Source organism: Quercus lobata, chromosome 2 (genome assembly GCF_001633185.2).
Source record: "Quercus lobata isolate SW786 chromosome 2, ValleyOak3.0 Primary Assembly, whole genome shotgun sequence".
Taxonomy (NCBI): Eukaryota; Viridiplantae; Streptophyta; class Magnoliopsida; order Fagales; family Fagaceae; genus Quercus; species Quercus lobata.
The window spans coordinates 97,857,955-98,002,133 of NC_044905.1; the positions used below are offsets into that span (position 1 = coordinate 97,857,955).

The window sequence follows — 144,179 nt, forward strand, 5'->3', positions numbered from 1 at the left end:
AAATGTTCTTCCTCACCTTAATGTTGTATTTCAAGCTGATTTGGGTTTTTTTTTAATTGAAATCATAGCTTCATTCTTAAATTATTTAAAAAAAAAAAAAAAAAACTACAATAGATTTTAATTTTGTTTGTTATTTGTTTATTTTCTTTCTCTAAGTGGTGTTAGAGGGTTCTTAGGGATAAACAAAATTTATTGCATAAAATTTATAAATTGATGTGCCATCATCAATTACAAAAAAGTAAGTCAAACATTTATTATTCGTAATGTTATTTGAAGAAATACTAATCATATTCATCATTAATTATATTGTTACTTTATAAGTTTTTTAAAATAAAATTTATAGTGACCTTGACATTTTTTTTTTTTCAGAAGCTTATAAGAGTGTATACAGCATATATGATTCAAGGTCTAGCACAATAGTGAAAGACAGTGAGTTGCACCCATACTCCTAAGTAGGTTATTTATTTATAATATTTATATTTATATATATATTTTTTTTACATAATAAAATTGAATGACATATAAATAAATCAAAGATTAGAGCATCCACAACAGTGGAGCTAAAAATTTAGCTTTTTAACTCTACCAAAAGTTACTTTATCTATTTTACCCACACACATGTTACAGCAGTGGATTTATTTTAGTTTTCAGTACAATAAAATAATATAACCATTACAATAAAATAATATATTCCACTATCCAAAAAACATCCACAGCATCAACCACAACCACCTTTATCATCAACCACAGCCACAACCACCACCACCGCCACCGCCACCGCCATTCATCAACTAGAGAAACCCAGCCACCATTCATCAACCATCAACAAACCACATTCATCAACCATCAACAAAATCAAAACCCATTCATCAAAATAAAAATAAAACCCATCATCAACCATCAAATTAGCCAAAAGCCACCATGAAACCAGAGAAACCCAGCCACCATTCATCAACCATCAACGAACTCCATTCATCAACAATCAACAAAATCAAAACCCATTCATCAAAATAAAAATAGAACCCATCAACATAAAACCCAGTCATGGCGACAATGTTGTTTTGTCAATCATGGCGACAAAATCAAAACCCAGCACTAGTGATCATGGGTCTTGGTGTTTGAGATGGAGAAAAATTGAGAGAAAGAGTAGAGGAAAAATGAGATAGCAGAGAGATAGGGGCGGAGAATGAAGAGATCAATTAGCATTGTCGGTGCTGGGCAAGGGCTTGGGTTGGCGTTGGGCAGAGGCTTGGGTTGGCATTGTCGGCGCTGGGCAGAGGCTTGGATCGGCGTTGTCGGCACTGGGCTGGGGTTTGGGTCGGTGGCGAGTGGAGGAATTGAAGCTTGCAACAAGAAGAAATGAAGAGTGTGAGGACCGACTGAGGGGAGAGAGGAGCAACGGGTAGAATGGGGAAGGAGGAGAAAGAAAAAAATAAATAAAATATTCTAATCATGGTGTGAACACAAAATAAAATAATATATATTTTTACCTTTGAGCTACAGTGCACATCTCTCTTTAGATGTGCACTGTAGTTGAGAAGCAAAAAAAATTGGCTATAGCTCCACTGCTGTAACTCTTCTTTTGTGATCAATGGTGCTAAAAAATAGCAATATAGCTATTTAGCATCACTACTGTGAGTACTCTTAAAAGTTGCATCAATTCATTTTGATAGTTGTTAATTTACTGCACTTCTTGATATCTCTCTCATTCTACCTTCACCTTGGGAGCTGGGACTATAGTCAACGGTCCATATGAATGCAATACTTAAAATTTCAACTTCCCAAAAAAAAAAAAAAAAAACATGTGATTATTTTCCCTAAGTAGGTTTTTTTTTTTTTTTTTTGAAGTTGATTTCCGCATCACCATATAAACTCTAGCTTTAACATTTGACAGGGTTTACTGTAAATTAAAATAGTAACTTCGTGCTTATAGATAGTTCTAATTATGCTATATATGGTATCTTAAATAGACCTACCAAATTCTGTTTGGTTTAGAGCTTATAGAAGCTAATAATTGATGTGGCTACCTCTGCGTACCTTTGGTATGATGGCCACTTTCACAGATATAAGTGCTTGTGGATTATAGGGGGGCAAGAGTCGGAGTTTAAGTTTCTAAGAAGGAATTTTACATATATATATATATATATAAATTAAACTAGAGTAGAATTTGTATCTTGTATATAAAAAAAAAAAAAAAAAATTGATGACTACCCGCAACAATATTGTCTTGAATTCTTGATTTATATTGCAAATAAAGAGAAGAAAAAATATTATTTATCAAGGATGATGCAAGCAATTTTATGGGCTTAAGGTATCAAGGATGAATCCATTCACTTTTGTAGCGGAGATTGAAAATCCAACTTTAAGATAGGGGTAGTGAAATGGGCTAAGAGTGAAGCATGTAATGTTTTTTTTTGGGTGTCATAAATTATTATTTTTGACATGACTCAACGTGTCAACATGATCTTGGATAAAAATTAGGATGTGCCATAATTAAGGAACATATTCATATTTTGGGAATGTAATGAGGACGTTGGCTTTGAGGGTTGATGTAAAAGTACACCATTAGGACAATTATATATCAAAAGAGTAGTACATTGATTTGCACTTTAAACATGACCTTGTGTGAAAATACTTAGTAAAGTTTTGATTGAGTGATACATAGCCCGATCAATCTTGTGATGCATATCATATTAACAAGAATACTTAGTATATATACTTATTAAAGTTTTGATTGAGTGATATGTACTATGTCGCTCCATTCAATCAAGTGATACGTATCATATTAATAAACCGTAAAATTTCTTACTTCACTTGAATCATTTATCTATAAAAGATGATTCTCAAAAAAATAAAAAAAATAAAAAATAAAAACTATAAAAGATTAAAAGGTCATTTATTGACCTGCCAAGCAATGGGAGTCATGTGTCATATAGTGTGAACTAAGAAGCTAATCATTATCCTTTTCAATTTCTTCGTTTATGAACCCTTTTCAATTTCTTCGTTTATGAAAAGTAAAATTGTTATAGATAAAATTTAACTAATACCTCATAATTTTTTTTTTAATGTACTACATCTAGTTAAATAACATCATTCCCCCCCCCCCCCCTCTCATATTACTATTAGTTCATTTCAAAGTGTATTTAAAAATTATTTTCCTAAAAATAGATATTATTTTAATAAAACCTTCTTTATTTTCCAAAAAACAAAACCCCTTCTTTATCTTGCATTTGAAGAACTTAAGATAGGGACATTGTATTTTTTTTTTAAGAAGATATGACAATTGTAGTTTTTGTGTTTAGGAGTTAGAGTTCTTGATAGTTGATATTGATTACAAATTTACAATTTTCATCTATGATAGAAAAGGGTTTCCTATAGCTTTAATTATTGTTATATTTTTTTTGGATGTTGACTTATATATGATTAGATATGTAAAGTGATTCACAATTCCACATAAAAAAGAAGAAGTAAAGTGATATTTATTACTTAAATGATTTAAATTTAAATTAAGTTTATCACTATCGCCTATCAAAAAAAAGTTTATCTCTATCATAATTTTTAAATTGATTAGTCTTCCCTAAAACTTTTACATTATTTAATAAAAAAATATGAAAAAAAATATATATATATATATATATATGTGGGTGTGTGTGTGTGTTGAAAAAAATAGTGTGAAATGCAAAAAGATCCTTTGTGGTTTGGGTTAGTTGCAAACTGAACTCCTGTACTATTGATTTTGTATGATCTTTGAAGTTTAGGAGAATGAGCATGTGTTAAACATATATTGTCTTAAAAATAACATTTTATTTATTTATATATATACCATTAAAATGGTCATGTACACACTATATATTAATTTGGATCATTTATAAAGCTTAACGGTTAATAATACAAAATTAATTGTACAAGTGTCCATTTAGAACTAACTCAAACTCTTGGGCCTTCTCCAAAAAAAAAAAAATTCTTGGGTCTTTTCGCATTTTGGCCCAAAAGAGGAAAAAGATGGCAACAAAAAGGAAGGAAAACAATTATGGCGGGAACTCAATTTTTCTTATCTAAATAAAATAAAATCCCCAATATAATATAATTCATCATAACCCAAAATTTCAAATCCCTCTCTCTCTCGCAGTCACTGACACACACAGAATCATCGGAGCAATGTATGGAAGCGAATTCGACGGCAGCGCTGCCTTCTCCGGCGGCGGATTCATGCCCTCTCAGGCCACCCAGGCTCCCGATCCTTCCTTCTCTACCTCCAAGGTACTTTCCTTCGTTTTCTCTTCCAATTTTAAGCACCTGTTTGGTTCCCGAGAAAATGGACCTAATTACTATAATACTATTAACATAAGTTAAACGGAAGCAAATCGTTGTAAATCCCCTTTGCTTTAATTCGACATCTGTTTGTATTTCTAATTATAGCGTAACTGATATTTAGGGTTACGCTTTCTTTGTTGTTTATGATTGATTCTATCAGGATTAGTTTCTGTGATAATTGCGATTTTCTTTCATTTTTCACTGCAATCAAACGCTGCATATTCTTATTTTGAAGGAATCACTATTTTGAATTCTTACTATTTACTTTTCATATGTGTTTGTGTGTTCCGAGAAACGAAAACCTCACCTGAACTAAACAAATGGTTGTATTAGTCTTAATTTAGTTGATGTTTTCTTTTAATGGTGCCAAACAGGATTTTAGGGTTTTGTGTTAAAATTAATGACTGATTGATTAATCCACAATTTCGTAATTGTTTAAACTTTTGTGACAATTGGTAATTGATGATGGTATCAAAGTAACTGTTGAGTCCGTTTAGAAATCCCACGTGTTGGACCCACCATTTCCTAACAACATAATTTTTTGAGACAATCAGTAATTTATTGTTTTGATTTCTTGCTTTTGCAGAATCGTGATTCCCAGTCGTTGCTTCCGCTGACTGTGAAGCAAATTAATGAAGCTCTTCTGACAAGTGATGATAAATCTAATTTTAGTATTGATGGTGTTGAAGTCAACAATGTGTGTTTCTTGAAACTTTCACTTTGCATTATGTGTCTATCCGTTTTGTTTTTACCTTCCATGTCGGGCATTTTGTGAGTTTGAATTATGTTTAGGTTACACTTGTGGGAAGGGTATGCAACAGAACTGGGAGAGTGACTGATGTTACTTTCTTACTTGATGATGGGACTGGAAGGATTGAGTGTAACAAATGGTGAATCATTTAAATTTTTTTTTTATTATAAAATTTCTAATTAATTTTATTTTGATTGGATTGGTTTATTTTAATTTCTTAATTCTGTGCCAATCATGATTTTTTTGTTGTCTTTTTTCTATGCACAGGGTTCAAGAATTTGTAGATTCAAATGAAGTTGAAGGAATCTTGTATGTTTCAATTTTTTATTTTTGGTCAATTTATATTTTAGTTTGAAAGACCTGTGAAACATTAATTTGACCAAAGTAGTCCGTAGAGAAATTCTCTCATGTTGTCTGTGTAAGTCAATAAATTGATCACTGTTTCTCCTTGCCAATATGATAAATGGTTTGTTGGTGGGACTTTTTGGTAAAAGAAATGAAAATTAGAGAAGTAATAATAGCTCAGAGTTTAAAGGGCGATGTAGGATTCCAAGTTTCTTTTTGTTTCCTTAAATCTCTCTTCAAAGAAGAGGAGCATGAGGAGTTTCAAATTTAGATTACTCGGGAATAATTTTTCAGTTTTATATCAATAGGTGCATTAGATTGCACTCTTCCCTTCTAAAAAAGATTTGTAATATATTATATTGATTATCTTTTTACTTTAGGGAGGGAATGTACGTTCGCATCCATGGACACTTGAAAGGCTTCTTGGGAAAGCGGAGTTTAAATGTTTTCTCTATAAGGTGAGGATTTAATATTACTCTCCACCCCCCCCCCTCTTAATTTTAGCTATTATATTTACATGTTCAAATTGTATTTTTGTCCATTTTTAAATAAAGTATATTATACCCTGTGTATATCTGGCTCTTAGGTGTGTTTTATATATTATTCATCCCTGTAATACAGGCCAAAATATTGTTCATAACTTGCTTAAAAAAAGAAAAGAAAAGAAAGATTTGATTTTTGAATTCTATTGTAGGGAAAATAGGAAATTGCTTGGGCTTGGCAAATTGGAATCAGAGAACATTGCCAAGAATTTTAGCCTTATTAAGATTTGTGGCTTAGTGTTGATATTGGCTATAATATATGTCCCATTGATGTTTAAGACCATATGGTGGAGATTTAAGAAAATTACTTTACACACTGGAACTAGATATAACTTCATTTTTCTTGTAAGTAAATTTTATTAGTAAAGTAGATTACTTCATGCTCATGATGGTGAACACTCCATAACCTAAAAGAATTACATAAACTATGCACAAAATAAGTGATTTTGCAAAATCTATAAGAGTGCCTCACACGAGATCAATCAAAACAGAGTTCTAATCAGAAATGTTTCCAACTGAATCTTTGATCTGTTGGAATCTTCAAAAGTGCAGTTATTCATCTCCTTCCATGATATCCACATCAAACACAATGGAGCCACATTACAAATCTCTGAGGAGCGCCTTGAAAACCAATTCCTCCACCTGAAAAAGAGGTCTGCTACCCTCCTATGCAAGACCCAATGAGTCCCAAAAGTTCTAAAACCCAGGCTCTATAAATCATAAGCTACATCACAATAAATCAACAAAATCTACTGTTTTGGGGTAAAATATCTTTGTTTCAGTTAGTTATTGCCAACTTTTTTGTCTAACATAGAGCTTTCAAAATATCTTGTTAATTTTGTATTCTGGCAATGAGAATTTTTTATTTGAAAGAGGTTTCTTGGGGGGGGGGGGGGGGTTTAATAAAAAGAGCAATGTTACTTATTGGACATGGCTGCTGTGTGGTTTAAGATCTCTTCGTTGGTCTGTGGGAGGTTGTGACTAAGAGCCTATCTCTCTCTAGAGGTTAGTTGTGGAGATGTCCACTTGGAACTTAAAGTTAAATCATCAGTAATGGCATGTAATTTTCTTGTACCACCTCTATTCCATTTTGTCGGTACCAATAAAAAAAATATGATTAAATACCAAATAACCTTTCTAGATTTCAGAGTAGTATCAACAAGCAAAATGATGAAGTCAAACTCAGAAAGTTATAAGTTTTATAGCGTTAGAAGGATGTTCCATTAAAAAGTTGGAATCCCTCTAGAGAACCAATAAACTGGGATGGAGTCATAATGCTACAGTACATGAAGTCTGTCATGCCTTGTTGACATCTGAGCAATAACAGCAAGAGTAGAAGTATGATACATGTAGCTTCATCTCTGTACAAAATATCTGTGCTCAGATATTTTGCTGTCACTGAGATTGATTTCTTATACTTCTGGGTGCTCACATTTTGGGTATGTTGCCATTCTCAGTTTGGATGATGATGACATAGACACTTCAGCATCATAAACTAGCTTTAGAAATTCTTCATGACATCATATATTCATCTACAAAGTTCTGGATGCTTTTGTGGTCTTCTAGTTTGAATTTATGGTGTTGAGGAAGGGTAGGTTCCACACCATGGGGGTGAGGAAGTGCCTATCCTGGATTTAATTTTATTTATGTCATTGTCAAGTTTTATGTGAATCATGTCGAAGTGCAAGCTACTTGACAAAAGTGGAAGCCCCTTATTTGTTGTCTTGTTGACCTATTCCCTGTTGTCATGTAATTGATCTCACAAAAACATGTCATTGGTATAAATTTGATTCTGTGAAGGTTCTTTATTGCTTTCTTAACATTGAACTTGGGTGTTGTTTTCAGGCCCATCACTGACTTTAATGAGATTGCAAGCCACTTCATTGATTGTATATATGTCCATCTCTATAATTCCAGGTTACGGGTATTAGTCTACTATTATAAATGTCATCTAAGCTTTACTTGACATATTAATTACATCTATTTATCTATTTATATAATCTGGCTTTTCTGGTGTTACTTGTATTTATGCTTACAGAAACTACAAGGTGTTGGTGTTACTACACAGCCACAGATGCCTAATCCATCTAGTACACCTATGATGGGGCACCAAGCTACCTCAGTAAATCAGGTGAAAGATCTAACTGGTGAATTCATTTTTGCTGAATTCTCGATTGATATGTTCACTATTCGCTTACATTTTTCTTTTCAGCTCTCTAGTCAATACGGTAATGTTGGTGGACAGAAGAATATTGAACAAATGGTCTTAGACTTTTTGCAGCTTCCTGCTTCCAAGTAAGTACTTCTATTCTTGAAAGGATGTGTATCTTTTTTCTTTTTCTCCCCCCCTTAGATCTCCTCAAGTGCTCATGTGTTTTTTTTTGGGGGGGGGGTGGGGGTCAGTGATGGGGAGCTTTTGGCTAGGTAGCTGCATGTGTTTAACTCGAATGTTTTTGGGCTTGGGTGTTGGCTTGCAATTCCAATATCTAACAAAGTAAAACAAAGTAGCTAAGAGTCTTGTATTTCAGTGGTATTACCTGGTTAGGTAGCTGCATGTGTTTAACTCAAATGTTTTTGGGCTTGGGTGTTGGCTTGCAATTCCAATATCTAACAAAGTAAAACAAAGTAGCTAAGAGTCTTGTATTTCAGTGGTATTACCTGGTTATAAAATTGGGCTAAAATGAAACTGGACTATTGACTGAACCTAATATTCAGTTAATTGTTATACCCAATCATTTTTACCCCCCTTTTCTTGGTTAGGATTATATGTGGGATTCATCTAAATCAATTAATTCTCTTTTCTTAGCAATGATAATAATAATAATACTCTTTATTTCTAAAAAGAGCAAAAAAAAAAAAAAAAGTACTGGGAACTTTTCCAAAAATATGATAAATTTTGAAGCTAGTATCTAAAATTTTTAGATATTGTTATAAATGTTTTGATGCTTGTTATTTGTTTTTTAAATTTAAAAATGACAAATTTTTTTTTTTGATAAGTTAAAATTAACATATTTATTCCTATTTGTGTTAATAAATTTGCTGGCATATGTCTGTCATATGTATCTTTAGTTTTAAAAAATTACTGTATCATACAGCATGTTATCAGACCCTGACACTGTATCATAGATAAAGGCATCTCTACCTCCCTTAAAATAACTCCTGCCCTTCCAGTCCCTCACCCTGGTTTTGCATTTCTGCAGTTTTTTGCATCATTGCGAATGCAAATGTGCATATATATATATATATATATGAGCCAATATTTTCTGAAGCAGAACCTAAAAAAAAAAAATTTCTGAAGGAGAGTCCCTTGGTACTATTCAGGCTAAATTAGTACCTCTGGCTTTCGTGGTTTGATATTACATTTTAGCATGTGGCAATTCTGCCACGGCTTGCATTAAATGACCAAACTCATTGCTTAGCTTATATTTTCTCATTATAAGGAAGCTAATTGATGACATGATATGGTTCCACATGGTTGATTCAGTGGAAAATGTTTGTCATGAGCAATTTTATTATGCCATTTGTTGGATAGACCGTCCATTTTGATGCATGCATATTTATTACATACATGTGTGTCAAGAGCCTTGCAACTCAGTGGCATTACATAGTCTTATTTATGAGGAGAACTCGGGTTCAAAATTCCCCCTCCCCCACTTTTTCAACAATTGTATTATCAAAAAATATATAATTACATACATGGGGTTCAAGGGATACCCCAGTGGCTCCAACAGCTCTTCTGGTGCTTGGCACTTGGGCTCAAACCCCACCAGCCTCCCTCCTATTTACCTATCAAAGAAAAAAATAAAATAAAAAATACATACATGCATGTGTGTATGTGTTCATATATTGTTAAGTAGATGAGCTATTTTGATTCAGCATTTTATTCTTTAACATGGCGGGATAGGGAGTGGATTAATGTGAAGTGTTAAATTTATTGGTTCCTTTTATTTCTGTTTGGTCTTTGGATTTCTAATGGCGAGCCCATTTTCTTACAAATTTTTGTATCATGTCTTCCCTATGTATTTTCCTTGCCATTACATGATCCTCTATATTTTCATTTCCATGCTTCATTCTCTGCTTATCCCTTTCAGTACAGTATGCTAGTTCTGACACTTCCATTCTTCTTATGTCTCAGTGCTGATGAAAAGGGGGTACACCGTGATTTTATTGCCCAACAATTAAGAGTTTCAGTGGATAAGCTCATGTCTCTCTCTCTCTCTCTCACACACACACACACACACACACACACACACACAGGCTTTCAAACAGAAATAATCTTTAACTCTAAATTTCCTGGTTTTGACAGGTTAGCTATTCAAAATCTTGTAGAGGAGGGCATGATTTACTCTACAACTGATGACTTTCATTTTAAGTCAACTATCAATGGTTGACATCTCCTGTTTGCAAGTTTATGTGAGTCTGCCGGAGAGTCTTAGATTCAGTTAGGTCTTGCTGTGATTACTCTCTCATTTTGCATTTGTCATGGTGTGAAGCCCTGCCCGCATACAGGAGATATATCTATATGAGACCAGATTTAATAGTCAAGTGACATTTATTTTAGTACTAAACTTTTTTTTTTATGAAAGTAACGCATCTTAAGTAGATTACAACTTGATATTGCTAGTGGTATTTTGTGCAAATGGACGGTTGAGATGGCGGACCTTTCTTTGATTCTGTAGCAGCTCAGTACCCATTGTAATTGGTTGTGGAGAATAATCACTGCCCTAGTGGGAGCTGAGCTCCGATGCTGTTAATATTATAATCATGTGGATTTCTTTGGGTAAGAATGACATGTAGAACTGATCTTCCAATGGTGCGAGACTTCTGAGATCATTATCAAGATTTCAAAATCAGATTCTAGATTAACAACTTGCAATTATCTAAAACCAAGTAGAACGCCGGACTCCAAAAGTAGCAAGGCTTCACATTTGGAGCTGCCAATCACTTAACCACTAGTTTGACCAACCTTGCATGATGGTATTTAGTATTCATCACACTCGCAGCCATAAATTAGAGCTTGCATGAAAAATGTGCCTTCTAGTCAAGGTTAGGCAAATTGAGAATGGCGCTGAGTGCCCAAGCAATGGTTTCATTTCACGTCGACACAGGAAAACACTGGGAGCCAACTCGTGTTGTGCGCGCTTAGTTAGCATGCACAAAACATGGAAGACGTTGTTACATTGCAATTTGTTTCAACTTGCTTTAAGTTCATTTGTCTTGTGATATTTTTTCTGATAATATATATAAGGAAGCGGTGTTTAAGCTTTTGGTTAGATTATTTTACTCTGATACTTTATAGATTATCTTGTGGTATGTGAAATTGGAGATTTCCGGATTTATGACTTGCAAATATGTTGAGCTTGAGCCCACCAGCCCGATGTTATCAAATGTATGGTGACGTTAAAAAGAAAAGAAAAGAAGATTTGGCTTAGTTTCAGTGTATTTGACTTGTTAAAATGATGATACGTGACCAAAAATAAATGTGTCAGTGTGTCACTATTCTAACAGGACTGAATACTATACCTAAGCTTTAACTAAAGAGAGGGGTAAAAGAATAGGAAACATGCACGTGTAGAATACGGTGGTTGTAGCAAGTTGCGAGGTCAAAGAGTTCAGTGATCAGTCCCACTGCCCATTCCGTCCAGTGGCTCGTGACATGAGCAAGCCGTATATTGAGATGGCACATGCTCTGTCACGTGTCCACATTCAGTGTTTAACAGCTTATCTACCGCAACTTCTAGTTTTATTTTTAATAACCCACTTATTATTAAATATGAAGATGAGCAAATCTTGAATCCAAATACTCGTACCGAAAAGTGCGGACGACCAGTCGTAGATCACATCCACGTGTGTTAGTATATAATATTGTTGTGAGTATATAACACTTTACTTGAAGTAACTTAAAATTAAAGCCAAAATAATTAATTCTTTTGTAAAGTGACTGTAGAATCACTTAACACTAATTACCAACTTGTGCAATTGTTCAGTAGAAAATATTTATATATGATATTTATTTATTAATCATGACTACTCAAAAATTTCTTTTGCTCCTCTAAAAGAAACAGCTTTAATTCACAAAATTTTTATGAGATAAACTTGGACATAAGTTTGAAGATTCGGCTAAAATATGAAATATAAATCCAGTCAAGATTAGAAAATTTTGACTTTAATTGATTTTTGTTTTGTCTTGCCAACTGAAATATAAATTTAGTTAAAATTGCAAAAATTTTCCTTGATTGATTGAGGGTTTGTATAGATATCGCTTATTGTTAAAAACTGAAAACTGAAAATACTGTAACAAAATAATTTTAAAATATATGAATAGTGTCATGGGACTCAGTTTTAAAGTTTTTTTTGCTGAAAAAAGTATTTGCGGGTCCTGTGAACAGTGCACACGGGACCCACTAAAAAATGCACGAGACAGCATAAACGCAAATGTTGAGAAAAAAACTTTGTATCCAAACTAACACTGAATATATTAGCAATAATTTCCTGTAAGACTTTCTTACATGGCACCTTCTTGTTATAGATTTAAAATAAAAGTGAAAAAAATAGAATGACATTTGTGTGGACAAGGATCCCTAATCTCATTTTAGTAGATTGCTAAGATGATTTCTTAGAATGCACCTCGGACCTCGAGGACGAGCACTAGATAACCACGAGACGAGCACTCGTTGACCTTGGGATTAAGTAGTAACCATAGGAGGCTCATAAAGTTAAAATATCATAAAGGGAAGAAAGTAGACTTGGCACGGGTTACGAGAAAGGTGAAAGGAGAAGGGTGTTGAAGCTATCCCATCCGCATTAAATGTAAGACAAGTACTCCTTTAGGCTCATTAATGAGGAAATAACCATGAACAGTGGTGGCACAGCTCAAATTGTAAGGAAAATTATTATGTACTTTCAGAGTACCATAAATGCGTACTCCCTCCTCTCACATGAATGGTGGGTTTCACTAATTAAATTCATGGTAGGACTCACCATTCATTTAAGAGGAGAGAGTACGCATTTATGGTACTCCGGGAGTACCTAATAATTTTCCAAATTGCAAGGCAGAAGCTTATTAGCATGTTCTAGATGAGACAGAAGTCCTGGGAATGCAATCTCAGCCCTCTAAGTGTAGGATTAAGATAATCTATGTGTAAATATAAAAGGAAAATGAAGATCATTATGAGAGAGATGCAAGGAGAGAGAGAGAGTGGAGGACTTTTTTAAAGAAGAAAAAAAATACTTGTGAAAAATAAAAAGCAAGACTCATATATAAAAGATCTTTCTTGGGCTGGACCAAGGATCCCTTTTTCTTCATAATTATGTGATCCTAGTCATTTCTTTGGTATTTCTTCTCATTGTGATTAACTTTAGCTCATTAAGTAGTCAATATCCTATCCATTTTCTAACAAATTTATTGTAGTAAACTCATTGGGCCACTATCTAGTCATTCTTGGGCCGTAGGTTTGTTTGTGCCCTTACAACATTTTTTAGGACATAGAAAATAAAACATTTCACACGTTAAGTTTAACTAATGTGCAAAAGCAGCTCAAAAAGTTCTATTTCAAAGGGTTTTTTTTTTGGGTTGTAAATGTTGTTTTAGATACATGGTGCCTTTATTTTTCTTCTTTCCTAAATAAAAGCAAATAATTAGGGCGATCGGTTATATATGGTGATCCGTGATTGTAAGGACACGATTCGCGACGGACCGTAACAGTATCGGGTTCGCGCCACGTAAAAAGGCCCAAACAATATCATTTGTAGAGCGTGGGTTTAAAAGGCTAGACCTTGATCGCCAGGCGGTGGGTTTTTCTTGGTATTCGTGCGTGTCTAGGTTATCTTCACCCATGGAGTCTTTCTCCTGGAGGTGGGCTGGGAGGCTCTGGTTTTTGGCCATTTTTCCCAGCCCCCTCTTTAGGTTACTGATTTTTCCTTTTATACTCGCCTGTGTTCACTGTCCTTCGTCCACGTATAGGGTCAACATTTCCAAGGCTGATATTTGTCCCATCAGTCCATACCCAAAGTCGTTGGGGGTGGTTGTCAAAGTCAAAGAACGCGGCTATGTCAGGTTAAGAGTATTGAATGGCAGTAAGGGCAGCTTTCCCTGGATATTTTAGATCTTTCTTCCAAGTTTCAGTCCTATACTGTTTTTACCCCTCTTTCTGGGGGGGCTTTGGGTCTGCCGAGGACTGAACTGCCCTCGGCGGTATCCATAGGCCATCTTGTCGAGCTTGGGCCATAGCCCTCCTTGGCTTGGGCCTTTGGATTCTTCCCGGGTAGATGGGCCTGGCCAATAAATCATTTGGGCCCCACAATAGCCCCTCAAAACCCGACTGTCCAACCTCTTGGTTGGAAAGGGGGTTTTGGTAATGTCGAGCTTTTATGATGGCTCCTTTAATTCGGTCCTTCATTAATGCTGACAGTTTTCCGTCTGTCCAAGAAACATACTGATCTACGAAGCGTTTTTTGATTTTACTCCTGACGCATTCTCGTCGTTTGATTATTCAAAACACGCTTTTAACGACTTCCCTTTACGAGACTCATTTACATTCGACGGTTCGTCTGACGAGGCGGAGAAATGGAACGGACACATCTTTGTTTTTCAGATTCTTTTGGAAACCTGAACGAATTTAATACCTTCCGTTTTGCTCTTCCTATAAGAAGACAAGTAGGAGGCTATCACTTTCGTGCAGAGACCCTTTTATTTTTCTGAGATTTGAAACCCTTTACCTCCCTTAGCGTTTACTTAACCCAGTAGTTATACACTAAATCACAGTACATTCACCATAACAAATGATGAAGAAACCATACTCCTCATCAAAGTGTCATGTTCTAATAAAGCTCGAAATGGCTCGGTCAGGGCAAGGATGGCGGAGGCTTAAGATTCGTCTTACCTTCCTTTCAGCCAAAATCCGAAGCAGGGACTCGTTACGTCAAACTTTCGGCGTGACTGAGTCGAGAACACCCATCATCAGTACCAACCGCGCTCTTATGAGCATACCTAATATGGCTCCAGTGTGTTGGGAGTCAGGATTGAGGCAGGAACTAAGTGCCCATGCTTCTTCCTCTCTTCGTTCACTGGCGCCTCCTTTTGCCTCCCTTTCTTAGTCTTCCCAGTACCAGTTCCATCCTGGTGCTTTTCTTTCTCCCTCTTTTGCTCATTTTTCTTTCTTTTCATCTTTTCTCTCTTCTTCTCCTCCTTCTTTACTCATGTCCTCCATCTTCTTCATTCATCTCCTCCATCTTCTTCTTCCTTCTCCTTCAAATTCTTCTTCCTTCTCCTTCATCTTTTTCCAAAGAAGGTTCTTCTTTCAATATGAGCAATACTGAGGCAGAAATTGGAGAGACTTTGAAGACGAGTTTAAAAGACACCTGACTGTTTACTTATCTGTACTGCGAATGTTAGGGTTGCTTCGGCAGCTCACCTTTTGTATAGGCTTGTTTGAGCCCCTCTTTGTACGTTGTAATAATATTTTATATTAATAAAAATTGTTGTTATTTTACTTCGCATGCTCTGTCTCTATGTTTTTACAAATTTGCAAATGCTGCTCAGCACAATAATATAGCATTTGAATCGATGACAACTAAGGCCAAAATACTTGCTAATAAAAAGAAGTCACCACAACTTTAACAGAATTGCTTGAACTAGCAATGCGTACCTATGAATAACGGTAATTGCCCGAAAAAACGCCGAGATTAGAACTGGATGCTCTATGCGGTGTAGGAAGTAATCGTTCGAAGACATATCACCCGCAAAAATGAACAGCCCCCTTAGGCTACCGAATAGTGGAGTGCCCCACTATCATCCTAACACTTTTATTAGCCTTAACATTTTACAGTATCTGAGCCGGGGACTTTTCCCATCCGAGCAGTTATAAGACTTGTAATAATAATTTTTTTTACTTGGTTTCCCCATAGGCTTGAGTCCGAGGACCATGCAAGGCCTTGATTCTGTCCAAAACTTGTAATTTTTCTTTTTTGTACTTGGTTTCCCCATAGGCTTGGGTCCGAGGACCATGCAAGGCCTTGGTTCTGTCCAAAACTTGTAATTTTTCTTTTTTTGTACTTGGTTTCCCCATAGGCTTGGGTTCGAGGACCATGCAAGGCCTTGGTTCTGTCTAAAACTTATAATTTTCCTCATCCAGGTAGTTGGTTTTCCCATAGGCTTGAGTCCGAGGACTATGCAATGCCTTGGTTCTGTCCCTGGGCCCCCATGCAGAACGGGCCTGGGCTGCAAGTTTACTGGGCCCACAAATTAAGAGGTATTTCCGTAGTCTTTGGTCACGCGGTACTTTTTGGCGTCCCAGTGTTCGAGGTGCGCCTTCACGAGACTCCTTTAATCTCACGGTTGCAGATGGCGTGGGAAATCGAGCCGAAGATATTTTGTCTGTAGCGTTCCTTGGGACGCTGCGTGAATTAAATGCCACCACCTTATCTTTTTAAATAAATAGGAGAGAAAGTTGCCTTACCTGCGTGCAAATCCTTCAGTTTCCTCCCTTAGTATATCATGTTTGAGGCGAGGGTTGGGGAAAAGGAACTCTATCCGCCACGGAGGCGCCGTGTCCTCCTGAGACTCAAAGTAGTGAGGTACGGGCAAATGAGGCGTAAATTCAAGGGAACATTCCGTTTCGACGGAGGGGAAAGGGTGTTTCTCCCCCTTTTAGTCAAAATTCGAAGCAGGTTCTGTACATGCCAGAATTTTGGTGTGTCAGAAGAAAGATTCTCCGCCATCAGCGCCTCTGCCTTGTTGCAGGCAAATTTTTGGTGAAGGCTCCTCAATTTCCAGCTCCCTGCACCTTTCCTTTAGCGGTGTGAGGCTCAAGTTGGGTTCTTTTGCTGCCTGAGTTATGGGCGTGCAAAAGCATTGAGGAGGAATAAGGTCTCGAAGCAGTAGCCAACCTCTCCTCTGTGCTACCTCCTCGGTTTTATCTTCACTCTCTTGTATTTTTCTTTACTTACGTAGTTAGTTTTAATGTAAGCTTGTTTCAGTTTTTCATTGTACACTGTACTGTTCCTTTGTCTTAATAAAAGATGTGTTTATTTCTTTATACATACTTTTCTTCTCTGCAACAACTACTTTGTGCATGAATATTAAATGTAAGCTTGCCCTTAATGATATTCCGGGCAAAAAAATGCCTTAACGCAGATTCCTACTGGTTTAAACTCACAAATATTATCAAGTATAACAAGGGTAATCCTTAATAAATTAAACTCTTGGAATTAACCGGGATAACCGCTGAGTGCTGCACGATGCATGCTAGACCAATGTCCGAGAACGATAAACTCGAAATAATTCGTCCGAGAGGGTGGCCGAGTAGCGAGGGACTTTGATTGTGCTTTTGGGTAATACATTGCACCGTATCGCATCAACCCCTTTGGTACTGGGGATCCGAAGATAGACCGGGGAATCCGTGCAATTAAGGGATTAACCCAACTGTTAACGAGGAGTTCTCTTTGGATGGATTTTGAGGTTTATGTGCCATAGTTTTTTTTTTAAACGGTTGGTTTCCCCATAGGCTTGAGTCCGAGGACTATGCAATGCCTTGGTTCTGTCCAAAACCTAGTTTTCCTCATCCAGGTAGTTGGTTTTCCCACAGGCTTGAGTCCGAGGACTATGCAATGCCTTGGTTTTGTCCAAAACCTAGTTTTCCTCATCCAGGTAGTTGGTTTTCCCACAGGCTTGAGTCCGAGGACTATGCAATGCCTTGGTTCTGTCCAAAACCTAGTTTTCCTCATCCAGGTAGTTGGTTTTCCCACAGGCTTGAGTCCGAGGACTATGCAATGCCTCGGTTCTGTCTAAAACCTAGTTTTCTCTTTGTGTGGGATCTTGGCTTTAGGGGAGTTAGCTCCTCAGCCAAGTCCCTAGAATTTATCCATACGATTAACGCTACCAAGTGCCTAGTTTGCTTTTTACGGGGGACCTTGGCTTTAAGGGAGTTAACTCTTCAGCCAAGCCCCTAGTCAAGAAACGTAGCCCCTAGCAGAACTTTATACTAGAATTCTATAACCAACGGTTATAAATAACAAAGAAACTCTATCGACCCACCTCCTATACCAACACACAAGCCTTCCCCACAGACGGCGCCAATTGTAAGGACACGATTCGCGACGGACCGTGACAGTATCGGGTTCGCGCCACGTAAAAAGGCCCAAACAATATCATTTGTAGAGCGTGGGTTTAAAAGGCTAAACCTTGATCGCCAGGCGGTGGGTTTTTCGTGGTATTCGTGCGTGTCTAGGTTATCTTCACCCATGGAGTCTTTCTCCTGGAGGTGGGCTGGGAGGCTCTGGTTTTTGGCCATTTTTCCCAGCCCCCTCTCTAGGTTACTGATTTTTCCTTTTATACTCGCTTGTGTTCACTGTCCTTCGTCCACATATAGGGTCAACATTTCCAAGGCTGATATTTGTCCCATCAGCCCATACCCAAAGTCGTTGGGGTTGGTTGTCAAAGCCAAAGAACGCGGCTATGTCAGGTTAAGAGTATTGAATGGCAGTAAGGGCAGCTTTCCCTGGATATTTTAGATCTTTCTTCCAAGTTTCAGTCCTATACCGTTTTTACCCCTCTTTCTGGGGGGACTTTGGGTCTGCCGAGGACTGAACTGCCCTCGGCGGTATCCATAGGCCATCTTGTCGAGCTTGGGCCATAGCCCTCCTTGGCTTAGGCCTTTGGATTCTCCCCGGGTAGATGGGCCTGGCCCATAAATCATTTGGGCCCCACAGTGATCATATTAACTTCTTATTCATTAGAAATCTAATATTTGAGAGACTAGAGTATTAAATACTAAAGAGTTTGCAGTTTGCAAGCGCTCTCTCAAATGATTGTAGTGGAAGTGAGAAACAATAATTTTGGAGTTGAACTAGCTCATATCAAATAAATTATATTTTGAAGTGAAGACTTTATTTTTAAAAAAAATTTAAAAATCAATGACTATGTTTAGAAATCAGATTTGCAGCAAAAAATTTTAAACTTTACCTAACACACAAGAAAAAAAAAATCCTCCAATATTATAATTAGAATAAGTTGAAGAAGTTTCAAAATTATTTAATCAGCAGCAACTTTTTTGTTTTTTGGGGATATACCAAATTTGCTACAGTGGAATTCCAATTAGTAGCAGCTGGAGCCTGGATCACTGGATCACCATAAACATATATTAATTTATTTATATAAACATAAATTCAAAAGACAACAGCATTCTTCCGATATTATTGACTCGTCTTGTAGCCCAAAAAAATCAATCCATCGCACGAATGAGAATCATATCAACATTTTGGACCCACATGTCCACACTAAAAGACACATGTCCCAAATCATATATAAGTAAAGTTCAGACAATTAATAGACCTTTCCCATACACAGAATGTAAAATATAATATTTAAAAAAAAAAAAATTTTGTTTGAACAATAAGAATAAAAATTCGCATCTATCTGCCAAAAAAAAAAAGTAATTAAAATTAAAAAAAAGAAGGTCATGTGAGAGGTGATCATGAAGTAATAATAAAATATTTTAGAACGTGAGGAATGATTCGTTTCACTGACCACAAAAACCCACTCCATTACTTTGAACATAGTTTGACCGTGGAAAATTTTTGGCCTTGAATTACGAAAGCCAGCCAATTTATCACTTTATTTTAAGTGTTTTTAAGCTTACATTATTACCTTTTACTGTAAAGAAAAGAATCAAAATCAAATGCAAACACACTCCCGCCGAACTCTCTGCCAATCTGCTTTCACTTCCTTTTTTTTTTTTGGTTTATTTTTTCCTTAACACTTTCACTTCACTTCCAACTTTTGTATTCTTATGTGTTTTTTGCTTTTTGATTGCTTAGTCTAAAAGCATTTTTAACTTCTTATCCGGGTTTTGAGGTCCTGCCTGCTGTCCACTACTTGATTAATACCTAATCTACTACTAAATCCCTCATCATATTATTACTATATATTTTCATGTGCCCTTTGCTTGTCCTACAGTTTTGGTCCTGTCTGGTTATTGGTCCTGTTTCTAGTCCACCATATATTAGACACCAGCTATTAATACTTGCAACTAGGGATTAGTGGTGGTCGTAAGATACGTGTATCATTCTTCTCATAGTTTGTGATAAATATCATATTTTTGTGATTACATTTTTAACTTTTTCTGAGACCATGGCTCCAGCTTTGACCCCTTTAATTTATGATTGCTAGATGTTTCTCAGCAAGAGGAATAGATGGTCCGAATGGATGATCCGTCTACATCAAATTTACCGTGAAGCTAATGCAGTTGCAAATTGACTAGAGAATGGAGATGTATTCCTATTGTCCATCTTTTGTTCTATGTAGATATACCTAGGATCTTTTGTATACAGGTGTTCCTAGAGGAGTGCCCTATGACTAATTCCTTCTTCCTGAAACTAGACAAGCTGCATGTGTCACATGTCCATACTTGATGTATTTGCACTATATATTTAAATAAATTCTCCCCTTTCTACCAAAAAAGAAAAATCATACAATTGTGGAACTCATTTGTTATAAAAGAGATAATACATGTCTTGGATGTGTATAAAGTAATTATAATCTGAGGGGAGGTGCTAATTGAGTCTTTCATTTTAGCTGACTCTAATCCATTTTTTGATCCTTGGGTTTGCGTTAAGTTTGATCTCATTTAACGATTGAGAAATTATTCAGCACACATCCAAAGTTGACGTAACCTAAGAATAAAAAAATAAAAAAATAAAAAAATATATATATAACCATTGAAAAATTTAATTATAGTGGTTGAGTAATATCACCTGGTGGGTGCATGCATGGGGTTGTGTCGGATTCGAATCTAGGGGTGCATTTGTTTTGGCTTCAAAGCATTTCAGGAAATCATCTTACACCTCACCGTGTGTTTGGTTGCACATGGAAAATAGAATTTCCCGGAAAAGCATTTCATTTGACCGTAAAATAAAGGCTTTGACCCGGAAATTGTTTTATGTTTCTATTTTCACTTCAAATCATTTCCGGACTCAGATGCGCAAAGAGAGAGAGAGAGAGAGAGAGAGAGAGAGAGAGAGTAGAGAGCCTTTGACTTCGCGCAACCAAACATGCCGGCGAGATTGCGCCCCAACCCAAGACACGTTGGCGAAATCGCGTCGTCGACTTTGCACCACCGAGATCGTCTCGCCGAGATCGTGCCACATGAAGCCTGCCACCGCTTGACCGGTCTCGTCCTCCTCTGGGTCAGATTATCTCCTCCTTTGGGTCGATCTCGTCGTCTGCCATTCGTCGATCTATCTCCTCCTCTAGGTTGATCTCGTCGCCGATCTGCTTTCTCTTTTTGATCTCTGATTTTTTTGTTGTTGTTGTTGTTGTGGTGGTGTGGGTGGTGGCGGCGTTTTTGTGGTTTCTGTGTTGTGTGGTGGTGGGTTTTGTGTAGATAGTGGTGGATTTTCTGTGGGTGCTGGTGTGTGGGTGGTGGGGGATTTTTTATGGGTGCTGATGTGTGGGTGGTGATGGATTTTGTGATATAAAATTTGTTTGGAAGCTGAGAAAATGTGAAAAAATTGTAGGAAAATAACATTTTCAGAATGTTACCAAATACAGAAAATTGTTTTATGATATAATTTTAAAATGCAACCAAACACTAGAAAATATTTTCCTTTCCCGAAAATATTTTCACCAGAAAATATTTTACACCTAGAAAATATTTTACACTGAAACAAACGCAGCCTAGGTTCAACTTTCAAGTGACAATTAGTGATGGAATAGTCTCAGGTCATTATCACCGTTATTTTGTTTTTGAGTTGTTCCATCTTATGTTCTGCTCCTTTTTAATTAGAAGATATAAATTTTTAGTTATCTATAATTATTTTGACAAACTTGAGGTGATCATATATATATATATATATATATACATACAAGATTTTTTTTAATAAAAAAAATGGTGGAAAATAATAAGAGCTTAGTTTATAAGGAAAATGATCAACCTTTGAGATATCACAGAATTTAGAGTTGAGGGTTGTGCCAATCAAAAAAAGGGGTGGAGGAAGGGGTTTTTAATTAATTTCCCTTTATATACCGACAAAGAATATAAAGTAGGTGTTATTTCACCTAATGAACCTTAAGATTTAAAAACAAAAAAGTTATAGTGTTATATTATGACTCATTTAAAGGTCTAATATGTCATTTAGTCACATTTTAATTATTCTTTTGTGCCATATGTACATCACTCAGATATGATGCATATTTATAAAACATATTCCTCCACAAATAGATTTGCATTTAAAAAAAAAAAGAAAAGGAAAAGAAAATCCCTCTTCCAAAGTGTCCAACAACCAAACAGCAAGGTCGACAATTTGACTTTATGCATGACTAGAAGAAAAAAAAAAAAAGGAAGCCTTCTGGGATTTCTTGGTTAGGAACTTGAGACCTATTATATATGTTTGTCATCCGTAAACCCACCACCCTCCCCCCCCCCCAAAAAAAGTGTTATTCCTTATATTTATATATATATATATATATATATATATATAGGAGATTAAATTCTATAAGGATATTGTGTAAAACTCATGTTTTACCAATCCAATCCTAACATGCCACATCATCTTATCACATATTTAAGAATAAACATAATCACACTCAATCAATTCTAATACCCATATATAAATCCAATCAAATTGATAATCTATCAAGATGTTATTAGGTGTGGTAGAGTGTATTGAATTTTAAGTAAAATATTAATGTGTCAATCATTTATTAGATGGGTAAAACATGAGTTTTACACCACGTCCTTATAGAATTTAATCTCTCTCTCTCTATATATATATGTGTGTGTGTGATGTGTTCAAGTTACACATTTTTTAAACCATTGGATTTAAGTAGATCCAACGGTCAAAAAAAGACCCTCATTAATGCTAATATTTTGATTAGGATTTCATTAATTATCCATCATTTATTATATTTTATATCTATCTCTAAACCCAAAAAAAGTGTTATATTTGACTCTCTCTCTACGTTTCTCTCACTGTATATCATAGCAAACCTTGAAGCCTGTCAATCCACAGATTCTTCATACCTTGTGAAATTTCAGATAGAAATGTAGAGCTCTTGTCACTCACAGGATCTTTTGTATACAGGTATTCCTAGAGGAGTGCCCTATGACTAATTCCTAAAACTAGACAAGTTGCAAGTGTCACATGTCCATACTTGATGAATTTGCACTATATATTTAAATAAATTCTCCCCTTTCTACCAAAAAAGAAAAATCATATAGTTGCGGAACTCATTTGTTATAAAAGAGATAATACATATCTTGGATGTGTATAAAGTAATTATAATATGAGGGGAGGTGCTAATTGAGTCTTTCATTTTAGCTGACTCTAACCCATTTTTTGATCCTTGGGTTTGCGTTAAGTTTGATCTCATTTAACGATTGAGAAATTATTCAGCACACATCCAAAGTTGACGTAACCTAAGAATAAATAAATATATATATATATATATATATATATTTATATATAACCATTGGAAAATTTAATTGTAGTGGTTGAGTAATATCACTTGGTGGGTGCATGCATGGGGTTGTGTCGGATTCGAATCTAGGGGTGCGTTTGTTTTGGTTTCAAACCATTTTAGGAAATCATTTTACACCTCACCGTATGTTTGGTTGTGCATGGAAAATAGAATTTTTCGGAAAAACATTTCATTTGATCGTAAAATAAAGGCTTTGACCCGGAAATTGTTTTACGTTTTTTATTTTCATTTCAAACCATTTTCGAACTCAGACGCGCAAAGAGAGAGAGAGAGAGAGAGAGAGAGAGAGAGAGAGAGAGAGAGAGAGAGAGTAGAGAGCCTTTGACTTTGGGCAACCAAACACGTCGGCGAGATCGCGTCGTCGACTTCGTGCCGCTGAGATCATCCCGCCGAGATCGCGCCACATGAAGCCTGCCATCGCTTGACCGGTCTCTTCCTCCTCTGGGTCAGATCATCTCCTCCTCTGGGTTGATCTCGTCGTCCACCACTCGCCGATCTATCTCCTCCTCTAGGTCGGTCTCATCGCCGATTTGCTTTCTCTCTTTGATCTCTAATTTTTTGTTGTTGTTGTGGTGTTGTGGGTGGTAGTGTTTTGGTGGTTTCTGTGTTGTGTGGTGGTGGGTTTTGTGTGGATAGTTGTGGATTTTCTGTGGGTGGTGGTGTGTGGGTGGTGGTGGGTTTTGTGTGGATAGTGGTGGATTTTCTGTGGGTGCTAGTGTGTGGGTGGTGGTGGATTTTCTGTGGGTGCTGATGTGTGGGTGGTGGTGGATTTTTTGATATAAAATTTGTTTGGAAGCTGAGAAAATGTGTAAAATTTGTAGGAAAATAGCATTTTTAGAATGTTACCAAACACTGAAAATTGTTTTCTAATATAATTTTTAAAATGCAACCAAACACTAGAAAATATTTTCCTTTCCCGAAAATATTTTCACCTGAAAATATTTTACGCTTGGAAAATATTTTACACTGAAACAAATGCAGCCTAGGTTCAACTTTCAAGTGACAATTAGTGATGGAATAGTCTCAGGTCATTCTCACCGTTATTTTGTTTTTGAGTTGTTCCATCTTATGTTTTTCTCCTTTTTAATTAGAATATATAAATTTTTAGTTATCTATAATTATTTTGACAAACTTGAGGTGATCATATATATATATACATACAAGATTTTTTTTAATAAAAAAAATGGTGGAAAATAATAAGAGCTTAGTTTATAAGGACAATGATCAACCTTTGAGATATCATAGAATTTAGAGTTGAGGGTTGTGCCAATCAAAAAAAGGGGTGGAGGAAGGGGTTTTTAATTAATTTCCCTTTATATACCGACAAAGAATATAAAGTAGGTGTTATTTCACCTAATGAACCTTAAGATTTAAAAACAAAAAGTTATAGTGTTATATTATGACTCATTTAAAGGTCTAATATGTCATTTAGTCACATTTTAATTATTCTTTTGTGCCATATGTACATCACTCAGATATGATGCATATTTATAAAAAATATTCCTCCACAAATAGATTTGCATTTAAAAAAAAAAAAAAAGGAAAAGAAAATCCCTCTCCCAAAGTGTCCAACAACCAAACAGCAGGGTCGACAATTTGGCTTTATGCATGACTAGAAGAAGAAAAAAAAGGAAGCCTTCGGGGATTTCTTGGTTAGGAACTTGAGACCTATTATGTTTGTCATCCATAAACAACACCCCCCCCACCCCCCCACCCCCCCAAAAGTGTTATTCCTTTTTTATATATATATATATATAGGAGATTAAATTCTATAAGGACATTGTGTAAAACTCATGCTTTACCAATCCAATCCTAACATGACACATCATATTATCACATATTTAAGAATAAACATAATCACACTCAATCAATTCCAATACCCATATATAAATCCAACCAAATTGGTAAACTATCGAGATGTTATTAGATGTGGTAGGATGTATTAAATTTTAAGTAAAATGCTGATGTGACAATCACTTATTGGATGGGTAAAACATGGGTTTTACACCACGTCCTTATAGAATTTAATCTCTCTCTCTCTCTCTCTCTATATGTGTGTGTGTGTGTGTGTGTGTGTGTGTGATGTGTTCAAGTTACACATTTTTTAAACCATTGGATTTAAGTAGATTCAACGGTAAAAAAAAGACCCTCATTAATGCTAATATTTTGATTAGGATTTCATTAATTATCCATCATTTATTATATTTTATATCTATCTCTAAACCCAAAAAAGTGTTATGTTTGACTCTCTCTCTATGTTTCTCTCACTGTATATCATAGCAAACCTTGAAGCCTGTCAATCCACAGATTCTTCAATACCCTGTGAAATTTCAGATAAAGATGTAGAGCTCTTGTCACTCACAGGACCACTGACATAGCTTGTAGTCACTCCAAAATCAGCACCAAAACTTCCAAAACTCAACTTGGTTCTTTTAGACTCTCCATTGATGCTAAAGTTGGTTGTTGCTGCCTGTATTCCTTGAATTGTTAAGTCAGTCCATATGTTGTACAGGGTAGATGATTTTTATTCTTATATGGGGCATGTGTACTTTTAAATAAGAGTTTGTTGATTTGTAAGCTAAGTTATGGTTGTAATAATTATTGGATGTTTTCTGAACATTGTACATGTGTTTTGCTACTTGAAAACTATAGATTTTGTCATTTTTTGTCTCTATTGCCTAGTTGATTATCTTTTGAATGAATTATTGCCATTGTAGGCATGTGTTTCTGTCAATCTTCTTGCTGGAGGAGTTACATCTTCCACAACGTCAGCTTGTTATTCTTCCAAACCATATCCATGTCCTTGAGTCTGAAAGAACCAAGTTGAGTTTTGGAAGTTTTGGTGTTGATTTTAGAGTGACTACAAGCTATGTCAGTGGTCCTATGAGTGACAAGAGCTCTACATATTTATCTGAGATTTCACAAGGTATTGAAGAATCTGTGGATTAACAAGCTTCAAGTTTTGCTATGATAGACAGTGAGAGAAACGTAAAGAGAGAGTCAAAAGTAACACTTTTTTTGGGTTTAAAGATAGGTATAAAATATAATAAATGAGAGATAATTAATGAGATCCTAATCAAAATATTAGCATTTACGAGAGTCTTTTTTTTACCGTTGAACCTGCTTAAATCCAATGGCTTAAAAAATGTGTAACTTGAACCCATCTCTCTCTCTCTCTCTCTCTCTCTCTCTATATATATATAGGCATGTAAAAATGATATTTATTGTATTTAAATTATTTTAAATTAGTTCACTTTTTATATGTTTTATAATTCTTAATTAACACCATCAATATTTTGTCATTGGGCAATCACTCATTCATTTAACAAAAAACTTGGATTTGAGACATTTGAAGAACATTAATTATGATAAAAGAAATTTAAAAGTAGATTATTATTCTTAATAATTAATTTTTTAAGCTATCTATATAATTACTTTATAAAGATTATGCTAGTATTTAAGTTTCAGGGTACAAGTTAATCATGGAGAATTCATCACCTATTAATAAATATTTAAAGAAAAAACGTGCTCAAGAAGTAAAAGTTACTAGAGTCAATCATATAAAAAATGTGTTGGAACTTTATATTCAAATCTCTAGAAATTCTCAAAGATTTGAATCTAAGAAGTAGATATAGCTTTCTCATAATGTGATCTTAGATTGAGACCATATATTTTTAGCCATTAAGCTTGTCTAAACAAAGCTTCGACATAAGATGAAAAATAAATTATTGTGTGATTGTTTGATTGTCTATACAGAAAGGGAGATTGCAAATAAATTGAGTGTAAAGTCAATTACAAATTATTTTAGTGGTATAAAAGAATGTTAAACACAAACTTTTTTAAGTTAGAGCTAATTAAAAAAATGTTTTAAGTCATGAAAAAATTATTTTGATATTAATTTTATTATATATAAAACAATAACATATGTGGAATCATGTTATATATGTATATATAGTCAATAACATTTAAAAAAAAAAAAATTAGCTTAGAGTTTTTGGCCATATCAAAGTTTTGGTAAAATGTGATTTGATTAAACTAGACCTTAATTTGGTATAGAATTAGGGTACGGGTTTTGGAACGATATGAGACACCTAAGCCTACCTAATTGAATGGATTAGATTCCATCCACGATATCATGCTATTTTCAATCATCGGCTCCCGTATTGTGGGTCCACAATACATACAATAATAATAATATGAACAATACCTTAAACAACTATAGATGGGAAGTAAAACCTCAAGTTAGATGCCATAGAATTAGGGTTCATAATGTGGTTGTGTCATGTGTGTGACTATATGATTATGTACGTATATTATGATGTGATTTAAATATTGAAATAACCTAACATAAATATAATTTTTGGATTTACAATATTTAATTTGGACCATTAAATGGATAGAGATGATTCTTTTCCAATAATTAAAAACGTCCAAAGTTTCCAATAATGTAGGGCAATAGTTGGACTATCCTCTCTTTCCTTCTTCAAGTACTCCATTGCTCTCCCATGTGCAAATCCGCAATTATCTTTACATTTAGAATAACAAAGAAAAAAACAAAGATTCATACTACTATAATAGTCTCTCTTTTTGGTCATTGAGCTAGATATTAGTCTAGCATGAGTTTAAAAGCATAAATATTATTCTGCATGGATATATGGCCCATGAAGTAGTGTAAAAATATAAGTACTTTAAAAGCAAAATCTTGAAGAGCAACCATGCCCAGCTAACTCCCTCTGGCATACTCTAGGTACCACATAAATAATACTCTTTTACTATCAGAGATTGCATGCAACATGGCATCTTCAGGTTCAGGGTCCATCTGACACGTGTGGTAGACATTTTTAAATAAAATATTAATGTTGATGCACACGTGTCATGTGCATGACATGCAGGCATGTGGATTGCCATTAGCAAATCTATCCGCTCGCAGAATGCGGAACCCTCCCTCCATGCCTCCTAATTCACTCGCGTTGGTGCTTTGGATGCTATGACTGTCACCACCCCTACTCCTCACTTCTCCACTCGCTTCTTCCTTTCACCTTTACCACGCTCTGTTTTTCACATTGAAGGGAAAATGAAGAGGCCTTTTTCTTTTGCTACGTTGCCAATTTTCTATTCCTCAACTTATAAAATGGGCAAAGCCATGGTTAAAAATGAAGACTTGTCACCGTTTTAATAGGTGCAATGTTTTAGAGTACTGGATCCAAATCAAAGTTTAAAGAAAAATAGATCATTTCTCTTTGATTCTCACCATCTAGACAAAAAAGAAAAGAATGTGAAATTAGAGAGATAAGGATCTTCTAAAGTACAAAGAAATAGAAGTCTAAAAGACAATATCACGAGTCAAAGAATTAGCTTAATCTAGTTCGAATATCTTTAATAATTAAGGTAATCGACGACAGAAGAAGAAAAGGAGAAACATGATTAATAATGTTTAAAGTATATACATCATGTACCAAAATAAAGCTGATAAGTCTCTCTTCAATGTATTTTTACAACAAAACAAAAGTATATTATACTTTGTATAACATTAAAATGATGCTTAAAATCTTCATCGGGATGGATCAATGATCCTTAAATTTTTAGCTTTTGAAAAAGAAAAGAAAAAAAAAACCCCTACTTTATTGAAACAAATCCATTCAAGGTTTAAAACATGTTTTCACTTTTTGTTCATCATGGTTAATTTGAACTAGAATTTCCATGGGATTCAGCAGGTGAAACACACGCACTTGTTGTGAAGTTGGAGTACTTGTTAATTATATATATTATTGGTTTGAATAGAATAGTACAATACCCCGTATGGACTGTGGGATCATCGTGGGTATTGCAGGCAAAGGTTACATACACACAAGAGCTCACCGAAATTTAGTCCTACAAATACAAACTCTACTAGAACAAAACGAGGCGAGAGAGGCGCGAGTTGTCTTTTAGTCAAAATGAGGAGGAGCTGTAGCTTTATTTTATTGGGACATAACAAAATTGACACGCGGCAATCTGTAGGGACCAATTGAAATGAATTTTTTTTTTTAACACAAAAATGAAAAACCCTTCACTCTTAAGGGTCACCGTGTCCCCTTTCTTGCCCTCTTGCTTCCCCACAATCATACACATATTCTTCAATATGACGCGTATACACATTAAAATGAAACCCACAACTCTCTCTCTCTCTGTGGAAATATATTTTTTTAATAAAAAATTGGGTCTTTAATGTGGGCTTATCGATTTTATAACATGTGACATTGATGAGTAATATCATGTGTACCACACAACTCTCTCTCTCTCTCTCTGTGGAAATATATTTTTTTAATAAAAAATTGGATCTTTAATGTGGGCTTATCGATTTTATAACATGTGACATTGATGAGTAATATCATGTGTACCACACAAATTTTATTAGTAGTGTCGCTCGAATAGTTCTTCTTTAAATACTTAAATACTGAGACAATGACACTTACTATTATCCCGTATTGTGCAAATTATTATTTCTTTTGGTCAATAGGGGAAGAGTAAGAGAAAGATAGAAGAAAGAGCTAGAGAATCAGAGATAGAAAAAGAGAGAGAGAGAGAGAGAGAGAGGACACCGTTTTGTCATCCCATGAAAAGCTTCCACTTGCTTAGCTACATCACAATTCCTCTCTAAGTTAAAATAGTATTAAAATTACTTACATTTGTCCACTATTATATGAACCTCTATATTTTCCTTCAGTGTAATAACCTCGTTTCTTGTGCAACCCCTTAGAGAGACTCTCTCTCTTTCTCTTTCTTGTTTTTCCTTCCTCTATATCTGTGTCATCCTCACCCTCCTCCCTTCTTCATTATATCCCCATTTTACCTTCCTTCACTCTACCACTCTAGAAGAAGTTTTTAAAACAAAAAAAACTCAAATTTCCTTTTTTGCTCTATTTCCAAAGAAACAGAAAAATCAGCAAACCCCAACTCCAAGTAGAGTCCCTCCTCTCTCTCTTTCACGCTCATCGACGACGACGACGACAACAACATGGATTCTTCTCCTCATCAGAACTGGCTCGGCTTCTCTCTTTCCAACCACTCCAACTTGCCCTCTCACTCCTCTCCCCTCTCTCTCTTTCACTCCTTTACCTCTTCCTCCGCAGGTACACATCACACTTCTTTCTGTACATGCATATTCTTGCTCAAACATAGATAGATAATAGGTTTAGTTAGCTCAACTGTAAATCAAGTTCTGTTTATACTAAAAATTAGTAATTAGTAGTTAGTTTAACTAGAAATATCTCTCGTTACCTGATAAAGTCTCTTATCGTGATGGGACGTAAGTTCAAATCTTTACCTAAAAGCCAATTAGTGCATTATCCTAAGCGATAAGATCAAATAATATCATCACATAAAATTTATTTTTGGGTTTACTTTTACAGGCAGTGTAGTTGATGCAGCTGCTTCAGAAAAAGATGCAACCGACTTATCAATATTCACCGGTGGCCCCAAGCTGGAGGACTTCTTGGGCGGCGGCTCCACCGCCACTGCACCGCTAGCTCAGTTTTCTAACGAGACTTCTGTGACGACTGTCAATCATGTCTCATCAACTCATCCTCCTACAGAGACTGAACATGATAACATGTATGATTCTGAGCTCAAAACCATAGCCGCTAGTTTCCTCCGCGGTTTCTCCACCGAACAACAGCAGCAACAACAACAAACCCAAACCCAAACCCAAAACCTCCATGTTGCTACTACCGAGCCACCGCCTAAGAAAACTGTTGACACCTTCGGCCAACGCACTTCCATCTACCGTGGCGTGACCCGGTAAATAAAAATCATCTATCTCACTCTCAATGTTCCACTTTGTATAGTCCTATATAGTTTGTTTTTGGTTTTTTGAAACACCCACATAAAATTACAATTTTTTTTTAATTTGTTGAAATATGTGTATGTGAAAATATCAGACATAGGTGGACAGGCAGATATGAAGCACATCTTTGGGACAACAGTTGCAGAAGAGAAGGGCAAAGTAGGAAAGGAAGACAAGGTAAAAATTTGCTTTTTTATTTTTTCTATTTTAAGGTTTTTAGGGTTTCGGGATTGTTTATGTATATGTTTAAGTTTCTAACGTGCGCCTAGGGTGCGTACCATTGAGTCCTGGGTCCACGAGATCTGGGTCTGAGACTGTGGACTCGGAGAGAATTGTCCTGATCACTGAATGTGAACCGGAATTAATGGGAGTAAAAGAATGTATATAACTGTGTGCGTGTGTGAATGTGAAATGTGAATCCCAAGAATTTATTTTACATGCTAATAATAATAACAATGAAGGGTTCAGATTTGATTGTGGTATAGTATAAGTACACGCATTGATGAAGATTCTGATGTGGCTTTTATTGTTTTTGTTTGTTTGTTTTGATTGGCAATGGCATGGATGCTCTCTCGTATTATCATCATCATCATTATTTGCTGATCAGTTTATTTGGGTGAGTTTTCTATGTCTCTCTTCTCTCTTGTCCCTTCCATGAGTAAATAATTGTTGTACTACTCTTACTTCCTAGTACAGAATCAATGGTCATCATTTTATTTTTTTACTTTCCATTACTATGTGACATTATGTTGTTCTCTATTCTTCTTTCATGATAAAAAATGTGTCACCTAGTCCGATCGAAGTGACATTAGATTTCGTTTTTTACTGTAACAAAGATTCGCTTTTGCATGAATGTGTAAATCCAATTTATAGATTCCCCTATGGATTCTCATTTTGACATGATTTCGTTTTTATTTTAATGTATTTTTTAGGTGGTTATGATAAAGAAGAGAAAGCAGCAAGAGCTTATGATCTGGCTGCTCTTAAATACTGGGGGCCGACCACCACTACAAACTTTCCGGTAATTCTCTACTAAATTTGTAGAAGAAGAAAATTTTTATTGTTATTATTATTTTTTTCTATATTGAAGGTTGGATCTGACCCTACGAATTGTTTATTTTTGGGTTTCTAAAGGTTTGTAACTATGAGAAAGAACTGGAAGAGATGAAAAACATGACTAGGCAGGAGTTTGTTGCTTCACTTCGAAGGTAGTAATAATCATTAATTGGATATTTGATTTGCTTTTAGCCACAGTTTTCCATTTTTGTTGTTGTTCCTCCATCTTTTGGAAAATCCTTTAATGTATGAATGTAGTGGATTTAAAAAAGGTGTGGCTGATACATTTTTTTTTCTCCTTTGTTAATTATATATGTTTAGGAAAAGTAGTGGGTTTTCGAGAGGAGCATCTATCTACAGAGGCGTTACGAGGTATACATCTTCATTTGCATATATTTAGTACATGAGATAATCATTATTTTAAGTGATATAAAATATACTTGGTCTGTACTAATAATATTATAAATAATGTGCACTATTTATTCAGGCACCACCAACATGGTAGATGGCAAGCAAGAATTGGAAGAGTTGCTGGCAACAAAGATCTCTACCTTGGCACCTTCAGTGAGCTTCCTTTCCTGATTCTTCTCACAACAATTTACTAGAATACATTGTTAGATAAAAATGCGGGGTCTTGTTTGTAACACCTTTGTCGATTGGCCTTTTAATTTATTTATTTATGTACAACTTTTTAGAGCGTAGCTTTTTTATAAATAACTATATTTTAAGTAACTTTCAGCAATAAGTAGGCGCACTTTAGAAAAAAAGCTACATCAAATTATCCAAACACACTGCACATTGTTTACTTGAATGATTAAGTTCGAATAATTTTTTTTCAAACAGGCACCCAAGAAGAAGCTGCTGAGGCCTATGACATTGCTGCCATCAAGTTCAGAGGCCTAAATGCTGTAACCAACTTTGACATGAGCCGCTATGACGTAAAGAGCATTGCCAACAGCAACCTTCCCATCGGAGGAATGTCTAGCAAATCAAAGAATTCATCTGATTCTGCAGCTTCTGATAGCAAGAGCATTGACGGGGGAAGCCGATCAGACGAGCGTGATCTTTCCTCAGCATCCTCCATTACCTTTGCATCACAGCCATCGAGCTCTTCCTTAAGCTTTGCAATACCCATCAAACAAGACCCATCAGATTACTGGTCCATCCTTGGATACCAAAACAGTGCTACTTCTTTTGGCAATGCCAAGAACCCTAGCGTTGAACCACACTTAATTCCATCTACCACAAATGTGTCTGCCTATCATAACACCACAACTTTACCCTTTAACATGGACTATTGTGCAAGTTCTAACTCTGCCTGTGAAAGCAACAATGGGTATTTCAATGCAGGCTATAATGTTCATCAACAGAATAATGGTACGTCACATATCCCATTTGCCACACCCATTGCCTTAAGTGGTAACAATAGTTATAATGAGGGTTCCTCTGGTTATGGAGGCAGCTGGATTGGCCCAGCTCTACACACATTCCAAACTCATGCAAAGCCCAATCTTTTTCAGACACCAATTTTTGGAATGGAATGAGCTCACACACTAGGGGAATGAGAATCTGTGCAAAATTATGAAAAAGTGAGGTGGGTATTGTTGTTGTTGTTGTTGTTGGTGTTAACAAAAGCACAAGGGGGGGGTCAACTTTAGTTGAATAGATGATGAGTTGGGACTGACATATCATAATTCACAGGTGCAGCAGAGCTGACATGTGTACTAACTGAAGTTCTTTGTTAAGGTCTTGGGTTCTCCTTTTTTTGGCTTTTTTTCCATTTTTCTTTTGCTTTTCTCTTTTTCTTTTACTGACATGATTTACGTGGGTATAATGGGAGAGAATCCTTCTGTAATGCTTCCATCTTGTTAGTATTTTTCTTTTTCTTTTTGCTGAACATCTTGTTAGTACTTATTAAACTATCAATGTGAAAAATTTCCATACACACATTTTGTCTAAAGCTTCTCTCCCTTGCATCTAATATAATCATAATGGCACTCTAGCCAAGACCACCACAAGAGTCCTGTAGTTCAATTGATATCTTCATGAATGAAAACGTTAAGATTCAAATCATTAATTTATCAAAAGAAGAATAGTAACCCTCTTATTTAATAATGGGATTCTTAATACAGCTAACTAAAGCTATCTCCAATTAATTAAAGGTCCTTAATGATAGTGTGACGTTGCATATGAACAAAGTTTAAATAATTCCATGGTGTTGATCATATAATGACAATGGCAGTGGGAGTAGCACGAGATAAATGCATGTAAGTTAAAAGAGTGGGATACACATATATGAGATGTGTTTTTAGAACAATAAAGAATATTTTGACGTGACCACATTAATGTTTTGCTTTAATTAAAAATTTGTCACGTTTGTGCCACTTTAAAAAGGTTCTGAATTTTTTTTTTTTTTTTTTTTTTTGTCTCAAAAAAAAAAAAAAATTGTGAGATTTTGAATCCCCAGCAGCATTGCTCTTTACGAAATGATTGCGTTTTGACTAGAAATCCAACTCGCATTCTAAATTGTGGTCATAGAATTGTTCATGTTAATGACGATATGTTGATATGATGCTCTCATACAATCATAGACTACTGTTCATGTTAATGGCGAAGAGTTGATATGATGTTCTAATCAATCTTCAAAGAGAGAGATGTTAGTACATTCTAGTGCATTTTTCATAGACAGGGCCTGTTCTCTTTTTAATTGGCTGAGAATGTTCAAGTCTATCTTGATAGGAATGAATCATCCTAATTGCATTCGCATTTATCAATGTTCTACGTAAAAAAAAGTTTCTTATATATCATCTATATTAAAAAGAATATCTTATGTATCATCTATATGTAATATATCTATTACATTATAAAGCATTCAACAACATATAGAACCTATATAATGTGAGAGAGATATTATATGTAATTGATACATGAGATCTGCAATATTAATCCATATTTTCATCTGTTTTGATACTTAATTTTCTATTAACTGTGGAAGAGTTTATTTTTATCAGTTTATTCAACTTAAAAACTAAGTTAGATCAAAGTAAACTCCTAAAAAATTGTACTTGAATAAGTATAACGAGCTTAAAAAATTGTTGCAACAAACAAGCACTAAAATTTGTTCCATAATATCAAACTCAGCAATATTTCCTTCAAAATGTCTCACATAATTTTGCATGGGCAAATCATAGTTGGGACCAAAGAATTTATGTCAGGCATCCTAGGCAAAGAAAAGAAAATCAGAATGGAACCTTTTAAGTCCCAAAAACACACTAGCAAGTACAAAGGAATGGGACTTTAAATAAAGATTTAAAAAAACTCACTGTATTTAGCTTTACCAAACAAAAATGAAGTAGTCTTAAATTCTCAATTGTCCCACACAGAAAGGCATTTTTATTACTAGACACTTAATTAAGAGGGCCACAACAAGTCACAACCTTGACCCAAAAAAAAAGTGAGGTTAAGCATACAAAAAAGTTGAGATAACAGACAGACTTTAACTAGAGTAGATAGATAACAATAATAATAATAATAATAATTTAGAATAGGGCAGAAACAAAAAACCCATATTGCTGTGTTCTTGTTTGTGAACTTTTTTTCATTAAGAGGGAGTCCCTTTCCCTTTCAGACCTGAAAGAGTTTCAATTCAAAAAAAAAAAAACCCTGTCCTTTCTTGTCTCTTACTAATACTATTAGATCATGGCTGTCCTTTGTACCTTTCGGCGCTTGATATCTTCACCCCACCACTGCTGCCCTCTTCTTTGACCGCTGTTTTGACCGTTTTTATCTAAATAGCAAACCTAAACTACAGGGCTATACCACCCCTATGTCATCAGGACCAAGCTTCCTTATTTAATTAGCCCCACTCTCACAGCCTTTGATCCTAGCTAGTAGTATTTTTAGGGATTCGTGTTCTAAATGAAAATGGAATATTTCAATGCTCTAAAGTCTAGAGACAACTTCTATCAATTTAGAAGAAACCTAATTCTCGTGGAAAATGCTAGATTACAATTTTTGTTATTACATTTTGCTCATATAGTTATAGTTGTAGGTAGGTTTCATGTGAGTTCACAACTCAACTACTTACTATGACTTGTCACGTGTATAAATTGTGATAAAAGTTAAAATAAAAGTGGTTGTCCTAGCATTATTCAATTTTGATCTAATTGATTTTGTGTGATGGAAAAAAAAAAAATTTCTGGATTGTGTGAAAATAATTGTCCCCCCACTGTTGTAGGATGTGGCTTGGAGATAGAAATTTTCGTATCTCTTTATAAGATACTTGATAGAAATTTAGTGATTCGAATAATGGTATTTTAATGAATATATTGTCAAAACTCCGATTTTCGTGTGTAATACTGATAAACATAATTATCTCTCACTCACTATTCATTATTTCAATAAACTGTGGCAAATAGTATAATACAAGAACCGTATAAAGGGAGATTTTATGGTTGGGCTAATTTCTTGCTATTTTTAATTTAATCAGCTAACTCAGATTACGTGGTCCGCTTTTTCAACTATCATGTTCGGATCTATCCAAAACAAAAATCCAAAAACTATCATGTTATTTTAAGCGAATACACATTTGCTCATGTGAGTAGAGTATTGATCACGTACTTTTGTGCAAAGTAAAGAGCACTCTTTTTTATAGGGTGGATTTGGGCGTTTAGTCAAATGGGCTTTATATATTTTTATCATTTCGATTATTATTTACCAAGGAAAAGGAGAGAAAGAGGAAGGGAATATAATCATATATGTATAATAATGTGTTAGTGTTACGTATAGTTCAAGAGGGGAATATTGTAAAGGTTTTTTTAATCGATGGTAATTTATTTAAGTTTTCTTGATGTGGAAGAAACGTTTGTTCATTGTAAATAAAACATTTGCTATATTTTTTGTCCATAAAGTAATATTAGTGTATAACCCACGTGTATATACGCTACAATTAAAAACAATCATAATTACACACATACATATATAAGTTCAAATTATGGCCAGTGTAAGATTACATAGTTTCTAAGCTATAGATATATACAAGAGTTTTACTCATTTTTTGGTTTTTTGTCTTTTTTATATACACATGAGTTTATCTCTCTCTCTCTCTCTCTTTTCTTCTTCTCCTGTTTATTGGTTTTTTGATGGTTTATTTATATTAGACATTTCATCTTTTGCACAACATTAACTCACTTTAAACAAAAATTTAAAAAACATAGATAAAACACATGGTGCAAATTAGACACAATTGGAATCTAATTAAATTTTCTCTCAGTTTTGACTTTAATTATATATGTGTGTATTAAAAACTGACGTATAGATAGCAATGCAAAGGCTCTATGGTGTAGTTTTGGTGTGGTGTGAGTTAGAATACAAAACTTTTTTCTTATTAAAGAGTCAAAGACTAATCCTTTGGATGTATGAGGGATTTAGGTTAATTTGTTAATGTGATAATAACTTTGGGTGTATTGGGGTTTTAGATTAATTTAAATTTGTTAGATTTATGAGAGTTTGTAAGTATGATTGTAGTCATTATTATTGATAGTAAATTGTTTTGTTATTGTTGAACATAAAAATAGGTGTAAAATTTATCAAACCACGTTAAATTCCTTGTTTTGTGTTGGTTAACTGTTTTTTTTTTTTGGCATGTGTGTGTGTGCGCTTTTTTGTTTTTGGTATAAGAGCTTCCATTATCATAACAATATGGGTCGGTGACTTGTACTGCTTTGGAAGTATATGTTCATATATATAGCTTGTCTAAGGGCCCTTATATACAAATTATGTAATCGTTAGACCTAGCAATGGATTGGGTTTAGGTTTGAGACTTTGAGTTTGACCCTACCAAGTAGGTTCAAAGTTATCTGAATTTAAGCAAGGCGTTACTTTTAGACCCGTATGTAATGGGTTGGCATGGGTTCAGATCAACCCACAACCAGAAGTTCTCTCTCTTGATATATGATTGACTAATATCATTAAAAATAATAAGACATCACATAACTCAATTAGTATGTAGCCTATCATAATACTTGGGAAACAAAAATAGCCTATCATCAGATTAATTCAATTTTGGAAAATTTAAATCAAACAACTTAAACAAAATAAGAGAAATTTTTAAATATTCACAAAAAAATTCCAATTAATAGATGGTCAACCATAATATATATATATATATATATATCAATGCAACTAAAACGACAAGATATATGGTTCTAAATGTACATGAGAGAGAGAGAGAGAGAGAGAGCTTTTGCATAGTAGAAATTCATACATGTCTACATACAACCAAGAAAGCAGCATCATCAACAAATTAAAAAAAACAATACAAAATGTCGGACTGATTTCATTGGAGAAATTGGTCAAAAGCAACAATATAAAATGAGGTGGAAGACTAGTGTACTCAAGAGTTTAGGACAATAGCTTTTTATCTAGAATAATAATGGTTATAAGTTACCCCTTTTATTCAAGATGAAGGATAATCTTATCAAAAGAAAAAGATCATCTTCATTTACTTTATAAATCAGATAATCTTCAGTGGGAAGGATTAAAATTAATCAAACTCGCTACAGAGAAAACATGTGGAAGAAGATATCAATGCTCATGCTTTTGGTGGAATGTGTTATATTGTATGATGAGCATCACAACACTAAACTTCCCTTAAAAATATATATGTTTCAGTGCATTATTGGACCTGCGGTTGTGCTCCGGGAGTAGTAAATCCAGTTCCATGTGATGCACAATTGATGTAGTTTGAGATTGGTGGATTATAAAAATGATATCAGTAATAGATTTATATTAAAATGATTTTATTTTAATCATAACTTATCATTTTAACAAATTATAAAAAGATTATGAAAAATGGAGTGATTTTAAGAGCATTTGCATTAGTTCCGGCAAATTTTTTTTTGTCTATTTTAGAATAAGAACTTACTTTTTCTATTTTACTTACTCACTTTTTAAGAAACCATACATCAGATTATCTGTTTTACATTTCATTTTATTAAAATATCAAACATTTTTAAAATTTTTAAAATTGTTTTTCTTTTTTCATGCATAACAACCATCATCTACTATCTTTCTCTATCCTTGGGACACATAAAGAAAGAATAAAAAATTAAATGCAAAATAAATAATAACAGTGTAAATTTACACAATTACTATAGCAATAATGTATTTTTATACAATTTTGCATGAATTGATGTGGGTGAATTTTGCACTTAATTAACTAAAATGGAGCTAAAATTGTTCTTTACCTAGTTGTTCCAAGGGATATTCATGTCTAGTCAAAGCTTGTTGGTTCAAGTAAAGGGAGGGTGAAGAATAAATATAGATCAATTATAAGCTACTACTAGGATTCTTCCCTATCTTGTTCTTTCTCTTTTGCGCTTTTCAGGCTTAGGTTGCATGCCAAAGTTGTTTCCTTTTTAAGGCCTCAGTTAATATGATAAAGAAAAGGTAAATAAAAAGCTGAAAGAAGAAACAATGAATGTATTATGTATAAAGAAAAATGTTTTAAAAATTACAAATTTTACAACAAAAAGTTGATAAATTGATGTGACAATAAATATAATGGTGACATATGAATAAGATAAAATATGGTTATTTTAATTCTTTCCTATAATATATTTGATATATCAATTTGTAAGACCTATGTTGTAAAATTTATAATACTTTAAACATCACCTTAGTTTGTATGAACCATAAAAAAGAAACATAATTTGAGTTTTTTTTTTTTAATCTAATTATTATAGTATAATATGATCAATAAGTCATGGAACGCACACTTAATTTTATACCTAATTAATGTGTCAAGTTGTTATTGGTGCGTAATAAAAATAGTATCAGTAATGAACCTATATGAGAGTGATGTTCAAAAGGGAGTGAAATTGAATATAATATATCCATAGCATTGTTATAATATGATACTTAACTGTAAGGTTTATAATTACTTCCAAAAAAAAGGAGATAAAACATCTATGTATAAACTAATAAAAAGAGGACAACTTTACTGTTATCATCCACTTAGATATATGATATATCCACTTCATAATTTTATTAACTTTTTAAATTTGGATTTGGTTTATGGACTATCATAGGCACTCGCATCTCGTGGATCTTACATACCAACAAGTCTTTGGAGTTCATAGGAGTCATGTATTCGTTACTAAAATTTGTGGAAAGATGTTGTGGTTTTTGTCAAAACTAAGTTCTCACTTCTCATTTCTATACGTGTATTGAATTCCTTCTCTTTTCTTCAGCAAGCGACGTATAGTTTACTAGGTTGGAATTTGAGCATTATGGACCTGGAGTGAGTGGTTCTAGGTTTATTAAAACTAAGGGGAACAAAACCAAAATCCTTTGTAATTCAGACCTAATTAAAAAAATTCCTTCAAAATAATGTCATCAGGTCATGTGATATCCGGAAAAGGCTACGTTTTAGAATGAATTTAGTACTACTTTAATATACTCCTACTAAAAGTGAAGATTCTTTCAGTATTACTCAAATGTGTAATATACTATAAAAGTATAAATCGATTTGCTCGTACTTCACTTATTATAGTGCCAGAAATTTGAGTGAATAGTGGAGGTCCTAGAGGGACATATGTACGTTGAAATCATAGTTCTTTAAGTAGTGAGATTAGAATGAAACTGACCCATATTTGTTTTACTAATAATAATACATTTTTTCATGCAATCACCCGTAAATCAAGTGCATAATATAGACAATGTAAGAGAGAGAGCTATATAAGCATTTGAAATATTTGATCTCCTTAAGCAATTATTCTATACATGCAAGTTGATCCCACTAAAAAATTATTATTAATAATGATAACTTGTCATTAAACTAATGGAAGAGTACCAAACACTGATAATTTATTGTACTATATAATTAATGTCTGTATGTAATAGTAAAATTGTTCTTCAAAACAAGGTCACCAAGCAAGCACATGGCAAATCCTGAAAAGGCTACGTTTAAAATGAAACTGTAGGTATAGTCAAATGTAATACTGCAAAAGACCAACCCTTTTTCCTTTTCTTTATTCCCTTTAAACCTTATAGGGGACCCTTTCTTTATCTTTTGAGTTTAGTCTCAATCCATGTTTCCCTTTGTTTTGCCTACAAACAAGTAATGTCGGCCACATTTTCTCTTAGCTTTTCTTTCTTTCTTTGTTTTATTTTTGGGTTCTTGATGTGTGTTGTTGGCTTTGACTGAAGGGCCTATAAAAATCAGTATCTTAGCGACCAAAGCACTGTTTGTTTTTCTTATTTAATGATGGACGGATTTGGCTTTTGCCTAGTTGAATGAGAACAAGAAATCGTGGATCATAAGGACACATTAATACTTATCTTCTACTTATTGGCTTTTTTTGCTATTTATGCCCTGAGTTGTAATTATTATAATCATTGGTACACATAGTTGCAATTACAATAATCATGCAGTAATGAGGCCACACGTGCTGGCTGACCATGGATGCTCAGCGAAGCATGCGGTTGAATGTTGGATTTGGAATCCTTTGGAGCTTCCTTTGATTTGATATGACTGGTGTGGTGTGAACTACAATTAGCTTCATTCAAAGTAAAAGCATATTGAAGCTAACCTAATGTGAACAAAGACAAAAAAACAAAAAACAAAGAAGTGTATCGAGTGGAAAAGAGTAGCTTTACAACTTGGGCCTTGGCAAGTATAGCAGGCCAGCCCATCAATAGAGTATTGGGGCTTTTTAGATGACATCTTCCACACAAGATACATTAACCATTTTTTATTAGTTCAACCATCGTCAAAAATAGTGTTCTCTCTGGCTAATTGACTACTTAATCCATGTGGGATATGATCAACAACCCACAGCTCATTTGATCCCATACTCAATAAGTTATATCAAATGTTACAAATCCATGAGTAGAACTCACCCTTAAAAACCAGCTTGTAAGAAAATGGTACCCAAGAGTTTATAAACACATGGTTAAACTTATACTTAATCCATATAGGACATTAGAATCATAACAATATCATATCTAGAAGGAAAAATATTAAAGGTTGTGTTATTAATTATCATTCATGTCACCTTATGTCTTCTTTTTGCTTTTCCAAGTTATTCTCTTTTTGTTTTTTACTTCCAAGTTATTCTTTCACGTTATTGAATAGGAAAGTTATTCTTTTAAGGTAAATTACTTTTAAATCCTATATCCTAGGGATTGTTTCAAATTAAACCCCATAGTTCTAAAAGTTTCAAACTAAAGCTAAATGCTAAAGACTATAATAAATTATTCCTTATAGTTTCACTAGTTTTAAATCAAACCTTAGATTTTTAAAACCACAACAATTTAAACACTGGACTTTTCGGGTTTGATTTGGAATTTTTTCTTTGCTTCCATTGGAGCTTTGAATTGATATGATTTTAAAAGCTTTGGGTTTCGTTGAAGCCTAACGAAACTACATGGATTAATTTGAAACTTTCGAAGTTAAACGGTGCAACAGAGTTTAAAATATATAATATTTTTTTTTTAAATGGAAGGAAAAAAAAAAATCTTTCTCAAATGGAAGATCTCTTCTCAAGACTCTTGCAACACTTGGTACTACAAATACCTAAGAAAACTGCAAAAAAAGCAAAACCCAGATAATTTAAGCCGACCAGTTTTGGGCCCAAAAACAAAATAAACCATTTCATATGTAGTTTCTTCCCTGTTCCAAGCCCATAGCTTAGGGTCAATGATTCCAAAATTGAGAAAATAGGTTGGGCCCGTTAATGAATTGAGGGCATGTGTTTAGCGAAGGCATTTATAATGTGAATGGGCTTTGCACTTTTAAGTGATTTTTTTTCCCTGACCAAACATCTTTATTTCACAAAAGAAAGCCACGTAGGGTACATCACAGAACTTTTGGCTAAGATCAAGTGTAGTATATGTTCTTATCAATTTAAGTGATAAATGATACCCGAAAATTTTGATGATTTATAAACTATTAGATCTCGTTGACTCATTGATTGATATCACATTAAACAATTAATTAATGTTGAAAATTTGGAATGATTGAGCACATCATTTGGTAAGAAATGGTCAGCTAATCATAGTGTGAGAGAATAATAGTTCACCAAATTGATTAGAAAAGGGTATGGAATTCGGTGCCCGAGGATTTATGCCTAACTCGGCATGACTTTTTTTTGGGTTTGAAACTTTGAATTTGGTTCAACTTTGAACAAAGAATATAAATCCATCTTTAGAGTGCAAGAAGGGTTAGGAAAACAGACTAAGTTCTTATTAGAAGTTTGATTCCAATTTCATGAGAAACGTGTTTTACTCTTTCTGGGCATTGAAGCACGCTTCATTCCTTTGGACTATAGTGCATTTGTCCCGGTCAATGTGAATGTGTTACCCACGCGTCTGATAATTAGAATCTAATTATCAATACTAGTTTTCCATAGATAAATTTGAATCACCTTCTAGAAATTGTTTTTCTTTCTTCCAAGCCATAATTAGCCTACATAATTTGAAACGCAAAATCCGCATTATTTGACAAGTTCTTATGGGCTTGGGAACAACTTTTAAAAAAAAAAAAAATGTTTATTAGAAATTGATATAACTTTTGTTTTCGTACTAAAGTAGTGACACATGTCAGACATTGAACTGTGCCACTTTACCTCAAAATCAATTAATGATAAGAAAGACACACTCAAATCTTTAATAGCTTTTAACATCACACCTGTTGGGCATGTTTTTAAATTGGTTGTAGAGAGTTGAATTATGATCCCCCACAACATGATATAAATGATATTAAAACATATCATAACAACTTTTTAAGGAGATGAGAAATGGATGAAATAGTAGAGAATGAAATAAATAGAAGGGAATACTCAGTCAATTAATTTTTCTCTTAAGAAACGAGGCTAACCCTCATACTTTTAAATGAAATTGAGGTAAACCAACGAGTTAATCCATATTTTGAGAATAGACAAATAAAAGGTGAAGTATTTAATAGTAAAATTATATATTTATCTTTCATTTCCATTCTTTTTTTTTTTTTTTTACACACTATAGAAAATAGAGATTGAGCCTCCTATCTCATCCTAGATCAATCATCGAGTACATTATTTGGAGTGGGAAAAGGATAAGAGAAAATGTGACAAGTATCTATAGAAAGCAAAAGTTAGATTTGTGAATTCCAAAGAATTGAAAGGAAAAGGCAGATGAGGCATGAGGTTGACTCGATTATGAAATAATGAAATTGACAGATTAAGTAACCAAAACCCTATCCAAGGCTCCAAAATTCGTGATATCGCAGTTGGAAGTTGGAAATTAAAAGAACACTTTCTACTTTCTAATTAGTGCCATGGTGTTGTTGACAACTTGACAATGAACTTGTCTAGCACTTGGGCTTGGTTAGGTTAGGTTAGGTCATCGCCAATGGTTTTCATGGAAGGATATATATAGCCTACTATTATCACTAACGTAGGCCCTTTGTAGTGGACTCTCTGAATAATTGTAACCATTGAATCAAGAAATTAGATATATATATATATATATATTGGGTAATAAAGTATGCTTATATATATGAGTTTGAACAGTCTCTCAAGGACATACCAAGAGAGTCATAATGCAAAATCTTGCTGCTGTAGAGTTCCTTTCTTCGTGAATTTATCTGCACATTGATTAGCTTCCCGGAAACAATGGCTAATCTTCACCCTAAGTTTTGCCCTAGTAGATTATTGTAGTCCGAAATAAGAACAGAGTGAGCAATATTGGTGAGAGACTGGATATAGGGCATTAGAGACTTGGCTTTTGGGTGCATTTTATAAAGGGGTCTTGCAATCACTATCCCATGCCATTTAATATAGGTTCAGCACGATAAGATAGCATTTTAGTGTTATACAGAAAGTAGGAATGCATCATTCCCACAAACTAAACTGATATATGTTGTTTGCTTGCTTATTTTCATTTGTTCAGTTTGTTTTAATAGAAAAATCTATAATCCATAAGAGAAAATTTTTTATTCTACAATGAATATAAAATCAAAGTATTTGACTTTTAGATGACATTTTCTAATATTGTGCCATATAAGTTTTTATAACTTAACAATTTTACACATCGTTATATTTTTTTAATTGATTTTAAATTATAGCCTATATTTATTAAAATCTCAACTATTCACATTTTCTTTAAATAGTATAACAAATGGTTTAATATACATATACAATCAATAATAATTATTCCCAATGTAATCAATAATAATTAGGATAAATTGCAAATTACATTCCTAAAATTTGGAGGTGTTTGGATTTTATCCCCTGAAATTTGCAGGTGTTTAGACTTTACACTCTAATATTTCAGAATTTGGAATATACCCTCTAAATTTTAAGGGTGTTTGAATTTGAAACTTTAGGGTGTAAAATCCAATTACTCTTAAACTTTACGAGATAAAATCTAAATTCTGAAACAGTAAGGGCACGTTTGGTAGACTGTAATAGGCGCTGTAATGTAATAGTTATTCCTATGGTTTAGTTATTTTTTAGTTTGGTTATGTTTTTATTACAAGGAATAATCATTCCTTATGAATAGCTATTCTTTAAAATGAAGAATAATTATTCCTCTTTAAAAGGTTGTATTAGCTATTCCTTAGTAAGTGCAATAATTTCAAAACTTAATATATTTCCAAGGAAACAAACTTTCCATATACATCTAATAATTATAAAAATAAAAAATCATAAAAAATAACACATATCTCTCTTAAATTTAAAAATAACAATTTTTAAGGAAATATAATTGTATGAGTAAAAAATTTCCTAAAATAAATGTTAAGTTTGATTCTAATGTTATAACTTACAACCAAACTAATGAATATGTTTAGTTATTACATTACAACACATTTTATTCCTAATAATAAAGATTACAATTCCTATCATAATCTCCATTCAATGTACCAAACGTACCCTAAGGTGTAAAATCCAAACACTACAATTTTCAGGAGGTAAATTCCAAATTCTAAAACTTTAGGATGTAAAGTTTAAACACTCTCAAATTTTAAGTATGTAATTTATAATTTACCCTAATGATTATTATTTCCAGTGTAATGTACATTTTGGCAAATATCAGTCATTAATTACAAATAGTTAATGTAATAATTTTGGCCAGTGTCTTCTCGTTTGACGAAGTACAGTTTACAAATCTCTCTCTCTCTCTTTCTCTGTGTGTACTGTGTATGTCTGTATGTCTTTTCCTTTTATTTTTTGATGGGGTGTGTTTGTCTTTAGGGTCAAATGACAAGTAATTTCTTGTAAAAAAAAGACAGGTAATTTGTGTACTCAGTAATCAACGTAAAGAAAGCAAAAAAAAAAAAAAAAAAAAAAAAACAGTTGCCTTCATATTAGGATGACATGAAGTCAAAAGAGAGAATCTTCCAACAAATTCGACAGAGCATGGTGGCCAACCTATACTCCGAATTCATAGCCAATGACTTCGTTATATAGCGAATCATAATTATCGCCATTGGTAAAAAAGAAAGAATATTTCAATTGAGAGATCCAACTAACCAAATTATAAGCCTCATATACTTTTATAAACAAAAAAAATCAATATTCCATGAATAATGCTTATTCACATAAATTGTAAAATCTACCATAGATGTACTATTATGTGGGAAGGGGAAGGATTGCACCCAAAGTACTGAATCAGTAATTGTTGTAAAACCGATTAGGTTATATATATATATATATATATATATATATATATATTAATAGCCAAAGGTTAGAGAAAATCCAATTTAATTTTAATTGGATTCTCAATTTTGCACCACATGTTTAATTTAATTTTTAATTTTGTGCCAAGTGAATTATTGAGTATAAAAATCAAAGAGTCTAAATTCAATTAGATGAGTCCAATTTCCCGTCACGTGTCCATCTAAGTTTTTAATTTTTGTGGAAACCATTATATATTTTAGAAATATATGATTTAAAAAAAGTGTAAACTAATAGCCTAATACCATGTATAATTCAAACCTCTTTTTAAAAAATGTATAATTTGAATCATATGATTGTGTTTTTTTAAAATTGTACCCATGCAAATACACGGGGCTACACACTAGTTTATATAACTTCTGAATATTATTTACTAGAAAAGTCAAATATATATGATCCTTCATTCATGTCACATAATACTCGTCAACAAAGAATCTTCTAATCAATTAACAATAGTGCTCAACTAATTGATGTTTTAATCTAATAATAAAAAGTAATCATTATTCATCATAGTCCATAATAATCCTAATATATTTATCAAGTAAAAAAAGAAGGTGAGGTGTCTTGACTCTTGTGGTCTTACTATTTGCCATAATTTGAATTTGATTTGCCATTCTACTAAGAAATTACGCTTTAATTCGAAGAAAGTACACCCGCTCCACCAATCATTTGTTCTATCACATTCCCCTTTTCTTCGGCTACTTTTTAGTTATGAATTGAACATTAGCTTGTTCAAACTCAAATACATAAAAATCAACCACAATTGAAATTTCCACGGCCATCTGTCTTTGAACATGCCCAATGTCATTTTTTTTTTTTTTTTGTACGTTTGCCTACTTTTGGTCTCTGTTGGTTCTTTGAGGTTACTAAGTACTAATTACAACATAAATTTTCTTCTCAAACTAATTAAAAGCGAGCAAAAGTACTAACTACTAAGACCCCAAAACACTACACACTATGCACTACGCAGATCACTTCCAAATAGAGTTATATCATATATTTATCTTAAGTAGAGAGAAGGATTCAAAATCTGGATATCTTTGTTTAAAAAATCATAGAGTACCAATTAATCTGACGACAAATGGACCCTAAACTCTTTGCTTATTATTATTATTTCCACAAAATTGCTCATTTGCTTTTAAAAATCTCAGGTACCTGACTCTCAACCCAAAAAAAAAAAAAAAACCTTAGGTACCTTTACTGCTTTCACCCGTAAAGATAAAAAGTACAACTTTGATAATTTACTTCAATTATTATTATTGTTTTTTTTGCATATGGAAAAGAATGATTTTAATCAGCACCTTCCTAAAGAAGCTTACAAAACTTCAAAGCTCACACATTTATAAACTTTATATTCTTTTGGAAAAAGCTGCCGTGTCTTGCACTCATAAAATTGTTTGCTTGCTACGAGCTATAGCTCTCTCATGGTGCACTTTTTACCAAAAATCAAATTTCATCCATTCGTTGTGCTTCTTTACACACTCTAGCAGATAAATATATGATTTTATTAAATTTTTTTTTTTTATGAGCTTATATAGTATTATCTCAATTTACCCATTTAAAATGAGAAGCTTCCTGAAGCGGCCACTACGTGATTGCCATTCATCACTTTCTTTCCTCATTGTGGATTTGTCATTTGTGGCATATCCCAATAATGAGATCTGCATGCTTCTTTTTCTTTTTTTTCACCTTTTAATTTTAGAAATATCCTCATCCTCTTTGTGTCACAGAAATTATAAAATATTCTAAATTTGACATGCGTAAAATCTTAAACCTCTTCTTTGGTAAAATATGAATACAAAGTGTTAGGCTCAAATGTTGGAAAACTATATCCAAAAGTAACTTAAGAGTGGGTTTTTGCGTTGCTATTCACGTTTGCGTTTCCTTGGGTGGGTCCCGTGCACTGTTCACAAGATCCACAAGTATCTCTTTCAGCAAATATAACTTCTAACCTAGGTCCCACATCACTATTTACATATTTAAAAATTATTTTGCTATAATGTTTTCAGTTTTCAACAATAAGCGATATCCAAACAGACTCTAAGTTTGAAAGTTTAGAGTTGTGAATTGTAATTAAATATCAAGTAGAAGACTTCAAAAAACTATTCAAGAATGGATCAAGAACTGTATTGAATCTACAAGACCCAACTGCAAATCGATAATTGATCAAGATTCACTTAATCTGAATATCAACTTTGATACCACTCTACGATCGATCAAGACACTCTAGAACAATAAATTCTAATTACCTAGCTTGACCAAAGGCCTTGGGATTTATGCGCTACTTACTCATAAAGTATATAAGGCATACTTAGTTCATTGTGAACATATATAAGAGAGGTGAGTATTTGCTGCCTTGATGTGTGCTCTAGGTTTTGTGCCAAGCAAGAACTTTAACACCAACGATTGAAGATCCAAGATTGGTGTTGTTGTGGAAGCTAATGCATACCATTAACTTCTTCATGTGGTGAAAACCTTCAAGTCGGTACTTGAAGTTATGGATAGGAGATAGGGTATTCATGTTGAAAAGATCAACGTTGAAAGAGTTCAACCAGGTTAAAGCTTTGTGTGCATAACTTCAAGTATCGACTTGAAGGTTTTCATAACATACCATCACGCTTTGTAGCCGACATCCATGGTTAAGCTTATAAACACCATTAACCATGTGTTTATAAACTCTTGAGCACTCTCCTTTTACAAGCCAGTTTTCAAGGATGAGTTCTATCCATGAGTTTGCAACATTTGGTATCAGAGTCAACCACCATCCTAAGTAATTGAGTGTAACTCGAGTATGAGATCAAATGAGTTGCGGCTTTATGTTTGGATCCCGAAGGAGGTGACCTAGAGAATAGATTAAAATAACTGATAGGTGAGTGAATACACCAAAAGAGAAAGGGCTAACATTGGATCATGTCGCTAGAGTGAGTTGTTGTGGACGTCAGTTGCGGAGCATGGCGGTATGTTATGATTCTAGTGTTCCATATAGATTAAGTATAAGTTTAACCATGTGTTTATATGCTCTTGGGCACCATTCTCTTACAAGCTGGTTTTCAAGGGTGAGTTCTACCCATGAGTTTATAACAAATTCTAGTGATAAAATTATTTTTTTCGTTTTGACTCTCTTTATATACATAGATATAAAATAATTTTGAAGATAAGAGGGTAGGTAGTGGTTAGGGACACTACCAATTGGTAATTTTAATGGTAATTAATTTGAGGAAAATATTGTTGGAACAATGTCTTTTGGTACTCTCGCTTGACTAAAGAGAGATTAGAGAAAATAGGTCATGCATTCCCAGCTGAAAGTTAGTTGGACAGGCTGAACATCCATATAAAACCCCTCTCTCTCTCAGCTTTTGCAAATTACCAACTATTAAACATGGCTTTTTGGACAAACTTGCCCTAGCATTTGAAAGGTCTGGAGGAATCCAAGCATGTAATGATCTTAACGTCATGATTGACAACAAGGAGGACCACAAAGATGATAATATTTTTATCTTTCGGTTGGGCAACCACTAGTAAACCTTTTTTTTTTTTCTTTTTTTGTTGGGTTATTTGATAGGAACCACTAGTAAACTTAAATAATATAATTGTATACGATCATAGATGTGTCCACATCCATAAATATTGCCATGCCTCACTATTGTCCTCTCTACACATGTTGAAGTGGGTTCTTACTTCTCAATTATATATCTACTTCTGCAGCCAATTTATTTGCTTTTACCTGCTTTTATTGCACGGTTGCTGCAAAAGACCAATAATATAGCTCAAGAAGTAAGTAATTTTGCATAATTCGTCTGAAACGTAAAACTTTCACAACTGGAGACCCTATAGCTAGCGTGATGAATTTAACTTTGAAGGTGGTTGTGAGGAAGAGCTTTGTAAGTTGTAACCTACCTCGATCTCCTAGCTAAGTTCCAAGTTTGCATCTTTGAAATGTACTGAAACTGCAGGTTGAAGTATTTTGGCAATGGCATGCTCTCACAGAAAAAGTTCTCTCCATTTGAAATGAATACATTTCAATGATTTTATGGTTCTTATTATGTACAAAATTGAATTTTAAATATAAAATCAGAACTGTAAAATAAACTATTCATTTTAATTTAAAACTCAAATGGTCAAAAGTTTAACTGGCACCTTCTACCTCTTAATAATTTTAACAAAAGATGTTTAGGTTCAAGTTTTCTCTTTTCTAACTATTGAATTATAAAAAATAATAATAATGATTTCAAACTCAAATATAACATAAAAAATTAAGTGAGAGTGAGATAATTAGGTCCCGTTTGATACATGAGTTCAAACTCATATTTTCAGTTTTTAAACAACATTATACATATTTTCACGTACTTTTTCACCCACACATATTTCAAAAAAAACTGAAAATTATTATTTATACACACAAGCAAATGGAACCTTATACTGCCATATTTATGTGTCAAGTTGACTTACCTATTTACTACAAACATGTTAAAGCCTATGAAGCCACAGTAACTATTTATTATTATTATTATTTTTTTGACATGCTGAAGCCAGCTATATCTGATGGATTAGGTTTGAGTGGGGGCTCCAAAACCCAAGCATTTAATGATAATTAGTCCAATTAAATGAAGATCTTAAAAATATTTTATTACTAATAAATAAATAAAGAAATTGCCAGTTGCTTTCCTTATCCTATACTACAACTTAATTACCGTTGACCTTTACTGCCTCACATGCATTGCTGAGTACAGATTCGAGTTGAACCATTTTGGACCAACCTGGACATTATTTGCTGTTAACATATTTTCATTTCAACTTTTTTTTTTCTTTCTAAAATCTTTGGTTTATTTATTTATTTTTTATTTTCTTAAAATTTTGGGGAGGTGGATATATTGGAACTTGGAAGTATGTGCCGCCCGCATCGAATATGATCATAGCAATTATTGAGTTCCACTTTAAGAACTAGGCAGTACCCGATTCAAGCTTTCGACAAAAAATTTTATTTACTATAAATGAACTGTGATGCACCGTTACAAAAAATAAATGTTCTTTATCATATAACATAGGAATGTATCATAACCAAACATCAACATCGCGAAACAACAATAAATGAACAAAATATTTAACAAAAAACTTATTAAAAAAAATCTAATAATTTAGATTTGTAACTCGTTTAACTCATTCTATAAAAATAATCTATAATTTTATTTTTATTAAAAAAGGTACCAAGAGAGATATTATGGGTGTAAGTTTTTCTTGGCAGCGTTGTCAGCTTTGCTCTCCTCAAGTTTGCAGACGCAACAACTCAGCTCTCCTTTGTGGCTTGGCTCTTAATTGTATCATGTATCATTTGTTGTGCTCTCTCTCTCTCTCATCAATTCAAACTGTTTCTCACATTATTACTCATATCTCATTATTCTCAATTCTCGCTTTATCTTTCATTAGTTCAAGTCCTCCTAGCTATCAAATCATCCAAAAAAAGAAAAAGAAGAAAAAGACCTAAACATTAATTCCTCTTGGGCATGATGGTAGATGGGAAAATCGTAACCTTCAATATCAGTATCTTATACATGAAAAGACATCAAATAGGTTTAAAATCCATGCACGCGGACCACAACTATGCCAAACTGTCCGATAATATATACACCATAGAAGCTAGCAGAGATCAAATTATGCATATATTGTTAGTAAGGCAGGTAGCAAAAGACTGAAAACAGTATTGTGTCACTCATTCGTATCACCCACAAGAGAACAACATGCTTGATGCTTCTGCTTCTTCTCCTATCCATTCATTCATCATGTGACAAATTTCGCACAAATTTTTATTTTGTCGGCGCCAAATTATAGTACTACCTCCTTATCTCTAGCTCTAGCTGATCACTTTTTGGCCTGCTAGGCATGCATATGTCACTTTCTCTCTATCATATATATATTTTGGTTCAACAAGAAACCATTCACACTAATTTTTCTAACACTCCAATTAACCTTCTCCACGTAGGTTTTTTGAATCAAATTAAACTTTTCAGTGAGGCCGTATATGTCATCTTAGATAAGCTATGTGACTACGAAAGCTTTTAGAGTTTTTTATTTTTTTAAATTCTTTTACATTTTCTATATATATACTTTTGTTTATGTAGAATGATTACTGAATAGCTTCTTAAAAAGTTTAATGATCACAGGCCATATCTCTTTTTTTTAATTCTTCGGGTCATATAGTAAGTAATTTGATTTGGATGACTGAATTTTTTTGGCCATATTTAAGCAGATTAAGTGATTAACATCCTTGCAAGACGTGACAGGGAGACCTTAATTAATTAATTAGTTTTTAAGTGATTTTTCAAGAAGATTTATTATATTATTAGAAATTTTATAGTATTACATGCACGAAACGTAGTTTGATACTGAGTCTAAGTCTTTGATTAAATAATGATAAAATATTAATAATAATGTCATAAAATCGGTGCTAACTAGTGTGGGAAAGGAAGCAAAGTGACCTTTTCAATGCCGACTAATGTGGTTGAACTATGACCCACTTGGTCTTAATTTATGGTTTAGAAAATATATACGTACAATAGTTGTAAAGATTGAAAGTTCTTTTTATCTTTTTTAGAGACATTTGGATCAGCAACATCATGCAGCTTCAAAGTTGGATACAGATTTTGATAAAGTTGGCAAACTTCAAGAAAATTTGACCTTCTTTTCAGCAAGTCTCATCCATTTAAAACTATTTGGCATGTAAAGTAACCCCACCGATCCAATAGAGAAAATCTAATCCGAATGGTATAGGTTGGAGTAAGGTGGGGGTGGAGGTTTTTCACTATTGCTAATGAGATGGTTTTGACATTAATAGTAGGGAAAAGGAAAAGGAGGGACGAAGAGAGTACTTAGAAACAAAGAAATTAGTGTTTTAAAAAACTGAAATAATATATATAATTATATATACACACTCAAGATGAGTCCAAATGGGGTATACTTTGTCATATTTTTGAGATTAAAAAAACCACATACACACTTGAGATGAGATGAAATGGGACACACTTAAGGTGAGGCGAAATAGGGCACACTCTGTCCCATTTTTGAGATTAGAAAAACCACATACACACTCAAGATGAGGTGAAATGGGACGTATACTTGAAGTGCGGCGAGATATGACACATTTTGTCCCATTTTCGAAATTAGAAAAACCACACACACACACACTCAAGATGAGGTGAAGTGAAACACATACTCGAGGTAAATTGAAATATGAAACATTTTATCCCCTTTTCTAGATTAGAAAAACCCCACACATACTCAAGATAAGGTAAAATGGAACATACTCACTTGAGGTGAGACGAAATATAACACACTTTGTCCCCCTTTACAAGACTAGAGAAGAATTGCATGCATTTGAGATGAGATGAAATTGGACACACACCCTCAAGGTAAGGTGAAATGAAGCACACTTTGTCTCCGGTTCGAAACCCAAAAAAACCCATACAGGATAGAATAACTCAAAATGGGTCTCCATTACCATCCCCCATTAATTGACTAGTAGGATGGTGATGTTAAATCCGAAGGTAGAAATCATGGATGAGTAGATTGAAAATCGTGATCCTAGAGGAGAATTTTGCAAAATAGAATCACTTAATTCTATCTTAATATTGTTTGGGAACTATTTAATTCTTCGAATTGGTCAGCCCTAATTTTATAGGAGTGGCTAATTAACCACTAATATGTTGTTAATATTGTGGGCGGGGAATCAGTACTGAAACATAGAAAAAGTCATAGCATTAGCGTCGTTATTCGCAAAAGTGGAAGGTAAACGTGTTAAGCATGTATTTGCCAGAAGAAAACGACGAGTCAATCTTTTCCATAGGCATAGATATATAGCAGTTGAAACGCCCTCAAAAAAAAATATAAATATAGGAAACAGTAGAACTAGTACTACGTTGGAATTAAACTGTAGTATGTAATTGCATGTAGTCTGTCTATTTAGCTGGAAAAAATTTACTGCGCGAAAATCCCGTGTCATGCACATTGCACATTCATCTATTCATTGTCTTCATATAAGCTAATTGCGCACATGAGAGAACTATGGCACCGAAAACCTTGTCAACTACATATAGGTTTGTAAAAACAAAATATAGGTTTTTATTTTAAATTTTTTTTTGAGTAAATCTACTCTAATAACAATTTTCATAATTTTTACTACAATTTATCTACGTGACGAGTTATAAGTGGTGAAATAAAATAGTGGGTCCATAATTCCACCATTCACAAGTCGTCACGTGGTAAAGTTGTGAAACTAGTTGTGCTACTAGATTTATTTATTTATATCTTTTTTTGCCTTTTCCGATCTTGTCACAATTTCATTTTTTAGATCTGGAAATTGTGATAAGATCCATGACTTCAATAGTTATTTCTTGATTTTTTTTAACAAGATATTCGGGATAATTATTGAATAAAACAAAATGCAATTGTTTATAATTATTTTTTTATTAAAAAAAGTAAACAAAGGAAGTTTTTATTTTATCTTATACTTTGCTCAACCAATTTTTCTCCGTTTTCTTTTTCAGAATGTTTTTTTTTTTCCCTGACTTTTTCAGAATGTTGAATTAACGAATTATGATGGTTTGCATTAATGATATACCTATAATTAATCAAGATTGCCAATAGAGTCGGGATATTATCTAGAGTTTTCAGTTTTAGGAACACTATGTTGAACTTATCTTAACAATTCTAGAAGATCTTAATTTGAATTAATTAACTATAAATTAAGTTTGGTCAATTAGCGAGAAAAGAAGAAATTTAAACTTGCACATATTTAGGTTACTCTAAAGAAGGAAACCATTTCAATTGGCAATCAATAATAACCTTAAATCTTATCCAAAAAAAAAAAAAAAAAAACCTTTGGTGAACACTTTTTTTTAAGATAGAATAAAATTCCAACCGTAAACTTTCTAACTAATTGATTTTTTGGTGTGAGAGATGTCTGAACTCGAGATCTTTTATTCGTCAATAATAGACTTTATCGATTGAGTTAACTGAAATCCATTATAAGAGACCACTTGATTACGGAGACCCACCGCTAACTAACTCTGGCCGACAACTTCTTGAATACCCTTCTATCTTTCCTTTTTTTGTAGGTGTTTGTGACTTAAAACCAGCCCGTTCAATAATTCTGTATCAACACTATCATATCGATTAAAATAAGATCTTTTTGGAAATGGAAAGAAGAAAAAGCAAGAAAAAAATATTATTATATTTCAGTAACAAGGCAAGCAAACCACCAACCGCAGCAAGCAAAGCAATAAATAATTATAATGTACAGTAAGATAACACACTTCTAAGGCAATGGTTGGCATGGGGAGCACTATCATTGTACAAATAAGAAGTGAACAGAGACCTTCAAAAAAATCATGCATATTAACGATACCTTTTTGCCCTTTGACAGTTATTTGTGGGCGCTACGTGTGGATTGACCATTTTACCCCCTCCCTTCTACTTTTTGTTCTCATTGGTGCAACCAACAAAATAACCCTGAATAATTTGCAAGTGCTACATGTGAATAGACATTCATATCCCTTTGCTCCCATTGGTGCAAAGAAAAATAAAATAAAAAATATATATTCCCTTTGAATTATGAAAAGTTTTCCCATCTAACAACGTAAAGTGCCCATCTAATAATATAAAAATAGGAAAAGAACTTTGCTTTTTGCTTGGCCCATTTTATTAGCATTATCTTCTTCAAACTTCTATAGAAATATATGATAGGGAGAGGAATGTAATAGGAGTTATTCTTTCAATTATTATGGATTTTATTCACCACCCCACCTTATTATTAACATTATTAAGGTAAGGGGTTACTATTTTTTCATGTGATGACATTAACAGTTGACATGATAATATGAAAGCTTCTATAAAGTTATTACAAGACATTTTTAACATTCATTATGGATCTAACGTTAAAAGTTAAACAAGTATGGAATCGTAAAAGTGTGATAAGAAACGTGCATTACACTCATAAAATAGAATAGAACCAAGAAACAATTGGATGTTAAAAAGAGAATACTTCTTAAAAAAAGTACATGTACACATTGGAGGACCAATTAACCCATTCACGATTTACAAATTCTCACTAACTTCTTCATGAAAAATGAAGTCCATGAGGGTTGCTTAGTCATTTGACATGTGGGACCCTCACTTCATAATGAATATAGGTGAAATTATATTTTAAAAAAAAGGCTAATGGTAAAAACCGATCTTAACTATAGGATACTTCTTCTCAAAAGACAAAGAAAAAAAAAACTAATATTTTGTATCATAAACTATCAAAACTTGGAATCATCAGTCATCACCCGAAGTATACCAAAATTTTGTAAATTACATGTATACCCAATTGACTGCTAAAAGATTATTAATTACTTGCAAAACATGTGACCATAAAAAAATTTAATACATTATTTAATTGCAAGAGCAAAATGAAAATTTTGATTTTGATGGTCAAATGACTTGCATGTGATTATTAATTTTGATAATCATATTATAGGATGCAATTTTCAAGTATGTTTTTTTTTTTTTTAAATATAAGAAAGTAATATCCCAATCATTATTTTACACTTATAATCCATAAAACATATTGAAAACCTCATGAACGAGATAGTTAACAAATTTAACTTAAAAAGTATAACTACGGGACGAATGAGTGCAAAAGTATAACTACCCTGTAAGTTAAGGTGGTTTAAAAGAGAAAAAAAGAAAAAGAAAAAGACATGCAGGCACTTTGGGTTTGTGTAGTTAATAGTTATAGATTAGATTTCATATATAGATAGGGGTAGTAAGTTGTTGCAGTACCATATTTATGTTGTTGGCAACTCTCTCTCTCTCTCTCTCTTTTCTCTCTCTAAAATTCTCTATTTTTATTTTTATTTTAATTTTATCTCGTAAATTAAGAAGAAGTTGTCCTCCTCGAATCTCTGCCTTTCACTACTGCTTCGGGTCCTGAAAAAACAAAACAAAAGCTTTAACCAAAGCCCACGAAGAGGAAGAGGACCCAGAAGAGAGAGAGTTGTTTTATGTTGTTGTAATAAGAAGTCATGGATTCGATTGTTGTGGCAGAATTCCAGGCGTCCTTTCTTGGTATTTGTTATTCCATTCCCTTTCAATCTCTTTCTTACTTTTTCTGGGTCAAATTTCAATATTTTTACCATTTTTGGTTCTTCCATGGATTTCCATCTCTCTTTTTCAGGTTCACAAAAGTTGGGTTTTTGGTGGTAATGTGTTTGGCTGATTGGTTTTTTCATTCTCAACACCTATGGCCATGGATTCTTCTTTTGAGGGTACCCATCTTTTCTCTTATATTTCTCTGTTTTATATTTGTATTTTTTTTGGTTTTGTTTCAATAATTTCTGGGTTCTGATTCTTAAAAAGTTTGGAATTTTGGAAGTTTTAAACATCTGAATTTCTGGGTTATTTTTAAATTTTTTTTTAATGGTTATGAAGGTGGTAAAATTTTTATATTTTGCAGGATTTGAAACCTGCGTGGTTGTCAGATTTCAGGAACATTGTTGTTTTCTGTGATTTTTGATGTTCTGGTTTGATTAGTGTTTCTGGGTTTTCAATAAATTTGGTCATGGTTCTATTTGTGTGTGAATTTGATGTATGTATGTATATCACTTTTCTCTATGATGTTATCTAGCATTTTGATATTTCTTTGGAAACTGTTTTGTTGGTGGATGAATTTTTGATATTTTCTACTAATATAATGCCAGTGGTGTCTTTTCTCTGCGTGTTATTTGGTCTCTGCAATATGTGGGAGGCATGTATTTATATCAAAGAGTCTAGCTTTTATATTATATGGTTGTTATAATACTAGCATGCTATCACATCGAATAATTCATGTGGCAGCGCTTAGGTAAGTCTAGAGCCAGATGCATTCCAAAGTCAAATGAAATTTTTCTTAATCACATCACTGGTGTGGTGCCGCTTTGATGGGCTCAAACCCAATTATACGGCAGTGACCCTTGAAATTCCTAGTCCATGTGGTGGTGTAGTTGGGTTGTCTCTTTTAATTGTTAACGTGAGTCAACCATTTGTTTGTTTATTATTGTGATACAACCTGAGCTTGATTTTTTAAAATATAATTTAGTTAAGAGTTTTCTGGAGAACAAAAAGGATAATTTACACTTACTTCTCAAATCAGACCTGTAATAATCTGGTAATAAATTTTAGTAGACTTCAATTCAGGTGCATGTGAGATAGTTGATTATGTATTTTTGTACACCTGTTTGGTTTCCTCTTGTGACATGTGAAGTTGTTGGGTCAAATAGAAAAGGCGTGGTGGGAAGGCCGTTACTTCCAGATCAGTAACAGGTGTAATGCTTCCCCCCCCCCTTCCCCCCTCTCCCCGATTTAGATGTGTGTATGTTTTTAATTATGGACTTGTTTAAATTATTGTCTTTCTTGATTTGTTTGACTCTTCTGTTCAAGTTTCTATGTACTGATATTTGTTTTACTATTACTTGATGTAAGGAGTTACGCTTGATCCAACAAAATGCAGCAAGTTGAGTATGGAGGAAAAGAGAGAACTAGTCTATGAAATATCAAAGTGGTCACACGGTGCCTCTGAAATGCTGCAGTCATGGAGCCGACAGGAGATTTTACAAGTCTTGTGTGCAGAGATGGGAAAAGAAAGGAAATATACTGGCCTGACGAAGTTAAAAATTATAGAGAACCTTCTGAAAATCGTATCTGAAAAGAAATCTGGAGGGCATGAGACTGTAATTGACCTTGAACAACCGTCTTCCCCTCTTGGCCAAAGAACTACCAAAAGGCAGAGGAAAACTGACTACCCATCTCGACTAACTTCTCCAGCAAACAATCTTTCAAACAATAATGGTGGCAGTGATTCAGCTAATACAAGATACTGTGAGAACTCAGCTTGCAGAGCTACCTTAGGCCGAGGAGATACATTCTGCAAGAGATGTTCCTGTTGCATCTGTTATAAGTATGATGACAACAAGGATCCGAGCCTATGGTTGATTTGCAGTTCGGAGCCTCCATTTCAAGGTAATTCATGTGGCATGTCCTGCCATCTGGAGTGTGCTCTAAAACACGAAAGATCTGGCATTGCAAAAGATGGACGACGTGCTGGACTTGATGGGAGCTTTAATTGTGTATCATGTGGGAAAGTGAATGATTTGCTTGGGTAAATAATTCCACTTGCTGTTTCTATTTTTATATTCATGTTTTTGAATTTAATAAAGTTGTGCTTTGGTTTAAAAAAATTCCATTTTCATTTGTTAAAGTTTTCCTATACATCTTTAACAATATTGACCATGGATATAACACTATTTTTAAAAGCATTTGTTATTTCACACGTGATATATTTAAAATTAAAAATTTTATTTTGAGTAAATGGTTGTTGTCTGAGCTGTTGTGATCTTATGAGCATTAGGGGGCTGTAAATGTACAAGTACATTTTATTTTTATGAAATCAATTTGTTATGATCTCTCTTGTTTAAGGTAGAAGCATTGTTTTTTGTTATAATTTGCACTTGGAGTATGAGTTGTACATAACATTGTGGTTTAGTCCTCTTTTGCTCTTTTTATTCTCCATTGCAAAAGAATGATCTTTTAGTAACCTTTTTGGCTATGACATTGACTTTGATCTGTTATTAATTAGAGGATTTCATGTGCTCTGTCCAAATTATTTTGAATTATGTAATGGATTCTAGGTTTAAATATCATTTAGTTAAGTAGGATGATACCAAGAGCCTTGTAACTCAGTGACATTGTTAAGTTTGGAACTTTTAATCGGGTGTTGAGGGATAAATGGTGAGGTTTTCAGATGAGAGATACGGTCTTTGGAGAGTGAATTATGGGGAGAGATTACTAAGTAGTGTTACTTTTTGAGTGGGACTGTGGAAAGTTATTAGAGATGGTTGTGGGTAGTCTCAGGATGCTGAGCGAAAGAGACTCTTCTGGAGGGATTTTGTGTAGCAAGGTGCCTCTGCAGAATCTCTTTCCGGATCTATTTTCCATTTCTCTGAATAAGAGAACTACTGTGGCAGATTTTATGGATGATCAGGGGGAAGTTGCATTGGAGTCAAAGATTTAGAAGGTTAGTTAATGTTATAAATCGGAGTTATTAAATACTTAGTTCCAAATACTTTATGCAAATCAAGGTGTAGAGTGGGTGATGGTAAATTGTGTTGGATTTCTTGTAGGTTAAGTCCTACCATGATTGGTTTTTCTAAGCCATTATATTGGATTTACATCTCCTTTTGCTTGCTTGTCTTCCTTTATGGACTTATTTGATTATATATATATATATATATATATTTATATATATATTTATTTATTTATTTATCCTTTCTCTTGGAAGAGTATTTGGTGTGCAAAGTCACCTAAAAGGGTGTTCTTTTTATGGACAACAACAAGGGGTAAGATTCTTACCATTGATAATCTTGTTAAGAAAGGTTTGCCCCTAGTTAATTGGTGTTGCTTGTGTCGTTGAGATGGGGAATCTATGGATTACCTTTTGCTCCATTGTAAGTTTGCTCATGCTTTGTGGGGTGAAGTTTTTTTGATGTTTGGGATCTAGTGTGTGATGCCAAAGAGGATTGCTTCTCTTCTTTTTGCACGGAGGAATTGGTTGGGGAAACATCTTTCAAATATTTGGAATATGGTACCTGCTTGTCTAATGTGGTTAGTTTGGCAGGAACACTACACCTGTACTTTTGAAGATACTGAGAGACCATTAGATCTTCTGAAGTCTGCTAGTTGGGACTTTGTTTGAGTGGTCTCGTATTTGGGGTTTTAAGCAATGTTTTTCCATTTCTGATTTTATCTGCTAGTTTTTCTTCTTGATTCTTTTGTGTTTTTCTCAAGTACAGAGTGTTCATCATCCTGAACACAATGTACTTTTTTTTTTTCCCAATAAAACTTTTATTACCTATCCAATATAGAGTTGGTTCTTTTATTTTTCATGTCCTCTCTTGTGATCTTCCTATGTCCTTGGGTGACACCCCATTTTGGGCATCTCGTTTGTGAACTTCTTTTCCCTATGTTTGGATAGAAGGAGGTAGAGGGAGAGGAGAGAGAGGTGTCTGAAATATACTCCATCGAGTGCCATATGCGGAGCTACAATTATAAAAGAACAATTGCTAGAATTTCAATGCAATTCTAGGAATGCATGTAGAGTTAAAAATTAATTTAATTATTTTTAATATATAGTTTTTATTAGGAGGATCTTGATTGTTAATTTTCAAGGTGATGAGTTCCTTCATGCTTGCTATAGGTCATTGGGTTTTTCTGATGACCAGTTTGTGATCATGGTTTGATATGTGTGATGCTTTGGAATCTTCTTATGCTTTAATAATTTTAAACAAATAAATATTAATACAATGTATCCACATGGCTCAAATTTGGTTTTGAAGGGATTTATGGTTCTCTTCTCAAGGTGGTGGATGAGCCTCAATGCTGAGTTCTCCTCAAGGCCCTCTCCTAATCCACTAAGCATTTTTGTTGTTGTTGTGTATTGTCCTTTCTTGGCTGAGATTTGGTCCTACTTCATCTGAAGTTTCAAAATTTTAAATGATGGGAAGCCACATTGTTTAGGTTCTCTCTTTGCATATAATATTCCATTTGAAAAGATAGGAATAGAAGTAGTTTGAGGCTTTTGGAAGTAGAGAGTGATATGGGCACTTTTAATTTTCAATCTAGTGGCTCTGGCATTCATGCATAGATAGGTCATTTTAGACTTTGATGAACTATGGCCTTTTGTTCTTTTGTAGGCATGAGTACTTTTTATGCATATGTGATCTTGTTTTGCTTACCCTTTTTTTATTTTAATTTTTTTATAAGTAATAAGAAATATATTAACATGAAGAAAAGAAGCGTTGCCTGAGTATACAAGAAGTATACATCAGGGACAAAATAAAATCAGTTTTGTTTACCCTGATTCAACAAATCAACATGTACCTACTCCTTTTTCCCTTAAAATTTAACTTAGTTTGGAAGGCAGGACCTTCTTACTTGTTCTGTCTCTCCTTTGGGTTGGAGCCTAGGAGGATCAAGGCTAATTTCTCCAAAAGAATTATGGTTGGAGATTTTAGATGGAAATGTTTGATATCATTAGCTAAATGTGAATGGTGCATCCTTAACATAGAATAGGAATTTCTTTGAATGGTCAATCAGACCAGCTCTAGACCATGGGTTTCTTTTTGGAGGAATAAATACGTGCATGTAAAAGTGGAAGTACTAAGGAAATGGATAATTGCACGGTTGACAAGTCATCTTGGACTTCTTGAATGCCTGCTTAAATAATTAAGAGATCAGAAATGTCTGAGGAGTGGGAACCTGATTTTTGGCATCTCCTTACTTTTGATTTTATTCGCTGAGTCAGGATGCACTAGATATACTTACAAGGGATAGTGATATCTATCTTTTGGGTTGGAGATTGAGGTTCATTTCTCCAATAGGATTATGAATTGTGACATGAGATTTTAGGTGATGATGTTTGATGTCATTATCTGACTATGAATGGTGCATCCCTAACATAAAATATGAATCTTCTTGAATTGTTAATAAAACCAGCTCTACTGTATGGATTACTTTTTTGAGGTAAAAATAAATATTAACAAGTGCATGTAAAAGCAGAAGTAGTACTAAGGAAATGGATAATTGCATGGTAGACAAATCATATGCCTACTTAGATAATAAGAGACTAGAAATGTCCGAGGAGTGGGGAACCTTATTTAGTGGGTCCTCTTCCCTTGGATTTTAAATTTCTGAGTCAGGACATACTTGATGAATTGTTGCTCATTTATCTTTCAATAAATGAGGTTGAATTTATTTGAATATCTCCTTGCTTTTCACAAGTGTTGTAGAATATTTCTGAGTATCTACAGGTTATGGCCGACAATCTTGTATGCAACTTTCTGTTCTTAAGTGACTTTTTACCTATGGAATATCTTCAGGCAGAATGTTAAGCCATTGAACTGTCCATTATGTGTACATCAGACTAATTGATTTCAGTATTTTGTTGAGCTCTTTGGCTGGGTTTATATGCTCAAGGTCACGACACACAGATGTAGTCATCTCATTTTTCTTCTTAACAACATCTTATATCTTGCATGTGATTGAGTGGCATTTGCATGCTAGTTTTTGTAGGTTCTAGACAGAAAATTATATTGATAAATACATTGTGACTCCAAATTGGGTGGTGGTCTTCACTTTAATGTAATTTTTCTCTTAGGAAGTAATGCTTCTGTAAAATACCCTCGTAAGGATGAAATTCAGATGGTTATATACTTAATAGAGTAAATTTGGAAACAACATTGTTCAGTGTATGCTTAATGTGGCATTCTATGTTGATTGCACAAAGCACAATTTATTTAGCTCTCTATTTAATAATAAAAATAATGTGTAATAACAATTCAATTGAGCATTATATAGTGATGAGTAGTTAAGGCAATTACACACACACACACACACACGCACACACACACACACACTCCCATCACAATCACCACATTCTTTGTTGAATTACCAATGGTGTGATGTTGACAATTGGAAGATAATCTTTTTTTGGTTTTATATTTTGGGACTTTCTTACCCTCTTGGGAAGTATGAATGTGCTTCCATCCCTTATCTACATTATGCCAATTTGTAATATCTGTTATTTGAGTTCATGCAGAACATGAATTGAGCCATTCAATGTTTTCTGAACTGTATTTACTTTCTAATGTCATACTCCCTCCATCCCAAATTCTTGGCCTTGTATTCCATTTTAGGATGTCCTGAAATTTTGTGCTGTTTCTAAAATTCAAAACTATTAATTTACCAAGCTTCCTATTATGCCCCTACCTAACAAAAGCACTTTAAACAATAAATTTTTTGAGAACTTTGTTTAGGGGTAATTTTGGAAACTTCTATCTTTTTAATTAAGAGACAAAACAATAAATAATGTTCCTTTTAAAAGTTGGGTTTTTAAAATGCAGTGCTCACCATGTGTCTAGATTAAACAAATGACGGCATGCACATTATTTGAAACTACACTATTGTAATACTGATTGCCTTAACTGATACTTTTGTTCATAATTATAGGACTTAAATTATGATCTGATTAGGATTGACTGTGTAAATATATTTAGATGCTGGAGAAAACAACTGATGACAGCAAAGGATACCAGACGAGTAGACATACTTTGCTATCGTGTGTCCTTAAGCCAAAAGCTTTTAAAGGGGACCGAAAAGTATCGAAACCTCTATGAATTCGTGCATGAAGCTATTGAGAAGCTTGAAGCTGAAGTGGGTCCTTTAACTGGTTTACCTGTAAAAATGGGTAGGGGTATAGTCAACAGGCTTTCTACAGGACCAGAGGTTCAGAAACTGTGTGCTTTGGCTGTGGAGTCACTGGACTCAATGCTTTCCAAGACTTTGCATCCATTGCCCATTCCTGTGATTAAAGGTAATCTTTTGCTATGTGAGCTGTATCACCAAAATTGATGCAAATTGGTTTTTATGATTTAGTAACGTGGTTGTGATCCTGTGTAACAAGCAGATAATTACATACTCCCAGTAACATTGGAGTTTTATCTAGTTTCTTTAATTATTTAAAAATATAAGTTAAGGTTATTTTTCTTTGTTAATACTGATTTTGACTTAACTGCAGGAAATATTATGTTTCATGATATTGTTTTGGTGCCTTGAATTGTTGAGAATTGAGTAAAGTAGTAACATTCTTCTGTTTTATGCCCTTCAAAATTTACAGATTCAATTTTGATTGCTCCGAATATTGTCAGATTTGTAGATGTCCATGCAACATCTCTCACTGTGATTTTGGGGTCAGAAGATCCTTCACCAGAAGATATTGTTGGTTATTACTTATGGCATCGTAAGGCTCATGATGTGGATTATCCAGGAGAACCTACTTGTAAACTACTTGCTCCAAAAACAAGGTTTGTTGTCACAGGACTAAGTCCAGCTACGGAGTATAGTTTCAAAGTTGTTTCACATAATGGTTCAAGTGAGTTGGGTATGTGTGAAGTTCATTTCTCAACAGGCAGTGCTGATGATGATGTCCTAAACAGCTTTGTAAAAGAAAGAAGTCAAAGCCCGGCTACCAACTGTAGTAGCCTTTCCAATCCTTCCTCTGTGGAAGATGAAACTAATAACATTACTCCATACAGCGACCAGGCTGATAATCGAGCAGACAATTATCTTGCTTATCACAAGGAATCCGATAAATTTATTTCTGCAAAATTATGTGATGATGCTATGAACTGCACTGGTACGGGTAAAGAAGGAAACCCAGCAGATGTGGTATCATTGTTGGATGAGGAATGTGTCATGGGAACAGTTGGCTCTGCTCCCAAGTCTGACGTCTTGAAGCATGAGAACAAGAACTCTCAGGATGGCCAAATTATTGAGGACATTAGCAATGATGATGTGTCAACTTCCCCTGCTCGGACAGGGATGGAATGTGTGCCGTATGTCAGCAATTCAGAAGCTAGCTTGCCCATAACTCCATGCAAGTTGGAAGTACTTAAGGATGGATCAGGAAGGAATGTGAGATCCAAATCTTGCAGCATGGATCTGGATAATGTGAATGTGAGATCGAAATCCTGCAGTAAGGATCTGGAAAATGGGATTGGGAAAGGAGAGGATCCCCAAGATGGCAGCACATCAAAACAGAGAACTACAGAAAGGCAGGATGAGGAATGTGCAGCAAATGGTACTTCAGATAGGGATTTTGAGTATTATGTGAAAATAATCAGATATTTAGAATGTGAGGGACATATAGAGAAGAATTTCAGGCAGAAATTCCTTACATGGTATAGCTTGAGGGCAAATTCACAAGAACTAAGGATTGTGAAGGTTTTTGTGGATACTTTTTTAGAAGATCCTGCATCTCTTGCAGAGCAGCTTGTAGACACCTTTTCAGAAAGCATTTCAAGCAAGAGATCAACTGTAGTGCCTGCTGGATTTTGCATGAAGCTTTGGCATTGACCATCTTGTAATGGGTCCTGCCTGCTATTAAGACGCAACACCTTTTGAATACAAGCCCTCTCAGGGTTTGTGTAGCAGTAATTCTTTATACCCTCTAACATTCATAATTTAGACCTTCATTATTTATATTTATCATCTCACCATCATGCCATTCTTATGATGATGTAAGAATCTTAGAGCTCATTTCATTTTTCGATACAGATTCTGTCTCATACATTGATATATTCCATTTAGTTATTTAATTTCCTAATTGCTTTTGAATGTGGTGTTCTTTGTACTTATTGATTGAATAACTTGAACAACAATGAGGAGTGCCAGAATGAATAAAGTCTGGATTGGATTGGCAAGGAGAGGATTTAATTTCTTTTTGATGACTTGGCATAGTCAAACCGCAGAATCAGACCCTGATAATAGTGGAACACAAGTATTCCAGCAATCTGGTTTTCTTCAGTTGGATGTGTTGAGTAAACTAAAAACTATGACAGTTGAAAATCTCGACAGTCTGATGGCTGCTTGCATAAAATCTTAACGTGGGAAATCCTATTAAGAGAAGAATAATCGTGGACTGATATATGTGTGAAAATTGATAAATTGGTCTATTGTCTTTTACTCCCACTGTTTTATGGTAACAAAGATACTGCTAGTGTTCCATTTTTGGGGCTCAATGAGCAATGCCAGAAAGGGACCCACAAAAGTAAAGACATAACAACTTGGTGTGCTATTGGCCTATGAACTTGGGGTTTGGCTAATCATGGCAACTGACAAGGATAAAATGGACCTGAACTCTTTGCAAATATGAAAAGAAATGGAGTAGAATTCTGTATTTTTTTGGTTAGATTTAATCACAATATCTCTTGAATTAATCAAAATGGTTATTGGTTATTTGCGTGTATAAGCAAAGTTTATGGCATTTCTCTAGTAATTTGAGCACCATGAGTGAATTGGTAATCTCCTGGGCCGATCTGGACTGTTTAATCTGTCCTAGGAAAATTGTGGCATGGGAGTACGTAATGACTTCAAGAAAAATTTTGAAACAGAGGATATGGCTACAAGTTTTGTTTGGATCTTGATTATTGATGGAATTTTCCATAAGTTGTGGGTTGACAATACTTCTCAGTGTCTCAAACTCTTTCAATATATATATATATACACATACACTACATTTTGTATGTAGTAAGAGAACATGAGTGAAACAAGGATTTACCTAGTTCGGTTGACATACACCCATGATGAAAAGTCTTTAGTAACTATATTTTTACTATTCTCAACTGTATTTTACAGTGAAACATGATTTGGGTATATATATAAATTTAAGTTGACTTAAGAGAATCCTTCGATTGGACTAAAATCAAGGACAATTATTTGATTTTAGTCAATTAAAAATATCAATATGTGCTAAATGCGATATGGATGATACACTAACGTTCCCTTCAAACTCAAGATACAAGCTTGATGATGTCTTGAAGACGGCAATGAGTGACCAAATTAGATGTAGAATCGGCCAAGCACAATGGAATCTTGCAAAATGCTAGCAATGGCAACGAACAACAACGATAGACGAATAACTGCAGAATAGTGACAAAAGAGTGGCTACTTTGGTAGGAGGATAGCTACACTAGTGGCCAGAACAATATTGGCAAAGAATAAGGGCGTAATGAAACATTTGAGTGAGTTAACAAATTTCGCTTGGATTGAGCCCAAGAAGAATGAGTTACGGGCTAAGTTGTGTGACTTAAAGACCACCGAATAGGAAAAAAATATATCTGAAAATGGCTTGACAATGGCAATCGAGAGATATAAAAAGGCAATCTACATCTGAGTTGAGCATTAGTTGGTACTTGGTAGTGGGCTGCTTGAAATTGAGTGAAGTCGGCTCTAATACAATGTTAAATAAAATGAAGAAGAAGAAAAATGTAGAGAGTGAAAGTAAGAGATCATTTGGTTTGACTTAATGGCTTTTTTTTAAAGAGAGTTTTAACTTATGGCGTCACTAATAAGTTTTTAGTGTAGGCGGGAATTGAACGCTAGATCTTTTATTCAACCATTAGATACTTTACCAGTTGAGCTAAATGGAACCTACTTGATGGCTTTATGTTCACAATGGAAAGAATGTTGTGGCTACGCTTTTACCATTATTAATTACTATTTTACAGTTAATCTTAAGTAGGGTATGTAAAGGAACTAAATTTGACTTAGAAGAATCTCTTGATTAGACTAAAATCATGGACAAATAATATTTCTTAATTTTAGTCAATCGAGAGTAGTAACAGGTGCTAAATGTGACATGCATAGTTCTAACAGAATAAATTCCCCTTTGTAAAATATCATTGTTTTAATTAATAGAATATGACTTTTTATTTGGCGATTTAAGGCTTGAAATGCAAGACGATAAAGCTATGCTTATTTCTTTGTAAAACATAAGCACCCACATCAATTGTTGTAGAGATGAGCCTGCTGCTAGCTTTTGAGCTTTTATTATTGTTTTTCGCCTACAAAAACTACGTTTATGGGCCGTCTCTAAGAGTGGGCCTGCCAAAGAGTTTGTTATTTTATGTGCTTCAATGAGGTTTGCTTGCTGATTATCATCACTACGTCTGTATCTGTATAGTGTATGTTGAATTACTCCACTTGGCTTTTGAATATTAAAGAAGACACGCATGTTCAAGTTGGTCTGTGAAAGGCACGCATGTCCACATCTCACCCATATTAAAATTTCAAGCACCACAAAAAGCCAAATTAGTAGAAAAATGATTCTTCTCTACTATTTAATTGAAAGGGTAATGCTTACGACAACAACAACTTGGTGTACAGAATTATATGGTATCATGCATTGGAGAAATATATCTCATGTATAAAATATATGTATAATTATTCTTATAATTTGTGAATTTTACGCAATTATGAGACTTATATATTATTAGAGGAAGAACGCATATATTCAATACATGAGATTAGAGTTGTCTAACCTGGTTCGGTACTCGAAAAAAAAAAAAAAAAAAAAAAAAAAAAAAAAAAAAAAAAAAAAAAAAAAAAAAAAAAGAGTTATTTGATTGGGCCCAATCCTAGATTCCGTGGATCCACTTAACACGCGGTCGATAATAGATCTCTTCCTACAAAACCCGACTAGATTGTTGATCTTTGCCGTTCTTCATGTGTGTCACCCATAAATTGAAAATTTAATCAAATCTCAACCAAATTTGGCAAGATCCATCAAAACGATACCAAAAATAATAACTCTATTTAGCCCAAGTGTTTCGACTAAATTGACCAGTAGACCCATTAAGACATGGTGGGTCAAAGATCCGAAGACTCATGGGTGGTGCAATTCCAAATTTGAGTTGATCGAGTCAAGTGACGGTTTTATGCTAAACCTAATCTGTATTGGCTCATGGACACTCTTACATGAGATAATTGTTGCATGATTTGGGGTTTTAAGTAATAGGGGTGTCCACAGGTCGAGCCGAGTCGAGTTTGTGCCCGACTCGGACTCAACCTGAAGCTGTTTAGTGGGTGAAAACGGAACCCGCAACCGACCCGGAATGTTAGTCTGATCGGCCTGTTCGGGTCATGTTGGGCTTCAAGTTGTACCAATCGGTTTTGGGTTTCATCGTCGGTGCCGTCGTTTTGGTCGGATCCGTTGAGATTTGGCCAGATCACGATGAGATCTCACCGGATCTCAACATGATCTTGCCAGATCTCATCCAAGCTGATGGGTTTCAAGTAAATTTTTGTTGGAGAACTCAAAGTATCGCCGATTTTTGTATATTTTCATCGGAGAACTCCAAATATCGCTGGAAGTTTTTGGCTCTATGCTCGAGTCGGGTTGCTTGGGTTTTGGGAGAGGAAACCTGCCAACCGACCCAAAGACAACGGGTTTTGTGGGCGGCGACCTGCCACCGACCGTCAAAGTGGTCGGTTCGGCGATTTTCGGTTCGGGCGGGTTGCTTGGTTCGGTTGGGTTCCGGGTTGGGTTGGACAGTCCTACTAAGTAACATACGATTCATGTGCCATACGTAGATAAGTAGTAATGGATAGTTCCTTGGATATCAGTAGATTGATAAGTCTCGAGCGCTGATGATCTTTGGGCTATATCCTGTAAACAAGAACACTGAATCAGAGGAGACCGGTGGGGACCGGCCAAAAGTCCTTCGATGGCAAAGTTAGTGAACTTGGAATTCTCTGTAAGAAGGGAGTGAGTTCTTGAAAAAAATGTCTGAATGACTTACCTTCTCATCAAAGAATCCTTATATAGTATGTGTGGAACGATTATCTGTTTAATAATCGTTCCTAATATCGAGGAGTCCGGAGAATTGGGGGTAACTTCCATAACCGCTATGGAAGTTACCTCAGTTGGACGACTCGTTCCATAGTGGTTAATGGAGAATTTGGCACTTAGTAGTTTAATCCAGTGAACTCGTCCATCTTTCATTAAGGACAGACAAGACTATCTAGGACGACTCGTCCTTGTCCAAATGATTAAGGATGGATAAGATTCCCGTGGGATCTCGTCCGTCCAAAGACGGACGAGGTTAGCAAGGATGCTTGGGATAATCACTTCACTCGTCTGGTTCGCCCTAACTAGTCTTTCATTGGACGAGCCATATGGACGAGTTCAAAAATTGATGTTTTTTGTGACAACATCAGTAATTAATTGCCTTAATACATAAAAAAGGTGTAGTTGGTGATACACTACAGGTTAAAGCACCAAAATAAAACACTACACAACATCGTTCCCAAACCCCCCCCCCCCCCCAAAAAAACAAAACCACCTTACATACGATTCATAAACAGCCAGGCCGACTCTTTGTCCTTTACTTCATCACAACCAATTATACACCCTTCAAACACAAACACTTGTAATACTAATACCACACTCTGTGCCACCTGTTCTGCTTTCTTTTTATTCAATCTTCTTTGTTAGTACAACCACCAGATCCACCACCGTCTGAAGATGTCTGCTGGGATCTTTACATCTCCGGTTGCTGCTGTATCAGGCTTTGTTGGCCTGAAATCAAACTCCACAAAGCTGCCTGCAGTGAGAGAATCTATTGGATGGAGCCAGAAAACTATCTCCAATGGTTCTAAAACTTACTGTATGAAGGTAATATTGTTGATATAAAACTAAAAACTCACTGATCATTGATTATTATTATTACTAGTTCTTCTCCTTCTAACTTGTTCTGTTTAATTGATAATTTTTAACAGACATGGAATCCCATTAACAATAAAAAGTTTGAGACACTCTCCTACCTCCCTCCCCTCTCTGAGGATTCAATTGCAAAGGAGGTTGACTACATGATGAAAATGGGATGGATTCCTTGCCTTGAGTTTGATGAGGTTAGATGAGATTAATTAACATTTATAGTTAATAATGTTTCCATTATTCCATGTTTCAACAAATGGAATCTTTATTCATCATCTTGTTTGTATTAAATTAAAAAAAAGGGCATGTAAATCATTTGTTTATGTACACCAGTCATATTCCAAATCAATGAGCCAAAATAACCGGCACACATGAATCTATGCTCATCTTTTCAGAGAATTCATTACTCCCAAGTGATATTAAGACACTACAAATTTTATTGTTTAATCTTTACAAACTAATGTGTCGATGATCACATAACAAAAGAGTAATTCAAACACTTATTTATTATGTTGTTGATGAGTTAAAGTTACGCGGATCACATTCATTATCATGTCAGTTTGTATAATTTGATGCTTTTGTTTTATTTCTATGGAAGGTGGGGAGTGTTCGTAGAGAGCATAGCCGAATGCCAGGATACTATGATGGGAGGTATTGGACACTTTGGAAGCTACCCATGTTTGGGTGCAGTGATGCCTCTCAAGTCCTCAATGAAATCCATGAGTGCAGAAAGACTTACCCAAATGCTTATATTCGCTGCTTGGCTTTTGACAACAAGAAACAAGCTCAGTGCATGGCCTTTGTCATTCAGAAACCCACCACCAGTGCTTAAGGTGCTTGCTTTGGGTTTTTTTTAACCTTTCTCTTCAAAGATTTTCAAACCCAATGTTTGTTTTTTAATCCCTTTATGCGGAGCCAATAAGAAATTTGGGTGTTTGTGAAGAGGATTCCTCTATTTCTAATATGGTAGGTATCTTCTAATATGTACTAGCAAAGCATCTTTGGAGAAGATACTCGTGAGCTTTTTTTATTCACTCTTTTTGTTGAAAAATAATATCTTTTATATGATCTGTGATATGTACTTGCTTATTTATAATAATCTACTTCTATATATTATAATGTGGGACATTACTAGCCCATGGTTTTCAGGCTTCTTTTTGGTGGGGGCTAGTGGTTTTAAATTCCATCAGATTTGACTTGGCACTGGCCACTGGCACTGGCACAATATTGCTACAGGGTTTATTGCTTATTTTCCGTCGGCAATGCGAGACAAAAAGTGAGTTTAACAAATGAACTACATATAAGTTTGAGGTTGGCTCCAAATCCAAAATAATTTGGATCGGAAATATCTTATTTTATTATTTATTTTATTTTTATTTTTATTATACTTTTTGATATTATTTATGAATTTTATTATATTATTTTAATTAACTTTTTCTTTTATCTACAGTATTTTTAATTAAAAGTTTTCTATTTCAACCTTTCAATTTCAACAAAATAAACGAATTTTAAACAAATCTTTATTTAGAGTATGCCAACTTTATTAAAGCATTCACATCCCAAAATGTCATCCTATTTTACTTTACAATCCAAAAAAACTACTTTATATAATACAATTTTACAATACTCCAGCATTTAATTTTTATTTTACAATATAACATATTAAAATAATATTTTTATACAATAAAATAATATATCCCAAAGTAGGAGAGAGAGTTGGAATTGTTTAATAAAAAGTAGAAGAGTGAGAGAATTAAATAATAATATATTTCTTTACCATTCAGTTACGAAATTTTTTTGCAATACTTGGCTTTGGCTTTGGCTTTGGCTTTGACTTTGGCTTTTGCAAGTTTTAAGAGCATCCACGTTCGGATCTCATATCTCATCTTATTTTATCATCCCAAAAAGTTACTTTATCAATTATACCATACCATTTTACAATACACCCTACATCTCAACTTTTATTTTTCTATTCTACTCATTAAAATAATATTTCTACACAATAAAATAAAATATCTTACAATTACCATCATTTACAATAAAACACATTATTTATTCTCTCTCTCTTTATTTCTGTTCAACAATCACAATCACCACCATCGTCGCACTACACACACCTGACACCACCACTGCCACCATCACTAGCAACTCATAATCTACCGTCTACACCAAAAAAAAAAAAAAAAAAAACCCACGCGCCACCCACTGACCCAAAACCCACTCCGACGGAGCCACAGACACCCACCCCACCGTCGGCCCACCAGCCACAACTACTTCCACCACCTCCACCGTCGGCCCACCAGCCACAACCACAAACCCCAGTAGCAAAAAAAAAAAAAAAACACAATCCAACGCCAACACAGCACCACCAACACAGCACAGCCAAATCCAAATCAAAATCAAAATCCAAAATCAAAATCCAAATCCAAAATCCAAAATCAAACTCATCTGTTCTCACCAAACCCAAACCCAAACCCATCTGTTCTCACCGGCAGCGATGGCGAGAGAGAGAGGGTTGCCCTTCGTCGTCTCTATTCATCCCAAACTCGTCATCATCATCATCATCATCATCTTCGACCTAAACGCCAAACACCACCCAAACGCCACCCAAATTCGACCCAAACGCCGAAAACCCACGACCTCCACGCCTCCACCACAGCTTTTCTGATCGAACCTCCACGCCGTTGCCTCCATTCCGTTGAAGAAGAGAAAGTAGAAGGAAGAGAGAGAAAAAATGAGAGAGGAGAGAGAAATTGCTGGGTTAAAATAAAAGAGGAGAGAGAAATGAGAGTATTAAAAAATTATTATTTTTTTATACCATTCCGCTATAGTACCATCTCAAATGTAAGATGGTACTGTAGCTAAATCTCAAAATTTTTTTGGCATATGCAATATGGCCTTCCCATTGTTGAGCAGTTTTGGGGCTTAAATGCCAAATGTTCTTAACATTTGGCATATACAAGCCCCACTGCTGATGCTCTAATGGAGTGGGAATTTTGGACTTAAATGCTAAAAAATGCTTACATTTAACATAAGGTATTTGGGTGTGAATGCTCTTATCTTCTAAAGTCACTTCAGAAAATAAGCTGGCCAAATGCAATATCGACACAAAATGAGGATGCATAGATACACGAAAGCCTTGATCAAGTGTAAACATTATTCATATTGTGAATACATTTTTTTTACCAATGAACTTCGAGTTTCTTGACGAAATATTACCCCCAAATACATTTTTACAGCTATTTTCTGTTCTTTTGTGAGTTAATAGCATATAGATTAATTGTTTTTAGTGGACTTTTAATGTTAAGTAGTTTTTTTTTTTTGAGGGGATAGTAGTTGTTTTTTTAGTAATATACTTTTTATTATTATAAAATACTACAATTTATATGAATTAAATGTGTGTGCAACTTCACCTACCATCCTATCCCATTAAGTATAAAAAGAGATATGTTTTACTGTATGATATTGAATTAAGACTAAAAAAAATCATATAATTCCACCTCAGTAACCAATTATTTTTGACTAAATTGGCCACCTCAAAACAAAAATGTTTTAGATAATTACAAAAAAAAAAAAAAAAAATTGTGCTGTGCCCAAAATCAAAAGGAACCCCAAAGCTCTTGTTTCATACATACATATTAAAGTATTTTTGTTAACATTTAGGCAACAAAAAAATACACTATTCACCCCTAGACTTAAGTCCACGAGTGATTTAAAAAAAAAAAAAGTTAAACTCCTGAAGAGACGGTAGATCTGAAAGTTTAAAACGATTGCTTTTAATTCTTTGGATAATATGATCAAACTAAAAATTGACACATCATCACTTTATTAAATATATTAAGACATAAAAAATTGACACAGCATCACTTGTGTACTAAATCTTAAGCATTAACAATGTATTTTTCTCTCTCAAAAAAAAAAAAAAAAGGTGTATTTTTGCCTTAATGATTCTGTTAATTGTGACATAAAGCCACTAGAGTAGTGATATGTGTGAGGTTTAGAAGCCCATGACAAGCTAAGCGAGCTATTCTCAAGGCGCCTCGCCTCACCAGCAAGACCAACTGACCAACTACAAAAACCCAAAATATCATGCCCACCAAGTTAGTATGGCACCCATTTCGATACCCATATCCAACATCTACCTATCTCCATCGACAAACCACTCCACAACCTTAGTACCATGAAACCAAATGTTATTTTCACCATATTTTCCCCTTAAAACTAACACATAGGCTCTCTCTGTTTGTAGCAATCATTCACCCCAATTTCGTAACATTGCCTTGTTGATATCCAAATTCCTAAAACTGAGAGCCCCTGAATTGTTGGTTAACGCAACAAATCACATGCCCTCAGTGACAAGTATTTACCTTCCCCCAGCTTATGTTTCCACCAGAAACGACTAGACATACAATCAAGTTTATCACATAACTGATTCGGGAGCTTGAATGTGGAGGTTACATAGGTTGCGATATCTTGGACCAACGACTTAATCATAGCACATCTACCTGCCCAAGAAAATCATTTACTCCAACATCCACACAATTTTTTTCTCCACTCATCTTTCAAGTACCTAAAATCCTCAACTTTCCTATTGGATAAAATCATGGGTGAGCCTAGGTACCTTGAATGTTTACTTATTTCTCTCGTATCAAGCAAACTCCTAAGCTGCGTTGTCCTGGATCAATGAACATTACAGGGAAGAAAAAAAATCAATATATATATAAAAATAGAAACCTCATGTGAGGATACATGAGGTCCTGTCATATGGCGCTCTAAGTTTCCATTTAGTTTTTTAAACCTTTTTCATTAAGTTTTTAAACTATTACCCAATAACTTATAGTAACTTAGTTTTATTATTAGTTATTGATATGGTTTGAGGTTGACAATTAGACCAAATAAATATAATTCTCTAAAAACAAATGACTACCTTCTCAAAATAGACAAAAAGCCCAAGCCCAGCCATTATGATATATGACCCAAGTCTGAACTCTCCACCCACGTGTAGTTCAAAACCTATAAGGTCTGACCCACCCCCACAGTTGTGTACATCAAAGGTTAAACCTTTGTGTTTGCTGTTTATCCTCAAAAAAGTTTAAAACTTTGTGCAGTTAAATTTTGTATTATTAAATGGATTATAAATATTTAAGATAGTAATTAGTATTTAGAGTGTAGATTGTGGAGTGGTTTATCTTTATTTATTTATTTTTTCTTTTTATATGGTACGTTACTTTCAAGAAATAAAGTGTTGGATAAATTATTTTTTTTCAAATTTTTTTTCTAATGTAAATTTTATATTATTAAGTGAATTATAAATATTTAAAACAGTAATTAGTATTTAGAGGGTGAACTATGGAGTGATTTATTTTTATCCTTTTTTTTTTTCTTTTTGTATGGTACTTTAATTTCAAGAAATCAAGTACTGGGTAAAGTTTTTTTTCACTTTTTTTTTTTTTGTAAATTTTTATATTATTAAGTGGATTATAAATATTTAAAATAGTGTATGGTACTTTAATTTCAAGAAATCAAGTACTGGGTAAAGTTTTTTTTCACTTTTTTTTTTTTGTAAATTTTTATATTATTAAGTGGATTATAAATATTTAAAATAGTAATTAGTATTTAAACTGTGGACTATGGAGTGATTTGTCTTTTATCTTTTTTTTTTTTGTATGGTACTTTACTTTCAAAACTATGGAGTGATTTATCTATATTTTTTTTCTTTCTTTTTCTTTTTGTATGGTACTTTACTTTGAAAAAAATTAAGTATTGGGTAAATTTTTTTTTTAACTTTTTTTTTTTCTTTTGTAAATTTTATATTATTAAGTGGATTATAAATATTTAAGATAGTAATTAGTATTTAGAATGTGGACCGTGGAATGATTTATATTTATCTTTTCCTTTTCCTTTTTTCTTTTTGTATGGTATTTTTTTTTTTCAAGAAATCAAGTAATGGGTATTTTTTTCACTTTTTTTTTTTGTAAATTTTATATTATTAAGTGGATTATAAATATCTAAGATAGTAATTAATATTTAGAGTGTGAATTGTGGAGTAATTTTTCTTAATTTTTTTTTCTTTTTTATATGGTACTTTACTTTCAAGAAATTAAGTACTGGGAATTTTTTTTTTCTTTTGTAAATTTTATATTATTAAGTGGATTATAAATATTTAAGATAGTTATTAGTATTTAGAGTGTGGACTGTGGAATGATTTATCTTTATTTTTTTCTTTTTTCTTTTTGTATGGTACTTTACTTTTAAGAAATCAAGTATTGAGTAAATTTTTTTTTTCACTTTTTTTTTTTTTTTTTTGTAAATTTTATATTATTAAGTGGATTATAAATATTTAAGATAGTAATTAGTTTTTAGGGTGACCGTGGAGTGATTTATCTTTATCTTTTTTTTTTTGTATGGTACTTTATTTTCGAGAACTCAAGTATTGGGTATTTTTTTTTTCACTTTTTTTTTTTCTTTTGAAAATTTTATATTATTAAGTGGATTATGTATGTTTTAGATATTAATTAGTTTTTAGAGTGTGAACTGTGGAGTGATTTATCTTTCTTTTCTTTTTTCTTTTTTTCTTTTTCTTTTTGTATGGTACTTTACTTTAAGGAAATAAAGTATTGGGTAAAATTTTTTTTTTCACTTTTTTTTTAATTTTATATTATTAAGTGGATTAGAAATATTTAAGATAGTAATTAGTATTTGGAGTGTGGACCGTGGAGTGATTTATCTTTTTTTTTTTTTTTTCTTTTTGTATGGTACTTTATTTTCAAGAAATCAAGTACAGGGTAAATTATATTTTTTCACTTTTTTTTTCTTTTGTAAATTTTATATTATTAAGTGGATTATAAATATTTAAAATAGTAATTAGTATTTAGAGTGGACCGTGGAGTGATTTATCTTTATCTTTTTTTCTTTTTCTTTTTATATTGTACTTTACTTTTAAGAAATAAAGTACTGGGTATTTTTTTTCTTTTGTAAATTTTATATTATTAAGTGGATAATAAATATTTAAGATAGTTATTAGTAGTATTTAGAGTTTGGAATGTGGAGTGATTTATTTTTATCTTTTTCTTTTGTATGGTACTTTACTTTCAAGAAATCAAGTACTAGGTAAATTTTTTTTTTTCACTTTTTTTTTTCTTTTGTAAATTTTATATTATTAAGTAGATTATAAATATTTAAAATAATAATTAGTATTTAAAGTGTGGACTGTGGAGTGATTTATCTTTATCTTGTTTTATTTTTTTTTCTTTTTGTATGATACTTTACTTTCAAGTAATGGGTAATTTTTTTTTTCTTTTGTATATTTTATATTATTAAATGAATTATAAATATTTAAGATAATTATTATTTAGAGTGTGGATCTGTGGAGTGATTTATCTTTATCTTTTTTCTTCTTGATTTATATATATATGGTAGTTTACTTTCAAGAATTCAAGTACTAAGTAAATCCTATCAAAAAAAGGTACAGGGTAATATATATATTTTTTTCACAATAAAGGGGTATTAGCATCAAGTCATAACAATATGTTGCTGTCAAGAAGCTAGAAAATATGTGAGGGAAGTTGAGAGGGAATTTAAAACCGAAGTGATTGTGATTGGCCAAAAACTGGCCAATCTAAAAAATAACAAAAAATGGTAAGAAATAACAAAAACTGGCTTTGAAAAAAAAATTAAGGTGTGGAAAAAAAAAAAAAAAAAAAAAAAAAAAACCTATTTAGTGTCTGAACAAAAGCAGCAACACCAATACCGCAAAGACAAGAACATCATTTTCTATATCCTCCTCGAGTGTTCTGAGCAGAGACTGAAAAGAGAGGCTTGGCCATGAAGGATAGGCCCGTGGAGCACAAAGAATAATGCTTTGGCTGAGGACCTCACTAGAAAAGGTGAGGGTTAGGGAAGGGAACAAGAAAGGAGAGAAGAAGAAAAAATGAAAGAGAGAAAAGAGGAAGTTGAGGGAGAAGGGTAAGTACCGGTGCATTTCTAAAGTGACAATGTGATCTATTTATAGAAGAGAAAAAGCAAGTAAAATAAATGAAAATTTTGGGTTGAACCTCACAAATGTTTTTTATAAGTTATTGCTGTAGGGTCGCAATTTGGGCCCAAGCCCAAAATGTATGGAGTTTTGGTCCAATAAGCTCAATACAATGAATTTGTAAAGAATGGATCGAAGAACTAGGTCCTAATGAATTGGATAATGGCTAGTATTGGACTAAATGACAATCAAGTACAAATAAGAAATATCGATGTCAGTAGACTTTCAGTCCGAGGAGGCCACAATTATTGAATATTGATCACAGTTGAATATTTTTCCGATCCCCCCTCCATGAAAGGGTCCTTCTCCTTATATATCTCTCTTTGAATAATCTTTACCCTTCACTTGTTGATCATCCGAAACTCTATTTGAGTGCTTGTTCTATCAGACACCCTCTCTAACTCTCTGTGAGTTGCGGTAGCCAAAGTAACACTGTTCAAAGGTCTTCTCTACATAAATGCGGCCAGAAAAGTAGCTGCAGTGCATTTAATGTGGTGGTGAAGCCTTCTCTTAGATATTTTCAGGCTTCTTTCCTTCTCATGTGTCCGCGAAGTACATCTACGTCATTGAAGTTTTCCGGAAGGTCACTTTAATTGTTGGATTATGTATTTTGACCCCTATTCATTAAGTCCGAGGAGGATGTACTCCTCGGACGATCCTTCATTTGCCCTGTGCTAATGGGACCTGGTTTGGGAATATCTCATAATTATTTACTTATCCTCGGACCCATTTGTATTTTCAGATAAAACCCAATGCCCAATATATGATCTTGAACCCTTGCCCCTACAATTGTTGTGACCAAATTTTTTTTGGTTTTTATGGCCAACCACTAGCATTTTTCTAAATAAGTTAAATGATTAACATACATTAAGCATGAGTAATGCTATAAACACAAAATTTTTACACAATGTTGATGTGACAAATTTTTATTGATTCTCATTTGAGCTCATTACTTATATTATTATTATTATTATTTTTTACTTTCTAATAATCACTCACAATATCAACTATTTGTAAAAAAATAAATAAAATTGTAGTTCTAGCGTTTTCAATTAAACATTGATGCCAACTGCCTCAACAAATTTATCGAATTCATCAAAGCCTTGAGAAGTGAGGATGAATCTTAAGCCTTTTAAACATTTGCTCATAGGGACGAAACTACCTAGGGGTTGAGGGGGGTCATGCCCCCCCCCCCCCCCCCGCCTTTGAAAAAAAATTCCCTAGTATATTTATTAGCATAAAATATTTCTTTTGGTTCTAAAATTAATATATTTGGCCCCCCTCTCCTAAACAATTTACAAGTTGACCCATGAAACCAAAAATGAAAAAAATTATCAAATCATCCCTTGTTTGGTTGTTCCAAGAATATCAAGAAAAACATTTAGCTAAACATTTGGACAATTTACAAATTTGGACAACAAGGAAAATCTACAAAACAATTCACATATTTAGATAATAAAAAAAATCTTTGGACACAAAATAATTGGGATTATTCAACTGACATGACTATCATTTTTCTTGTTAACCCTTCTCATTAGCATTTCTTCAAACATATGAAACCATAAAGATACAAAAATTGGAATTATTGTCCGTAACAAAATTAATGGCGATGAAGGCAATCCATAGTAAAAGAGAGAAAAGAAAAAGCACTTAATATTTCAATATAAAACAAATATTGATGGTAGTGGGAGGCCAGTATGATGGAGGTGGCGGTTAATAGTCCTTAATTAATTAATTAATTAATTTTTGCTTTTGTTTTTAATACTAATGCAGTGGCTCAAGCAATTAATGAGGTAACAGTAAAAATAAGTTAATGTGAACTTTTGAGTGACAATAAAAAAAAAAAAAAAAACAACTTAATGAAAAGAGGTAAAAAAAAAAAATGGTAAATGCAAAATTAGAGTGCCATATAGCAAGACCTCATGCACTCTAGGTAAAGAAAGTTGCTTTGTCCTGGATCAATGAACATTACAGGAAAAAAAATAACCCCCATTTATTATGAAAAGATAAAGAGAGATCTCTAAAGCTAAAACATTCTGTTACTTAACAAAAAATCCAACTCAATTTGATTATAGGCAGGACATGTCTAGCTTAATTCCAATTCGGCCATACATTTATTTATTTTTTGCGCCTACAACTATGTAATAGCTGAATATCTCTAATAAATAAATAAACTAAACTATGTAATAGCTCTTGATAAATAATAATCCTTTTCAGCAATCCATCAGTTAGAGACATAAGCCAGCACATGGGGGAAATCAATTTGGCTCGCAAGGGTCCAATTCTTGTAGTAAAATCTTTTGCAATAAACATATAGCTTAATATTACATAAGTTAATAGGTCTAAATTTAGAGGAAAAATGAGCATTGGGAGCCTTGGGGATCAAAAAGATAAAAGGATGGATTTTACCTCTTGAGATAGCCAATCAGTTCTAAAGAAAGGATTGGACAGCATCAACTAATTGATTGCCAACAGTTTCCTAATAATGTGCATAAAATAGACCTGTCATGCCATCTGGCCCAGAGGCATTCCATGGGTTTATACTCCATACCACCAGCTTAGCTTCCACATATAAGGGGAGGATTCCATGAAAGGCGTCACTTTCATGCTCCGTAATGCATTGTTGGATAATGTTAAATAACCCCCCCTAGGGATGGATGGTAAAGTTGAGGAGAAAAGCTTTTCAAATTTATCTATAAAATAGTCTCTAATTCTATTATCTAATACAAAAGATGGTGGATAGGCGAAAAAATCTAGAGTTTTAATCTCCTTCATGCAACCACAGTTCTCTAGATTTTGTCTCCAAACCATCTCATCCCTTAATAACCGTTATTCCAATTCAGTATTCAAACAAGCCTAACTGCAGATTATCCTTTGTAGGATCATGCTTCTTCAATTTTGCTAATCTTTCTTCTATTTGTTTAATCACAACCCTGCATAATCCAAAGTGATTTTTGTTACACTTCTTTAAACCTTCTCCCTATTCAATTGAAGCTTCTTATTGAGTTTATAAAGCTCGGGGAGCCTATAGCTTCTTTCTCCCAATCCTATTGGACCACTTCAAAGCTTGCACTATACCTTGTCCAAGGGCATAATCTAAATGGATGCAGATAAGTAGTGTGCTAAATAACTGTTTAAAAAAGAATACGACTATTATTTGAAGTTAGTGCCACTAGATGGGTTGCATCTTAGAGAATAACAACCTCTAGTATTCATTGCAGACACATCTATCCAGCCTCTCTTCTTAAAAATGTGTAAAATAAATTAGCCAAGGGAGGAGGAGGAGGGGATACTGCATAAAATAAGATTAACTAACAGAGACAACCATCCAAGAAACCTCCTCTTCTATCAAGCATTAAGCAAAGAGAGAGAGAGAGAGAGAAGAAAAAGAAATATACATAAAATACACACTAAACCGAAGTTATAGAAATACCAAGTGGAGCAAAACAGAGACATATACCCATGATATTCTATAGATGTGCAGGGTTATCCATTTGTGACAGTGTTGCCTTGCTGTTGCAATAGAAGATTAAAAGAAAGCATTAAATACATGTCTTGTCAAGATAACACACATGGTCCTTCAAACAATGTACAATGTACTCTCACAAGCTATGAGAAGTGGCAATGGAGTCGAAAGAATTGAAGCATACAAATTATTAGATGCTTGAATCATCTACTTGCATACAACACATCACATCTCAGAGGGACCATACAAGTAATACCAGATACTAAATATAAATCCCGAAATTTGAAAACTAATAACAATATCTAGAAAAATCAGATACAATACACTAATAAAAAAATCTGAGTCTCAAGATAGCAGTCATCAGATGCTCAATACAATAAAGAAAGTCTTACATGGCCTCATTCATTTTCATCCTACTAAAGGGTTTCAAGCATCCAAGTCTGCATCTGATCAAGTCTTGCCGGAAGAAGACTACACCCATCTGGAAAGAGAACAAAATTGATTATTGGAATTTAAGACCAATATACTGCATAAATGATTCTCAGCTTTTCTCAATTCTAGAATTAATAACTTCATCAAACAACAAAAATCAACCTTAAAACTTTGAGAAACACATACTGACATACATACCCACACCAATTTTAAAACAGACAGCAACATTGCTTCATTGCCAAATCACAAGGACAACAAATAAAAGTCATATGCATCAGTTATCATCCAAAATCTCATAAGCTGAAATTACTTTGCTACCATCATTTCATTTAATATTAAAATCCAATTTTACGTACACAAATTCCTTTCCCACTTCATTCAATTCAACATTTAAACAAGGAGCTAAATTCCTTTCATCCTACAGCTTTCATTAATGATTCTATTTCATTGATTTGTGAGGAAAATCAATTTAGCCATCAGTCATTAATCTTATCCAGTAACTTCTTATCTATATATAATATAATTAAAGGGGAAGCTGAAGCTCAATAAAGGATTAAGCCAATCCACTCTAATTTTGTGCAAACTGCCAAGCGTCCTAAATTAGATTTCAAACTTATTCTAATTTTGTGCTGAATATCTCTCCAATTTAAAACTACTTCATAACTCATTCAAATTAAATTTTATGGTACCATTCATACTACCCCTGAACAACCTAAAATCCTCTATTTTCCCACTTCCTTACAATCTCAAATCAAGCCCTTTCTTTTACCTATAAAACCCTGAAACCCCACATACTTTCTTCTAATAATTAGCCATCAAATAACTCATCAAACCATCTTTTAATTCCTATCACAATCCCATAATGCTTTCTTCAGCAATTCTAAACCCTAGATCCACAAATTCTCCTAACCTTAGACCCAACACAAGCATAGGTAAACAAATTCCCCAATATGTCCTATGCCTATTGCCAAGGCAATGGCAGCTTGTAGGCTAATATTTATCACAAAACACCGAAAATCAGCCACATGTTTTCTTTTGATAGGTAAAAAGGGGGAAAAAAAATAAGCCCCATGTATAAACCAAAATAATTAGTGGACATGGATTTGCAATGTCAAACAACTGGTAGCTTGGTATTGGTTTGAATTCTGAAACACCCAAAACCAACAATATATAATGAGCCAAAACATTTGCCAAAAATGCATCAGATGAATATTGAATGTGTTCAGTAACTACAATAACTTATTTATCTCTTTGACCCTAAGTTCAATAACATGTTTGTTCTATTAACCTCAGATGACCCAATCATAAACGAGCTTCAATACCCCAAAAGGAAACTTATACAGATATAGCTGTGCTCCTCAAGTACAAAAACATGGTTACTCCTTTCATCGTAGATTAAAGCTTATGAAAACACAACCCAAGCATCCCTAGCCCTAAACCCAAAAAATACCATTGAAAGAGCCTATACCTCAGGGGACCATAATTAATCCAATCATTTAAATAAATAAAAAATCCAAGCTTTATTTCTGAAAAATGCAAGAATATAGCTAAAACAAACAATGCAGAGTTTCAAAAGTCCAATCACACACACCAAACAGAGATTCAGAAATAGCACCCAAACTTAAATCTGCAGCTGAACATGCCTCCTTTTTCTACCCCATCATGGATACAGTAAAGTATCAAATTATGTAACAATGTTACTAAATGAAGTTCACAAGAAAATCATTTATGCTGCGTTTGGATGACATGATTTGGGCATTTGGATTTGGATGATTAAAATCCAAATATATTGTTTAGACAGTTTAGAAAAGGTCAAGGATTTGGATTTGACAAATCCTCCAAGGATTTCAAACCTTTAATATGCTTGAATTTGAAATCAAGGCATTTGAAATCTATTAATTTAAAATCTAAATCCAAATCCAAATCCAAATCTAAGTTTCCAAACACAATCTTAAGGCGCAATATCATCAGCAACAAAAGTAAGGCGCAATATCATTAACACATAATGTCCACACTTGCACTAAGCATTTAGTTTAAAAAACAGCAAAATACACTATTGATTCCTAAACTTTATCCTACAAGTGATTTCAGTCCCTGAAGTTACTTATTTTAGTTCTTGACTAGTCCCTGAAGTTTAAAGTGATTGCTTTTGGTCCCTAACATACAAGTTACTGATTTTTGTCCTTAACTATTCCCTATAGTTTAGAGTGACTGGCTTTAACCCTAAACTTAAGATGATTGATTTTAGTCCCTAACAAACAAAACTTAAAACTAATCACTTAGTCCTTAATGTGTCTAACAGAGTGATGATGCATCCGCCTTTAGTTTGGCCATAAGCACAAATTAACTTCAAAGACTAAAATCGTGCAAATGTCAGCTTTTAGTTCAATCACAAGTGACTAATTAAACTTCAAGGACTAAAATCGCGCACTTGACAGCTCTTAGTTCAGCCATAAGTGACTAATTAAACTTCAGGGACTAAAATCGCGCATAGGCTAATGTTTAGTTCAGTATTCACAGTGTATTTGAAACCATAAATCACTGTTTAATTCAACAAGTGAAGCAAATTCATAGAGCACTAAATCAATCAATCAAATTCAAACATAATTCAAAGAGTTTCGAAAGCACAATGCTAACCTAATCTGGAATCGAAATCAGCGGTTGCGTTCGGCAGGCAAGGGTCGATTGAAGCCACCGCGGCGGTTCATATACTGCCTTGGCATTCGCTTCGTTACGGCTCTAACGCCGCTGACGTCAGCTCCGGGGACAGGCTTTCCCTTCGTGGAGTCGAAGCCTACCGGAATCCCTAATTTCTTCATCATCTCAATCTCGTCTTCGTCCATACCTTCCGCCATAACCTGATCTTCGTCTTTCTTGCCGTTGCCGTTGTCTTTGTCTTTGTCCTTGAGCTTTTGGTGTTCTTTTGCGATTCCGTCGACGAATTCCGATACGGCGGCCTTTTGACGGTCCCTCTCGTCGGTGGACTCGCTGCGCTGACGGCGGCGCTTTCGGTCAGGGGAACGAGTGTGGGACCGCGTGTTGCGCGAGGGTCGCGTGCGGTCCGGTGTACGGGACCTCTTGCTGCGGCTAACTCGGTCTCTGTCTCGGTCTCTGTCGCGGTCGCGGTCGCGGTCACGGTCACGGTCGCGGTCCTCCTTGTCTCTCCGCCTCTCTCTGTCTCTGTCTCGGTCGCGGTCGCGGTCGCGTTCGCGTTCTCGGTCGCGATCGCGAGCCCTGTCGCGGTCGCTCATGGTGGTCTGCGTGTAGTGGAGTTGTGAGAGGGAATGAGTCCATGGGTTTTGAGTTGTTTTGGGGCTATATGGATTTCAAAGTCGCGCTTTGTTTAAGAAGCGTAAGTGCGTAACAATAAGGCAAGAGTACCAAAACGACGTCGCTCCCTTAAGCTTACTTTTTTGTTTTGATAATCTCCCTTAAGCTTACTTAAAAAGACTTGATACACTAATTACTACTCCATTTGTTTTGGACATAGTTTTTGGAAAATAAGTTTTTTTTATTTTTCTCAAAATAAAATTATGGAAAACCTTTTTTTATTTTTCTGTATTTGATAAACCATCTTTAAAATGAGCTGAAAAATATTTTGGTGTTTGGTATGTGTAGAAAATTAGTAATATTTTTTGTATGATTTAAAACATGAGAGGGCAACAACAAAATGAGATTGTTTCCCGGAAAATAAATGCATAAAACTCTTGAAAAAAAAAAAACTAAATCTTTATTAGGGTTTTTTGTTTACTAAATTTTAATTTTCCTTTAACCCATATTTTTAAAAAAGGTTTTTCCGTTGACACAAACAAAATATCTTTTGCTTGCTTCAATTTAAACCCTATAAGCAAAACAATTATACTCATTTGGTTTGGTTGTGGACAATTTAGTTTACCTTAATTTTAAATTACATTATACTAATTTAAACTAGTTGTAAACTTGTGTATAAAGTAAAAAAAAAAAAAAATAAATGTGTGTAGGAGTAAGGGCCCAAGATCGTATATTAGACTTTGGGCTTTATCCAAGGGGATAAATAGGTTCGAGAAGAAGCAAATAATTATGAGATATTTTTAGACCAAGTTCTATAAGTGGAAAGCAAATGAATGGTTGTTCGAGGAGTACATACTCCTCATTAAGTACTCCTCGGACTTAATGAATATGGTTTAAAATATATAACCCAACAATTAAAGTGATCTATCGAGAAGGTTTAATGATAAGGATGTGCTTCATGGGCATGTGAGAAGGAAGATAACCTAAAAATATTTAAGAGAAGGCTGACACCACCACATTAAATGCACAATAACTACTTTACTGGCCATATTTATGTGGAGAAAACCTTTGGACAATGCTACCTTGGCTACCGCAACTCACAAAGAGTTAGGGAAGGTGGTTGATGGGACAAGTACTCAAGTAGAGGTTCAGATAATCAACAAGTGGAGAATGAAGATGACACAAAAGAAGATATATAAGGTGGAAGACTCTTTATGGAAAGGGGATCAGAAAATAGAGAGAGAACACTATAGCAATCTAAACTGTCTTAGTATCCAACTGTGATCAATATACAATAATTGTGGCCTTCTCGGACTGAAATTCCATTGATATTAACATCTCTTATTTGTGCTTGATTGTCATTTAGTCTAATACTAGCCATTGTCCAATTCACTAGGACCTAATTCTTTGACCCATTCTCTATAAATTCATTGTATTGGGCTCATTGGATCAAGACTTCATACATTTTGGACTTAGGCCCCAAACTGTGACCCTACAATGTGTATGATCAAGATATTCTTAATATTTATTTACAACAAAAATAAAAAGCTCCATTTTTTTGAGCATTTTCTATATGGTGTTTTAAAAAAAAAAAATTTTTAAATATCATTCAGTCCCTCCCCCACCCCTCCAAAAAAAAAAAAAAGACTCAAGATTTGGTTTCGATGTGCTTATATTCCTTATTATTATTAGTATTTGCATCCGTAGGAGAACTAACTAAAGCATTACTTAAAGCATCACAAAAATCTAAAAACCCTATATAGCATTGGAGCTAAATTTATTCAAAAATAAGTATGCAGAACCATAAAATGTTAGATCCAAGAGCATTAGATTTATATAATAGTGACAGTATACTATACAAAAAGTTAACCATTCTTCCAAATATAAAAAAAACAAGTTTATATATTTACAAAAGAAATTTCGTACAGTTAAATGAAATATACCATTAATTCTTCTCACAAATTTTGGAATGAAAGCTTCCTGGTTAGGAGTTTGATACTCTTCCTAGTACTTGGGCTTGTCTAAGTGCCTTGATTCATGAGCTACATACTTGACCAGAGTGCATTGTTGTCTTGAGTCTTGACTCTCCTTTAGAAAGAAGATCTTGAGCTAGACATTTTCGTTTTAAATAAAAAGGGCTGGGTTTTGTTTGGACTTAGAAAGGGCTAGACATGAGTATTATGTCGAGAGTTATCAAGCCCAAGGATCTAAAAGGGCTGTGGGCCTATTAGCCTGAATGCACCAGGTTGTTTAAGCTCAAAGAATTATTGATCATTTAGCCCAATTTGATTTTGCAAGACATTTAGTTCGGTTTATTGAGCAGGTCATCTTTGTGAAGCTTTTGGATCCAAACACCAAACCCCAATATGATTTTTTCTTTTTACTTATTCAAATGATTTTTAAATTTTTTATGGTAAATAAAAAATAGTTAGGAGGGGTAATTAGTGTAGCTTTTCTATCTGAACATAACCATAGAATAACTCATAAACACTCCTAAGTTAAGACCTCATTTTGATGAAGTATAAGGAATACCAATACGTGGCTAATAGGAGAGGGTGACTCGAACCCAAGACGCTCCGCGTAGCAAAACTTATTTGAACATAACCAAAGAATAACTTATAAACGCTCCTAAGTTAAGACCTCATTTTGATGAAGTAAAAGGAATACCGATACGTGGCTAATAGGAGAGGGTGACTCGAACCCAAGACGCTCCGTGTAGCGGAACTTATTCAAATGATAGGTACTTCTATTATGTGTGATTCATAATTGTTATATCCTTAAATTAGATATATTTTCCCTAGATGAGATATTTTTGTGTTTTCTTACATGTTCTGAGGGACTGCTCGACAGCAGAAAACTTTTGGGAGCATTCTTGCTACCTTGATAGTCTCAAAAAATCATTCACGGATGACCTTGAATCATGGATCAAAAAGAATGCTTTAGATTCCTCTAAGGCACCTGATAAGGATTTTAATTGGAGAGATTTTTTTCTGCTTGGTTTGTGGAATCTGTGGCTCCAACGGAATAGATTGGCCTTCAAGCAGCAACCAAGTAACCCAAATCTGGTTCAGGTGGTAGAAATGCAAACTCGTGAGTTTTTGTATTGTGTGCTGGAGCCTACCACAGGGAAGGATAGGCAACTGCGGTAGGTGAAATGGCTGAAGCCAGCAGAGGGTTGGCTTAAACTCAATACTGATGGTGCAGTTGACATTTCTAGTGGAAAGGCAAGATGTGGTGGTTTGCTTAGAGTAGGAATGGCAATGGGTCGGGTTCGGGCCGGATTTTTTCATACCTGGACCTGACCCGCGAGTTAGGACCCGTGACCCAGACCCGACCCGTTTATTAAACGGATTTTTTTCCTGGAACCCAGACCCGCAATGCTGGGCCTCGCCCAGCCAGGCCACCTCAAGGCCCAATCTTCAGCCCCTAACAGTGGCCCAATCTGTGGCCCAATCAAAAAAATAAATTATGTTTTCCTGAGAAAAAAAATCACAGTAGCACAAACAACAAATCCAAGTAAATCTCAAATCAAATCCACCATACCCATTCAAATTTCCTATTCACAGAAACCAAATACATTTGAAATCAAACTTCTTCTTTTTTTTTATTAAAAAGGACGATATCATTAAACTAAACAACTACATCCAAATTAGTACAAAGTCTGTTGAAATAAACTCCATTACAGTCATCCTCTAAGGTCTTAAGCAAGTCCACAGGCGGACTGGAAAACAAAAGGAAATTTGCCTCTTGATTAGCACCTATCCTAGCTAAAATCAAACTATTCACAGAAACCAAATACATTTGAAATCAAAATCTAAAACAAGCACGTGCAAGGAACATCAAATCTTAACAACTAAATCTAAATCCCCAAACCCACAGGTTAAACAAAGAGAATCTAAATCCCTAAACCCACTAATCAAATAAAGAAAAAATGGAAGAAGAACATCAAAAATCATTGCCATAATCACCGTGGTTGTGGTCGTTGGCTTCAGCTATCATTAAACTCGGTGCAAAGCAAATATAGGGAGCAATATTGAACAAAACTGGGTGAGATCGGAGAGGCTTTGCGGCAAGAATCTTAGATTTTCATCTTCGTCTTCTTCGGCAAAGAGAGTGAGACTGAGAGCATGAGAGAGGGCCGGCTGACATTCGATGGCCAACGGCGTGAGATATGAGAGGAGAGTGAGTGAGAGTGGGAGTGGGAGAGGAGAGTGAGTGAGAGTGGGAGGAGCGGCTAGGGTAGGGCTGAATGAAAGGAGAGAATGAATAAGTTAGGGTTTATAAGTTTATATATATACTAGGGTTTTTTTGATAATTTCATTTTTAACCGGGTCATATCCGGGCCGGGTTTCGGATTTTTTTTGATAAAATCCGAATCTGAACCCGACTCAGATCCGCTTCGGGTTTTTTTTTTAAAAACCCATACCCGACCTTATCCTTTATTGGACCGGGTAAAATCCGGCCCATTAGGGTCGGGTCGGATCGGGTATCCACAGATCGGATTTAAATTGCCATCCCTAGCTTAGAGATAGCGTGGGTTTTGCAAAAAATTCTAGAATTAGTGCTAGCTCAAGTATAGCCGCGGAGTTGTGGGCCTTGAGGGAAGGATTGGGGCTGTGTGTTGAAAGGGATTGCCATGCTGTGGAAATAGAGCTTGATGCAACTGCAGCAATCTCCTTAGTTTCTAGCAATGTCAATACTAATGAAGACTTGTCTGGTCTTGTTGATGATTGGAGGGTGTTGTTGCTACACCTGCCTCAAGCTAAATTGTCTCATTGCTTCAGGGAAGCAAATTTTTGTGCCGATGCCTTAGCTAAATTGGGATCGACTTCTGCTATGATGTCTTTTGTTTTTTATTCCCCCCCCCCCCCCGCTATATTACAGTTGCTGTATAATGATAAGATGGGCGTTTATCGCCCCAGACTCTGTAATGTTACTTTTTGGTAGTGTTTCTTAGTTAATGTTAATTCCTTTGTTTACCAAAAAACTTCTAAAGGGCTGTTCAAATGGTCATGGGATTTGAACTCTTTTGATCAAACATTTTCTGAAAAAAATCCAAAACCTTAAATTGAGAAGTCACACAACCAATCTTTATAAAGGGTATATAAAGCACCAACGGTCATAACTCGTATGTCCTCAACTCCTCAATATTTATCGTACTTTTTTTTCACTCCTATCCTATCATGGCAATAAAGTATCAGGTACTATAAATTGCTTAATGTTTTATACAAAAACGTTTCAATTTGACTAACTTCCCAACGACTTTGTCCTAATTCGTTGAATTTCTTGCACGCGTATACAGGTAACCGGAAAAGCAGTTCAACTTCAACCCTCCCATTTCCAAATATTGCAAACAAATCTTTCGACTGGTTTACTAAACTCAGCATCCCCAACGGGAAATTATATGGTTTTTATGATGGAACATGGACTATGTTACTTAACAATCATTCTACTAAAAAACTCAGTCATATTTAAAATTGTAGAGTCAACTTATAAAAAAAAAAAAAAAGAAGTTAATTACCCATTTGAGTATATAATTGTCATATTTTGGATGCGTGTTTTTGTACACAATTACAAGCTATTTTATAGCATTTTTTCGCATATTATGTGAGCCTCTGTTTGTTGTAATTTGAGCTTGAATTTTATTTATATTTTATTGTAATGTCATATATATATAATTATATATTTTGAAAATTTAACTGTTGGATTGCATGTTTTTATGTTTTTAATATGCATGTCAAATTTTGTTTAAATTGGATGTGAATTATTATGCGATTCACAAATGTACTTTTTATGCATAAGACTACAAAACTTGAAATTTTAACATTTAATTAATGATATAGCTATTGATTTTTTATTTTCTTGAAATTTTGCAAGTATTGAGGATATAATAAGAAAATGCAATCGAATAGTGAATTTTTCAAAACTTACATTCAATAAAAAGATGTAAGGGAAATTTAAATTAGTTTGGAGAGAAATTTTTTCTTTAAGTTAAATGAGAATCAATGAATGAGACTAAAATTGTTCTTTCATCACCATTTGGCATTATATAAGCTTTCCTTTGACCGATAGAAATATGAGGCTTATTAGTTTTTTTTTTTGTGTGTGTAGTTCTACAAAATATGGATGCTACAAGATCAAACATATCTTGAAAGTAAGAAACTAAGATAAAAAGACTTGAAAAACTAGCATATGATTAGAATCCAGCGAAGCCAACAAGTTTGGTTAAGCCATAAGTAACTCCTATAGCCATCCAGCTCGCCATCAACACCCTTAGCAAGTACTTCACAATTGGTGCCTTCCCAAGAAAAAAACCTAACCCTCCAAACATTAACAAGGCAAAGCTTACAACCGCTATTATCAACCCTACCCACACGACATAATCAAGTATTGCCCCTATTAGCGGTACCCAAGCTCCCACTGAAAATGAAAGTTCTGAGTCTACTGACGCTCCATACCAAGAGTTTGGCAATTTCTTCTTCTCAGCGTCTAGCTCCTAGACTCCCATGTTCTCAATGCTACACTCTCTCTTCATTTGTGCCTTTTCTATGTAATATTGTGAGTGAACTGAAACGAACTCTCCTACAACCATACTACAAGCTCCTGCAACTAACCCTGCAACGCCATTAAAGATCATAGTCTTTTCTTTTATGACAGCTCCAATTAAAATCATTAGACCAACCTATTAAGATAATTCCATAGACACCAAGTAGATATGGCAAACAAATAAAGTATACTTCCTATGTTTAGATCTAATGGTACCATACCACAATCACAGGTACCAAACAACAGCCTGAGCAACCAGACTTGACATAAATATAACAACTGGAACTATTAAGAATGGTCAAATAAGCAATATTTGATAAAGTAGGTTTTATATATACACACACAATTTTTTTTTTTTTTTTTTTTGAGAAGCATATACACACACAATCTAATTCATTACAACAAAAACCTATGTATCTCCCAACATGGAATTTTGCTAAAAGTAAACCAATACACCAAAATATAATCTTACTATACAAGAATACTAAAATCCCATGTTCCCGATTATTCATAACTTTATTACAAAACCTAATACATGCAACGCATATACTCCTCTAATGTAAACTACTTAAAAGTGTGCAATTGAAAGTACCACTACTTCACTAAATACAAAAATCAATCCAATTTTTGTTTGAGAAAATGGTGATACTCTCAAAAGTCAAAACACCATCCTCGTCACCTTTAATATTTGGGAGTTTGATGGCCAAGATCTCCCATCTCAAAATTGCTACAACACATCATCACACAAGATTTCTTTGTATTATTCTCCAAATACGAAAGGACTTGCTCTTTCTCCTCCTCGGTCTCAAGCTCCATGTTTGAGCAGCACATCAATACATTCTTCTTCTTATGCTTAAAACCAACTTTTTTCTCTTTCGCTCTCTCTTTCTCTTGATGAGCCCCTTTGACAAACTCTACGTTTGGGCAACAAATCCAAAACGACTTCTTGGAGAAAAACCTACATCTTTTCTTTTTCTTTTCATTGAACATCAATAGTTCAGATTCATCGGATGACATGTTAGCATTGGGTGCTTCAGTTGGAACAACGTCGTAACCCATTTTCTTTGTTGTTACAGAGAATGAATAAATCTCTAACCATGGATTGCTATTTATAAATTCAATAATTTTTACTTGCTTGCTAGTTAAGCAAATAGTCAATACACGAATTATTCAAACTTTGAGATTTGAGGATACATTGCATTTGCTGTATTTCTAATCTTTAAATCCCAATTGAATTAAAGAATTTGATTAATTGTAAGGGGACCGCGTTAAGCAAGTACTTAACTATAATAAAGAAAAAAAAATACATATGAAGAGGGTAATTTTGGGAAAGATAATAGGCTTATAGCCCGTTGAACTTGCAAAAGCATAAGAATATCTTGTTTGGACTTAGAAAGGACCATGGGTTTGAACTTTCTCTACTTGTGAGTCTAAAACCCACATGGTATATTATATCAAGATTCAAGAGTTATCAAGCCCAAGGATCTAAAAGGGTTGTGGGCCTTTTAGCCCGAATGCACCAGGTTGTTTTAAGCTCAAAGAATTATTGGTCATTTAGCCCAATTTGATTTTGCAAGACATTTAGTTCAGCTTATTGAGCAGGTCATCTTCATGGAGTTTTTGGATCCAAACTCCGAACCCCAATATGATTTTTTCTTTTTACTTATTCAAATGATTTTTAAATTTTTTTTATGGTAAATAAAAAATAGTTAGGAGGGATAATAACCATAGAATAGCTCATAAAAGTTCATAAGTTAAAACTTCATTTTGATAAAGTATAAGAAATACCAACACGTGACTAATTGGAGAGGGTGACTTGAATTCAAGATGCTTCGCATAGTGGAGCTTATTTAAATGATAGGTATTTCTATTATTTGTGATTCATAATTGTTATATCCTTAAATTAGATATATTTTCCCTAGATAAGATATTTTTGTGTTTTCTTTAGGTGGTTTTGGCGAGGTACTCACTACTAAAGGGCTGTTTAAATCAAGGAAGTTAATACCGTACCGAAGGTTGTACTGGTTTGGCCAGCGGTACGATATATTTCGGATACTGGTTAATACCGGTGTACCGTTTCGGGATTACCGCTAATATATATATATATATATATGTATATAAAATTTTAAAGTGACAAATTCTATATAAATTAATATATTTATTTACATTTCAATTTTTTACATCTTTTGTTCAAATTCTTTTAAGCTAATGCCTAGCCCATTTCACTACTCAAAAAAAAAAAAAAAAAAAAACCCACAATAAGACTTCTGAGTGGTCAAAAAGAAAAGAATAGTAAACTGTAAACAAGGGGCAGATAAACCACGTTGTGGTTTATCTGCCCCTTAATAACTTTTGTTAAATAATAATTTATATAAAAAAAAACCTTTTAGTAAGAAGCAGAAAGTGGGTAGGTGTAAAAAAAGTGAAGTCATCTTGAACTCTGTCCTCTGGGTTTCTTTGCTACCATTTTGTCTAGAAACCCAGAAATGCCAAAAGAAAGAGAGTGACAACGAGGAAGAGAAGAAAACTCAAGAAGCTACTATGAGATGGTAGCGAGCTCAAGCCTCAAGATCTAACAATATTTCACTGGTGGATGAAGGTTCAACAATGGTGAAGAGGCGCTGTAAGTAGCAATTTTTTTTTGTGAAAACCCATTTCAGTTTGTATCGGTCCGGAACGAAGATACCGCCCGAAAAGCACCGAAATTCGCTGAAATGGCCGAAACAAGCTGAAACACACCGGTATTTACCCGGTTCGATAAGGAATAGGGTCGGGTATGGGTTAAAAAAAAAAAAAAAAAACCTGAAGCGGGTCTAGGTCGAGTCCAGGTTTTATAAAAAAATCCAACTCGAACTCGAACTTAAACCTGGCCCGGTTATTCTGAAATTACTAAAAACCCCATATATATATAGCTATAAACTAACCTTAACTCCCTCATTTCAGCTCACGCCTCCTCACCCTCACTACCTCACAGAAGCACACGCTGCACACTCAGTCATAGTTATTCCTACACAAGACATTGCCTCACTCACTCTCAATCTCACAGCTCACACAGCTCACACAGGCCATGACCTCTATCTCTGCCTTTCACCGCTGGTCCAAGCTCTCTACATCGTCGACCCAAGCAAGCATTCACCACTGGTCCAAGGTCTTTGTTCTCTACTTCTCTTCAATTTTTTTTTTCTTAATTATTTCATAAAATGTTTTATTTTTTGTTTTTCTTTTGTTTTCTCTACTTAAGAAAACTCAAAACTATGGCTTCAATCTGCCTTTATTCCATTGACAATCATGTGTGAGAGGATGATATTTGAATTATTATAGCATTTTGTTACCTTTTTAAAAAAATAAAATAAAATAAAATGTTATCAAGCATTAATGAATTTTAATGATTGCTCAATAGACTAGCAATGGTTTAAGTTTATGAAATGATCATTGCGTTGTTCTAGTTTACTAAGTACATAGTAATTTTCCTTTAGATAGGTTTGTACATTATTGCTAAATGCAGATATGATAGTGTCAATTACAAGGCGAGAGCTTGAAATTTTGGTGTTTTACTTAATTGTAAGGCTTTCTATTACAAGGTGAGAGCTTGAAATTTTGTTGTGAAAATGATTGTAAGGCTCCCTAATTATTAATAAGCCAACCTGTGCATTTAATCATTTTCTTATTGTCAATATGTATTTTGAATTATTAGTAAATAAAATTGTAAAATATGTAAGTGAGTTAATTGGCAAATCTTGGTTCGGAAAAGCAAAAAAGACTTAATCTTAATCAGTGAACTTTTTGAACTTTGCTTTTGTAATATGGATCATTTTTCTTTGTTAAGGATTTTCATCATTTTGAAATCTAGCCATTTCACCTATATTGTTTATGTTCCCCTGTTCTTTCCCTTTATATCTGCATAATTTGTTTATTGGAAGAAATTGTTTATTGTTTATTGTTTATTGTGTTTGTTGTGAATGCAGTGCCTAAAACGGAGATGGGAGACACAAAAAAATCTAGTTGTCCCTTGCCAACTATGCGGTCTCCTTTGCCATTTTCATGATCAGCCTTGTCATTGTTGCCTTCTGGCAGCTCACCCTCAGGATCACCATCACCATCACTTTTATGCCCATTAAACAACGAGTGAGTGTTTGAATTTGTAGTTAATCATGTTTAATTATCATTGGGTTGATAGAATTTGTGAATCTATGTAATTATGAATTTGTGCCCATTAATCAATGAGTATGTGTAATAATGAATTTGTGAATGTTTCTTTTGATTGATAGAATTTCTAACTCCCAAACTTTTGAACCAATTAGGAGTCCGAAATCCCCAGTGGTGTTTGTGAATTTGTGAATGTTTGTAGTACTAATGATGCTATGATAAAACTTCTTTTGAATAAGCTTGATACTAGTTCTCTTATGTTGGGTGGCTCTATGTTGCATATGAGATGTGCTACACATATTTTGAATTTGATTGTTCAAGATGGGTTGTCTTTTATTGGTGATGGAATTGAAATGATTCATGATAGTGTGATTTATTGGATTGGATCACCAAAAAGGAGGTAGAAATTTGATGAAAATGCACGCCAATTGTGTGTTTAATGCACTAAAGAGTTGGTCATAGATTGTAAGACACGTTGGAATTCAACTTACTTAATGCTTTCTACTGCATTAATTTATAAATATGTTTTCTCTCATATGGCTAAATGTGAAGTATTTTATACTTGTTTGCCACATGACCATGATTGGGAGATATTTGTGTGACTAAGTTTTTCTCTGGTCATGAGTATTCCACAACTAATATGTATTTTACTTTGGTGTGTGAGTTGAAAATTGCAATAAATGAATGGAGTTTGTCTTCAAATGAGATGATAAGTATGAAGGCAGAAAGCATGCTTGCTAAATTTAATTCTTATTGGACTAATGTTAATGTTGTTATGGTTGTTGCTGCTATCTTGTATCCAAGATATACGATGAAGTTATTGGAGTTTTATTATCCTAACATTTATGGTAATAATTCTGATTTGGAGATTAAAAAAAATTAAGAATCTTTGTTATGATTTGCTTGATGAGTATGGATATGTAGATGAGTTCCTTGTAGATAATGAAAGAAGTTCTCATATGCCTGCAAGTACTTCAAATCAAGTGGCACAAATGAAATTTAGGTTGAGTGGGGCAATGTCATCTTTTGATTTGTTTGTGAACAATAGTTCAAGTAGTTCAAAGAAATATGGGAGTGCTAGAATGGAATTTGATCATTTCATTGATGAGGGAGTGTTAAAGAGGAGTGAAGACTTTTATATTTTGGCATGGTAGAAAAGTAATGGTATCAAGTATCCTACTTTACAAAAGATTGCAAGAGATATTTTAGCCATTTCTGTTACAACTGTTACTTCAAAATCTACCTTTAGCACTAGTGGGAGACTGTTAAGTCCACACTGTAGTAATTGACTATAGAGGCAATGATGTGTGCTCAAAATTGGTTATGGAGTGAAATCAACGATTAGCAATTGACTAATTTGTATTTATAAAATCATTTTTTTATATTAATATTTGCTAGTTATAATTTGATGAAGTTTATTCAATTTTTTAATTCATTGTTGTTGTAAGTTCTTCAACTATGCCTGGAGATCGTACACTTCAATCAATTCTTGATGATGGGGAGCCTAATGAAGAGGATGAGAGTTGTGTCACAGTTGTGGAGGATTAGACTTTTTGTATTAATTTAGTAGCCTTTTTAATTTCTTAGACTTCTTGGACTAATTTGTTGGTTTGTAATTATTCTAAACTTGTCACATGTGGGATTTATTTTGTAGCTTTTTAATTTCTTGGACTTGTTGGACTTGCGATACTTATTTCTTGGACTTGTTGGATTTATTTTATTTTTATGTTTAGTAAGTGATTTTAGCTATGATTTATTGATTTATGATTAAATGGTTATCTTGACTAGTTGATTTATTGATTTATAATCTTAACTATGATATATTGATTTATGATATTAGTTATGGTTTATTGATTTATAGATTTATAATTAACAAGTGATTTATTGATTTATTGATTTATGCTTAGTAGCCTATGATTTGGACTGATTTGGCATTTGGGCCACATTATCTAAGCTTGAATATGCACGCTTGAATCTAGGCAAAAATTAATTTGGGCTTCAATTCAATTTTTTTTTTTTTTTTTTTTGGGCCACGATTTGTGTTGCGGATCACAGGTACCAAACAACAGCTTAAGCAACCAGACTTAACATAAATATAAAAACTGGAATTATTAAGAATGGTCAAATAAGCACTATTTGATAAAGTAGGTTTTATATATACACACACAGTTTTTTTTTTTTTGAGAAGCATATACACACACAATCTGATTCATTACAACAAAAACCTATGTATCTCCCAACATAGAATTTTGCTAAAAGTAAACCAATGCACCAAAATATAATCTTACTATACAAGAATACTAAAATCCCATGTTTCCTGATTATTCATAACTTTATTGCAAAACCTAATACATGCAACCCATATACTCCTCTAATGTAAACTACTTAAAAGTGTGCAATTGAAAGTACCACTACTTCACTAAATACAAAAATCAATCCAATTTTTGTTTGAGAAAATGGTGACACTCTCAAAAGTCAAAACACCATCCTCGTCACGTTTATTTGGGAGTTTGATGGCCAAGATCAGTACTCTTTGAGCCCACCATCACAAAATTGCTACAACACATCATCACACGAGATTTCTTTGTATCATTCTCCAAATACGAAAGGACTTGCTCTTTCTCCTCCTCGGTCTCAGGCTCCATGTTTGAGCAGCACATCATTACATTCTTCTTCTTAGGCTTAAAACCAACTTTCTTCCCTTTTGCTCTCTCTTTCTCTTGATGAGCCCCTTTGACAAACTCCACGTTTGAGCAACAAATCCAGAACGACTTCTTGGAGAAAAACCTACATCTTTTCTTTTTCTTTTCGTTGAACATCAATACTTCAGATTCATAGGATGACATGTTAGCACTGGGTGGTGTAGTTGGAACAACGTTGTAACCCATTTTCTTTGTTGTTATAGAGAATGAATAAATCTCTAACCATGGATTGCCTTATATATCCAATGATTTTTACTTGCTTGCTAGCTAAGCAAATAGTCAATACACAAATTATTCAAACTTTGAGATTTGAGGATACATTGCATTTGCTGTGTTTCTAATCTTTAAATCCCATTTGAATTAAAAAAATTTGATTAATTGTTAGGGGACCGCGTTAAGCAAGTACTTAACTATAATAAAGAAAAAAAAAAGACATAATCAGCCTAAGTAGAGAGAGGATCAGTGATAGCAACATATGCTGACAATTTTCTAAACTGAACATTCACACACTAACGATGACATTTTGTGGGTACTAGCTCATAGATTAACAATCGATAACTTAAGTCTATATGTACTTAATAATAAATGAATACAAAAGCCAACTTTGTAATAAAAAAAAGGAAAAAATAGCATTTGAGTATGCCATTGAGTTGAGCTGCAGTTGTGAATGCATTAGGTTCCAACATATAGTCTCTATGTCACTATTATTTTTTTAACTAGTTTTTTACCCACGGAAACATTGAATTATAATAAAAAAAAGGAAAAAGTAAATAATTGTGTCAATATTTTTGTTGGATTATTATTATTATTATAATAATAATTATTTTATTCTTGAAATAGTATTGATTATTATTAATAATAATAGTGTTGTTGTTGTTAATATTTGTATAACAACTATGACACTTAACTTATATTGCATTTTGGGCATCCTAGTAGCTAGGCTAGTCATGAAGATTGCATGGCGTATTGTGGTTATCTAAAGATCATATATTTTAATCAACCTTCTGCTACTATATATATCTATGTTATATACGAAAATAAAAGAAACACAAATTCACTACGTACCATACAGATCTATTTATTCCAAAATAAAAGAAACACACAAAAAATCAAAGCCGATGGATCTTACTCCATAGACTTCTTCACTCCAACTCTCCAAGAAGATTAGGAACGATGTACCTTGTCCGATTATTTTACTCCTCCTTTTTGGGTTTGTCTTCGGAGTCTCAAATAAAAATGTTAATGCGATAGAGATTGTGAATAAACACATTCTTTAAATATACAAAGAATTTTACCACTTCTTCAACAATAAATTGAAAATTTTTTGTCAACCTATTGTAAAAATATATTTGTGGGGAGAGGAATATAACCATCTCGTGGGTTTCGGACCAAAGAAGGAATGCCATAGAGACACTCCCAAAATAAGATATTGGCCCAAATCTTAACATTGAAAAGCCGGAGAAAATGGGCAAATACCCTTTTTTGGGAAATTAAACATTCGTTTGCCCTCTTTCTGAAACTAAATAGGGAAATGTCCCTCTTTTGTAACTCGACAATGAAGAAATCGAGTTTTAATGAATAACTCGACATTTGTATGGTCGAGTTAGTCTGACCCTTCGAATTTTCCCCAATAAAAAAATGTTTGTGTAGACGGTCATAACTCGGGAAACTGGAAATTGAGTTATTTTCAGCGGTTTGAATCAATAGGACCCTAACGTCTCACAACGCTATTCAGTCACTCGCTCTCCCTGTACACTCTCTTTCCCTCGCTCTCTGCCATCACTCTCTCTCCACACTCTGTCTCTTTCGCTCTGCGATCAGGCTTCCCCACTCTTCCTCGAGTCTCCATCAGTCGTCGTTGGTTCCCGCCGCCGCTGATTACAGGTATGGTCCTCTCCCTCTGAAATATTTTCTGATGTTGGTTAATGTTAGGTTGCGTTTTGTGTGGGATTTTGATTATTTTGTTGAAACTTAAGGAAGTAGTAAATTTACTAATGAAGATGAGAATTTTGTTGTCTTTTATATGCTGCAATGATGATTTTCTCATTAATGAGTTTAAATGTGCTTGGGGTTTTGATGAGGGGTTTTTGCAAATCGAGTGGTGTTATAACTTATATTTTCATAAATAGTTAATTAATAATTATCCTAAGCTTTAAGAAGTGATTTAAATAGTTCTGAAATAATTTTTTTTTTTATGGCAAGTTCTTATTTATTTAAGAAGTGATTTTGAAAATCTTGTGCTCAAAATATAATGTCTTATTAAATCTATGCTTTTATTTTATATTAAATGTGGTTTACTTGTTAGAAAATTGCTAACAATGTATTTGCTGCCATGTCAGATATGCAGGCACTAGATAGAGTGCGGCCTGGACCCAATGTGGATACCCAGTTGTCCCAGCAGCCGAATCATCGGTCAAGTCTGCTTTGGAGGTGCATCGCTGACGAGGTATGTAGTAGTATTATTAATACATGTTTGTTTTATAATTACCTCGTGTTTAATCTCCTAACACAATACTCGTCCGTGTGCAGGAGGCGCCTGGCATGATAAAGGTTTGACGCCGTAAATGTGTATTGCCACAGGGTGGGTTAGATCCACGTATCATGCAACACATAGATGCAGCAGGGTTGACTAGTTTATTCAAGGTTCCTGATATGGAGGTCGACCACGCCTTGATCACGGCGTTGGTTGAGCGGTGGCGTCCAGAGATGCACACGTTCCACTTACCCCATGGAGAAATGGGTATCACCTTGCAAGATATGGAGGTGATGCTGGGGCTTCCGGTGGATGGGTTGCCTGTCACTGGGAAGACAGACTACAAATGGAGTGAGCTGTGCGAACAGTTGTTGGGCCATAAACCTCCACCCCCGATACCAAACTCAAACAAGTCTACCCTTGCTGGGGCGAGGATAAGATACACCTGGCTTGATGCACAGTTTGCCGATCCCTTAGTTGCGGACGCTGCTGACGAAGTCGTGCAGCAACATGCCCGCTACCACCTACTTGTACGGATGGGGGCCCTCTTGTTCATGGACAGGTCTGTGGACCGGGTCTCACTGCTGCCTCTGCAGTTGCTCAACCCAGTCAGCAATGCGAGACGGTATAGCTGGGGTAGTGCAGCATTGGCCTGGCTGTATAGGCAACTTTGTGGTGCATCGAAGAAGGATGCGATGCAGATTGGAGGAGCACTCTTGTTGGTGCAGCTATGGGCCTATTCAAGGTTCCCACAATTATGCCCTGTTGTGAGGCCGCCTCTACCACCAGTGCACTCAGGGCCCCTTGCCATTAGGTACGTTCATTGAGTTCTCGTTATTTGTCTCTTTCATATAATTAAAAATATGCCAAACTAACAAACGAAAGAAACTTATGAATGCTTAGTATATGGATGTGAAATATAAAAGCAAAGTTTGTTAAATGTAAGGTTCAGTAATGAGCATTTGTCGACACCTCATGTTTGGTAGGTGGAGCGGGCCAAAATGCACCGCATGGCATGCCACACACGTCCTTGCTGCGTACCGGGCGTCACTGGCTACAGTACGGGCCGAGCAGGTTTTCGGTTAATTTAGTTTGAATTCTTATGACCACGTTTCCCTCAATTCTTATGACTACGGGCCGAGCACGTTTCCCTCAAATGCACCGCACATGCTTTTATTTTCGTTTCCCTCAATTTTTATTTTATTTTGAATTCTTGGATTGTTGTAGGAATGAGTTGATTTCATAATACCATCCAATCATTTTGTTTGATACTTGGATTTCCATCCCATCATTTAACTCAATTGGAATGTCCATCATGAAGTACTTCACATTAGAACTTCCATTTGTAGCACCTGCATGAATACTTGCTCGTTCTTACATAAAGTAAAACAAAAGTAAAAAATTCTTGAATGTTAAATCAAAGGGTTTTTTCCAAATTGGGTTGGATTGAAGGGTTTTTTCCAATGCAACCCAACTCACATGACTCAGGTTAAGTTGGGTTAAATCAATGGGTTATATATAAATTTAGTCATATATATATAAAGTAGAATTTGGCTATATTCTTCATTATGTACGGAAACGTTTGTGATTTACACCGAAAAAAAAAAAAAAAAACACAGAATAAATTGTCCCTTTTCCAAGATGTTTGAAGCATGTGCAACATGCGCAAAAGATTGAGCATGAAGTCTTGGTTTAGTGCAAGACAGTGAGTTCAAACTTGTGTTGCAACCAAAAAACAAAAACTCCACCAATTGTTACAAATGTCATTAAGCTGATGCAATGAAGAGAAGACGCACATATTGGATTATGTAATTGGTTATAATTCTTTTAGAGAGAGTTTGAATCTTTGATAGTTGTTATACTTCAATATTAAAGCTTTAAAATAGAAATTTTTTTTAGAACTGTTGAAGCTTATTAATATTTCACACCTTCTGGATTCGCTATAGTTTTGGTGGTTGACTTAGATATTACCACAATTATATTCCAGATTTTCGTTGAATTACATTTGCTGAGTTAGAGCTTCTCTTCACTGTTGTAATATAGTTGGCTGTTAAATCTCATAAAATGATAAAATTCTTTAAATTTAGAACGTTGGGAAAGCTGCAAATGTTAAACTACGAAAATTTTATCTAATTATTGTGTAATCATGACATGAGAGCAAAAATATAACCCCAATTTGCATTTTTGGCCTAAGTACAGAAACAGAGGGAATGATGACATTATTGATCATTGGCCCGTAAAACACATGATCACTTCTCTGGCTTTCATTGAAATTTGAAATTAAGCAAACTAAAGGATGGAGTTACTCTGCCTTGAATGTCATAGAGTGACCATAGGCTAAGCCATTGCCATAGCTTGTCCTTGTCCAATGTTGGATGGTTGTCATTGCTTGGGTCCACACTGTGAAATTTCCAAAATACAAAGCCATTAGTGCCCCCCCACTAGGAACTCGAGAGTCCAGGGTATAGGTTAAACCCTTTGTGAGATTTGGGGTTGTTTAGGATGCCAGAGTGAGCATCGAAGATAGTCTCAATTGTTGCTTTGCCTTCAAAAACTTACTAATGTTTGGAGTTTATGCATTTCACTACCCCTGTGACAGAACATAGCAATATTTAGTATTAAGTGACCATCTAAGGTTAATATAAACTTTTATGTTATCTAAACATCCGTTTGGGATGTTCTAGTTGATGGTGTTTTCATAGGTAGTCAATGTGAATCTAAGCTCTTTACAATTCATTGGTGCCACTGGTGCTGCAGGTGGTTTTAGTGTGTGAGCTCCATTTGGGCATAGATATAAGTTTCATAGGTACGATCGAACTCTCTTGGCTAGAAGTTTCATATGTACAATTGCACCAGATTACTATCACGCTCTACTTTAGTCGGTTGTTTTTGCATATAGTCTCAATATATGCTACAAATTTGATTAAACAAATAAAATTTAAGCTTGTACGGTTTGTAATTAAGCTTGTGAAATCACTTGTAATTAATTAATAAAATGTTATGAGCTTAAAACCATAGTTATTGCTCTGCCTAATAAGTAGACAATTTAGTATTTCTTCTTCTAACATAGGGGTATCCAAGATTACAAACATTGTTATTGTGATGCAAAAAACATTGTTACATTGTAAGTTATAAATTACCTTTGCTGAATTGAAGGTTATATTTTTACAGTCTAGTAGAATACTGTTTGACTTCGATTTACGTATTCAAGTGGTATATTTTGAATATGCACAGCCTCGATTGTCTTCTTGGAAAACAATGGCCTAAGTTTGAAGAAACAAATAATTGTTAATCAGTGATATATGAGAAAACATAAAGACGCTTGACACATTACCTCTTGTTGTTGACGTAAATGAAAAGTTAGTTCGTGCTCCTTGCACCAAAGTTGGAGAGCACAATTTAATTGCAGCATGCAACTCCTTAAGTTGTCCCCACTTTAGCTGCCTTAATAGTCCTAAAATTATTAAAAGCTATGGATTATTAACGAGTACTTTATTCATATAATTTTAGAAGCGTGCAAAATATGCTGCTCACCATATTCTTCAAGAGGAATGTAATTTTAGACATTGACATGATTAGTTTGAGATAACTAAAAGGCTTACGTAATTTCCAACACTAAAATTTATAAGAAATATATATTTACATAGAAATATAATAACAGTATTTGATGAGGATTATACCATGTAATAATTTACATAGCTTCCATTTCTTGCAATATAAAGTGCTACTTGAAATGCAATGTCTTTAGTAGACCTTATAATAGTCATTTTGTTCTCATTCATTGAAACATTGTTAATGACTAATGCAATTAATGTAGCACAATATTTCTATTATGATAAAAAGATTTTGCGAAATCATCAACTTGGATTCATCTTACAGCCATAAGGATGCTCTAGTACCCTCCTCTAAGTTTGGTTCAGATTGAAAACCCTAGTATTTGATGGTGTTAGTTAGCTTTGAACCCTGTCCAGCATATGAACATGGGGCTGAAAATGGTGGACATGAACAACCTAGATCTTTTAATATTTTTTGCAGGTCAATTTTGTTGTTCTTTTACTTTCTGCCCAATAATCCCTGAAGATTTTGTGTACGACTAGAAGCAGACAGAAGATTCCATGCTTTGCATATTACATATCACAAACATAATGTTAAATTAGTATGATGTCTCACTATCACAAACATAATCTACTTATGCAGATTGTATGGGAGCCGTACACGCATACGCTAGGCTCCCTACCTGCGTATTGCACTGCTGGGCAGCATATTTGGAGGGCCGAGGTGCCGTTGATATTCTTTTGGATAGTGGAGTGGCATCATCCTGAGCGAGTCCTCCGTCAGTTTGGGATGAAGCAACCAGTTCCAAGTGTCGTGGATACGTCGACTACCCTTCACAAGATATCCCTTCAGGGTAAATGGGAGAAGAACTGGGAGGTAGAACATGATCCCTTTATTCGGCCATGGGCCAACCGAGTGAATGTAGTTCGCGGGTCCGATCTCCTAGACGATGATGATACGTATCTCGTTGAGTACATGATGTGGTACAATCGCCACACAAGGCGGTACATAACACCAGAGTCTGCGTATTGGGAACTCATGGTGAGGCAACAATTCCTATTTTATGGATGAAACCATTGTTGGATTAAATATCCTCAGCAGCTTTCTCTGTCATTTTGTTTTAAAGTCAAAAAATACTGCATGACATGTCATTATGTTTTAAAGTCAAAATACTGCATGATTTAAGTTGTTCATAACAAACTGAATTTGTCTTGATCCAATTTGTTTGCATGAGGAATGGTTAATGGGCAATGACTAATGATGACCACACCTTTGTTCATATAATTACATTCAACTTTTAAAAAGGGTGGGTTGGGTTGGGTTTTATTGTATTTTATTTTATTTTTTGTTTATTTTTGTTTTTGTTTTTGGTTGGCTTGTACTTTAAAATGGACGGTGCAACTCTGTGTAGTAGTGATAAATTCACATTTCATGATAGTTTAGATAGCCTTTCCTCCAGGACTGATTAATGTATTACATATTCCTTGATAGATATTACCTCTAGGATTGGGAAGTCCCTTACTAAACTGTTGGTAGAATGCAATTCCCAACAGCTTAAAGGTCATTTAAAATCTTGCAAGTATGCAGCAAGGAGATGTGCATTTATACTAGATTCAAGTATGATATATGTTCTAAGTTTTTGGTACTTCCCTTAATTGAAACTTGAAGCTTGCGTTTGATATTTTCAATTCATTTGATTTGGGCGTGTACGTTAGGAAATAATAACTTCAAAATATGTGTCCTGATTGCAATGTGATATTAATGGAGTTGTAAATCTGGTGAAGCCTAGATACAGAAGTGAAATTCTGATATTTTCACTTATGCTAAGATTGAACTTATGTATAACCAACTATACGTGTTTTTTAGGAGTATTATCTCAATGTTTAGATTGCATAGCGATAAACATAATTATAAGTAATATAAGGATTTCATTAGCTATGTTTGCTACTTTTTCTTTTGATTTTGGAACAGATTTATCCAAGTTTTGCATCATACTTGCGTTCTTGCTTTTATGACGCCCTTGTTTTGTAGGTTCGGATGATGATTAGGTCTATACCAAGGTGCGATGAAGGTTCTGACATGCACACTGACCTTACATTTACACTAGAGCTTGTGGAGGAGCTAGACCGACTTAAATTGGCGAATGCGCTTGCAGAAGCAGTTGACACTGATACACAGGCCCCAGTTCGTGGCGGGCAATGTGGTGGGTCTCGTGGGGGTGGACATCGTGGAGGTGGTCAAGCTGGTCGCAGCTGTACGACCGAGTCGGCTCCCATCTACGAGGAAGGGAATGAGGAGGGTGTAGAAGAGGCATGGCTTGGCACTGATTGGGTACTGTCTGATGACGACGGCAGGACACCGCGATGCACGCCTGGCGATGGTGCTGGGCCATCCCATAGCGTCGATCATCAGGGCATTGTTCCAGCCCACACTACATCCTATGGTGCTAGCACGGACTTTGAGGGCCCTCCTCGTATGTCGCCCCCAGTTTTCAGTGGATCTGCCCATGATGGTGGATGCATATTTGTCCCCACACCAGGCATGCCCACCCCACCTCTAGTGCATGTGGACCCCACCATGTCAGCTCCATCTCAAACCCCCCACGGAGAGGCTGTACAGATTGAGCAGATACCGGCTGAGGACATTGAGCCGGTGGAGGCTTTGCGGACATTGTCCCGATTGTGGGACCGGTGATGGTATGTACTTCGTCTACACTTCCCATCTTCTTGAGCTACTTGTACTGTGCATTTGATTGATTATGTTAATTTAATTATGCTGTTGTGTCTGATGAAACAGGTAAGATTAGACCTGTCAGGGCATATGGGCGGAAACGAAAAGATCATTAAATGCCTTAGTGTATGCTTATACTTCCTGCCTACCTGCCTATAGGTGACTGCATAGTTACGTTTCACTTTTCTTCTAAAGTCGTATTTTTTTTTTTAGACCTAACTGCAATGGTGGACACGAAAAGGCCATTGAGCTGGATTGTCCTTGTGTGCTTATTCTTCATGTGTATAGGTGACTGGAATAAGCATGCAAAATGTTCTACTAATTGGGGAGAATCTTGGTGGCTGTGCATCTATTTCTGGATCATTGCTTGGGGAGAATACTGGCTGTCAATGTGTTTGTTGTCAAGAAATTGATATTTTGGAGAAAACCCATAAGGCGTATTGTATTTATTGATGTATTAGGAAGTTTTTCTGCACTTGGAGTTTTGATTGCAATTTGACAAATGTCTGGATTGGTATTCATTTGAAGCCAAACTTTCTTGTGTTTTTGTATGTTGTTAGCTACAGTAAAGTGGGTTGTAAGAGAGTAATTTGTTTTTTTATTTTTGTTATTTTTGTGAGAAACAAATGTGTGGTATTGTTGATAAGCAAGAAGAAGTAATTTGATACTTTCTGTAAAAGAGTTTGATGACCAAGTTTATGCGGATCAATGGCAGAACCAACTCCTTTGTAGCAAATCATTTATCCGAGTCTCTACAATGCTTGGCTAGGTATGTGTCTCTCTCCTAATTTTCTGATTCGCCTTCCCTACAATTCCTAGATTGGTACATCCTCCTTCCCATTTTCTTATTTTTAATCTCCTTTAAATCCCCTCCTCTCTAGAATGATTACATCTGTGTACATTTGATTACAAGTTCGTTAGTAGGAACTTTGGAGAATAGAATTTATATTTTTTTTTCTGAGTTCTAGAGCAGCTCACAATATAACTTACCCAAAGCTGAAAACGGCAAAAATCTTAGTTATGTGTGCATGTTTTGTTCCTTTCGCTTCTTGGGGTTTGTAATTGTTATTTATCATTGTATATATTACCTTTTCATTTTGGTAGCAAATTGGGAACCCAATGAGAAACATTTAATTGATTATTGATTTTTTCATCAATTAGCCTTCTTATTTTATGATTTTCAGTATATATATATATATATATATATATATATGTTGTGTGTGTCATTGGCCAATGAATCAAATATTGTCCATCATTTGCTTTAATGAAATGATGGAGGCGTTAATGAAAAATTTGCATACTGTTTGAATGTTACTTTTATTGTTTGTGTATTGCCGTTTTTTGGGTTTGAATTATTATCTATGCTTACAAAGGTATATGCATTTTTCTCAATAATTTTCGGTTAGTATCTAATGTCTCCTTCACCACAGCACATTAAGACGTTGGAGAAGTGGCCAACCTTCAGAATCCTGGGAGGCGAATAAGGCAGCAATCCAAGCACTCATAAAGCTGCCTTCAGGCGAGCTTGTTACAGGTATAATATGATTCAGTAGATGATTGTTCTGCTAAATATTGTTTTAGATTTTGTTGGTAGTTGGAACTGGTTACATCAGATTGGAATGCATAGATCCAACTATGTCTTTCACTATGAACTTATGGGGTTCATTTTTATGCTACCACGAATTTAGGTTCAAGTGGTACAACTTTAAAACTTTGGAGAGGAAGCAAATGTACACATACTTTTGTTGGGCATACAGGTATTTTTTCCATTTATTTGCCTTCATTGTGCTTTATATATATATATATATATATATATCCTTATCTGCAATGTGTTGAAATCATGTGGGAATGAAAATAATTGTAGATTTTGCAAACTAACGATGCTGTAAAATTTTCTTCTTACATGTCTGTTTGGTGATCATCAAACATATTTTCTTTGAGCTTCCTATAAGTTAGAAGTGGAAGAAGCATTTAATAAGACTTCTGATCTACAAGTTGGCATTAATTGACTAAACTGTTGACATGGGTAATCCTCATATGTTTAGTGCTTTACATGGTTTGATTGCTAAAAAATTTAGACATGATGATCCCTCTTTGTCTCCTGTGGAGTATTTGGTGGGAAAGGAATGCTTGCACTTTTGACGGAAGTGAGATTGATTCTTGATTTGAAGTTGCTCTTCCGGACTTTATCTAAGCGACTAATGCTTTGACATTCATTACCAATCTGACTGGTTTTGTATTTATCTTCACATGATTGAGAGTTGTGTTATTTGCTTCAAACTTGGCTTTATAATATGGCTTTATATATCATTGATAAAACAGATCAAATATAGGCTGATGCACTTGTTCTGAGGGGGATCAGTTGCACATTTGAGGAAGGGCACAAAATACGTATTGTTGGCAGAATTGGCAGTGGCAAGACCACTCTCATAGAGATGAACCTGTTTTGTCCAGTGGAGCTAGCTAGAGGGAAGATATAGTAATGTATCTATTCTATTGAAACCTGTAGTATTCCATGTAATATTCACTTTTTACGTAACTTTTAAATTTTAAGTGTTCATTTTTTTTCTAATTCAGAATAATATTACAAGGTACATCATAATTTTAGGGTTTTATTTACTGTATTTGGGATTCAAGAACCTTTATATAGCTGTGTTATTTGTTTTTTTAGTTGGTTGGTGTCAATTTTTATTCATGGTCATTTTATTCTGGACTTTCTATATTGTGGCTATTAAAATTTTCAGAATTGACTTGAAGAATTTAGATAATTTTCTAATGTTGGACGATTTATCATGTATGAATAATTCCAATCCTATCTTTTTTAAACTTTGAATTTTCTTTGATTGGTATGGATTGCATTTTGATGCCTCCAACGAGGAGGATTTCCAAATCGTTCATGTAGAGGTTATGCAATTCATTGTTGTTTTTTACGTCATGTACATTCGTTAATCGTGGCTCATTGTGTATAGGCTGATCTAGTATTTTGTAACTACACAATAATGGATTGCAGTGAATCAAATAGACGGGGTACGACCAAAGTTGACTGCCTCTGGACTGCCTCACGTTGAAAACCATTGTGCACATTTAGATTCCTCTTGGACTGCCTCTGGACCAGTCCAAATATCTGGGCTGGGTCGGGAAGCCAGTGAACGTAACTCGATTTCGTTATTACCGAGTTATGTTGAAAATAAGTCGATATCTCTAACGTTGAGATACGTTGAAGACCATTTTCTACATGTAGATTCCTCTTGGACTGCCTCTGGACCAGTCCAAATATCTGGGCTGGGTCGGGAAGCCAGTAAACGTAACTCGATTTCGTTATTACCGAGTTATGTTGAAAATAACTCGATATCTCTAACGTCGAGATACGTTGAAGACCATTTTCTACATGTAGATTCCTCTTGGACTGCCTCTGGACCAGTCCAATTATCTGGGCTGGGTCAGGAAGCCCAGTCAACGTAACTCGATTTATGTATTACCGAGTTACGTTCAGAAGAACTCGATTTCTGTAGCTTCGATATACGTTGAAGACGTGTCTACAGTTAGATTCCTCTTGGACTGCCTCTGGACCAGTCCAATTATCTGGGCTGGGTCAGGAAGCCTAGTCAACGTAACTCGATTTACGTATTACCGAGTTACGTTCAGAAGAACTCGATTTCTATAGCTTCGAGATACGTTGAAGACGTGTCTACAGTTAGATTCCTCTTGGACTGCCTCGGGACCAGTCCAATTATCTTAACTCGATTTCTATATAAGCGAGTTATTCGCATGTAACTCGATTTCTGTAGTATCGAGTAATTCTACTTTAACCTGATGTTCAGGATATCGAGTTACTTCCAATCGAGTTACCACACACAACATGGATTCCTCTGAGATACACTACGCACAGCATGGACTCCTTTTAGTCCCAGTACACATAACTCGATTTCTTAATAATCGGGTTATGTGTATGACCAACCCACTATTTAGTGCTCAAACGTACGAAGCAGCAACTGTTCAACTTCTTCTTAGCGAAAGTTTGGAGAACCAGAACAATGGCTTCTCAATGGCGGAGAGACAACGACGATGGTCCTGCTGATCGGTCCCCACACTTTTTCAAGATTATTCTGCCGAATGCTGTTCAGGAAGGAAAGCTTGTAAGTATGCTCAAATTTATAAACTAGATTCCTCTGAAAATCATATGCTAATATACACTTCGTACACTTCATCTTCTTTATTTGTGATTCTTGAAAAAATGTACATTTGTTACATGTAGTCAGAAAAACTTTCATTTTGCAATATGTAGGTTACACTTTAAGAAGAACACAGTCACATAACAGAGTACTTTTGCATCGAACACTTTTATATGAACAAAAAATGAAACAGGGATAAGCGCATGGTAGAGATAAAGGAAAAATAAATACAGAGCAAGAGCAGATGGCATTTTTTTGAAAATGTGATAGGGCTTATAGGGTCACCACAGATGTATAACTCAATTTAAATTGTGAAACTGTGTCCTGGGATCAAACTAGGATACAGAAATCGTTCACTCTTTTTATCATTTGTTTTTTAGAGTTCACAAACTTATGAAGTGGCTAAGTGGCAAAAATTACTACGTCTAAATCCAAATCCTGCCCATAAACAAAAGTGGGTCATCTTCAATGTTTCCCCAACACCCCAAAACCAAATCACAGACACATTATCAAAATACAACATTTCCCCAAAATTTTTTACATTTCAACAACAACAGAGAAATGTAAAATGTTGACAGCTGTTGATGGTTATTTTGGTTATAAGATTAGGTTGTATAATTTGGTTTCAAAATTCATAAGATTTGTTACTGTTATAGCTATTAAATATAATGTCAATGTTGCAGGATTACATTTTATTTTGTTTGATTTTCTTTTCTTTTTTGTGTGGGGGTGGGGGGCTGTAACTAAGAAGTATTCTGCCATCATTCAAACTTTTATTTTCTAGCATTGTGTATAAGGATTGATTGCATGTGTTTATTTCCCTAGCCTGCATTTATGTTATGGAGATTCTTTTTACAGCGGATTCCAGATAAGTTCGTGCAGAAATTTGGAGTGGACCTGTCAGATATGGCCTTTCTCACTATTCCAAATGGTAGAAAATGGAAAGTCAAGTTGACACAACATGCTGGGGGGGTTTGGTTTCAAAATGGTTGGTCCGAATTTGCAAGCTCTCATGGTGTAGCCGTGGGGCACTTGCTGGTTTTCAAATATGAAGGAAATTCACAGTTTGATGTACTCATATTTGATGCCACTGCAACAGAAATAGACTATACTTTAGACGACGAACTCCAAGTTCATAGGATCGAAGATGATGAGAGTGATGACAGCTCTGTTGAAATCATCAAACACTTTTATAGGGGAGAGGGTTCAGGTTTGAATGTTACATTTTTGTAAGCAACTGGTTGATTTGTTTAGCTTCTGCTCTATTAATTTTATGTGCATGACTTCGTATTTTCAACTTCTTTCAGGATCAGCCCATCCTAAGAAAGACGGTGGTGTAGCTAAAAATCTTGTTATAGCCAATGCTTTTAAATCAGAAAATCCCCTTTTCACTGTTATCATGCGTCCATCCTACGTTAATGGCAAGGATCGTGCGGTAAGCTTTTAGCTTCACTAAAATGTAATATTTTTGTAATTTAGAAATGCAACTCCCATTAACTATCATTTTTCATAGATCAATTAGAAAGATTGTCACACTAGATACTTGTGGCTGGACATTTTGTTGGTAATGATTTTTTCTTATTTGTGTTTTTAGGTGAAAAGATGTAGATCAATTAGATACTTGTTGCTGGAATATATTTGTTAAATATCTATTATTGTTCCTTGTACAGAGTTTACCCCAAGACATTATCAACTACTTACCAAGAGACGGGTTTACCAAGGACTACACCAAAGCAAGTATACTCCCTGTCAAGCTCCAGATTGTGGACCGATTATGGCCTGTGAAGCTATACATTTATGAACGAAGTGGGGGTTCATCATGTGTCGTATCAGCTGGTTGGTCTGCATTTGTGAGGGAAAATAGTTTGCAAGTAGGAGATGTTTGCGTATTTGAGCTGATTATGAGGGACGGTGTTGTGTTAAACGTCCACATTTTCAAGTGCCAAGACTAAGTGGTTAGGGTGGATGCAAAGTGATGATAATATTATGTGATGTTTAGAGTGTGTTTACTTTGCAACTTTACTATTCATCCCTATTTTGTTCATCCCAGTTTGCAACTTTATTGATTGGGTACTTTTGTGATGTTTAGAGTTTCACTCTTGGAAAATTTTTAATTACTATGATGAACTTTCATATGTATTTTAAAATGAATGTGATGCTGTATTTTTTTCTGCGCTTTTGTTTGGATTTTGGCCTTTTTGCATGTCATTCAATTATATTACATTGAATGGCGACTCTTGGATTTTATTTTAGGGGGGTCAACATTGTTATTGCTATAGGATTTTGTTCTTTTCAGATGACATTGTTGTATGTTTTGTATATATTGTAACACTTTAATACAATAACACCATGTGCAATAATTTTTAGTCATTATTTTTGATGTTTGCAAATTTAGATGTTTAAAAAATAAGTGAGAAGTTAATCCATCAATTGTGTCAATCAATATAATGTGGCAAATTGAAAAGCTTGATAGCTAAATTTTCAAAATTTCACTTGGTAGCAATTTTTCAAATGTTATAGATGAAGTTAACTTCTTGTAAACTGCAAGGACTAAAATAGGTACTGTTTTATTCAATGAACTTGATGAATCGTTGCTCAAAGAAAAATATCATTGTTTCCTGAAAAATCTTTGTATCTTACAAATGAATAACACAAAATACTGGTGAAATATGTACCAATACGCTATTTGCAGCCAAATTTTCCACGGCTCCTTTGCCAGCTAAAAAACCACGACCAAGAGGACTGTATGGAACTATTCCAATGCCAAGCTCCCTGCATGTACAAAAACATTAAAATTCGAGAGAGCATACTCATGCTTCTGGATAAGATAATTAAATTATATTGAAATCAAATCTACACAAAATGGATGATATTTTTTTTTTTTTTGTTGCAGTAGTCCTTCAAAAGAACGGTAGAGTTGCAAACGCAAGGATGAATATAAGGGGAAAATAAAAAAGGAGAGAGATTTAGGATACACGGAAACATTCAAGACACCAAAATTTATAGAAAAACATCATCTTTGAACTAAACAAACCTGCAAACAACATCTGTCAGACTCCTATCATAACTGCTGCCATTAACTACTTATGAAAGTGGGTCATCCACACGGCAGAAATGCAAGTAATTCTATCATTGTCATAAGGAATCATGAGTCTGGATTATTTCTAAATCCATTTTCTCAAGAAATTTTCATGAAAAAGAAATTTTCATGAAAACTGTGAAACTTACATTTTATTGAAAATCATACCACTAAAAAAGAAGTAAATAAAAAATATTAAATAAAAAGGCTCCGCATGATTTTTGGAACAACTTAGAAGACTACTTGTAGCAGTCCCAAAATGGCAGAATGATGACACTAGAATTTAGGGCAGCCCTACAAATTTCTTATTAAAGGCAGGTAATGCTTACATCACATCACAAAAATAATCATGAACGGCAATTCTTTATGTTAGCTTCAGCACAATACCTTCACCATATTGTACAAGGAAATTGAGGTCAGACACATGAATTGAGGTATCATAATTAACAAGCCCAGTCAACTTGTTATTGTCAATACCACACTAAATTAATGTTGAGAAATGATTACACCTAACAGGAAGATTAAGGGAGAAGAGGTCTATGGGTGAGACCAGTGAAAATAACTCAAGTTCTACAAAATTGAGTAACTCTGCAAATAACTCGCTTTATGATGTATCCATTTATATGCAAGCCATTACACACAGAAATTGCATTCTTGAGATATTCTACTGCAAATAACTAGATTTTACCGGAGTTCGGTTTTGTGCGAGGTAGCCATATACAGTTGGATTCCTCTTGGACTGCATCTGGACCAATCCAAATATATGGGCTGGGTGGGTGCATGTGTACAACGTAACTCGATTTTCCAAATCTCGAGGAATTTGAATTCTTGTGATTGTCCACTGCACAGAACTCGATTCAAGTAGAATCGAGTATTGTCGCAGGCCTACCTTTGAACTTCGATTCGTCTTGGACTGCATCTGGACCAGTCCAAATATCTGGGGGCCCAGAAAAATAACTCGAGTTATATATAATCGAGTTATTTGAAATTAACTCGTTGTCTGCAAAATCGAGTTATGAGAAAGCCGTTCCACCATTAACTGGATTCTTGTTATTTGTGCTACACATAACTCGATTTACGGACAGTCGGTTTATGTGCAAGCCCTTGTGCTGAAAATTTGATTGCATGTAACTCGATTTTCGGAAAATCGAGTTATATGGACATTACAATCTATTACCCATTTTTATTAACTCTTCCCCAGTTCTGCAGAACTTGCAGCTGTCCGAAATTACATCTTCGATTGCTCTCGCTTCATCGGCTAGAACCCACAATTTCCCGCGCAAATTCGTCGAGGATTTTACATAGTAAGACTCTTTTAACGGTTGCTGTCTTTGAAATTACACATTGTTGGTGCATTATTCTCAAATTTTGCATTTTGATGCTTCACACTTCTATGTCTATGTCTATGAAGATTGTGATGAAATTGGGTGTTTGGCTAGTCAAATGCATTGTTGTTAGTAAGGTTGCCTATGTCATAGGTTGTCTTCCTTCCACAAAATGAACTTGCCAGTGGCTCCATATGTGTGTGGTATAGATATATGCTGGTTGTATGTCTGAACTGTACATTGTGCAATTTATTTTCTGTTTTTTGTAGAAGCTGGTGAAACTTACTACATGTAGCTACGATGGTATGATATATGTCAGTTCCTAAATCCACTTGTATGTTTCCTATATAATAAGACTTCTGTTATATACTCTAGGTCTCTAACTTCAAATTATTGACTCGGACCAAAATGCATTACAATTATTGCACCAACTAAACAACCCGTGAATAAGAATATTGTTTTTTCATTGTGTTGTTGTAAACTGCTCTAGACAGTATATTGTGTGCATGATTTTCTACACATGGTATCTGGTTACTCTTCAATTTTTGTTCTCTGTTTCAAACTTCATTTTGGTTCTGTTTTTGTGTGAGCTGATCGTGTTTGCACTACTGACCATCGATTAGTTATGGGTTCGAAGAGGACTAAGAGGGGAAAATGCAAAGCTGCATCCGAACCTGAAGTGGTGTTTGATCAATTAAGGTTCCTCACGCCAGAAAATGAGCAAACCTTTGAAACCTTGATTAAGCGTAGGCGTATTTGGGGAGAAAGGAAAATCAATTTACAGGAACTGCATCCTTTTGTTCGTGAGAATCTACAGTCTAGGCATTGGCTGTCCCTATGTACAAACATACCACCCCCTCCAGCTGACTTGATTAGAGAATTCTATTCGAATCTATCGGTGCATGAGGATCTTGGTGGTCACAAGGTGGCATCGTCCATACATGGTGTACCGTTTACAATAACTAGGGAGCACGTATCTAAAGCCCTTGATGTACCTATAATTTGTACACCTACTTATCCAAACTCTATGTCTCCTCGTATTGATGATGTTATGGATGTTCTTTGTGGACGATCAAACAATCGGGATTCTGGCCGAAGTATTAGCTCAAGTGAGATGACTGAGCTTAATTATATCTTCTTTCGGATAGCTTGTCACAACATTTTTCCTATCTCGCATATCCATACAATCCCTGTAGACAGGTGTATCTTGCTTTACGCCCTTGTCACCAATAGTTCCATTTGTTTTCCTTCCCTTTTCATCGAAACCATTGTCAAGGTGCGTAGGAGCAAGTATAAGAGGCATGCTTTGTTTTTCCCAGTTCTCATCCATAGGGTCCTCAAATATTTAGGATTAAAGAACTTTCCTTCCCACGAGTTGGTTCACATCCAAGCCCCTATAGGAGCCAAATTTCTGAAACAGCGAACTGCCCAAAAGAAGGTTGTCGACCTCAGTGTTGGTCCATCCAACAGACCACGAGTACGGTCTACTACTGGAGATGTTCAAGATGAGGACATGCATGGGGATCCCACATCTGTTGTTGCCGAGGATGGTGATGATGAGATAGATGTTGACACTGTTGATGCAGCGCATACATGCCCTCTTCCTCCCTCTCTTCATGCTATGATGGAGACCATTATGACGACTCAGGCAGCCCATGGTCAGCTTCTACACGGTCTTCTTGCCGAGGTTGGAGCTATGTGAGCGGACTTAGCTCACTATAGACGTCCTGTTCCACCTTCTACACCATCTAAGTCTTGATGATTCCCATTGGGTATTGTACCCAAGGGGGGGACGATTTTCAGTTCGTGGTTGCTATAACATATTTGGAGAATTGTATGACAGTTCTATATTTTTTTATTTTAGTGGCAATTTGAAGAGCATGGTATCCATTGAAAGTAATTTGATATATTAATATGATGGTTAGTTTCATGCCCATCGTTACTATCATTAGTATTATTGAAATGGATGTAATGGTCTAAGAATTTTTTATGTTATTATGTGATTCTATATAATATCAAGTAGATCCAAGTCTGTGTGTAAATAACATTTATTTCATAATTCTGTACGACGCTCACGTGTTTTTAGATTATAGTAATTATTAATACAAATGGAAGGTTTTGTGAAAGCACAATTCGTTTACAGGTTTTGATATTAACGATGAACCACCCAGGAGATTTTCCTTGGAACAATGGCTGAAGCTATATCTTGACTTCAGGCAACTATTTTTATTGGAGGTTTTGCTGAGCTTACATGTATTTTCCACTAATTGGATATTTTTGTCGATCTTAAATCAGCAATTATATTATTCTGAATTTGATCCTCGCCTGGACTATTCCTCATGCATCATATTTTCATTACAAAATTTATTGATGAAACCTTGCAGTGCAGACTCGTCGAAAAAGATAAAAGCGACACTTGGCATGACCTCATTCACTCTAGCATTAGGTCTAACGGATTTTTTTTAATCAAATATGAGGAATCCAAACAGGGGAAGCCCCTTACATAATATATTAGATAACAGTGAGCTGAAGATAATAAACATCGTGAAGTTTAAGTATGTTGTGAAGGACCAAACACGATTAAACAGATATAACAGTGAGCTCGAACATCAAAGTTCTGAGAGTAAAGTGGTGCTTTCAACCTGTAAATGTGTATGGGACGTGATTGTTTGAGAGCTCAATTTCAGTGTTCAAGATGGTTTTACCATGTGCAATCTCTTCTAACCAACAGTCACGGATTATGAGAAGAGTGTTTTGACTACCATCCTTGAAAATGACCAACGATAATGAACACCCTGATGTTTAATGTTTTTACGAATGACCAAACACAATTAAACAGATATAACAGTGACCTCAAGCCACTAACATCAAAGTTCTAAGAGCAAAGTGGTGCTTTCAACCTGTAAATTATTATGGCACGCGTTTGTTTGAGAGCTTAGTTTCAGGGTTGAACATGGTTTTACCTATGTGCAATCTCTTCTAACCAACAGTCACGAATTATGGGAAGAGCGTTTTGACTAGCATCCTTGAAAATGACCAACGATAATAAACACCCTGATGTTTAAGATTTTGTAAAGGTAAGTCCACAATTAAACAGATATAACCAGGAGCTCAAGCCACCACCAACATCTACGGTATAACAGATGTGGTATTCAGACCAAATTGGGCCTCGCTTCAAACCGACAAGTCTTTGACCACGATGTTTGATCGAATAGTCGAGTAAGTAGGTATTCCCTCAAATGCAGTCTCACATCAATTGGCTACGATTACAAGTGAAATTTCAGTGTTTCAGCCTGTGGCGCTACGTAATTTGTAAGAGTGATGGTTCTGAGACCAAAGTGATGCTTTTAACCTGTAAATGTTTAATGACCAAAGATAATGAACACCATCATATTTACACACCATGATGTTTACAGACATTCAAAATGACCAAATCACAGAAAACACTGTGATCTTCATAATTTATTTTGTGAAAGACCAAACATAATTAATAAATTAATATTGCGAACTTGCTGGTGAAAGACAAAACACAATTAATATAGCGAAGTTTGAAGGTGACCAAGTTCCAACTCTAAACACACGTCACCAGCCTGCTTCTGTAGCACCAACTGTAGTCATATCAAACTCCTTCAATTGCAGCACATGCGCCAACAGACGTTGCTGCTTAGTCAAGTCATGTTCGGTGCTCTACACGATGTGGATACCCAGGTCGACACTGTTTCACACCCACACTCACGTGAATACAGAATTGTGAAATTGGATGCACAGATGTCTCATTTACATCTACTGTTGCAACTACTGCCCACCTTTGATGTGACATTAGGAACATTTAAAATCCTGTTCATATAGCGTTTTTCCTGAAGGGTTTGACATGACAGGCCCTAATAAGTGAAATTGTAATGCCTGGACCGTGAAATGAGGTTATAAATGCACCAGTGATATAATGTTAACTTTCTACCCCGCTAACTTCGTAGATTGATTAAGCTATGAGTCGCAATGCCTCAACATCAAATCGTACAATGCGAAACAAGTTTGGACCTACTTCAACAAATGCATCATCAGAAGTTCCAACAGATCAACAACTACATACATACACAGACCACTATAGAGGAAAATGGGTTGGAAAGAAGAGAGATTTCATTAATATGCCAATATACACGTATGAGAGTCTTGGAAGCGTCGGACACATCATGGTCGGCAAACCTACAAAACTAAGTACAGATACCACCGCAATAGAGTTCACTATAGTAGAACCATCATGGTCAACCCTATACGAGAAGAGGTGTGAGTTAGAGGTGTATTGTCGATGGCACGGGTTACGAGTTCCTAAGGCACGCTCTACCGAGTTACCTAGAGATGAACCTGCCAACATACTTGCTCGTCTTGAACAAGAGAACAATCAAATGCAAAGGCGACTAGACCGTTTTCACGCAATCCAAAAAGCTAGGAAGCATCTAAAGGGGAAGGCGCAAGAGTGAGCCATGAAGTCTATTAATGAAATTAATGCGTTAGATGATGAAACAGATATTTCAGACTTCTCAGATTCAAGCAATGATGATTTCCAAAAATTTCTACCTACGAACATTAGACGTTGTTGTTAATGTCTACACATTATGTGCAATACATGATGTTATTGTTAATGTGTGACAAATGATGATTATGTATGTTCAACTTTTGCAACTCTAAAGATTAACTGTTTATTACTTTTGGCTAAGTTTATGTGAAATCACTTTTTCATTTTTTTCATACGTGTTCTTTGTTGCTACATTCAAGTAATGTGGGTCATGGACGAACAATGTCCTTTGCTTTGTAATGTAGGGAAAACCTTAGGAAGTGAAATGCTTCCAAATTATATTTATTGCACATTACTTGTAGGAAAATTTAATAGATTCAATACATACAGACTGATCCAAACCACATAGACCAACCGCGCATATGATTCAATAATACGAATAATTCTTTTATATGAGTTGTTTGAGTCACGATATAATATGCATGTATCTGTGTATCTTAGTTGTAATAGTGTCCTACTTTATATAGATACATTACATAAAGACTCGTCCAAACCAAACTAACCACTCACTCACTGAAAATCCATATGGCTCACCCAACACACTCTCACAACGATATTTGGTTTGCTTAAAAATAGGGTAAAGGCCTAAAAGCCTGATCAGCCTTTCAAATGTTTCATTCAAGTTATTGGTTTGTTGTAGCATTGCTTGAAAGCTCCCTAATATTGCAATTGTGATGATCGGAAGCCATTGATGTAAAACTTGGAAGCATAGTTTTTTTCATGTAATTTTACATTGATGTTGAGAAAATGTAACTACATTTTCTACCTGCAAAGACTCCCTGAAAAGTTTGTAGGGAAACAGGGGGATAAAACTCTCTACTGTTGCTACACTCACTGCTCGTAATACTAGCATTTGGCAAGTGAGGTTGGAAAAGGCTAACACAGCTCGTCACTGTTCAGCGAAGTCATGTTTGCAGTTCTGCATGTGCTGCTCAACAACTCGACACTATTGAACCCTGTCCAGTTATATCATCCATGCTCACGTGAATAAACAGATATGCAACATTTTGCAATGCACTATTTTCAAGGATGCAGAGGACCCTTCAAAAGTGTAAGCAAATTTTTGGGGGTAAGTTGTCCATCATTGCTACACTTGATTGATGTAGTTCTGCATGTGATACTCAACATCTCGAAACTATTGAACCCTGACCACACGTACCCATCCCCACTCACGTGAATACACATATGTGCAACCCTTTGCAATGCACCGTTTTCGAAGAGGCAGAGCATCCCTGAATTGGCTATGCATCAATTTTGGGTGTGAGCTGTCCACCATTGGTACACAGATGTTGTTCGTAGTGCTACATGTGCTGCCTAACAGCTTCGCACTGTTCAACCCTGTCCAGTCAATACATAGATATGCCTTCTTTTGCAATGCACCGTTTTCAAGGATGCAGAGCATGGCTGAAAAGTTTATGATACATTGAACACAGCTCAGTACTGTCTCAACAAGTCATGTCAGATGAAGCACAGGAATTCTAAATAGTTTTGAACAAGACATACCAAACTGGTCAGAGAAAAGTCTTAAAACCACATCCATTAGAAATAAACCATAGTAGTGATCAAAGTCCCTAATTAAATATAAGCATAAACATCACTAGTTTAAATTTTAAACAGGTTATCCTTGTCCAAACTCTGATGGTCAACCAAGTGAAATATTGAGACACTAATCACAACAGGAGTCCTTTCGATCACCTCATTGGCAGTGACATCTCCTTTTTCTAAATTATTGTCTTTCGAAAATGCAACCCAGCCTTCCCCGAATCTCATTGCTTAATATGTTTTGATGGAGGGTAATAGCACAAGACATTGATGTGTGACAAATTGCTTCCCAATAATATACTTGCTTCCCATATATGTTTCCAAGCCAGATTTAAGAGAACATCATAATCACATTATGTATAAAGGCTCACCATATTATGTGGCCACGAGATACCCATGAAAGAAGGATTTTTAGACTTCAATTTTTTGGCTGCTTGGATTGCTCTCTCTCTCTTCCTCTGGACATAATCGGTAATTTTTTAAGAACAAACTTTTCTCTGACTTCATGTTTTATGGGTTTGTACATTAAAGAAGAAATGTTTGTATCATCTTCATCTAAGTTTTTGATATTTTTACCTGATGATCTTCCAATTTACAATTCTTCCTACGTGGATATTGAATCTCAATGGCAGTCTTATCAAATATAACAATATGGAAGCTTGAATTTCCTTCATATCTGAAGACTAAAAAATAACCATAACAGATAGAATGGTATTCAGCGAAATCCTGCCAACCATTACAAAACCTAATGTTGTTATCAGCTTTCTTCAATCACACTTGCCAAATTCCACCATAGTGAGCAATGACTGTAGCTACGGTGGATAGCTCAGTATTGTTGAACCCTGACCAGAAGTACCCATCCACACTCACGTCAATACACATAGCAGCGCAGAAAATTTTGTGCATCAATTTCGGGTGTTATTGGTCCTATTGCTACATTGATGTTCGTAGTGCTGCTCAATAGCTTTGCACTGTTGAACACTATCCAGTCATATCACCTACACGCACGTCAATACACAGCTATGCATCCTTTTGCAATGCAGCATTTTTAAAGGATGTACCTATAGCATCCCTGAGAAGTTTATGATACATTTAACACAGCTCAACATTGTCTCGTCAAATCATGTCAGATGAAGCACATCAATGTTGAATAGTCTTCACGTGAATAAATACGCAACCTCTTTTGCAGTACACATCACCAGCCTGCTACTGTAGCACAAGCTATAGCCATATGAAACAGCTACCTCAACGAATCACATGCACCAACAGACGCCACTGAACAATATACTGTGAACTCATATCATCTTTATTCACGTGAATACTTATAGTCACATCCACCTGAATACTTGCCCTTGCAAAACCCCTATATAAAGTCCCATTTACATCTACCCTTGCAAAACATCTACACATACCGAAGTCCCATTTACATACATCTACCCTTGCAAAACTTCTACACATACCGATCTAAAGTCACATTTTCCAATGTCAATGCGTAATTGGATGCTACCTCGTTTTCCAAATAACTATAGAACGCAAAGAGATTCTGACGAGAGGGAATACTATGCCGGATTACAACAGGAGTGGGACTTTCGCATGAACGAGTCCAACGCTCTGCACAATGATCTCCTGCAAATCGGAGCGCCTCTTGTCGAGCGTAGCTCGCTCACACTGCCACGACAAAACATGCACCAATATGAGCGTGCAGTGACGAAAATAAAAAAAGAGAACAATCTTATGATACTTCGTAGGTCCAGGTATCATATGCTACAATTGGCGGAGGAGCAAGCCGTTGCAACAAATAGGCAACTCACTCCGGTAGAACGTAACAATGTCCTCAACTACGAGGACTACCTATCAGAATGAATACCACTGTGGTGTGTGTGTGTGTGTGTGTGTGTGTTATGTCTATGGTTAAGTTAATAATGTTAGTGTAAGTTATTTTATGTTTTCTGTGTTATGTCGTACGTGCTTATTGAAAAACATCATGTGTGAGAATATTTGACTTTTATGACTTATGTGAGAATAATCTACATTACGAATAATTTGCATGCTTCTCATAATCAATAATAAGGTTTACATAGTACAAATGCAACCATACATATAACACATAGTTAAGCAAAATAGTTCTCCAACAAAATCTAATTACACCACGACACGACACGATTACTCTTCATCTGACATCTCCACGTCTGACTGATAAATGGGATCAACAAGAAGTGATTGCATGAACTGTGCATGCTCGTACCACCCTTCCTGCACTGACTCTCGAATCTCGACTTGGGTCCGATATCGATTAAGACGTATCTTCATTCGATTATTTTCTTCTCTTATGCGGTTCAATGCTTTACGAAGTTCGTCGATGCTGTCTCTGGGCATTTGTGATGCGAGTCGCCGAGGCACTGGCAACTTAAAACCAACCAACTCATCATAAAACATTTGTTGTTCACGAAATAACCAAGCCCACTCCTGTCTCATGGTATTGTGAACGTAAGCACTATTTCGCAAATTCGGATTGATTGGATAGTTGAACTCATCTTCCAATACCCAACAACGACCCATAGCAGTGAACACATCATGAGGCCTATAGAGTTGTGGGTTGCCAGAACCAGACATTGACACTGAATACAATAACACCAAATGATCAAGTTAACAGTGTATATCAACTGTTGCTAAATAATGTAATCCTGCATAGAATGGTACACAGCAAAGACATTCATAAAATTGTGTACTATTCCATGCTAAAAATGAAATACTAACACTAACACCAACATTTGACCATAAACAATAGACATTGTTGGTAATGTCTACACATTGTCTTCAACACTAAATGTTGTTGTAAATGTCTGACCAATGATGATTATGTGCAATACAAAATGTTGCTATAGTAAAGAAATTATTTCATTCTCTTCTCACCAACGTTTACTACAACAAATAACCAAAATCACACCAATGTACTTACTTCACATTCATTCAACCTAAAAAATCAAATTTTAGTACAATATCAAATGAAAATAACATTGCCCTAAAATTGTGATGTGAGTTTTTTACCTGAGGTGATACAAATTTCAATTGAGTTTGAAGAAAGCCGCTGTTAATCCGTGGAGGAGTTCCAACTCAGTTCAGCAGAAAGTCCTCAGTTCAGCAGAGAGCAAGGCACACTGAGTGGGAGAAGGTGTGCAGAAATTATAACAGAATAACTCGACTTTACGGATATCAAGTATACTTTATAACTCGATATTACAGAAATCAAGTTATATTGAAACACTCCACCTGACACAAAGACAGTACGAAATCAGGGTTTATAACAGTATAACTAACTCGATTATTTAAAAATCGAGTTATGTAGAGATTCAAAAAAAAAAATGCCAGCAGTGCGGGAAAAACCTGTGTATAACTCGATCATAGGAGTATCGAGTATTTCATATAACTCGATTTTAAGATTATCGAGTTACAAAAGAGGGGCATTTCCCTATTTAGTTTCAGAATGAGGGCACAAAGATGTTTAATTTCCGAAAAAAAGGGCATTTGCCCATTTTGGCCTTGAAAAGCCCAATCCCATGAAGTAGTAGGATGATTTGGACAAGCTATCAAGGTAATCCAAGGAACATCCTACCGAGAAGAGATCTAATGGATTCAGCGAGGGAGCAATTTTGACCCCTTTTTCCCGAGAAAAACAAAGAAGATGATACAGAACCCAAAATAACAGTCACCTTCGCATTAATTAGGTATTTTTACCTAATGTTAGCCTCATTAATTGATGAATGACTAACTTAAACAGTAAAGACACCCTAAAAGTCAATTTTCATGATCAAGGAATGGTAGGAGAAGTGTCTGATGGGACAAGCATCTTTCTGTCATTCAGCCAAGTGATCTACAATTGGAAAGGAGGAAGGAGGGGGGGGGGGATAAAAGGAGTTAGCCCACAAAGGAGGGGATCCAGAAAAATTGAGAAAGAAGAGAGAGAGAGAGAGAGAGAGAGAGCAAGAATCTATATTCACTTTTATTTCACACATTGTACTCGGGAAGTAGATTTTCTCAATCAAAGTGTCTTATTCAACAATCTTTGTCTTTCAGTTACTTGTCTAATCTTCCCATTATGGATTTTTTTTATTTTTATTTTTATTTTTTTTACCTTTTCTTAGAAATTAATTGTGTTGATCAAGAACTTTTTGTCAGTTTGAGTTTTTGATCCCCGCAATATTTATTTGAAATATAACAGAGGAAATTGGTCTAGAGTTGCAACATTACTTTTGATGAATTGCAAACTGAGTCAACCTCAAAGTCGATATCCCAAGTATGAAAGGAACATATAAGAACTTTTATCTCAGCAAAAATATGTCCCACATCATCATTAAGGAGAAGAGCAAATTGCTATAAGAAGTTCATGTACAGTGCCTTCCGATTATATAAAAAAAAGCCAACCTCAGGAGCAAAAGCACAAACATGAAGTACCTCTATATATCTTTTGGTCCAGGAAAAAAAATAGTATAGTTGTTAGTCTCTTAATAGACAAAGCATATAACAACTGTTTCTTTCTTCATTGCAAAATAGTTTGATCTCTCTATCTCTAGCTTCAATCAAAGAACTACCTACTCTAAAGTTAAATTTGTCATAAGACTTTATAAGCTTAGCTTTATTTGCTACTGATTACTTGCCCACACACACGTACATAGATACATACATACCACACATTGTTTATATTATTATGAAAAACAAAATAAAATAAATGAGTTATGTACGTTTTTAGACCCCTTAAAACACAACCAAATTAACCTAGTTATTTACCCAAGTGATTAACTTAGGTAAATTATGCAGTCTAGGTTAACACAAATATCATATTATTGTAAAAAACACAATAATATGATAACCTAGGAAACCAAACTGGTAAAAACCTGGGGAGGATTTAACTTAACAATCCCCAAGGTAAAAAGCAAATCTACTATGAAAGAATTGAAGTTTGTACAATAGAACTTAGACCACTAATATTCTATTACTACATTGAGTAGAAAACTTACTATCACAACCCCATGATAGTTCCGAGTCTATGGACTACTTCTTTCTTTGGCTTTTGCAAAACACAAACACCCATGTTTGTGACTTTGAGATCTCACTCAAAGGTTTAGCAACATAAACTCTCATGTTTGTGACTCCAAGACCACCCTTGAAGGTTTAGATCATCAGCACCTTTGATGACTAGAGAAGGCGGCAACTTCTACAACACCAGATTTTGAGATTTTTCAAGTAGTAACACTGGTAGAAGATATGAGAGAGTTTTTTAGGAACAAAACCCCAAAATAGAAAAGATGCACACTCATCTCTCTCTAAAAAGCCTTATAAAACGTGCTTAGAGTTTCCTTTATATACTGGGAGAAGTAGATCAGAAACTCTAATCCTTAATGGGATTGAACTGTTGTTTGGGCTTAATTAAAATTCTGTAGATACGACTTTTGATCGGTCGAGCCTGTCTTTCGATGGATTGAACCAGGCAGATTATGAAATCTTCTTCCTGTAGTTTGTATGTTCTTGAATCTTGACTTGAATCATCTTAAGAATTGTCTAATAATACCTATAAATTCTAAGATCTATATCTAGACAAGTTTGTGTTCACGATTTGTCAATTCTTCTAAACATTTAGAACCTAACAAGTTATATGATGTAGTTATAAATAATTATTAGTGAAACTCCATTATTGGTCCTTAATGTTTACGTTGTGAGCGCTATTGTTTTCTTAAAAGTTTCTAATGAGTGCTATTGGTCCTTCAAGTTTAAAAAATAAGAATATTTTTTTTTGGCTGAATAAAAAAAAAAAGAACAAGAATTATTAGTTCTTTGGTTAATTGCTATTAGCATTATTGCTATGTAACTAATGAAAAAATAATCTGGCATTTTTTTTTTAAAACTTTCATATAAGTCTATGTGGCAATAGCCACGTTGGTGAATTTGCTAGGCTAGCAACTTAGCATGGGAGTCATTATTTTTTTTAAAATTATTTTGTTAAAAAAAATTCCACATATTTTCCTGTGACTTCCCCCTATGCTTTATCTTTCTCCTCTCCCAACGGGTGGCCCTTGACTGTTGCTACCGTTGTTGCTGCTTCAGCCACTCCCACCACCGTTCGCCACTAGCAATTTACAAACTATCGTCGTTGTTAATGCATCAGCAGCACAAAACATCTCTATGCCCTTCGCCAATCACCACGGATCTGCCCCGATGGCTAATCTTGAAGGATCTTTATGTATCTTTGTTCTTAAAATTTGTTTCCAATGGATCTATAAATAACATAAAGAGGTTTAAATATTTTTCAATAGGCTTGTCAGATGTTGGGCTCCACATTACGGTGTGGGCAGCTTTCTCCCTTGTAATGCTCTTGTGCTGAGTTTGTCCTTTACTTCAGGCGTTTTGTGAGGTGTTGAGCGTGAGATCATCCTCGGCCACATCCTTGGGCCTTTAAGGGACTTTCATCATACGTCCTTGGTAGTAGGGCTCCTCGGCCTGGGCTTTGGGCCCTTAATACAAGGTGGGCTGGGACTGTAGATTTCGGGCCCCACAAGTGAATTTTTCAAAATTCACATTTAATAAAAAGATATAAGAAAAGTTTAAAGGATTTCTTTTCAAACTAGTTTAGAGAGAAATTTTGTCCTTAAGTTTAGTGAGAATCAATGAATGAGACTACAATTGTTCTTTCATCACCAATTTGCATTATATAAGCTTTCCTTTGAAGGATAGAAATACGAGGCTTATTAGTTTTTTTTGTGTATGTAGTTCTACAAGATATGGATGCTACAAGATCAAACATATCTTGAAAGTAAGAAACTAAGATAAAAAGACTTGAAACACTAGCATATGATTAGAATCCAGCAAAGCAAACAAGTTTGGTTAAGCCATAAGTAACTCCTATAGCCATCCAGCTCCCCATCAACAACCTTAACGAGTACTTCACAATTGGTGCCTTCCCAAGAAAAAAACCTAACCCTCCAAACATTAACAAGGCAAAGCTTACAACCGCTATTATCAACCCTACCCACATTGCATAATCCTTTACAAGTATTGCCCCTATTAGCGGTACCCAAGCTCCCACTAAAAATGAAAGTGCTGAGTCTACTGACGCTCCATACTATTAGACACTTAAACTTATGGTTAAGTGATTAAATTCACCATTTACTAACCGTTTAAATTTTTTAGACTCTACCTTCCATTTAAAATGTTAAATTTCCACTTGTTGGGCCCCCACTTATTAAGGAGAAGTTTAGGCCCACAAGTGAGGGGGAGTGTTAGACTTATAGTTAAGTGATTAAATTCACCATTCCCTAACAGCTTAAACTTTTGGGGCAATTGATAATTTAACACATACCAAGAGTTTGGCAATTTCTCCTTCTCAGCATCTAGCTCCTCGACTCCCATGTTCTCAATGCTACACTCTCTCTTCATTTGTGCCTTTTCTATGTAATATTGTGAGTAAACTGAAACAAACTCTCCTACAACCATACTACAAGATCTTGCAACTAACCCTGCAACTCCATTAAAGATCATAGTCTTTTCTTTTATTACAGCTCCAATTAAAATCACTAGACCAACCTATTAAAATAACTCCATAGACACCAAGTAGATATAGGGATGGCAATTTCTGCCCGACCCTCGGGTACCTGGCCCGGCCTGACCTTAATGGGCCGGGTTTTACCCGGTTCGATAAGGAATAGGGTCAGGTATAGGTTACAAAAAAAAAAACTCGAAGTAGGTTCGGGTCGGGTCCGAGTTTTATAAAAAATCCGGCCCGAAACCCAGCCTGAACCCGAACCTGGACCCGGCCTGGTTATTTTGAAATTACTAAAAACCCCCTATATATATAGCTATAAACTAACCCTAACTCCCTCATTTTTCAACTCACGCCTCCTCATCCTCACTCCATCATTTTAGCTCACACCTTCTCACCTTCACTCCCTCACAGAAGCACACGCTACACACTCAGTCATACCCATTCCTACACCGCACACGGCCTCACTCACTCTCAATCTCACACCTCACACAGGCCACGACCTCCGTCTTTGCCTCTCACCGTTGGTCCAAGCTCTCTGCATCGCCGACCCAAGCAAGCATTCACCATAGGTCCAAGGAATCTGTTCTCTACTTCTCTTCAATTTTTTTTTTCTTAAGTATTTCATAAAATGTTTTATTTTTTTGTTTTTCATTTGTTTTCTCTACTTAAGAAAACTCAAAACTATGGCTTCAATCTGTGTTTATTCCTTTGACAATCATGTGTGAGAGGATGATATTTGAATTATTATAGTGTTTTGTTACCTTTTTTAAAAAATAAAATAAAATAAAATGTTATCAAGCATTAATGAATTTTAATGATTGCTCACTAGCAACGGTTTAAGTTTATGAAATGATCATTGCATTTTTCTAGTTTACTAAGTACATAATAATTTTCCTTTAGATAGGTTTGTACATTATTGCCAAATGCAAATATGACAGTGTCAATTAAAAGGTGAGAGCTTGAAATTTTGGTGTTTTACTTAATTGTAAGGCTCTCTATTGCAAGGTGAGAGCTTGAAATTTTGTTGTGAAAATGATTGTAAGGCTCCCTAATTATTAATAAGCCAACCTGTGCATTTAATCATTTTCTTATTGTCAATATGTATTTTGAATTATTAGTAAATAAAATTGTAAAATATATAAGTGAGTTAGTTGGCAAATCTTGGTTCAGAAAAGCAAAAAAGACTTAGTCAGTGAACTTTTTGAACTTTGTTTTTGTAATATGGGTCATTTTCTTTGTTAAGGATTTTCATCATTTTGAAATCCAGCCATTTCACTTATATTGTTTCTGTTCTCCTGTTCTTTTCCTTCACATCTGCATAGTTTGTTTAATGGAAGAAATTGTTTATTATTTTTTATGTTTGTTGTGAATGCAGTGCCTAAAACGGAGATTGGAGACACAAACAAATCTGGTTCTCCCTTGCCAAGTGACTCTCCCTCGAGAATTGGACATTGTCCCTTGCCAGCTATGCAGTCTTCTTCGCCATTTTCACGATCACCCTCGCCATTGTCGCCTTCTGGCAACTCACCCTCAGGATCACCATCACCATCACCATCACCTTTATGCCCATTAAATAACGAGTGAGTGTTTGAATTTGTAGTTAATCATGCTTAATTGTCATTGGGTTGATAGAATTTGTGAATTTGTGTAATTATGAATTTGTGCCCATTAATCAATGAGTATGTGTAATAATGAATTTGTGAATGTTTGTTTTGATTCATAGAATTTCTAGCTCCCAAACTTTTGAACCAATTAGAAGTACGAAATCCCCAGTAGTGGACTTAGTGGGAGAGGACTTAGAGGTAGAGGAACAAGAAGGGAGTCAAGGGATAGGGTAAGAGGGACAGTAAGATGGTACAAATGAGGATGAGGATGAGGATACAAGTAGAAAAAGAAAGACTATCTCAGATGTTTGGGAGCATTTTACAAGGAAGAAAGTTAATGGGAAATTTAAAGCCCAATGCCATTATTGTAGCAAGCTTTACTTAGGTGACTCTAGCCAAGGTACAACCCATTTGCGTAATCATTTAGCAAGATGTCCACGGTTAAAGTTTAAAGATATAAGGGGTATGTGACAAAAAGTGTTAATTAGACAACAAAATAAGGTGGATGGAACGATGGGTTTAAATGCTTACCAATTTGATCAAAACATAGTGAGGAATAATCTTGCTCGTATGGTTATCCTACATGAATACCTACTTTCAATAGTTGACCACATTGAGTTTAGAGAATTTGTGAAGTCTCTTCAACCTTTGTTTAAGCTTATCTCAAGAAACACTTTGAAGAGTGACATTCTTAAAATTTATGATAATGAGAGGGAGAAAGCTTTGAAGATGACATACAAGAATGGAAGTAGGATAGCAATTACAACTGATATGTGGACTTCGAGTAACAAAAAGAAAGGGTTCATGGTCATTACCGCTCACTTTATTGATCAAACTTGGACGTTGCAAAACCGGGTTTTAAGGTAATTTTTTAATCTATGAATGTTAAATCTATTATTTATTTATGAATTGATTTTATTGATCAAACTTAGACTTTATGTTAAATAGAATGTTTATTGAGTTATGTTAGATTCAATGTTTAGACTTTATGTTAAATTGAATGTTTATTGAGTTATGTTATAATTATTCCTATTATTTTTCTAGGTTTGTTTATGTTCTTTCTCCACACACGAAAGATGTCCTTGCTGAAGTCCTTGTTAATTGTTTTTTAGAGTGAAACATTGATAGGAAGTTGCCCACAATAACTGTTGATAATTGTAGTACTAATGACACAATGATAAGACTTCTTTTGAATAAGCTTGATACCAGTTCTCTTATGTTGGGTGGCTCTATGTTGCATATGAGGTGTGTTACACATATTTTGAATTTGATTGTTCAAGATGGGTTGTCTTTTATTGGTGATGGTATTGAAAGGATTTGTGATAGTATAATTTATTAGACTAGATCACCAAAAAGGAGGAAAAATTTGATGAAAATGCACGCCAATTGCATGTTCAATGCACCAAAGAGTTGGTTTTAGATTGTAAGACACGTTGGAATTCAACTTACTTAATGCTTTCTACTGCATTGATTTATAAAGATGTTTTCTCTTGTATAACTAAACGTGAAACATCTTATACTGGTTTGCCACATGACCGTGATTAGGAGGTAGCCAAAGATATTTGTGGGAGGTTGGAGTTGTTTCATAGTGTGACTGAGTTTTTCTCTGGTCGTAAGTATCCCACAACTAATATGTATTTTACTTTGATGTGTGAGTTGAAAATTGCAATAAATGAATGGAGTTTGTCTTCAAATGAGATGATAAGTATGATGGTAGAAAGCATGTTTGCTAAATTTAATTCTTATTGGGCTAATGTTAATGTTGTTATGGCTGTTGCTGCTATCTTGGATCCAAGATATAAAATGAAGTTATTGGAGTTTTATTATCCTAACATTTATGGTGATAATTTTGATTTGGAGATTGAAAAAATTAAGAATCTTTGTTATGATTTGCTTGATGCGTATGGAGATGTAGATGAGTCCCTTATAGACAATGAAGGAAGTTCTAATATGCCTGCAAGTACTTCAAATCAAGTGGCACAAATGAAATTTAGGTTGAGTGGGGCAATGTCATCTTTTGATTTGTTTGTGAACAATAGTTCAAGTATTTCAAAGAAACACGAGAGTGCTAGAATGGAATTTGATCATTTCATTGATGAGGGAGTGTTGAAGAGGAGTGAAGACTTTGATATTTTGGCATGGTGGAAAAGTAATGGTCTCAAGTATCCTACTTTACAAAGGATTGTAAGAGATATTTTAGTCATTCCTGTCACAACTATTGCTTCAGAATTTGCCTTTAGCACTAGTGGGATACTATTAAATTCACACCGTAGTAGGCTTCATCCCAAGACTATAGAGGCAATGATGTGTGCTCCAAATTGGTTATGGAGTGAAATCAACGGTTAGCAATTGACTAATTTGTATTTATAAAATCGATTTTTATATTTTATATTTGCTAGTTATAATTTGATGAAGTTTATTGCATTTTTTAATTCATTGTTGTTGTAGGTTCTTCAACTATGCCTGAAGATTGTACACTTCAATCAATTCTTGATGATGGGAAGCTTAATGAAGAGGATGGGAGTTATGTCACAGCTGTGGAAGATTAGACTTTTTGTATTAATTTAGTAGCATTTTTAAATTCTTGGACTTGTTGGACTTGTGATACTTATTTCTTGGACTTGTTGGATTTATTATTATTATTTATTTATTTTTTTTTATGTTTAGTAGGTGATTTTAGCTATGATTTATTGATTTATGATTAAATGATTATCTTAGTTAGGTGATTTATTGATTTATAATCTTAACTTTGATATATTGATATATGATATTAGTTATGGTTTATTGATTTATAAATTTATAATTAACAGGTGATTTATTGATTTATGATTATTAGCCTATGATTTGGACTGATTTGGCATTTGGGCCACATTATCTAGGCTTGAATATGCACGCTTGAATCTAGGCAAATAAATTTGAGCTTCAATTCATTTTTTTTTTTGGTTGGGCCGCGATTTGGACCGCGGATCACAGGTTCCAAACAACAGCCTGAGCAACCAGACTTAACATAAAAATAACAACTAGAACTATTAAGAATGGTCAAATAAGCACTATTTGATAAAGTAGGTTTTATACATACACACAATCTTTTTTTTTTTTTTTTTTTGAGAAGCATATACACGCACAATCTAATTCATTATAACAAAAACCTATGTATCTCCCAACATAGAATTTTGCTAAAAGTAAACCAATATACCAAAATATAATCTTACTATACAAGAATACTAAAATCCCATGTTCCCGATTATTCATAACTTTATTAAAAAACCTAATACATGCAACACATATACTCCTCTAATGTAAACTACTTAAAAGTGTGCAATTGAAAGTACCACTACTTCATTAAACACAAAAATCAATCCAATTTTTGTTTGAGAAAATGGTGACACTCTCAAAAGTCAAAACACCATCCTCGTCACCTTTATTTGGGAGTTTGATGGCCAAGATCAGTACTCTTTGAGCCCACCACCACAAAATTGCTACAACACATCATCACATGAGATTTCCTTGTATCATTCTCCAAATACGAAAGGACTTGCTCTTTCTCCTCCTCATTCTCAAGCTCCATGTTTGAGCAGCACATCATTACATTCTTCTTCTTATGCTTAAAACCAACTTTCTTCTCTTTCGCTCTCTCTTTCTCTTGATGAGCCCCTTTGACAAACTCCACGTTTGAGCAACAAATCCAGGACGACTTCTTGGAGAAAAACCTACATCTTTTCTTTTTCTTTTCGTTGAACATCAATGGTTCAGATTCATAGGATGACATGTTAGCACTAGGTGGTGCAGTTGGAACAACGCCGTAACTCATTTTCTTTGTTGTTATAGAGAATGAATAAATCTCTAACCAAGGATTGCTTTATATATTCAATGATTTTAACTTGCTTGCTAGTTAAGCAAATAGTCAATACACAAATTATTCAAACTTTGGGATTTGAGGATACATTGCATTTGCTGTATTTCTAATCTTTAAATCCCATTTGAATTAAAAAAAATTTGATTAATTGTTAGGGGACCGCGTTAAGCAAGTAGTTAACTATAATAAAGAAAAAAAAAAAGACATATTCACCCTAAGTAGAGAGAGGATCAGTGATAGCAACTTATGCTGACAATTTTCTAAACTGAACATTCACACACTAACGATGACATTTTGTGGGTACTAGCTCATAGATTAACAATCGATAACTTAAGTCTATATGTATTTAATAATAAATGAATACAAAAGCTAACTTTGTAATAAAAAAAAGGAAAAAATAGCATTTGAGTATGCCATTGAGTTGAGCTGCAGTTGTGAATGCATTAGGTTCCAACATATAGTCTCTATCTCACTATTATTTTTTTAACTAGTTTTTTACCCACAGAAACATTGAATTATAATAAAAAAAAGGAAAAAGTAAATAATTGCGTCAATATTTTTGTTGGATTATTATTATTATTATTATAATAATAATTATTATTTTATTCTTGAAATAGTATTGATTATTATTATTAATAATAGTGTTGTTGTTGTTAATATTTGTATAACAACTATGACACTTAACTTATATTGCATTTTGGGCATCCGAGTAGCTAGGCTAGTCATGAAGATTGCATGGCGTATTTTGGTTATCTAAAGATCATATATTTTAATCAAGCTTCTGCTACTATATAGATCTATGTTATATACGAAAATAAAAGAAACACAAATTCACTACGTACCATACAGATCTATTTATTCCAAAATAAAAGAAACACACAAAAAATCAAAGCCGATGGATCTTACTCCATAGACTTCTTCACTCCAAGAAGATTAGGAACGATGTACCTTGTCCAACTATTTTACTCCTCCTTTTTGGGTTTGTCTTCGGAGTCTCAAATAAAAATGTTAATGCGACAGAGATTGTGAATAAACACATTCTTTAAATATACAAAGAATTTTACCACTTCTTCAATAATAAATTGAAAATTTTTTGTCAACCTATTATAAAAATATATTTGTGGGGAGAGTAATATCACCATCTCGTGGATTCGGACCAAAGAAGGAATGCCATAGAGACACTCCCAAAATAAGATATTGGCCCAAGCCTTAACATTGAAAAGCCCAATCCCATGAAGTAGTAGGATGATTTGGACAAGCTATCAAGGTAATCCAAGGAACATCCTACCGAGAAGAGATCTAACGGATTCACCAAGGGAGCAATCTCGACCCCTTTTTCCCGAGAAACACAAAGAAGATGATACAGAACCCAAAGTAACAGTCACCTACGCATTAATTAGGTGTTTTTACCTAATGTCAGCCTTATTAATTGATGAATGACTAACTTAAATAGTAAAGACACCCTAAAAGTCAATTTTTATGATCAAGGAATGGTAGGAGAAGTGTCTGATGAGACAAGCATCTTTTTGTTATTCAGCCAAGTAATGTATAGCTGGAAAGGAGGAAGGATGGGGAAGGGGGGGGGGGGGTATAAAAGGAGTTAGCCCACAAAAGAGGGGATCCAAAAAAATTGAGAAAGAAGAGTGAGAGAGAGAGAGAAAGAGAGAGCAAGAATCTATATTCACTTTTATTTCATACATTGTACTCGGGAAGTAAATTTTCTCAATCAAAGTGTCTTATTCAACAATCTTTGTCTTTTAGTTACTTGTCTAATCTTCCCGTTATGGATTTTTTTTTTTTTTTAAATTTTTTTTTACCTTTTCATAGAAATTAATTGTGTTGATCAAGAACTTTTTGTCAGTTTGAGTTTTTGAGCCCCGCAATATTTATTTGAAATATAACAAAGGAAATTGGTCTAGAGCTGCAACATTATTTTTGATGAATTGCAAACTAAGTCAACCTCAAAGTCGATATCCCAAGTATGAAAGGAACGTATAAGAACTTTTATCTCAGCAAAAATATGTCCCCCATCATCATTAAGGAGAAGAGCAAATTGCTATAAGAAGTTCATGTACAGTGCCTTCCGATTATATAAAAAAAGCCAATCTCAGGAGCAAAAGCACAAACATGAAGTACCTCTATATATCTTTTGGTTCAGGAAAATAACAACTGTTTCTTTCTTCATTGCAAAATAGTTTGATCTCTCTATCTCTAGCTTCAATCAAAGAACTACCTACTCTAAAGTTAAATTTGTCATAAGACTTTATAACCTTAGCTTTATTTGCTACTCGTTACTTGCCCACACACACGTACATAAATACATACATACCACACATTGTTTATATTATTATGAAAAACAAAATACAACAAAATAAAATAAATGAGTTATGTACGTTTTTAGACCTCTTAAAATACAACCAAATTAATCTAGTTATTTAGCCAAGTGATTAACTTAGGTAAATTATGTAGTCTAGGTTAACACAAATATCATATTATTGTAAAGTACGAAAAATAAAGAACACAACAATATGATAACCTAGGAAACCAAACCGGTAAAAACCTGGGGAGGATTTAACCTAACTATCTCAATGTAAAAAGAAAATCCACTATGAAAGAATTGAAGTTTGTACAATAGAACTTAGATCACTAACATTCTATTGCTACCTCGAGTAGAAAACTTACTACCATGACCCCATGATAGCTCCGAGTCCATGGACTACTTCTTTCTTTGGCCTTTGCAAAACACAAACACCAATGTTTGTGACTTTGAGATCCCACTCAAAGGTTTAGTAACACAAACTCTCCTGTTTATGACTCCAAGACCACCCTTGAAGGTTTAGATCATCAGCACCTTTGATGACTAAAGAAGGCGGCAACTTCTACAACACCGGATTTTGAGATTCTTCAAGTAATAACATCGGTAAAAGATATGAGAGAGCTTTTTAGGAACAAAACCCTAAAATACAAAAGATGCACACTCTTCTCTCTAAAAAGCCTTATAAAACGTGCTTAGAGTTTCCTTTATATACTGGGAGAAGTAGATCAGAAACTCTAATTCTTAATAGGCTTGAACTGTTGTTTGGGCTTAATGTTTATTTTGTGAGCGCTATTGTTCCCTTAAAAGTTTCTAATGAGTGCTATTGGTCCTTCAAGTTTAAAAAATAAGAACTATTTTTTTTTCTTTTTGGCTGAATAAAAATAAAAAATAAGAATAAGAATTATTAGTTCTTTGGTTAATTGCTATTAGCATTATTGCTATGTAACTAATGAAAAAATAATCTGGCATTTTTTTATAAAAACTTTCATATAAGTCTATATGGCAATAGCCACGTTGGTGAATTTGCTAGGCTAGCAACTTAGCATGGGAGTCATTATTTTTTTTAAAATTATTTTGTTAAAAAAAATTCCACATATTTTCCTGTGACTTCCCCCTACGCTTTATCTTTCTCCTCTCCCAACGGGTGGCCCTTGACTGTTGCTACCGTTGCTGCTGCTTCAGCCACTCCCACCACCGTTCGCCACTAGCAATTTACAAACTATCGTCGTTGTTACTGCATCAGCAGCACAAAACATCTCTATGTCCTTCGCCAATCACCACGGATCTGCCCCGATGGCTAATCTTGAAGGATCTTTATGTATCTTTGTTCTTAAAATTTGTTTCCAATGGATCTATAAATAACATAAAGAGGTTTAAATATTTTTCAATAGTCTTCAAACATTTGAATGATTTTAAGTATTATATTTAGATTTGTTTTCTTTTGCAAAATGTTGAAGATTTTTTTTTTTTCCGGCCCAACCAATCTTTGCAGGGATCAATGGTTGCCTTTTAACAAGAAAGGTTGTATGCATTGAATCCTTTTGTTGGGTTTCTTGCCCCCAGTCAATAAATGTGTCCAATGAATCTTGAGAGAGAGAGAGAGAGAGAGATTTTTATAAGACTTTGTATGGTCAAAGGTGAATCTACTTACTTTGCCAGCAGATTTGTGTTGCCTTTGATGTGATTTGGTAATAGGATTGGAGGTTTGGAAGACGGCGAAGTAGAGAAAGAGGAGGAAGAGAGAGGCTGAAGCCAATCTTCTTTTTAATTTTTTTTTTAAATATATAAATATTAATTAAAGGTAATGTGGCAAAATTAAATAGCTGACATATTGTTACATTCCTAAGTTGTCACGTTAGTTTGTGTTTCGTTAATCACAGAGACAACAATAGTAACAGAGTTAATAAGTCAGTTTGTGTTTCGTTAACCACAAAGACAATAATATTAATAGAGTTAACAGTTTCTCAAAAAAAAAAAAAAAAAAAAAAAAACAGAGTTAACAAAAAGACTAATAGTGTTTATTTTTTAAACTTAAGAATAGCACTCACTTGAAGCTTAAGAATCTAATTACGCTCATAAAATAAACTTTAAGGACTAATGATATAGTTTTGTCATAATAATTCTTTGCTCGTCAATGTTAGCGCTTTTAATATTTGTGTTAGCATATAATTTAATTTTTAAAAAACTTTTGCTCTCCAAAAGCAATGAAAAAGTCTTCGAGAAAACAATGATGCAAAAAGGGGAAGGTTTTTGCAAATTAAGATTACCCAATAACATTTATAAAAAGAAAAAAGGAAAAAAAAAAAGAAGAAGAAAAAAACCCAATACCACTACCTTTTTAATTACAAACATTAAAGTTATGTGTACATGCAAATTGATATATGTCATTTAAAAAAAAGAAAAAAGAAAAAAGAAAATAGAAAGATTGCAACGCAAAAAGGTAAAACCTTGGAAGAGAACTCAAACCCTGTAAAGGGTTTTGCACTGTTGTTCCTCCGGCAAGAAGAAACTTATTCATGGTGAGGAATGATATCTAGAATAGGTTTTGATAATGCTGAAAATATCACCAATAGGTCACATAGCACTCACGACTTAAAGCGAACCTGCACAACAAAATAATCGAAAGAAAAAACCTTAGAGAGCACCGGTGTGGTGCCGGCCAAATACTCTCCGAAGGTCAAGTTAGAACTATTTTCACAACTCTAGAGTGCTAGAGAGGGTAAATTATGCGTACTTTGATTTGCAAGGGTATTAGGGCTTTTATAGTAGTAGAGAGTCGGCTTTTCCTTCTTGGTGTAGAAGTCTTTTCCATATGGGACTCTACTTCAAGTCTTTCCGAGCGTGGTGAGCAAGGTTTTCCTTATAGAGGAGATCTACTTTTAGCGTGCGTGTCTTCTAGAATCACTCTTGTGCTCGGATTTCCATATTGGGATTCTAGGGCGTTTCTAGGCAATGAGCGATAAAGATCTCAGATCATGGGCCCTTACTGTGTCCTTCAGCGATGGGCCTTCAATGAGCGTTGGATCATCTCTACATCGGCCCAACAGTTCCTATCCGTCAGGCCCATTATCATAGGCCCGTCAGGCTTATATTTTATCCTCTTCAGTTGCCCCCTTCACCCCAAGGGTCCGTCAGCTTTAGGACAAAGGAACCATGGGGTGACGACCCTAAGGTAAGGGCGTGACGGATATATTTTTTATGACGGAATGAGACCAATAATACAAAAAAGGAGGTTTTAAGGTTATAGTTACAATGGGTTGACGAATTCATGCAAGCTAAGATGACGGTGCAAACGAGGAGACCGTCGACCATACCAACTACCGACAGGCTGTACGAAAGTCATTAATGATGATGACACGTGTCATAATTTGATTGGGTTTATCTCGGATCGAAGCGACGCTTCGACTTCCGTGCATCTCCCTTATAAATAAGGGAGTCTTCCCTCTCATTTCTCCAATTTCAGCAAAAATTAACCTGTCAGAGCTTACCCGTCATACCTGTCAGAGCATACCCGTCACGTTTTGTTAGGGGCTGAACCGTCCAGTTGCTTCAATTGTCAGTGCTATACTTCCTCGTTTCATTCATAAAATTGGTAAGTGCACCTTTCAAAGCCAATCTTGTTTTAATTTTCCTTACAATCCACACCCGTTATGGACATATAGACTCGTCAGAGTCTTAGGCTATTGTCGTTTTGTGTAGAAAATGTCTAGTGTGTCCAGTAATCAGTCGGTTGTTCGTGACGAGCTGGATTACGAGGAAGTATATACGTCCGGTCATAGAGACCAAGATAGTCCTGGTGATGATAGGAGTCTGTCCTCCTCCTCCTCGTCCTCAACATATGAGGATACGGAGGTGGTTGAACAAGACGAGGGCTTTGATGACGGTGAGGAACAGATTGTTAGATCCGTCGTTGGTGCTGATGGGCTTAGGGAGTTCGTCATGCTACTAGAGTGGACGGTGAATTACTTCTCGTCTGTCATCAAAGAAAAGCACTTTAAGACATTTAGGGATAACTATCAAATTTCAGATAATATTTCCATCCGCCTACCCTATAAATCAGAGAGATGTTATTATGAAGGGGTAGAGGGTGTCGGGGTATATGAGCAAATGTTGAAGGCCGGACTCAGGTTCCCATTGAGTTCGCTTCATTGTGAGCTCCTCCGATATTTGGGATTATCCGTGAACCAGATTTCCCCTAATGCTTGGAGGGTCTTCATAGCGATGGAGATTTTGTACGGCGCAATGTTCGATGGCGCCAAGAGGCTGACGGTTAGGGAGTTCCTTCATTGCTACCGTCCGGAAGAAATTGATAGGTCTAGGGGAATATATAGCTTCATCCCCAGGAGTTTGCTATTGAAAGTCATCTATGACATGCCGGACTCAAATAGGGATTGGAAGAGCCGTAACTTCTCCCTAAAGGGTGACGGTTGGATGTGTCGTCCAGGGGACACGGATTACATGCCCGTCGACACTACTTGGGGCATATTACACCCATCTAGTATGGATCGTCCTCAAAATTTTAACTTAATTTCATTATGTATGTTTAAAACAATCTGACCGTCCTTTCTTCTTTGCAGTTAGACGACGCCCCCAAGTCGATATTAAGGAGTTCGCCTTCCTTGAGAAAATCTTTTCAAAGACCCAGCCGGAGGAAAGGACTTGGGCGAAGTTGG

The 144,179-nt window shown here is 34.7% G+C and overlaps 9 protein-coding genes and 1 pseudogene across 9 annotated transcripts; 6 read left to right on the forward strand and 4 right to left on the reverse strand.

The window, feature by feature from the left end:
- Window positions 1-4,055: 4,055 nt before the first annotated feature.
- On the forward strand, window positions 4,056-10,630 carry LOC115977434 (replication protein A 32 kDa subunit B-like). Its single transcript, XM_031099276.1, has 10 exons — window positions 4,056-4,260; window positions 4,901-5,011; window positions 5,107-5,204; window positions 5,333-5,374; window positions 5,791-5,868; window positions 7,798-7,876; window positions 7,991-8,083; window positions 8,165-8,247; window positions 10,088-10,156; window positions 10,259-10,630. Exons 1-10 carry the CDS (start codon window positions 4,159-4,161, stop codon window positions 10,341-10,343), a joined length of 840 nt encoding a protein of 279 aa, XP_030955136.1. The 5' UTR covers window positions 4,056-4,158; the 3' UTR covers window positions 10,344-10,630.
- A 19,527-nt stretch (window positions 10,631-30,157) lies between these two features.
- LOC115977435 (AP2-like ethylene-responsive transcription factor AIL5) lies at window positions 30,158-34,254 on the forward strand. Its single transcript, XM_031099278.1, has 9 exons — window positions 30,158-30,540; window positions 30,820-31,207; window positions 31,348-31,430; window positions 31,861-31,869; window positions 32,186-32,274; window positions 32,388-32,461; window positions 32,631-32,681; window positions 32,797-32,873; window positions 33,153-34,254. The coding sequence occupies exons 1-9, from the start codon at window positions 30,426-30,428 to the stop codon at window positions 33,851-33,853; spliced, it is 1,587 nt and encodes a 528-aa protein (XP_030955138.1). The 5' UTR covers window positions 30,158-30,425; the 3' UTR covers window positions 33,854-34,254.
- A 23,599-nt stretch (window positions 34,255-57,853) lies between these two features.
- Window positions 57,854-67,264, forward strand: LOC115977436 (VIN3-like protein 2). Its single transcript, XM_031099279.1, has 5 exons — window positions 57,854-58,129; window positions 58,239-58,329; window positions 59,522-60,197; window positions 65,149-65,465; window positions 65,769-67,264. Exons 2-5 carry the CDS (start codon window positions 58,305-58,307, stop codon window positions 67,004-67,006), a joined length of 2,256 nt encoding a protein of 751 aa, XP_030955139.1. The 5' UTR covers window positions 57,854-58,129; window positions 58,239-58,304; the 3' UTR covers window positions 67,007-67,264.
- A 4,497-nt stretch (window positions 67,265-71,761) lies between these two features.
- Window positions 71,762-73,248, forward strand: LOC115962089 (ribulose bisphosphate carboxylase small chain clone 512-like). Its single transcript, XM_031080965.1, has 3 exons — window positions 71,762-72,107; window positions 72,212-72,343; window positions 72,748-73,248. The coding sequence occupies exons 1-3, from the start codon at window positions 71,958-71,960 to the stop codon at window positions 72,979-72,981; spliced, it is 516 nt and encodes a 171-aa protein (XP_030936825.1). The 5' UTR covers window positions 71,762-71,957; the 3' UTR covers window positions 72,982-73,248.
- A 10,515-nt stretch (window positions 73,249-83,763) lies between these two features.
- Window positions 83,764-87,388, reverse strand: LOC115977437 (U4/U6.U5 small nuclear ribonucleoprotein 27 kDa protein). The gene is made up of 2 exons (XM_031099280.1): window positions 86,720-87,388; window positions 83,764-84,131 (listed from the first exon to the last, which is right to left on the reverse strand). Exon 1 carries the CDS (start codon window positions 87,331-87,333, stop codon window positions 86,737-86,739), a length of 597 nt encoding a protein of 198 aa, XP_030955140.1. The 5' UTR covers window positions 87,334-87,388; the 3' UTR covers window positions 83,764-84,131; window positions 86,720-86,736.
- Window positions 87,389-93,548: 6,160 nt separating this feature from the next.
- LOC115973993 lies at window positions 93,549-94,957 on the reverse strand (annotated as a pseudogene).
- Window positions 94,958-103,347: 8,390 nt separating this feature from the next.
- Window positions 103,348-104,046, forward strand: LOC115973995 (serine/threonine-protein phosphatase 7 long form homolog). The gene has a single exon (XM_031094228.1). It carries the CDS (start codon window positions 103,348-103,350, stop codon window positions 104,044-104,046), a length of 699 nt encoding a protein of 232 aa, XP_030950088.1.
- A 9,492-nt stretch (window positions 104,047-113,538) lies between these two features.
- On the forward strand, window positions 113,539-115,628 carry LOC115973996 (B3 domain-containing protein At4g01580-like). The gene is made up of 4 exons (XM_031094229.1): window positions 113,539-113,640; window positions 114,535-114,886; window positions 114,984-115,111; window positions 115,347-115,628. The coding sequence occupies exons 1-4, from the start codon at window positions 113,539-113,541 to the stop codon at window positions 115,626-115,628; spliced, it is 864 nt and encodes a 287-aa protein (XP_030950089.1).
- A 10,610-nt stretch (window positions 115,629-126,238) lies between these two features.
- LOC115962234 lies at window positions 126,239-127,281 on the reverse strand. Its single transcript, XM_031081136.1, has 2 exons — window positions 127,244-127,281; window positions 126,239-126,813 (listed from the first exon to the last, which is right to left on the reverse strand). Exon 2 carries the CDS (start codon window positions 126,806-126,808, stop codon window positions 126,359-126,361), a length of 450 nt encoding a protein of 149 aa, XP_030936996.1. The 5' UTR covers window positions 126,809-126,813; window positions 127,244-127,281; the 3' UTR covers window positions 126,239-126,358.
- A 3,761-nt stretch (window positions 127,282-131,042) lies between these two features.
- Window positions 131,043-133,744, reverse strand: LOC115973997 (vacuolar iron transporter homolog 3-like). Its single transcript, XM_031094230.1, has 4 exons — window positions 133,741-133,744; window positions 133,115-133,287; window positions 131,543-131,770; window positions 131,043-131,309 (listed from the first exon to the last, which is right to left on the reverse strand). The coding sequence occupies exons 1-4, from the start codon at window positions 133,742-133,744 to the stop codon at window positions 131,043-131,045; spliced, it is 672 nt and encodes a 223-aa protein (XP_030950090.1).
- Between the last annotated feature and the right edge of the window lie 10,435 nt (window positions 133,745-144,179).

Bases quoted from the DNA above. Each gene is read 5' to 3' on its own strand.
- LOC115973996 (XM_031094229.1), top strand. From the start codon at position 113,539: ATGGCTTCTCAATGGCGGAGAGACAACGACGATGGTCCTGCTGATCGG. The intron at 113,641-114,534 runs GTAAGTATGCTC...TTCTTTTTACAG, and splicing joins CTGTTCAGGAAGGAAAGCTT to CGGATTCCAGATAAGTTCGT. The intron at 115,112-115,346 runs GTAAGCTTTTAG...TTCCTTGTACAG, and splicing joins TTAATGGCAAGGATCGTGCG to AGTTTACCCCAAGACATTAT.
- LOC115973997 (XM_031094230.1), bottom strand. The intron at 131,771-133,114 runs GTTTTAGGCACT...TTATTTTAATAG, and splicing joins TGTTTGTGTCTCCAATCTCC to GTTGGTCTAGTGATTTTAAT. The intron at 131,310-131,542 runs GTGTTAAATTAT...AGTGTCTAATAG, and splicing joins AATTGCCAAACTCTTGGTAT to TATGGAGCGTCAGTAGACTC.
- LOC115977436 (XM_031099279.1), top strand. From the start codon at position 58,305: ATGGCCATGGATTCTTCTTTTGAGG. The intron at 58,330-59,521 runs GTACCCATCTTT...ACTTGATGTAAG, and splicing joins CATGGATTCTTCTTTTGAGG to GAGTTACGCTTGATCCAACA. The intron at 65,466-65,768 runs GTAATCTTTTGC...CAAAATTTACAG, and splicing joins GCCCATTCCTGTGATTAAAG to ATTCAATTTTGATTGCTCCG.
- LOC115977437 (XM_031099280.1), bottom strand. From the start codon at position 87,333: ATGAGCGACCGCGACAGGGCTCGCGATCGCGACCGAGAACGCGAACGC.
- LOC115962234 (XM_031081136.1), bottom strand. From the start codon at position 126,808: ATGTCTGGTTCTGGCAACCCACAACTCTATAGGCCTCATGATGTGTTC.
- LOC115962089 (XM_031080965.1), top strand. From the start codon at position 71,958: ATGTCTGCTGGGATCTTTACATCTCCGGTTGCTGCTGTATCAGGCTTT. The intron at 72,108-72,211 runs GTAATATTGTTG...AATTTTTAACAG, and splicing joins CTAAAACTTACTGTATGAAG to ACATGGAATCCCATTAACAA. The intron at 72,344-72,747 runs GTTAGATGAGAT...TTTCTATGGAAG, and splicing joins CTTGCCTTGAGTTTGATGAG to GTGGGGAGTGTTCGTAGAGA.
- LOC115977435 (XM_031099278.1), top strand. From the start codon at position 30,426: ATGGATTCTTCTCCTCATCAGAACTGGCTCGGCTTCTCTCTTTCCAAC. The intron at 30,541-30,819 runs GTACACATCACA...TTACTTTTACAG, and splicing joins CTTTACCTCTTCCTCCGCAG to GCAGTGTAGTTGATGCAGCT. The intron at 32,462-32,630 runs GTAGTAATAATC...ATATATGTTTAG, and splicing joins TTTGTTGCTTCACTTCGAAG to GAAAAGTAGTGGGTTTTCGA.
- LOC115973995 (XM_031094228.1), top strand. From the start codon at position 103,348: ATGCAACACATAGATGCAGCAGGGTTGACTAGTTTATTCAAGGTTCCT.
- LOC115977434 (XM_031099276.1), top strand. From the start codon at position 4,159: ATGTATGGAAGCGAATTCGACGGCAGCGCTGCCTTCTCCGGCGGCGGA. The intron at 8,084-8,164 runs GTGAAAGATCTA...TTTTCTTTTCAG, and splicing joins AAGCTACCTCAGTAAATCAG to CTCTCTAGTCAATACGGTAA. The intron at 10,157-10,258 runs GTCTCTCTCTCT...TGGTTTTGACAG, and splicing joins GTTTCAGTGGATAAGCTCAT to GTTAGCTATTCAAAATCTTG.